This window comes from Benincasa hispida, chromosome 12 (genome assembly GCF_027475165.1).
Source record: "Benincasa hispida cultivar pf3 chromosome 12, pf3_genome.v1.1, whole genome shotgun sequence".
In the NCBI taxonomy this organism is placed as follows: domain Eukaryota; kingdom Viridiplantae; phylum Streptophyta; class Magnoliopsida; order Cucurbitales; family Cucurbitaceae; genus Benincasa; species Benincasa hispida.
This window is the reverse complement of record NC_143489.1, coordinates 19,443,909-19,588,087: the sequence shown is the minus strand read 5'-3', so window position 1 is coordinate 19,588,087 and position 144,179 is coordinate 19,443,909. Positions and strand designations below refer to the sequence as shown.

The 144,179-nt window shown below is 35.0% G+C and overlaps 4 protein-coding genes, 1 long non-coding RNA gene and 1 pseudogene across 14 annotated transcripts; 3 read left to right on the top strand and 3 right to left on the bottom strand.

Annotated features, from left to right (window-relative positions):
• The first annotated feature begins 731 nt into the window (after window positions 1-731).
• On the top strand, window positions 732-2,269 carry LOC120068096 (MYB-like transcription factor ODO1). Its single transcript, XM_039019791.2, has 2 exons — window positions 732-1,092; window positions 1,587-2,269. Exons 1-2 carry the CDS (start codon window positions 830-832, stop codon window positions 2,020-2,022), a joined length of 699 nt encoding a protein of 232 aa, XP_038875719.1. The 5' UTR covers window positions 732-829; the 3' UTR covers window positions 2,023-2,269.
• A 48,512-nt stretch (window positions 2,270-50,781) lies between these two features.
• Window positions 50,782-81,127, bottom strand: LOC150031839 (uncharacterized; annotated as a pseudogene).
• A 3,011-nt stretch (window positions 81,128-84,138) lies between these two features.
• On the bottom strand, window positions 84,139-102,304 carry IRE (AGC (cAMP-dependent, cGMP-dependent and protein kinase C) kinase family protein). 2 transcript variants are annotated; one of them, XM_039019668.2, is made up of 17 exons: window positions 101,894-102,304; window positions 101,672-101,739; window positions 101,365-101,541; window positions 99,871-101,238; window positions 99,338-99,510; window positions 98,876-99,125; window positions 97,892-97,984; window positions 97,661-97,801; window positions 97,343-97,435; window positions 89,574-89,775; window positions 89,388-89,473; window positions 88,624-88,712; window positions 87,241-87,292; window positions 87,089-87,145; window positions 86,837-87,001; window positions 86,029-86,109; window positions 84,139-84,520 (listed from the first exon to the last, which is right to left on the bottom strand). In XM_039019668.2, exons 1-17 carry the CDS (start codon window positions 102,228-102,230, stop codon window positions 84,431-84,433), a joined length of 3,522 nt encoding a protein of 1,173 aa, XP_038875596.1. In that variant the 5' UTR covers window positions 102,231-102,304; the 3' UTR covers window positions 84,139-84,430. The 2 variants fall into 2 exon arrangements, with proteins under 2 accessions (XP_038875596.1, XP_090163916.1); XM_090307790.1 differs by lacking the exon at window positions 101,365-101,541 and having other exon boundaries at window positions 101,894-102,303.
• LOC150031838 (uncharacterized) lies at window positions 96,499-99,574 on the top strand. The gene is made up of 2 exons (XR_016525063.1): window positions 96,499-96,749; window positions 99,305-99,574. It is a non-coding gene; the product is annotated as an uncharacterized LOC150031838 (long non-coding RNA).
• Window positions 102,305-118,886: 16,582 nt separating the features above from the next.
• LOC120067727 (DNA photolyase) lies at window positions 118,887-126,112 on the top strand. 8 transcript variants are annotated; one of them, XM_090308755.1, is made up of 14 exons: window positions 118,887-119,196; window positions 119,318-119,451; window positions 119,563-119,714; window positions 119,799-119,910; window positions 120,008-120,314; window positions 120,732-120,945; window positions 121,092-121,181; window positions 121,380-121,635; window positions 121,731-121,843; window positions 123,492-123,590; window positions 123,685-123,732; window positions 123,849-123,959; window positions 125,606-125,696; window positions 125,861-126,112. In XM_090308755.1, the coding sequence occupies exons 3-14, from the start codon at window positions 119,631-119,633 to the stop codon at window positions 125,959-125,961; spliced, it is 1,626 nt and encodes a 541-aa protein (XP_090164881.1). In that variant the 5' UTR covers window positions 118,887-119,196; window positions 119,318-119,451; window positions 119,563-119,630; the 3' UTR covers window positions 125,962-126,112. The 8 variants fall into 8 exon arrangements, 5 of the variants coding, with proteins under 5 accessions (XP_090164881.1, XP_038875210.1, XP_038875212.1 ...); XM_039019282.2 differs by having other exon boundaries at window positions 118,900-119,196; window positions 119,574-119,714; XR_005479010.2 differs by having other exon boundaries at window positions 118,905-119,196; window positions 119,574-119,714; window positions 123,838-123,959.
• Window positions 126,113-139,898: 13,786 nt separating this feature from the next.
• LOC120092689 (small ribosomal subunit protein uS10y) lies at window positions 139,899-142,161 on the bottom strand. Of its 2 annotated transcripts, none has more exons than XM_039050838.2 (4): window positions 141,950-142,161; window positions 141,730-141,854; window positions 141,120-141,233; window positions 139,899-140,389 (listed from the first exon to the last, which is right to left on the bottom strand). In XM_039050838.2, the coding sequence occupies exons 2-4, from the start codon at window positions 141,839-141,841 to the stop codon at window positions 140,250-140,252; spliced, it is 366 nt and encodes a 121-aa protein (XP_038906766.1). In that variant the 5' UTR covers window positions 141,842-141,854; window positions 141,950-142,161; the 3' UTR covers window positions 139,899-140,249. The 2 variants fall into 2 exon arrangements, with proteins under 2 accessions (XP_038906766.1, XP_038906767.1); XM_039050839.2 differs by having other exon boundaries at window positions 141,730-141,875; window positions 141,950-142,157.
• Between the last annotated feature and the right edge of the window lie 2,018 nt (window positions 142,162-144,179).

Below are 144,179 nucleotides of genomic sequence, written 5' to 3'. Positions count from 1 at the left end.
CTCCCTTACATTAATTAATTTAGTGAATCAAATTTGTTTTATTCACTTTAATGTGATTTATATATCTTTATTAGACCAAACAAATATGGATTAAATTTAAAGAATGCTAAAATGAGATTTATACATTTATACTTTACTATAACATAAGTAAATAATATAAAACCTCTATATAAACACTTCGTAGAAACTTTAGACTTTACTTTTTATCTCTTTTGTCTCTATATTTGAATAATGATTATGTCGTCATAAAGAATATAGCTAAACTAATAAAAACTTATTACTATTAGCCTTAAGATTAGAAGTTTGATTCTCCTCAACCTACATATAATAATAATAATAATAATAATAATAATAATAATAATAATAATAATAATAATAATAATAATAATAATAATGAAGCTCAATTAGAATTAGAGATAAATTTCTTTTCACTTGGAATACTGGCTCAGAAATATTTTAAAATAAGACTCAAATTAAATTAACCAAACTCTTTTAGTAGGTAAAAGTTCTCTTCATGTAACCAACAAAAAGAAAATTAACTTTTTGAATTTTAAGTTACCATTAACCTTCATTTTCTCAACTAATAAATTTTTACCTTTTGTTAAAGAAGAAAGGGAAATTGAAATTTTTTGTGTTTTTTTTCTCTGTCTTTCTCACATGTATAGCACATGCCACAAAGAGAAGGGGTATATGAGAAAAGTAAAACGCCACTTAGAGGTATAAAAAGGTGGGTGAAGTGGGGGCTTTTTGGGATCACACTTTGAACTTGAATATTGAGTTTTCAACTTAAGCTTAATTAAAGCTCTCTACTTTTGGAGTTTTTGTAGTGATGGGAAGGCAGCCTTGTTGTGATAAACTTGGTGTCAAGAAAGGCCCATGGACTGCTGAAGAAGACAAGAAGCTTGTCACTTTCATCCTCACCTATGGCCATTGCTGTTGGAGGGCTGTCCCCAAGCTCGCCGGCCTCCGCCGTTGCGGCAAGAGCTGTCGTCTTCGATGGACTAACTATCTCCGTCCCGACTTGAAGCGTGGCCTCCTCGATGAAGCTGAAGAACAACTTGTCATTGACCTCCATGCTCACCTCGGCAACAGGTAATTCTCATTACAAAATTTTTCTCAAAGGTTTAATCGAAGGGGAAAAAGTTTCTTTGTGGTTTCTTGGGGTGTGTATTGCTTTTTTGTGGGATCTTCGAAGAAGATGGGAGAGAGGAACAACAAAGTGTTTAGAGATGTAAAACTGCATCCTATCGTGGTTTGGTCCCTGGTAAGATTTCATGTTTTTTTTTAAGACCTCAATTTTGAAGACTTTTCATAACTAATGCCTAGGGAACATTATACTTAGCTAAACTTCCTTTCTTTTGAGGCTTTTTTTTTTTTTCATCATGGGCTTATTCTTTTTTTATGTTCTTTTATTCTTTCATTTTTTCTTTCTGACCGAGATCATTTTCAACATTTTAGTATAATCTTTCACGAAGGCATCTGTCTTTCTTCTTCCTTCTTTGCTTGAAAACCTTGAGGAATTCCTGTATGTTCATCATTTCCTTCCTTCTTTGTTTCGTCTCTAAAGGATGTTCTCGTCGTTTTAGGTGGTCAAAGATTGCGTCGAGATTACCAGGAAGAACGGACAATGAAATAAAGAATCACTGGAACACCCACATAAAAAAGAAGCTGATAAAGATGGGAATAGATCCAGTTACACACCAACCTTTACAGAAGCAACAAACAGAGAGCTGCAGCCAAGGAAGCTCTACAGATTCCTCAGCAGCCATAACTCCATTATCAGAAGCTAATAGCACTGAGAAAGAACAGCCATTAACAAGCCAAATTTGGATGGAAGCTCTTCAAGATGATTCATGGTCGAATTTCCCAACATGGGGAAGTGAAATCTACAGCGATTTTGGATTATATTCTTCAGAAGATAGCTTGAATCGGTTGCTGGATTACTACAAGGAGCTTGGAGATGAGGATTTTGAGTTGGGGGATTTTAACAAACAGTTGGTGGGCATAGGAGAAACTGACTGATAAAATATTCCAGCACTTCAGTTCAGACTCATCTAATTACTCTAATTAAATGATACAGAAAGATGGGAAATTTAATTAGAAGATTATTGTTGCTTGGAAAATGTTTGAGAACTTAATTTCTTCTTATCTTTTTCTGAGATTTGATAGTGTTAACATTATGGTTGCACATATGTAAATGTAATTAGAAAAATCCTTCAATTAAATTAATAAATAATACGAAGAAATTAAAGGACATTGATAAAAGAAATTGAGGTTAATATAAAATTAGGGATGGAAACCAAAAAAAGAAGAGTCATTTCTTGTTTCTTGTTTTTTCTTCTTAAATTGTTTCAACATTTCCAATTTCAAGGTTGATTTGATATTTAAATTGGTTTGGAATTTTTTTTTGTTTAACTCAATTAAATTGATTTCTAGGAGTAGATTAAATTAGCCACGTTAGAACTAAATGAAGATAAATATATCAAATGAGACAAATTCCTTTCGAGATAGTTGGTTAAAGGATTTTCTACCTGATAATTGACACAGACATTTAAATCCCATGTAACAATTCTCAACCATTTACCTAGAGACATCTTCATTTGTCGGAAAGAAGGATTTTCTATTCCTTTCAAAATTGTGGTTTTTCTCTTTTTTTCTACTCTATCTATTTTCCATTTTATATATAATTTTATTTGAAATATAATTAATTAATTAATATTAGTTTAATAAAATTATTTATTTTAATAAATAAAAAATAATCTATTAAATATTTACTTAATTCACTTTTATAATAAAAATTTATTAAAGGAATGCAACTACTTTTTTACATAAATTATTAATTAATTAGTTAATAGTATCTTAAACATATTTAATTAGTAAATTAAGATTAGTTAAATTTAATTAGTACAAAAATATATTTTTCAATAATAATAATGTATTACTTTATTATTTTAATTATCCATCAATTATATATTGAGATTAATTTTAATTTGATTCTTCTTTATGAACATATAATTGTTACTGATTATTTATAATCAATTAATTATTTATTGTGATCAATTTATATTACCTCATTAATTATTAACATATCATATTTCTTAAATTTTTTTTAGTCTTCTTTATTAATATATCATATTTTTATCTTATTTTTCACTTTTTATACAATATATTGTTTATTAAAATATATTTTATTATACTATTTAATGAAATTTGAAATTACTAATGTTGAATTTAACTAATTATAAAAATGATTAAGTATTAGATTATAATGAATATGACGTTATTTAAATATATTTATTGGTTAATTTTAATTATAAATTACTCGATTTTTAAATATTTATAATTATAATATTATTGATTCTTAATTAATTAATTTTTACTAATACATTGAATGATATTTATGGTTTAATTAATTAATATATTAAAATTATGTAAGATTTTCATGCTTAATTTCATAAATTTAATACAAACATAATTTTTGTTCATAAAATTCTGATAACATTTTTCATGCACAATCAAACACAGTCATCTTTGATTCTCAGTTATCTTATTCTTAAGTAACATATTCCCAGGTATCATTTATTTTCAGACATCTATAAAACTTTAAATTAAACGATCCCTTAAAGTTTTTCCCAATCCTAAATCTTTGAAAACTCATGGACTCATCATTTAAAATGAATTTTTAAATATATGTTAGGATTTTTTTTAAACTATATATGTTGAGAATCTATTAAACACACAATTAAAATTTAAATCCTTTAAAGTGTATAAATTCACTCAACATTTTCAACATTTAATGACTTGTTAAATGTGAAATTAAAAGTTTAGCAACTTATTGAACATCGAAAGATCTATTTGATAGAAATTTTAAATTGTTTAAGATTCAAGTCTTATTTACTTCACCATTTGGTATTTGGATGCAATTGTAATTGGACTAGATTTTAAAGTGATTGACATGTAATCGTAAATAGACCACCTTTGATTGTGTTTATGAACCTGTTGAACCATTGGCGCTCAATAATAATGGACAACTTTTGATTGTATGTACCACCTATGTAATTCTCGAATTAAAAAAAAAAAAAAATGTATGTTTACTATAATACCTTCTAAACTATTGAAAATATTTTGTAAAAACTCATATATCGATTTTTTCCCTCTTCTTGCAATTTTCCTTAGTCTCACTTCACATATTCTCGCATCATTCTTCTGGTTGCTTCTCCATCTGCGTTTCCGTCGTCTTTCAGCCTTGCTGTTGCATTTGGAATTTAACCCTTGTTCTTTGAGATTTTCGTTCATCAATTTTGGATAAAAAATTTCAATTTGCAACCTCGTACTCGTGCATAGCTATCTCCTTACTAAAGGAACTCTTATACAAGAGTATCTCTAAGCGGAAGCAGATCTTTCCAAAGATATTCTGATAGAATTACCAAATTTACATTCAAACATACAGATATGCATCAAACTGTAAAATTAGCGGCATGCTTAAAAATAAATAACCAAGAGAACAAGGAAACTTACCAATTGCAGAACTTTTCTCCTCGACAAATCTCGCTCTCTCCAAGGAACGGGTGCTCCGCTCTGGCTGGAACGTCAAGCTATCATTCAGCAACACCACCGGTCGTCTACCACGAACAGTCTCCACAGGAACAGAAAGGAAGATGGGGATGACACCACCACTTGGAACCCTCGGTATTCTCGGTGTGAGAATCCAAAGAGTGGGCTCTGTTCGGATTTGGTAGAGGGTATAAGGAGAGAAAGATCGTATAGAACGATCAAGCAAGTGGGAGAATGTTGAGTCTATCGTATAGACAAAATGTTTGATTGTTTGATGTAGTACATGACCGTGTAGTAAATAGGCAGCGATCGTTTATACAACCGTTTAGTAAATGCTCAGCGCTAGACGGTCATTTAGAGAAATGTAGGCGATCGTTTAGAAAATGGTGCGTGCGTGTAAGCGATCGTGTAGTAAATTCGAGCTATCGTATAGTCTCTCAATTTACTAAGCGATAAGCAACAAATACTTCGTGAGCAAAATAACCGTGATGTTTTCAAAATGAAAACAATTTTTATTTTCTTATTCAGTTTCGAAAACTGATTGGAACTTCCCACTAACACATGATTACGGAGAAAATGGCGTGCACAATTATCCCATAATTGCCAAAATAAAATAATAAATATAATCATATTATATTCATTAACCTATAGTTTAATATTACATATCAACCATTGTGTTTTCTCCTCCACTAGATATAAATCATATTTATATCCATTTCCTCCAATTAATGTATCTCGTACATAAAGTTAATCATATCATATACAATTAACCAGTTCAATCATATCATATATAATCGAACTCCCTCTTGTTAATTTGAACATTTCAAACTGACCCAAAAACTGATTCTCAACTTGAATTCATTGAGCTACCAAGGGGACCTTATAGACAAATGACTCAAAACTCCAACAGTACGTGAATAGCTAACTAAACTCTTTAGCCACGAGATCCACCATCCGTTAACTACTACCAGGCATTCCACTAAAGACCAACAGCTGAACTCTCCTTACCATAGATATATTTCTGTGTCCATCGGATATAACTAATCAAGATAACCCTTCACAGATGCTCGTAAGTACAGTTGGGCCAATTAATCGTTTTGCCCCTGTAGTTACATCTAACTCCTTAAGTACCACTGATCCCTCTAATGAACAATACAACATAGTCCTACTATTTGTGGACACCTTTTGGGCCATGAGAAGGTGTGTGGCGCCACATCATTCAAACCACATTGTTTGGCGTTACATCGTTCAAGCCTTGGGATCAACACTAAATATATATGTAGTGCGAAGAGTACAACTGTCGGTCTTTAGTAGAGTGTCCGACAGTGAATAATTTAATTAAAGAGTTTAATTAATTATTCATGTACAGTTGAAGCTTCAAGCTACAGGTCCATGAGGTCGTATCTCAATAGGACTAAATGAGAATCAGTTTTTGGATTAATTTGAATTGTTCAAATTAATTGAGGGAATTAATTATATATGATATAATTAAGTTAAATTAACTATATATGATATAATTGTTATAATGTATTTGATACATTATCATATAAAGTTAATTTGAGGGGAAATAAATATTTGAATGTGATTCAAATATTAATTATATGATTTGGATTCATATAGTTAAAATTTAATATAAATATGTTTTATATTAAAAGTCATTAGTGGGAGAAGAATCGAAGCTATAGGCTATATTGTATTTGATACAATATAGAAACTATAGGTTATATGTTATATGTGATATAACATATAGTTATATGTATAATAAAATTTGTTATTATATATCGTTTAATGTGGGTGGTTGACAGAAGTTCAACTTCTTCTTCTTCTTCTTGATCCTGCAAAAAGAACGGTTGAGTTCTATGACTTATCTACAAGAAAGAAAAAAAACTCTCTTCCTCTCAATCTTCCTTTTTCCCTCTAAATCCAAAATATCCAGAGCCGACACCTCTTGGGTTTTCTGTAAGAGAATACTGAAGTCTCCAACTGGTGGTGTCAAATTGGCCAGTTTTAGTTTTTGATCGTGAATTTCACCAAGAAGGGATTTGTGGAGATTGTCTTCAAAGGTGATGTTTACTATAACCTTTTATTTTATTTTTTTTACAAGCATGTTGTATATTTTTCCTTTAAATACATAATTTTTTCTTCTTCTCTGTACAATTGTGATTCTGTAAAGAATTGTGATTTGGGAGATCCGCTTCCGCACAAGGATCCCTTCATTGTGGTTCCTTTAGGATTGAATAGTAGCACTAAATTCATTCTAGATGTTACGATTAGAGGGTCCTTTTTCTCTAAAATTGCTAAAAAGCTAACGATATTTTTTAGGACATGCTATTTTCTTCTTCTCTGTAAAATTGTGATTCTATAAAGAATTATGATTTGGGAGATCCGCTTCCGCACAAGGATCCCTTCATTGTGGTTCCTTTAGGATTGAATAGTAGCACTAAATTCATTCTAGATGTTACGGCTAGAGGGTCCCTTTTCTCTAAAATTGCTAAGAAGCTCACGATATTTTTTAGGACATGCTATTTTCTTCTTCTCTGTAAAATTGTGATTTTGTAAAGAATTGTGATTTGGGAGATCTGCTTCCGCACAAGGATCCCTTCATTGTGGTTCCTTTAGGATTGAATAGTAGCACTAAATTCATTCTAGATGTTACGGCTAGAGGATCCCTTTTCTCTAAAATTGCTAAGAAGCTCACGGTATTTTTGAGGACATGGCTACTACAAGCTATAATTGGCCAAGTGATAGAGTTTCTACCAACAAGGTAGCAGAACTTTATGAGGTTGATGAGGTAAGTGCTATTAAAGCTCAATTGACCACAATTACTAATGCTTTGAATAAAATGACTACAGGTGGTCAAGCACAAAATTCAATGTGCATAACCTCTCTAGCAGCCAAAGCATCAGAAACTCAACAAATTTGGGATTCACAAAATAGTGAGACAGCTAATTATGTGGATAGAGGTTATTATAGAGGCCAACAACAAGTTCCCACACACTACTACCCAAGTTTGAGACATCATGAAAATTTTCCATATGCAAATAATAAGAATGTTGTGGCTCCTCCAAGACTTACCCAAACTGAACAATAACTATCCTTAGAGGAATTGGTGATGAAACTTGTCAAAGTAACTCAGGAATAAACATCTACTTTAGGGAATTCAGTTAATGTTATCTTGAGCACCATACAAAACCATGACAAATCCATTCAGAATTTGGAGATGCAAATGAGTCAAGTGGCTTCTTATGTACAAACCTTGCAAAAAGGTAAGTTTCCTACTCGCCCTAAGAAAAATCCTAAGGAAGAATGCAAAACAATCACACTTAGAAGTGGCAAAAAGTTAAACAAGCCTATAGTTGTTGATGATGATGAACCAACTCAAGACGAGGTTGAATCTACCTTTGTTGATGAGCTTACAAAGGAGAAGCTTGCTGAAAAGTCTGAGTAAAAAACATGGAGTACTTCTAACCCTTTATCTTTTGTTCCTAATTCTATTCCATATCCTCAAAGGTTTAGAAGAAAGAATGAAGAAACACAATTTTCTAGATTTTTAGAAATAGTTAAGAAGTTGCATATTAATATATCTTTTGCCGAAGCTTTAGAAAAGATGTCAAAATATGCTAAATTCATGAAAGATGTCTTGTCTTAGAAGGATAAGTTTGGTAAACATGAGACAATAGCTTTGGATGAAGAGTGTAGTGCAGTGATAAAAAAGAAATTGCCTCCAAAATCGAAAGATTCGGGGACTTTTCCTATTTCTTGTCAATTAGGTGATATTATGATTAATAAAGCTTTGTGTGATCTTGAAACTTCAATTAATTTAATGCCTTTGTCTATTTTTTAGGAAGTTCAACAATGGAGAGGTGAAACCAACATCGATTTCCTTGCAATTAGTCGATCGATTATATGGTCATCCTTATGCCGTTGTAGAGGATGTGTTGGTTAAGGTAGACAAGTTCATATTTCTAGTGGATTTTGTGCCGACATTCGAATAATTCTTGGAAGACCATTCTTGGCTACGAGTAGGGCTTTCATTGATATGCAAGATGGTAAGCTAACATTTAGATTCAATGAAGAAGAGGTAAAATTTGATCTTTACAAAACTCTTAAGCATGTGGATATTGAGCCTCAAAAGACTTGTAAGTTTGTTCATACTTTCCTTTTCCTAATAAATGCTCTTTGAATGATGATTCTTCTTCTTTGAATGGTGAGTTTTCTTCGAAGGTAGTTGATAAAGATGATGGAGTGGGTCATGAATGTAATGCTAATTTGAATAAAGTTTCTACTTTTATCAATACTCCTAAAGATGATACATTGAATGCTATTGATTATGTTCGTAAAGGAGATGTTGAAATAAAGGAGAAAAAAGCGATAAATGATACGTTTACTGGCAAAGTTAATTTAAATAATGATTTTTTTTTAATGCTAGCATGGGCAAACATATTTTATTCCAGGATGTTCAAGGATTGACATGACAAAACTCCCTTGGGATCCAACATGATTGATAAAACTAAGCGCTTGTTGGGAGACAACCCAATATTTTTTCTATTTTATTTATTTTTTCTTTATTTCTTCTTTATTTTTGCTTTAGTTCTATTTTAAAATTAGAGAGTCACTCATAACTTTTATTTTTTTCAGGATCTTTGTCCAACACAAAAAAGTATTCAGTCCTAAAGCCTATTTGATAGATTCCCATGCACTCCTAGGCTTGTATTTCTATCTTTCTCATGCATTGAGGACAATGCATCTTTTTAAGTTTGGGGTGGGGAGGACAATTGTACTTTTATGTTGTTTGTTTTTATCCTGCTATGCATGCTAATGTATTTTTATTTATGATATGCATGTTAATTTTCGTGAAATTTGAAAAAAAAAATTAAGATTTTGATTGTGAGTTGAGAATATTTAGATTGGTTCGATGTTGATTGTCCATGATGAGACTTAAATATACATGTTGAATGACGTATATGTTGGAAATGTCCTAAAACTCCAGTTTGTAAATGTTGAAAACATATTCTACTTATCAATAAAAGTATTATTGAATATTTAATTCAATAAATTGTTATTGATATTGCATTCTGTTATAAAAATCCAATAAAAAAATCCATAACTATAATATGAATACTTTAACTTTATGTGGAGACATAAAAGTGGATCAAGTTTTAGAATATAGCCAAAATGATCTATAAGTATATGGATGAGATTGAATACCTTATCCTGGTAGCACTATTGGATGCGACCCACTTTGTATATTGATACAAATGATATTATCCCAAAATCATTCATGTGAAGACATGTGAGTGGGGGCATCATATGAAAAGGAAGTTTGTATAAGACCGGACCTCGAAATAGTCACTTTTCTTTATAACGATCGTTTACTGTTAAAACTGATTATTTCAAATTCAATGACCTAGGGTAACTCGATCTTAATCTTAAGCTAACTACCTGTTTATTTGGGATTATCCTTTGATCTACATAGGTGAGAGTAGTCCAACAACACTACTCAATAAACCTCCCATTTTGGGATAAGACCGGATAGATAGCTGGGGACATAGTTCTACAAGATGGAATTCACTTCTACCCGTCTTAGGGTTAGCAGATAGGTTGTTCCCTTAAGTACTGATTCCTGGCTTTGAACAAAAGGGCCCCACCCTCTTATGGCCAAGAGGGATATGGTTATTAGTTGGACTATAAACCAAATTGTTCAATAGAGGTTCAGTGGGAGTTTAAGGAGCAAGATGTATTTACAAGGGTAAAATGGTAATTTTGACCTAACTCTAAATACGGACGACCTGTGAAGGATCGACTTACTGATTATGGTTAAAGTGGATAGAAATATATCTACAGTGAGGAGAGTGCAACTATCAAGCTATAATGGTGTGTCTCGGTAGTTAATGAATATTGATTAATTCGGTTTAAAGAGTTTAGCCAATTAATCTCATATCGTTGGAGCTCATGATTTGTATGTCCATCTCTCAACTAGCTTGTATAATTATATCTTGGATTAGTGAATTGAATGGATTTGAAAGGTTCAAAATCGAAATTAAGGTTTTAAATTTGAAGTGTTCAAATTTAATTTTGGGTTTGATAATTATATTTGATATAAATAAATGTTTAATTTAATGAAATTAAACGTAATTAGAGAGATTATAATATTTAAATATTGATTTAAATATTGTATTATATGAACAGAATTCATGTATCAATTAGGTGTGTAATTAATTTAATATTTGATATTAAATTATTAAATAATTAATTAATTATTTAAATAAAACTTTTTCATTTTAAAAATTCAAATTCAGTTTTGGTTTTTTTTAACTAAATTTAATTTTGGTGAAAATTAAATGAAAATTGAAAATGAAAAAGAAAATTAAAATTGATTTTTAATTCATAGTGGATTTCTCCAACATTTTAAAGTTAATTGAGGTGGATTAATCCATTTCTTAATACCTAAGCCCACTAAATCATGCAGCTTAAGGTGTCAAGTTGCTGATTAGGAGAATGCCTGCATGAATTGGATTGATAATACTCTAAGTTCTAAAATTGGAGAACTTCATACAAGGTGATTTCCAAATTTTTGTATTTTCTCTCAAACCCTTCTCTTCCCCTTCACCTAATTGAGCTAATTCAAATATTCCACCTCTCAATCCAAGTTAGAGGATAATAAAGAAGATCAATGTGGTGGTCATTTATCAATTTGGAGACTCAATTCGTGGAGAGAAGCTGGAATTGCTAAGTTTCAACAAAGGTATTGTGTTCTTGAAACTATCTCCTTTGAAAGACATGCTTTTAAACTCAAATAAAGTATAGTTAAAGTGCTTATTGATTCTGATTTCACCCATTGCATGTATGTTTAATCTTTCAGTTGATATCAAAGCATGATTTAAGCACCCCATTAACGTTAATTCGAGTTTGGTGGGTGAATTTCTAAGAATACATGTTTGGTTGACTGATATGGTTGAAATTCAATTTTGGCGTTAGATTTCTCTTTGATTATGAAGTTTAATTTGTAATTGGCTCTTGATTGATGAGCTTAAATGTGTGCACAAGAGTTTTTATTTTTATAAAAGTCAATAGAGTTCAAATTAGGCTGTAATTGAAGATTGAAGCAAGCATGGACAACTGCAAAAACTGGAGTTGAAGCTACTACCAGTCAGTGTTGCAACGCTGGCCACAGAGCATTGCAATGTTTCTCTTAATGAAGCCCACAATGTTACAACGCTGGGATGGAGCGTTGCAATGCTGCTCATCCCAGCCGGGAAAGATGCACGCGTTTGTGAGTCAATTCACGCAGATGAAGTCGATTTGACCGGTTTGGTCCACATCTAGTCTTATTCAGCTTAGTTTATATCGGTTTAGCCTCAATTGGAGCTTTTGGGGGCCGGTTCAGGCAGTTCGGGTCTAGTTCGGATTGGTTCGAGCAGTCTAGACTCAATTTGTATCTGTTTTTTTTTTACCTTTATTTGTGATAAGTAATTTTTTTGCTTGCTTAGGATGCCAAAGTTGGACATATTGGTGTTGTTTAAATATTTTATGCATTCGATGTATTTTATATTTAAATTAAACATGTATGTGCATAATGTATGCCATATAGATTTAAAATCTGACCATTGGAAAGCATGTTACACACATAGTGATATGTTATAAATTAGTTATAATATATAGTATACATGATTAGGGTTTCTAAATTTTAATATATATATTAAAATTTGAATGCCTTTGATGTATGTTGTGAATGGAAAGCATGTCTATTGTTTTATAAGTTGTTATAAAATTGGATTAGACATTAAAATCCATAACAAAGATAAGCAGTATGCTCACTTAGGTTAACAACTTGTTTTAAGAGTTAAAATAGGTCATTACCTTATAAAATACGGTTACAAACACAATCGGTCCATAACCCTGTCTAAGGCTGTCGTTATTTAAGTTGACAGTTTATGTAACACCTGCTACCTGAGGATTATGGCCGAAATCTTGAGCGTTGTTAACTTGTTTTATGAGCTTGCATGAGTGGTATGAGATTTTAAAATTGGTTTATCACCTAGACATCATAGATTACAATCCAAATATAAACATTATACTTGGATAAACCACATAGACTTAGGTTTTTTAAATTACCCGAAATATACCTAAGTAAAAGAATACCCAAACATTTAGAACACTTCAGCGAGAGATTAACAATATATATGATATATCGTTTTTAGCTCTCATGTCCCCAAGAGTTCACACCGTGAGATCCATGCTCGGGTTTGTGTCACTTTTATCGCAACTGCTCCATTCGAAAAGTGTTTGCATGGGTCAATAGCAAGGCAAATAGGGAAGTAGTTCATAGTAAGTAGGTGAAGGAAATGTATTAATATATCCTACGATCTCCTCCATTAGTCTGAACCATGAGATTTCTATGTTGCGCCTGCTGTCATTTTTAGGCAGCACTAGCTAGTCGTTAACCACGACGATCCATTTGGAGGGTTGTAACATAGGATTCGGAATAACCCAAATTTCAAAAATGAATAGGGTATCATAGTTCCATCTTGAACATTGTCTTCCAATTCGGGGGCATATTCATACATTCTTATGAAATCTGAAAATGGAGGGTCACACTTACAAGAGTTGCTAAGTGTTAGTAAGCTTTTAACCGAAAATGGTAACTAAATAACTATAGGAATAAGAGTTATTCTGGCTTTAGTATTTGGTCAAGATTATCTTGCTTCAGTGAAGGGATATTTGACTGCCCCTCAGTAGCATCTATTATGACTCACTCAAGTATCGTTGCAAATAAATAAAGAAATATGAGTACTTTATTACTTTTTGTTAAAATTGGATTTAGATGCATAAGTCTAATAGAATTTGTTTAATTTTTAGCAATGTCGAACTCGATTATACAACTTCTAGCTTTTGATAAATTCAACGGAGAAGGGTACTCAAACTAGAAGTCAAATATAAATACAATACTAGTCGTTGACCATTTGAGGTTTGTTTTAATAGAGGAATTGAAGGTACTCTTATCAAAGAGACCCATGAGCGGAAGCGAGATCGTTCCAAACCCTATTGTGACAGAACATACACATTTACAATCAAACAGTAATAGTTATGCAAAAACTCTAAATTACAACATGCTTCAAAAGGAAAACATTAAGGTTCAAGAGAACTCACCCTTGAAGAACTATTCTTCTTGTTCCCTCGATCTTACTGCATGATCGTTCACCAACACGAATGTCAGGCCTCAGCAATCTCCTCAAACAAGAAAAAATCTCACTCGACCCTTGAACAGGAAGTAGACACCACCAGCAGGCTACCTTGGTATTCTCAGTGTGAGAATCTAGGAGTTGTGGGATCTGTAGGGTTTGGTAAAGGGTAGGAGGAATTTACACATCGTATAGACGATCGAGTAAGTGGGAGATGACTAAAGTCTATCATATAGACTGATACTCGATCGTTTAGAAAACAAGTGACTATCATATAGAAAACTTGTTACACAATCGTTTATGCTCTCAAGCTATCGTATAACTATTTCTTTTGATCGTACGATTCTCAGTTGCTTAATGATCGCCTTCTGTAAAAATGAAAACGATTTTCATTTTATCCACCAGTAACCATAACTGATCACAATTCCCACTAAGTTGATTATTAGGAGAAAAAACCGTAACCAATTATCCCATAATTGATTTTGTTACAAATATAAATATATATTCATAACCTATATTTTTAATATCACATCTCATGCAATATATAAACCATAGTTCTTTTTCTCCCTTATATCATTTAATAATAATTCCTCTAATTAATGTATCTAATACATCAAGTCAATTATATATCATATAATTGATGCAATTTAATTATATCATATATAATCAAATTTTCTCTTGTTAATTTGAACACTTCAAACTATCCCAAAAACTGATTCTCAACATGAATCCATTGAGCTACCAAGAGAACCTTATGGACCTGGTGCTTGAATCTCCAACGGTACGTGAATAATTGATTAAACTCTTTAATCACACATCCACTATTCGTTAAATGTCGGGCATTCCACTAAAGACCGAAAGCTGCACTCTTCGCACTACAGATATATTTCCATATCCATGGGATGTAACCAATCAACAATACGATGACCCTTCACAAATCGTCGTAAGTACAGTCGGGCCAATTTACCGTTTTGCCACTGATTCCTCAAATAAACAATACATCATAGTCCTACTATGAGTAAATCTTTCTCGGGCTAAGAGAAGGTGTGGCGCCACATTGCTCAAGTCCCAAAATCAGTCCTAAAGGGAGCAATTTATCTATTTTCCCCTAAATCGGGGAAAGAGTGAATTCCGTCTTGTATAGCTGAGTTCCCAGCTCCATAATCAGAAGAATCTCCAAAGTGGTAGGTTTGAGTCGGCATCTGGCCACTTGCACCCATACAAATCAAAGGATCGTCCTCATAGGCAGGAGTTCACAACTCACTTAGGATTAAGATCATGTTATCTATGGCCATCTTAGTGAAATAAAAGTCTCTATCATGAACGGCATTATATAACGAGACTAAATATTTTGTGGTCTGGTCTTATACAAACTCTTTTGTATAGAGCATCCCCGCTTGCATGTCTAATACATGAATGGTCAGGATCAAACCATTTGTAGCACTTTACAACACTTATAACATCTACAAAGTGGGTCACACTTGTAGCATCAACAGGATAAGGTTTTCCTCTTTTATCCATATACTGCAGAACATTTAGGTTATCACTTAAAGCACGATCCACTTGTATGTCATCACATACATGCTTGAGTTACAACGATAACCAGGGATCTTAGTTTATTGGTTTGTGGTTAATGCAACTAAAATATCTTATATTTCAAAGACTGAGTGAATAAAATATCTCATATTAATACATCAAAAATGTTTGTTCATACACGTATTTAAAAACTACTAGACCCTACGAGATTTAAGGCATCAACCCCAACTGAAATGTCCTTCTCTTCCCAGTTCAAATGCTAACCGAAATGTTCGGAAAGCCTATGACAAATGGGTTCGGGCTAAGGAGAAGGCCAAAGCCTATATATTAGCGAACATATCTGATGTGCTTAATAAGAAGCATGATGCCATGGTCACTGCACGTGAGATCATGATACCTTTGCAAAAGATGGTCGGACAACTGTCTTCCTCGGTACGACATGAAGCTATTAAATACATCTATAACTCTCGTATGAAAGAAGGGACCTCTATTAGAGAATATGTCTTAGACATGATGGTCCATTTCAACATTGCAGAAGCTCATGGCGTTGTCATAGATGAAAGGAGTTAAGTTAGTATGATAATGGAATCTCTTTGAAAGCACTTTCTGACATTTCGTACTAATGCTGTAATGAATAAGATTGGTTATAATTTGACCACTCTTCTGAATGAACTACAGACTTTTCAATCCTTGATGAAAAACAAGGAAAGTGAAGCAAATGTTGTTTCACAAAAGAAATCTCTGAAGGGATCTTCCTTTGGAACGAAATCTTCAGAGAAAAAAAAGTGTGTTTCTTTCAAAGGATAAGAGTACATGAAGAAGAAAGGAAAAGGGAAGAAAAAGATCCCTACTAAGAACAACAGAATAAAGCACCGAAAGGAAAATGTTTCCACTGTAATGAAGACGGGCATCAGAAACGCAAGTGCCCACAATATTTTACTGAAAGAGAGCTGAAAAAGCAAAACAAGGTAACTTAGATTTACTTGTAATTGAAACATGTTTACTGGAAAATTTTCACTTAACCTAGATATTAGATTTAGGCGCCACTAACCATATTTGCACCTTTCTCTAGGAAAATAGTTCTTGGACTCAACTTTTAGAGAATGAAATGACTTTCAAGGTGGGAACGAGTGAAGTCATTTCAGCAGAAGTAGTGGAAGACATTAAGTTATATTTTGGAGACTCTTACTTTTTGCTTGAAAATGTATACTATGAACCCAAAATGAAAAAGAACTTGATCTCTGTTTCATGTTTACTAGAAAATATGTACAAAGTAACTTTTGAAATCAATGAAGTGTTCTAGTTCAAAAGGTGTTCATATTTGTTCTGCTAGACTTGAAAATAACTTGTATGTGTTAAGATCAACTGAAGCAAAAGCCATTTTAAATATAGAGATGTTTTAAATGACATAAACTCAAAATAAAAAACGAAAGATTTCTTCTAATGCCTATCTTTGACACCGAAGACTTGGTAACATAAATCTCAATAGGATTGAGACATAGATAGAAAACGGTCATCTAAATCAGTTAAAAAACAACTCGTTACCTCCGTGTGAATCATGTCTTGAGGGTAAAATGACCAAAAGATATCTTACAGGAAAAGGTCTTAAAGCCAAAGAACCTTTAGAACTCATCCATTCAGACCTTTGTGGTCTGATGAATGTGAAAGCTCGAGGTAGATATGAATATTTCATCAATTTTGTTGATGATTATTCAAGATATGGCTATATTTACTTAATGAGTCACAAGTCTGAAACTCTAAGTTCAAAGAATAAGACTAAAGTTGAAAACTTATTAGGTAAAAGAATCAAAATACTTCGATCAGATCGAGGTGGTGAGTATATGATTTACAACTCCAGAAGTATCTAGAAGACCATGGAATTCAATCCCAACTCACAGCACCTAGAACACCCAACAGAATGGTGGTGTAGAAAGGAGAAATCAAACCTTGTTGAACATGGTTCCCTCAAAAAGTGTTTCTAAAACACCGTATGAGTTATGGAAAGGGCGTGAAGGTAGTTTACATCACTTGAGAATCTGGGGATGCCCGACACACGTGTTGGTGCAAAACCCTAAGAAGTTGGAACAATGTTCAAAATTATGCCTATTTGTAGGATACCCTAAAGAAACAAAAGGTGGATTGTTTTATGATCCTAAAAAAGATAAAGTATTTGTATCGAAATACTACATTCTTAGAAGAATATCATATTAGGAATCATCAACCTCGCAGTAAACTAGTATTAAGTGCAATGACCAAAGATAAATCAACAAAAGTTTTTGATCAAGCTGGTCCATCAACAACAATTGTTACTCCATCACATCCTTCTCAAGAATTGAGAATGCCTCGACATAGTGGGAGGGTTGTTCATCAACCTGACCACTACATGGGTTTAACAGAAACTCAGGTCATCATACCTGATGATGGCCTAGAGGATCCATTGACCTTTAAACAGGCAATGGAAGATGTTGATAGGGAATAGTGGATAAAAGCCATGGATATAGCAATGGAGTCAATGTACTTCAATTCTATTTGGGAACTTGTAGATCAATCATAATGGTTTAAACCTGTAGGTTGTAAATGGATCTACAAGAGAAAATGAAACCAAACTGGCAAGGTGCAAACCTATAAAGCCAGACTCGTGGCAAAAGGTTTTACCCAAAGAGATGTGGTAGACTATGAAGAAACCTTCTCTTCTATTGCCACGATCAAATCAATAAGAATACTTTTGTTCATTGCCGCATATTACGACTATGAAAAATGGAAAATGGATGTCAAGATAGCTTTTTTGAATAGTCATCTTGATGAAAGTATTTTCATGTCTCAACCAGAAGAGTTTATTGAACAAGGTCAATAACAAAAAGTTTATAAGCTTAAAAAATCCATTTATGGATTAAAACAAGCATCTAGATCCTGGAATATAAGATTTGACACTGCGATCAAATATTATAGCTTTAAATAGAATGTTGATGAATCTTGTATATACAAGAAGATAGACAACAAAACTGTAGCTTTCTTAATCCTTTATGTTGATGATATCTTACTCATTGGGAATGAGACAAGTTTCCTTGCTGACGTGAAGAAATGACTTGCATCAAAATTCCCAATGAAAGATTTTGGAGATGCTCAGAACATTTTTGGGATCCAAATTGTTTGAAATCGCAAGAACAAAACGCTGACGCTATCTCAAGCATCTTATATTGACAATATATTATCAAGGTATAATATTCAAAATTCCAAAGGGGATGTTACCTTTTAGACATATAATTCATTTTTTAAAGGGACAGTGTCCTAAAACGCCTCAATAAGTTGAGGAAATGAAAAGAATTCCATATGCATCACCAATTGGAAGTCTAATGTACGCTATGTTGTGTACACATCTTCACATATGCTTTGCAGTTGGAATTATCAGCGGGCTTCAGTCTAACCCTAGACACAGTCATTGGACTGCTATTAAGAACATCCTTAAGTATCTCCAGAGAACAAGGGACTATATGCTCGTGTATGGGTCTAAGGATTTGATTCTTACAGGATTCACCAATTCTGATTTCCAGACTGGTGTAGATTCAAGAAAATCTACTTCAGGATCAATTTTTACTCTTAACAGAGGAGGTATAATATGGAAAAGCATCAAACAAAGTTGTATCACTGACTCCATGATTGAAGTTGAATATGTAGCTGCATGTGAAGCAGCTAAAGAAGTAGTGTGGCTATGCAAGTTCCTAACGGATTTGGAAGTAGTTCCAAATATGCATCTATCTATCACCCTATATTGCAATAACAGTGGAATAGTTGCCAATTCAAAGGAACCGAGAAACCACAAACGTGGAAAACACATCGAAAGAAAGTACTATTCCATTAGAGAGATAGGACACCGAGGAGACGTGATAGTCACAAAGATAGCCTCAGAAGATAATCTTGCTGATCCATTTACGAAAGCCCTCTTAGCTAAGGTGTTCGAGGGCCACCTGGTCAGACTGGGACTACAAGCTTTATAATCTAAGGCAAGTGGGAGAATGTCAAGGTTATATAGATGCCCTAAATTATTGTATTTTATCTCTATTTTCTCAATATTGTAAACATTATATATTTGTATATATTTGTAACTCACTGGACTATTAGTCCAAGTGGGAGATTGTTGGAAATGTCCTAAAACATGCAATTCGTAAATGTTGAAAACATATTCTATTTATCAATTGAAGTATTATTGAATATTTAATTCAACAAATTGTTATTGATATTGCATTCTATTATAAAAATCTAATAAACAAGTCCATGGTTATAATATGAATACTTTAACTTTATGTTGAGACATAAAAGTGGATCAAATTTTAGTATATAGCCAAAATGATCTATAAGTATATGGGTGAGATTGGATACCTTATCCTGGTAACACTATTGGATGTAACCCATTTTGTATACTGATACAAATGATGTGATCCCAAAATCATTCATGTGGAGACATGCGAGTAGAGGCATCCTACGCAAAGGATGTTTGCATAAGATTGGACCTCGAAATAGCCACTTTTCTTTATAATGACCGTTTACTGTTAAAACTGACTATTTAAAATTCTTCTCATAGTCGACTCCCTCGACCTGGATATATCCCTTTGCCACCAATCTAGGCTTGAAAGTTTACACCTTCCCATCAGCACCCCGTTTTCTCTTGTAGATCCATTTGCAACCTATAGGTGTTACCCCATCAGGTTGATCTACAAGATCCCATACTGAATTGAAGTACATTGACTTCATTTCGAGATCCATAGCTTTGATCTACTCATCTTTGTCAATATTCTCCATTGTCTTCTTTTAAGACAATGGATCCTCAACATCTCCGTTGGCTATCATAGCAAGGATTTCAGTTAAACCCATATAACGGACAGATGGGTTCGCAACCCTCCCACTGCGTCGAGGTTCCCTCAACACTTGAGGTGGATTTGACCTACTAGATGATCCAACTTCAACAACTCCTGTTGAGGTGTTGGGTTATTCGATAACTCTTGTTGAAGATTCAGTAGTTTGTTTTAAAAGCTCATTCAACACAATTTTACTATGGGGCTTGTGTTCCCTATATGGTCTTCTTCAAGAAAAGTAGCATTTTTCAATACAAACACTTTGTTTTCTTTTGGGTCAAAGAAGTAACCACCTCTCGTTCCTTTGAGGTAGCCTACAAATAGGTACAATTTTAAACGAGGTTCCAATTTCTTAGGATTAATCTACAAATAGGCACATGTTAGCCTCAAACTAACTTTACGACCATTCCATAACTCCAAAGATATTCTAGTAACACTCTTGGATTGAACACGGTTCAAACTATATACTACAGTTTCTACTGCATAACCCCAAAACGAGTCAGGTAAGGAATCATAACTAACTCATCATAACTCATCATAGACCGAATCATGTCCAACAGTGTTCGATTTCTCCTTTCTGATACACCATTCTGCTGAGGTGAACTAGGTGCTGAGAGTTGGGATACAATTCCATGTTCTATCAAATAGTTTTGGAATGTTAGATCCATAAACTCTCCACCTTGATCAGATCGAAATGTCTTTATTGTTTTATTTCATGCATTTTCAACATCAGCCTTGAATTCTTTGAACATTTCATAAGTTTTAGACTTATGTTGCATTAAATAAACGTACCCATATCTTGAATCAATATATTCATAACCTCTCCTAACGTTTACATTCAACAGACCATAGAGGTCTAAATGTACCAACTCCAGAGGTTCTTTGGCCTTGTGATCTTTTCCAGTAAAGGGTCTTTTAGTCATTTTGCCTTCAAAGCATGACTCACACATAGGTAAAGAATTTTCTTCTAATTGCTTAGAAGTCCATTCTTCACCAATTTCTCAATCTTATTGAGATTAATGTGTCCTAGTCTTAGGTGCCAAAGTTGGGCATTTTCTTTAGGAGAAATTTTAAGTCTTTTATGTTGAGTTACTGCAGTTTTAAACATCTCAGTGTTATGGAGGACTTAGTAGCTAACGACTTTAGCATATATAAATTATTTTCCAATTTAGATAAAAAAATATTGATATCATTTTTAGAAATAAACACTTTATTTATAAGAAAATTAAAACAATATGATTGTTCTAGCAAATACTTTACTCATTCTTAGAAATAAACACTTTATTTACAAGAAAATTAATACAATATGATTATTCTAGCAAACACTTTACAGAAACTAACTTCCTTTTTAAACCAGGAACTACATATACATTTTCTAGTAAAATGAATTTATTCTGTAAAGTCAACTGGAGACCTCCCACTGCCACAGCCGAGACAACGTGCCTAGTTCCAACTTGCATCATTATCTCACTAGCATCAAGTTGTCGCTAGGAACTAATTTCCTAAAATGAAGAACAAACGTGGTTAGTGGCATCAGAATCTATAATCCAGGCAGAATCATCATTCTCCACTAAACATGTTTTTAATACAACCAAATCAATTTACCTTGCTTGGCCTTCTTCTTTTCTGTCAAGTATTTGGGGCAGATCCTCTTCCAATGCCCATCTTGGTTGCAATGGAAACAGATTTCCTTTGTAGCCTTGGCTTTTTTTTCTTTAGCAGCAGCCGGTGGGTTAGCTTTTCCCTTTCCACCTTTCTTCTTCTTCCATTTCTTATTACTGGAGGAAGAAGGTACAAACTCTGTCCCAAAGGTCGAACCTCAATTCTGATCAAAACAACATTGCTCTTGAAATGAAGGAAACCTTCAGGTAAAGATTCCAAAATGAAGCTAACCTGGCTGGCTTCATCGATGATGGACCCATTCATCTCTGCAACGTTGAAGTGGACCATCATGTTGAGAACATGTTCTCGAACAAATGTCCCTTCTTGCATACGGGCATTGAAGATGTGTTTGAGAGTTTCATGCCTAAGCTGTGCAGATGGTTTTCCAAACATTCCCTTCAAGGACTCCATGATCTCAGGGCTGTGAGCATAGACTCATTCTTCTTGGCCAAGACTTCAAAAAGACTAGCCAAGATGTACCCTTGGGCCTTTTCGTTTGCTCGTGTCCATCGCTCGTATGCTTCTCAAACATTTCGAGTAGCATTAGAAGCTGAAATGGGAGGATAGTCCTCCATCAGGATAAAACAAAGGTCATCAGTTATTAAAATTGAGTTGATCGTGTTTTTCCATGTTATGTAGTTTTCGCTGGTTAATTTATCAGTAGCAAGCAAATTTAAAGTAGTGATAGCCATTGAAACAAATTTGCTGAAACATACAAATTATTTATAATTAGTTTATTTGCATTGAACCACTAAGACAACTAATCAGTTTTTAGCAAAATAGTCTAATGTACCCTAAGTGACATCTATTTTGCAATGATGTTTCGGTGAGTCAAGACAAAAGTCACCGCAGCGTAATCAAGTGCCCCTTCACTAAAATGAGATATTTTCAACCATTAGACAGAAACAACACCTTGTCATTGTAACTAACAGTCACCATTGTTTGATCCATAATTTGTTAACTTGCTTAACAATTCTTGTAAATGTAACCCCTCATTTAGGTTCTAGAGTTCCGCCCCAATGAGCCAACCATAGGAAAAAAATCGATTGGGATATGAAACTAAAGCAATCCTTTCCTTTTTTAGAGATCGAATAAAGCATCATGCAAAAATGTCATCCTTTAAGGGGATACCCATGGTGCCACGAGACCATGCACGGAACTTTATTTCAATCTAATGAGAGAGACTGAGGGATGTGTTATCACACATCCCGCTCCTACTTACTATAAACACTCTCTCCATTCACCTTGATCTTGATCTATACAAATGCCACCCATAGCGAGAAACCCATGGTGCCTCGAGTTGAGTATAGACCTCACGATGTGAATTTTAAGGAGAAACATGAAGAAGAGAAATGAAGTGTCATATACCCCATTTTCTTCCCACTGAGTGTTTTACCTAGGGTTAATTAACTTAGAAAAATCCGACTACTGATTTTATCTAAGTGTTTATTTAATTTGCCCAAAAACAACATTTGTATTTGGATAGTTAAACAATTTTGATTCAGGTCCATTAAACTCTTTAATAAACTTTAATCAAACTTGCATGCATGTAACAAATCTATCTAATTCACCTTTTCAGGTAAGTAACCAGGTAGGGGTGTTACGTTTCTGTCAATTTAAATACCCCAGCCTAGACAAAATTCGCCTTAGACAAAAGGTTCCTTATAGATATATTTGTTACAATATTAATCTTTTATTAAGATAAATTTAATCCTATTAAACCGGTTAAAATATTAAACTAAGATTTCTAATCTCATTAGGAACGTGATCTTAGGTCTATGTGAATCATATTTTAAAATAATTTTAACTAATTGATTATAACCTAAAGTTTACATACAACTCTTTAGTATTGATTTTAATTTCTAATTCCATTTTGTTATAACAATTATAAACAAAAGAAATAAATTAAAATCATACATTGCATGCTTTGACAAACTTTAGTAAATTATAACATTTATAAATTAATCTAAAGTAGTGTCATGCTTCATGCAATTTTAATTTCATTACTAACATACATAAAAATTACATACATTAAGATAATGAAATTATTAATAACATATTATAAACATACATTCATACTATATATTATAACTCTTATAATATAAACGAAGCATGTATGTATATGTTATTAATGCATGCATACATATTTATGACATTTATACTATATGATGCATGAGCATGCTATATTAATTTAAATAATTCATATACATATATTATAACACTTATAATATAAATGATGCATGAAATCAATGATAGGATATACTAGTATGCAATGGAAGCAAACAAAATCAATAAGCACTCTAATTACATTTAATTTGAGTTCTAAAGCATGTTCTTTCAGAAAAACAAAAGTGGGTTTCAAGTTTCACATACCTTTGAGGAATTCTCCCAAATCCAAGCTGCCCAATCACGTCAATTCAGCTCCAAATTGTTAGTGAACCATCAAGAGATCTTCTCTACTATTCTCATCCTTGAATTTGAGTGGTGAAACTTGAATTTGAGTGAATTTGTGAAGTTTATTTTTCTAGGTTTGAGAGAAAGAAGAAGATGAGTGTAGAAAAACTTTTCTTCCGCTCAATCATCATCTCTCTTCTTCAATTCTAAGGTTTTTATCAATCTTTAGCATGCAAGCACTCCATCAGCCATGAATGCCAGCAGCTAGTTCAGATTCAAGTGGAAATTGATGTATGATTTTGCATGAAGAACATCACATGCTTGGATGTTTGTGGGAAAATGCCACTATCAAATTCCTAATTTCCAACATATTTTTTTATAAATCAAATTTCAATCAATTCTTCAATTAACTAAAATTTGATTTTGATTAATTCACAATTAATCAAATTTAAAAACAAAATCCAATTTCTTAAATTGGATTAAAATGGGAAATCAATTTGATATTTAATTAATTAAACACATTAAATTAATTAATTGATTTAATATCAAATATTAAATTAATCACACAACTAATTTTAAACATGGATCCTATTCATGTAATTAATATTTAAATCAATATTTAAATATTGTAAACTCTCTAATTTCGTTTAATTTCAATAAATTAAACGTTACTTATATCATATATAATTATACAAACCCTAATTCGAATTTGAACCTATTCAAATTCAAACCCTAATTTCAATTTGAACATTTTCAAATTGAAATTCAATTTAAATAATTCAAATTGATCATTCCAATTTCACTCAATTTAATAATTCAAGGTGTTCACGTTTTACGAGCTAGTAGAGGGACCTTATGGACCTACAGATCATGAGCTCCAACGATTTAAGATTAATTGGCTAAAACTCTTTAAACCAAATTGATCATTATTTTTTAACCATCAAGTCACACCACTATAGCTCGATGATTGCACTCTCCTCACTGTAGATGTATTTGTGTCCACATGATTTAATCATAACCAGTAAGTCGACCTTTCATAGGTTGTTCATAAAAACGGCTGGGTCAATATGTTGTTTTACCCCCGATATTATGTCTTGCTCCTTAAGTTCCACTAATCCTCTAATGAACAATTGGTTTATGATCCAATCACTAAACTGGATCCCTCTCGGGCCAGTGAGAGGGTGGGGCCCCTTGTTCAAGACCTGGATTCAGGTACTTAAGAGAACAACCTTTCTCCTATCCCTGAATCAGGTAGACGTGAATTCCATCTTGCACCCTATGTCCCTAGCTATCTACCTGGTCTTACCCCTAAAATAGGAGGCTTATTGAGCCGGCGCTATTGAGCCAACCCTTACCTATACAAATTTAAGGATAATCCCGAATAAACAGAAGTTCAGTTAGCTTGGAGAATTAATGAAGAGAAGTTAGTGGTTTTTGTGTGAGCATAAAGATGAAGATAATGGAAAATCTACATTCTCCATTTTGTACAACATGCGAAAACCAATTTTCATTTTTCTTTTTAAAATCACAAAATGATTTCAAAACTATTTTGATTAATAAAATTTGTAAAATGATTTTCCATAATTAATTTCATAAATTAATTTAATATCAAATATTAAATTAATTTTTGCACAATAATCATCTTCATATATTTAAATCATATTTAAATATATGTTCTCTTGTTTTGTTTAATTTGAACGTTTCAAATTAATTTCTCGAGCTACTCTAAAGCTTATCCATTTACGAGCTAGTAGGGGGAGCTCGCAGACCTATAGATAAGGGGCTCTAACGATTCGAGATTAATCGGCTAAACTCATTAGTTCGATCTAACCCACGTTCATTAACTAATGGGACAATCCACTATAGCCCATAGTTGAACTCCCCTCGCTGTAGATATATTATGTCCATTTTATAACCATAATCAGTAAGTCGATCCTTCACAGGTTATTCTTAATCACAACTAGGTCAAAAATACCATTTTACCCTTGTGAATACATCCTGTTCCTTAAGTTCCTACTGATGGTAGGATTTAATTCTATATGACATACAATATGACATATATTTAAGTATAAAATATACATCACATGTATATTAATAATAACAGTTAATGGATCGAGATAGGACACCAAAAAGGAATTTTTTAAAAAAAATAACTATTATAAGAATATATATCAACCGGTTAAAAAATAAACGAATTGGGCCTTGAATCGTTCGAACCAGACCAACTAGCCATCAAAAAGAACCCGAACCGCTCAAACTGACTGAACCGCAATCGGACCAAGTGAGCCACAAACCGAACCAGACCAGAACCGGTTGGTTCTTTCCGTATCGTAGCGTTGCAACCCTAAGGAAAGAACACAACGCTTTTCTTCATCGCAGCGTTGCAATGCTAGGGCACAACATTGCAACACTACGGTATAGTCCCGACTGTACTGCAACATAGTCCATCAATTCTTCATCCAATTTGGTCCCATCTTCATCAGAATCTCACCGTAAACGCCACAAATCACTTAAGAACTTTTAAATTACAGACTCAATAGCAAATTAATGCCTCAAAACATGGGCCCTTACAAAAAAATATTGTAACAAAAAGAGCCATGAATCTATGTGTCCTATCCCGAAACATCCATTAATAATACCATATTCACCATAATATCATTCATCACATGAATTAATTATAGAACGCATAAATATTAAATCACACCATGACTGTAAAATTAACTAAAAAAAATTGGGAATTTGAGATCAAAACCAATCTGACTCTCATACCAATTGAAAGAACAACAATGAAGGGATCTTTGTGCGGAAGCGGATCTCCCAAATCCCAATTCTTCACAGAATTACAATTTTACAAGGAAGAAGAAAAGATTATGCATGTAAAGGAAAAACATATAACATGCTTGTAAAAAAAATAAAATGGAAGGTTACAATAAACCTAACCTTTGAAGACAATCTTCACAAATCCCTTCTCTGTGAAATTCACGATCATAAACCAAAATTGGCCAATTTACACCACCAGTTGCAGATCTCGGTATTCTCTAGCGGAAAATCAAAGAGGTGTGGGCTCTGGCTATTTTGGATTTAGAGGGAAAAAGAAAGATTGAGAGGAAGAGAGAATTTTTTTTTCTTTCTTGCAGAGAAGTCACAGAACTCAATCGTTCTTTTTGCAGGATCAAGAAGAAGAAGTTGAACTTCTGTCAACCACCTACATTAAACATGGGTGAAGTGAGAAAATGGGAGGGAAGTTAGTTACCTCCCATTAGATCAATTAAATAAACAAATTTAATTTAAATTAATATAATATAATTTGAAACTCCAGTTTTTATCGCTTTCATAGTTGAATTTAGCTTAAGAAAAGATTAGAAACAAGCCTTCCCTATGGATTGACCCCGTACTTGTCGATTATGCTACTTGTTAGTATAAAATGTAGGTTTCAGTGATTTATAAATATTTTTGTTTTTGTTAGAGTCGAATTAACGACATCGATTCAAGCACGAACACAGTCACAGGCCCCAAGCACCCCATCCTAATTAACCTATATTCCCCACAGCCTTTAAAAGCCAAATGGTTGAGATCCTCTGCCACGGATAAAGAGATTGTCGTAGAGAGCTTTGAGCACCAGGATCCTGAAGAATGCATCCAGTCTTCTCCACCGCTGTAAATCTTGCGCCTTACTAGCCTCTTGGAACTTTTATCTCCTTTGCCTAAAGCTTTTACCATCTTCTTCCTCCCACCAATCAAAATAATAATTCTCCTATTTAATCGCTGCATCTTACCCCTTCCTCGCCATCCAAAAAAAAATCACCTCCATCTCCTCCCATATCCAACTTTCATGACCCACTCAGCTTGGGTGTTGGTCCATCTAACCAGTCCCAATCCATAACTGGTGAGAACTTGGACACTTTGCTGTAACCACCCCATCCACCACCACCACCTGTATCGGCCATCAACCTCCATGAAATCAAACTCTTTATTGCCCAAGAGCTCCAAGCTTAGTTAGCGCCCCTCCGCCAATCCCTCATCAATGTACAGCGCAATATCGCCATCCTCCGCCAATTGTAACACGTTCAAATGGAACGAAACCATGAATACTTTAACTTCCTAACAGCCTATCTCCATGGCCCAACTCCCCTTCATCTCCGCCAACCATTGTGCTTCTCTGATGTAAAAAGCCCTGCACCTCTTAAGCAAAGAGACGATGACCCTCCGACGCAACAGTAAATTTGGGGGTGTTGTTTTAGAGTTTTATTTTCTCTATTTATTGTTTCCTTTGCTTTTGTATGACAATTTTGTAATTCAGTACATTTTTTATATTCAAATGCATTCGATGATTATTTGCACTCATTGTTTTGCCTTCATTTATCCTTTACTTGTTATGTTTTATCCTTTTGCAATCCATCTTTACTCTGTCTTTTTGCTCGTTGATAAAATAGCAACTGTGATTATCCTTATGTACTTCACTAGTTCACTCACTAAGAGTCGCATACTTCTCTCAGCCTTAGTAGCTTCTTCATTGTTTGACAGTCTTAAACTTTATGCACGCAAGCCTCTGCTTAACCATCTTTTTCAAAAGTTTCGAATACTTTTTTTTTTCATTTTCTTTAAGTAATGAATACCTTGTGTTTAACTTACACACTAAAATTACAAAAAAAAAAAAAATTAATAAGAAATAAAATAATAATAAGAAGAAATAAAAATTCAAATAAGGAACTCCATTATCAATGCAAGGGAAAAACCCAACCTAATACGAATTTAAGTTGTGAAAGAAACTTGTTCGTAGTTGGATACTTTGCATGACACCCATCCAGGTAAGCCAAAATAAATGTAGGTTACCAGAATTAACACAATGTAAGTAACATCAAATAAAAACAACCCCACTGTTTGGCGAAAGATAAACTTAGTATAGATAAGAGTTAAGTTGAAGTTGGCATGCAACCGTAGTTGGATGTTCGCATGACACTCGTAGGAGCAATCCAAAACGAACAGTGTAACCAAGTTCAACGCTTTGCCTATAATCTGAATAAGTAAGCCGCAAGCTATTTTTCTTTTCAAACAAATGAAAAAAAAAAAAGAAAAAAAAACAAATATACGAAAGTGTTTAAAATGAGAAAAAGGTTTTTGAGCAAAGGTTGGCCGGATTCATCAACATAAAGACTAAGAAAATTTTTCTCATTCCTAATGAGCAAAATATCATCAACATAAAGAACTAAGAATGCTACAGCTTTATTGACTATCTTCTTGTATACACAAGGTTCGTCAACATTCTTTTCAAAGCCATAAGATTTGATCGCAGTGTCAAACCTTATATTCCAGGATCTGGACACTTTTTTCAATCTATAAATGTATCGATTAAGCTTACAGACTTTCTGTTCCTGTCCTTTTTCGATGAACCCTTTTGGTTGAGACATAAAAATACTTTCATCAAGATAACCATTCAGAAAAGTTGTCTTGACATCCATTTGTCATATCTCATAGTCATAATATGTGGCAATGGCAAGAAGTATTCTTATTGACTTTATCATGGCAACAAGAGAAAAAGTTTCTTCATAATCAACTCCTTCTCTTTGGTTAAAACCCTTTGCCACAAGTTTGGCTTTATAGGTTTGCACCTTGCTAGTTTGGTCTCGTTTTCTCTTGTAGATCCATTTACATCCTATAGGAGTAACCCCATGTGGTTGATCTACAAGTTCCCAGACAGAGTTGAAGTACATAGACTCCATTTCATCGTCCATGGCTTTTATCCATTGTTCTTTGTCAACATCTTCCATTGCCTTTTTAAAGGTTGATGGATCATCTAAACCATCATTCTGTATGATGTTTAGAGTTTCTGTTAAACCCATGTAGTGTTCATCCTGTAGTGTTCAGGTGGTTGAATAACCATCCCAGTACGTCGAGGCATCCCCAATTCTTGGGATGGACTTGACGAGACAACAACCGTTGTTGATGGACCGACTTGATCAACAACTCTTGTTGATCTTTCTGTAGTATCTTTAGTCAGTTCTTGACATATTAGTTTACTGCGAGGTAGATGATTTTTAATATGATCCTCTTCTAAGAATGTAGCATTCTTCGATACAAATACTTTATTTTATTGGGGATCATAAAACAATCCTCCTTTTGTTTCTTTGGGGTATCCTACAAATAGACATAATTTCGAACGTGTTTCTAATTTCTTAGGATTCTGTACCAACACGTGTGCTGGACAACCCCAGATACGAAAATGACGTAAGCTCGTTTTGCATCCTTTCCATAATTCATACGGTGTTTCTGAAACACTTTTTAATGGAACAATATTCAGAATAAATACTGCAGTCTGTACTGCATACCCCTAAAAAGATTGAGGTAACTAAGCATAACTCATCATTGACCGAACCATGTCCAACAAGGTTCGATTTCTCCTTTCTACAACATCAATTTGTTGTGGTGTTCCAGGTGCTGTGAGTTGGGATTGAATTCCATGATCTACTAGATAGTTCTAGAATTGCAAATCCATATACTCACCACCTCGATTTGATCAAAGTGTTTTAATTCTTTTACTTAACAGATTTTCAGTCTCAACCTTAAATTATTTGAATTTTTAAGAGTTTCAGGCTTATGACTGATTAAGTAAATATAGCCATATCTAGAGTAATCGTCAATAAAACTAATGAAGTATTGATATCCTCCTCGAGCTTTAACTTTCATCGGACCACATAGGTCTGAATGTATAAGTTTGAGAGGTTCTTTGGCACGAAGTACTTTGTCAGAAAAAGGTCTTTTAGTCATTTTTCCCTCAAGAAATGATTCACATGGAGGTAGAGAACTATCTTTTAACTGATTTAGATGGCTGTTTTAATTAATCTCTCAATCCTATTAAGATTAACGTGACCAAGCCTGAGGTGCCAAAAATAGGCGTTAGGAAAAAAATTTCGCCTTTTATTATGAGTCTCAGTCATTTTAAACATCTCTATATTTAAAATGGCTCTTGCTTCAGTTGGTTTTAATATGTATAAGTTATTTTCAAGTCTTGCAAAACACATATGAACACCTCATGAATAAACAAACACTTCATTACATTCAAAAGATTGACTGTACATATTTTCTAATAGACAACAAATGGCGATCAGATTTCTTTTCATCTTTGGTACATAGAACACATTCTTAAACAAGATAAAAGAATCTCCAAAAAACAACTTTACATCTCAGTTGAAATGACTTCACCTGTTCCCACCTTGAAAGTCATCTCAAGTTCAGAAAGTCTTCTCCAAGAACTAGTTTCCTATAGAAAAGTGCAAACATGATTAGTGGGCCTGAATCCAATATCCAGGTAAGGTGATGATTTTCCACTATACATGTTTCAACAACTAGTAAATCAAATTTACCTTGTTTAGCCTTTTCACCTTTCTTCTCATCCAGATATTTTGGGCAATTTTGTTTCCAATGCTCAACTTCTCCGCAATGGAAACATTTTCCTCTAGGAGTTCTATTTTTGTTTTTCTTTGCAATGACTTTCTTTTTCCCTTTTCCTTTCTTCTTCATTTGTATGGTTTTATTCTTAAAAGAAGAAGGACCAACTTTCTTATCATCAGTGGATTTTGTACCTGACATAGACCCTTTATAAAACTTTTTCGGTTTTGAAATAACGTTTATTTCTTTTTCCTTCAATTTCATAATTGATTGATAAGTCTGCAACTCATTCAACAACATCGTCAAGTTATAAGTGATTTTGTTCATAATAGCGTTTGTCCTGAATGGTAGATAACTCTCTGGGAGAGATTCCAATATCATGCTCACTTGACTTGTCTCGTCTATCATCGTCCTGTGAGCCTCCGCAATATTAAAATGAACCATCATGTCGAGAACGTGTTCTCTTACATTGGTCCCATCTTTCATGTGTGTAACATAGACATATTTGATGGCTTCATGTCTAACAGAAGATGACGGTTGCTTGAACATCTCCTGTAATGATGCCATAATCTCACGGGCGGTGGGCATGACCTCATGCTTTTTGTTGAGTACATCAAATATGCTCACCAAGATATAGGCCCAGGCTTTCTCGTTCGCCCTTACCCACTTATCATAGACGTTCCGAACATTTCCGGTGGCTGTTGAACTAGGAATTGGAGGACACTCTTCCGTCAACACAAACCTCAGATCGTCTACAACTAATATCGTATTGATGTTTGACTTCTAGTTCGAATAACCCTCTCCATTAAATTTATTAGAAACAAGCAATTGTATGATTAAGTTCGACATTGCTGAAACATTTTAAACAAACTCTATTAAATATGCATCTAATTCCATTTTTTTTAGCAAAACTAATAAAGTACCCAATAAATATTTATTTATTTCCAATGATACTTAAGTGATTTAGAACAATTGCTACCGAGGGGCAATCAAGAATTTCTTCACATAAGCATGACAATTCTTGACCATTTACTATTTTCAGATTAACTCATATTCCAGTAGTTCTTTTGGTTATCGCTTTCGTTCAAGGTCTTTACTAACAATTAGTAATGCTTGTAAGTGTGACCCACCATTTTCAGATCTTATAGAACGGTATGAATATGCCACCAAAATAGAAGACAATATCCAAGAAGGAATTATAAGTCCCTATTCATTTTACTGAAGCCTGAGTTGTTCTGAATCCTATGTTACAACCCTCCGAGGGGATCTTCGCGGTTAGCGACTAGCTAGTGTCACCTAAAAACGATAGCAGATGCAATATTGGAATCTCACGATTCAAACTAATGGAGTTGACCGTAGGACAATGTTGACACATTTCCTTCACCCACTTACTATGAACAAACTTTTTCAGTTTCGAAATAACATCTATTTCTTTTTCCTTGAGTTTCATCATAGATTGATAAGTTTGCAATTCATTCAACAACGTCGTTAAGTTATAAGTGATTTTGTTCATGACAAAATTTGTCCTGAATAGCAGATAGCTCTCAGGAAGAGATTCCACTATCATGCTCACTTGACTTGTCTCGTCTATCATAGCCCTGTGAGCCTCCGCGATGTTAAAATGGACCATCATGTCGAGAACGTGTTCTCTTACGTTGGTCCCATCTTTCATACGTGTCACATATACATATTTGATGGCTTCATGTCTAACAGACGATGATGGTTGCTTGAACATCTCCTGTAATGATGCCATGATCTTACGAGCTGTGGGCATGACCTCATGTTTCTTGTTGAGTACATTAGATATACTCGCCAAGATATAGGCCTGGGATTTTTTGTTCGCCCTCACCCACCTATCATAGACATCCCGAACATTTCGGGTAGCCGTTGATCTGGGAACTGGAGAACGCTCCTCCATTAAAACAAACCTCAAATCGCCTACTATTAATATTGTATTGATATTTGATTTCCAATTCGAGCAACCCTCTCCGTTAAATTTTTCAGAAGCAAGCAATTGTATGATCGAGTTCGACATTGTTGAAACATTTTAAACCAACTCTATTAAATATGCATCTAAATCCATTTTAGCAAAACTAATAAGGTACCCAATTAATCCTTATTTATTTGCAACGATACTTAAGTGATTTAGAACAAGTGCTACCATGGGGCAGTCAAGAATTCCTTCACAGAAGCAAGACAGTTCTTGACCAAATACTATTACCTAGAATAACTCATATTCCAATAGTTCTTTTGGTTATCGTTTTCGGTCAAGATCTTTACTAACACTTAGTAATTCATGTAATTGTGTCCCGCCATTTTCAGATCTTATAGGACGATATGAATATGCCTCCAAGATAGAAGACAATATCCAAGACGGAACTATAAGACCCTATTCATTTTACTGAAGCCTGGGTTGTTCCGAATCATATGTTACAACCCTCCGTAGGGATCGCTGTGGTTAACGACTAGTTAGTGCTGCATAAAAACAACAACAGGCGCAATATAGGAATCTCACAGTTCAAACTAATGGAGGAGACCGTAGGACAATTTTGACACATTTCCTTCACCCACTTACTATGAACCACTTCCTTATTCACCTTGTTATTGACCCATGTAAACACTTTCCGTATGGAGCAATCGAGGTAAAATCGACAAGAAACCGAGCATGGATCTCACTGTGTGAACTCATGAGGATGTGAGAGCTAATAACTACAATATCAAACATATTGTTAATCTCCCACTGAAGTGTTCTAAATGTTTGGGTAATTTACTTAGGCATGACGGCTGATTTCATACAACCTAAGTCTAAGTGATTTATCCAAATATAACTCTTATAATTGGATTTAACCTACAATGTCTAGGTGATAAACCATTTTATTATCTCATATCGCTCACACAAGCTCATAAAATCAGTTAACAACTCTCAATAGTTCAGTCATAATCCCAAGGTAGAAGGTGTTCCATAAACCGTCAACTTAAGTACCCCCAGCCTTAGACAGGTTTATGAACCAATATGAGTTTGTAACCGTGTTTTATAAGGTAACAATCTAGTTTAACGTTTAAAATTAGTTGTTAACCTAAGTAAGCATGCAACTGTTCTTTGTCATGGATTTTAAATGTCTAACCAATTTTATAACAACTTACAAAATTTAGACATACTTAACATCCACAACATTCAACAAAGGTATCTAATATAACTATTATATTAAACATAACCCTAACATACATACTATATATTATAACGATTATAACATACTTTCAATTCATGTAACATGCTTCCTATGGTAGGGTTTTAAATCTACATGCCATATTGTATGCATATACATGAATTATTTAATTATCATATACATCTCATGCATAAACAATTAAATACTAACTGTTATGGTTTTCATTTTGGCATAAACAAACAAACAGATAGTTAACTATTATAAACAACTTCAAAACCGTCTTTGAACTGCTCGAACTGCTCCAAACCGAACCCAAACATCTTGAACCGGGCTGGATGAGTCTGAACTGGACCAACCAAAACCATTTGAGGCTAAACCAGATTGGACCTTGAGAAAACCGGTCGAACCGGCTGCTCTCAGTCCAACCTTAAAATGCTACTAAGGCTGATCGTGTAGTGCTGAAGGTAATCATCGAGTGTCATCGCCTTAGGTTGAGAGGAAGTACACAATTGATTAGTGTTTGCTGAAAGCTATACGATCGTTTAGCTTTATTGCATAGGACTAGACGATCGCTTAAATCCATTGACGTGCTATCGCTTAGCTCCATCGCATAGTACTAAGTGATTGCTTAACACCATCGCCCAGCGCATTCATGTCATTGTTTAGTATCTGCCGCAGCTAAATGATCGCTTAGCTCCATCGTATAGAACATCATCGCGTCGCTTAGCATTTATCTACACGATCGCTTAGCTCTGCGACTAAACGATCGCTCAGTGTTATCGCATAGCACTTCATCGCATCGATTAGCGTGCATCGTAGCTAAACGATCGTATAGTGCCATCGTTTACTAAATTCAACATATCGTTTAGTTCCCACGAAAAATCTAAACGATCGCGTAGTGCTATCGTATAGTAGATTCACGCATCGCTTAACTCCCGCAGGTACACAATCGCTTAGCGTTCAACATCACAACAACCAGCGCCCATTGCTAAACGATCGTCTAGCTTTCTTAACCTCCTTCATCCATTCTAAATGACGACCGGAGCTAGATCTCGGGAGAGTCAACTCCACCACCCAAGATTAAGATCGAGTTACCTAGGTCATCTAAGCAAAATAGTCAATCTTAAACAGTAAACAATGTTATAAAGTAAAAGTGACTTATTTCTTGGTCTAATCTTATGCAAACTCATCGCATATGATAGCCCCACTTCCCATGTCAATACATGAATGAATCAGGATCACTTTGTTTGTAGCACCTCTACAACAACTTGTCTGCATTTAATTGTTGGGTTGTGTGTGCTAAAACTCGCAGTTTGTAAATTTAAACACATTCTATTATCAATAAAGATTTTATTCAACATTTCTTCAATAAAGTTGTTAATCAATCTTTAAATTGTATTCGTACAGTCTAAATCTATTAATTAATCCATAGCTATTACATGAATACTTAAACTTTATGTAGAGACATAAAGATAGAACAAGTTCGAGTAAATAGCCAAAATGGTCTATAGTATACGAATAAGGTTGGGTGCCTTATTATGGTGCTGGTCATTTCATTTTCTCTTCTTTTCTTATATTGTATTGTATTATATTTTGTGATTAAGGAATTAATACATTATGTGTTCAATGCATTTTTTTGTTTCCTTCAATTCCATCTCCACCTTTCTTTACTTAGCATCCATAACTTACTTGCATCACTTAATGAGATTGCTAAAGTATCGCATATTTAGTCATGTGGATTAGAGATATGAAGCATGTAGGAAACCACCGAGAGGTGTGCGTTGCGTGAGTGTGTGAGTAAACCTTATTTGCTTAGTGTCAAGCTGTAGCAACACCTATCTATAAGCAGACACAATGCTTTTCTATGAGCAAAGTCAGCGACAACTAACTGCCCAAGAGGGTAAATGGTTGGTTGCATTAAGCAATGTAAGTTATTATTCACTAGAGATAGGAATAATCTTATGTCAACGAAGTTCTTGCGGCTACCTTGTCTTATGAGCGCATCATTTATCATTTAGGCATACTTGAGATAATAGTCTAAAACCCAAATCCAAAACTTGAGAGAGCGGATTGGAACGCATAGGCAAGAATGGGGAACTTAGAGATGAGCTCCGTTTGATTTCACACAGCGTATGCACCCTACGGGTAGGATATTGCATGCTTCTAGGAAGTAGGATATGGTGGTATGCAGCTAGCACGCTAATGCGGTGAGAGCACGTGAGCGGGTTATGGAGGTTTAGGTAGGCATAGGCTTCCTGACAATATCACAGATACACCGCATACGTCCTAGAGTTAGGCTCAAGTGTGTATAGCATGATTGCATGGCTTGCATTGACTGATGCTTGTTTTTGTGAAGTGAAATTATGGATGATATGCGATGGTGAAATTGCATTGAGCACTCAAGTTTCCTCAGCGGAATCCAAGTGTAAACTCCATTGAGTTTCTTGGTAAGTCCAGGGTCGAACTCAGGGATTTGTGAAAACAGGTTGCGTTGGTAATTTTTAGGAAAACTTTGTGGTAACCAAATAAATAAATAGTTATTGAGTTTGTTGTTTGTGATAATAAAAAAAAAATAACAAATGCGGCAGAGTTTGAAAAGAGTTGGTAAACGGAAGATACGATGAGTATGCGGTGAATGGGTTGAGAAGGGTTTTGGCTAACACTTCCTAGGATGCGTTCATGCTTGCGATCATGCAACATGCATACAATAGTAAACCATCTCTCGATGCGAATGCTACGGCTTCTAATGCTAGAACGCATGCAATATATGCGATAAGTTTATAGGACCTACACATAAGCCTCTATTCTTATTTATGCAATGACAGAATAACACACACACAAATAAGGCGACCACATAATATCATTCCTATCTCTAGGATGCATACGATGTAGGTTGGCAAACAGAGTTTATCTCTAAGTCCCCATCTTTTTTTTATGTAGATCTAATCTTGCTCTCTCGAGTCTAGATTCTAACCTAGCTCTCTCGAGTCTTAGGTTCTTTCTTCAGACTCTCTCTCGAGTAGCTCTAAAGGGGTATTTGGCACAGCACAACACAAGATAATCGCAGGCGATGAACTTCCTAGGTTATGTTAGCTTAGTTCTTCTCAACCCATTCGACTAGTTTAGCTACTCATGCGTACTAGGAGAGTGAACAGATGTAGAATAGGAACTTCCATTGTATAAATTTAGAGATGAAGTACAAAACAACAATGCAAGAATAGAATAAAGATCCTGGTAGCAATCTCTTGCTGTCCAGGCTTTTACACTGTTTTTCTACTCGTGTTCGAAAGATAAACTCGCTCTCGTGAGGGTCGGCCCGCTCTCTACTTCTCCGCCTCAAGTTTCTCTCTCGAGTTGCCCTGAGCGATCTCTGACGTCACCACTCCTCTCTTTCTCCGCCTTAAAACAAAAGGAAAACTATGAACAAAGACGTGCGGTCTGAACGTATGAATTTTTGAACTGGTGGAATGATGAACCCCTTTTCTGAAGGATGCCTTTGGTATTTATAAAACATCCAGGGTGTACGGCGGCTACTCTCTCATGATTGCACAAATGAGACGACTTTAATTCCCTGATTGATGCGCCGAATATTTGTCACCAAAAAGTTGAATGTACTTGTTATCGTTAGCGGCTGTCAACTTAATTCGGATTTGACTGTCATCAGCTTTCTGTCCCATCGCGATTAAGTTAGCCTTTCACCCAAATGCACCCACCATGTTGTGCCAACCAAGTTGTGACAATCCTTCTCGAGCAAATGTTTGCGAACACGATCACCGCAAAGCCTTACGGTGATGTTGCGCTCAACCAATGATTTCCTATGATCGCAATTTCCGCCTTGTGTCAACGCATTTTCTACATAAAAGCATAAAAATAAACTGTTTCTATGCGATGAACGCATGCGACCACAATATAATGAAATTGATGCTTTGTGGACGCAATTTAACATCTTTTATCAACGCAAGCCAGCATTGTTTAAGAATTTAGTACTATGATAACGTGTATTTCTGCCTGTTATCATTGACTTAGGTTTCCCTTGCGGTCACTCTTAAGGGTTTCAATGAAGACATCTCCACATTTTATCTATTTTCCCATTCATTTGTTTCATGTCAAGAGTTGTCGTGTATCTACCTCTTTTTCATATTCTCATTGTGTTGTTTGTTACTTAGGAGTAGGAGTAGTGTTAGCATAGAAACCTCCCATTCATTCTTTTATTCAACCGCCGCATTCGCATCTCCACATTCATCTAGCTATAAGTCCCTGAGTTCAACCTCGGATCACCCGAGAAACTTGTGTTCTTCTTATACTTGGCGTGAGCATAAGAAAACTTGTGACAGGACGTATGGTCATCGCATACATTTGTTGACACATAGTCATTCTAACGCATGACCATCGACGCATGACAATCAACGCATACATATTCCTTGATAGTTTATAGTTAACCTAATACTTACACAACTACAACTAATTTAATAGTTTATGAATATAATGTTAAATACATTCAAAATAATAATTTAAATTAGATTCCAATTTATGAATATATTACACTAAATACATATTTAAAAACATGAAATATGACCATGTTTTTATTACCTTCCATACATTTAAAAATTTCACACAAACAATAATTTGGCCAAACCGACTACAATGCCCTCAAATTTCAACACAAAATAGAGAACACCACTATACTTGTCAATAGGCATGCGAAGTCAAAGATAATTTTATTGGGTACTATGCACTACTTGAATTCCATATTGCGTCCACGAAATTTTAGTTGTTGAGTAATTAACATCTAATTTCCCGTCATCAAGTTTTTGGCGCCGTTGCCGGGGACTTGGCAGCTAATTGTTTGTTGAGTTTTGTGTCTCTGCAGGCAACCTTTTTATCTTGGGAGTATTGTAGCTTGTGCGACCAGGTTACAAACAATATTGAAGTGTAGGTGATGCGTTGAAAGCCAATGTTGACCCCAAGATAGAAGGGAAATCAGTCGCATGAGCTGAAGGTAGTTCTAAGCACATGGTGGACAACATACGCCCAACAATTGCCGGAAGTTCCATTGGTCAGGGTAAGCTTCTTGACCCAATCAATTGAAAATAATCTTCTGCATGGAAGACTCCTTGCGGTGACAACACTCCTATTTTTCCAGGGACGTATTCTACTCTATCTTTACCTTGCTTTCTTAGTTTCGATTATTTTTATTTTTATTGTTATTTTGGATATATGGCTGCTTCCTTGGTTGTGGTGCGTTTGCTCTTTGTAGGTGCAACAATAAGTCTCCTCGATGCACAGTACAACTGAAGAATTCCTTTCATCCTTCAACGCATGGCTTCGATCGCGTAGATTCCAACGCATAATCGCATGCATTGTTCCGTTTAAGGTTATTTTCTTGTTATCTTTTATGCATTATCCTTTTGAAATTCTATTTTTCCCGATTGCGTTGCTTTGCGATGTTTCTATGATGGTACATATAATTCACCACATCTTCTAATTAATCATCGCAAGGTGTTCCTTACTTTTATTAGCTTCTTCAAATTTTTGAAAGTCTTAAGTTTTATTTTGTGCAAACCTTTGCTCAAACATTTATTACTGCATTCCTATTTTTGTTTTTAGCTTTACGGTGAGAACGTTGCCAACCTTTAAGTTTGGGGGTGGCAGCGGTCTCGGAGAATTGCGTTTATTGTATTGCGATCATTTGAAAAAAAAAAAGGTGAGAATTTTTTAGAATAATAACTCCACTGTCAATGCAATGGGGAAACCCATGTTGATAAGAGTTAAGTTGTGAAAGGCACTTACCCGTAGTTGGATGCCTGCATGACACACGTAGGAGCAAGCCAAAACGAAGGTAAGTTGCCAGGGTCAATGCATAAGTTCAACTTCTCTGTCCGGCGCAAGCCAAGGCAAGCAAGACAAGAGTTGAGTTGAATATGGAACACAACCAAAGTTAGATGCCCACATGACACACATGGGGGTAAGCCAAAATGAAAAGCGTAACCAGATTCAATGCCGCATTTGAATAAGTCATCGCAAATTTTTGAAGTGTTTTGAACGAACGTATTCTCAAAAGCTAAATGCAAAGTTACGGTGAATGAATAAAAAGTTTTTTAGCAAAGGCTTGTCGGATCTAAACGTAGAAAATATCTTTTTGAAGAAGCAGCCAAAGTGGAGGAGAACATTGCGGTGATGGTTAGAGGTATGAGGAAATTATATTTTGAGAAATTGGTCATCGCAAAGGAAAGCAAAAAGGTAAGTTACAATTTCTTGAGTATAACGCATGCTTGAGGACAGGCATGATTCTAAGTTTGGGGGTGTGATGACATGTAGAAATACATTTCATCTTAGTCCTTTTATTTAAAATTATGAGGGTTGTTAATCAGAATATGCAGCAATTATGTTACGAATTCATGAGAAAATGAACTTGCGTCGTTCAGCATGATGAATCTCGGCTAACCCATTATTATGCGTTATTATGCGTTCAATGTTCTATTTTTGTAGCTAACGCAGGAAGTGGACGCAAACACGAAAGTCAGACCACCACATAGACGACCGCATGCGGAGAAACTCTCCATCGCAAAGGGGAACGCGTTCGATCAACGCATGGGTATTGCGGTAATCAGCCGCATGCGTCCAGCGCATAGGAGTTGCGCTTGTCAAGCGATTGCGGTCATCGTGTAGAGTTGCAGTATTAAGCGAATGCGATCACTGTATGATTGTGGCTACACGATAACGCATACTAATGGGATCAACGCAAGGTTGGTGGAATGAATGCATCAACGTACATCTCGGGAGAATCAAAAGCTGATGTTGACATTTAACCTACCACGCTGTTAGCTGCAGAGATTCAGAACGGACTAAACGCACCAGAATGTTAGAATCAGAGCAGTCCATTAATGTTGTCGGCGATCCAGGCTCTATATAAAGAAGCTCATGAGCAGAATTTCAACTCATCCAGGGTTTTCGCCCAAGGTTGAATCCAAGGTTTTCGCTTGAGGTTCGCCTAGGGCGGAACCTTTTGATCCAGAAAAATGTGTGAGAGGAAGCTTGAGAGTTCTTCATCCTTTATTCATTCGGAGCCTTTGACCGGAGCTAGATCTCAGGAGAGTCAGCTCCACTGCCCATCCATGGCACCACCGGCAGCCTTGACGCATATCCGCTGGAAGCAAGTCTTTGCTTCCAGCTGGTCATTTCATTTTCTCTTCTTTTCATATATTGTATTGTATTATATTTTGTGATTAAGGAATTAATACATTATGTGTTCAATGTGTTTCTATGTTTCCTTCGATTCCATCTCCACCTTTCTTTACTTAGCATCTATAACTTCATTGCATCACTTAGTGAGATTTCTAGAGTATCGCATACTTAGTCATGTGGATTAGAGATATGAGCATGTAGCAAACCACTGAGAGGTGTGCGTTGCGTGAGTGTGTCAGTAAACCTTATTTGCGTAGTTTCAAGCTGTAGCAACGCCTGTCTATAGGCGGATGCAACGCTTGTCTATGAGTAAAGTCAGCAACAACTAACTGCCCGAGAGGGTAAGTGGTTGGTCACATTAAGCAATGTAAGTTATTGTTCACTAGAAATAGAAATAATCTTATGTCAGTAAAGTTCATGCGGTTACCTTGTCTTATGAGCGCATCATTCATCATTTAGGCATACTTGAGAGAGTAGTCTAAAACCCAAATCTAAGACTCGAGAGAGTGGATTGGAACGCATAGAAAAGAATGGGGAACTTAGAGATAAGCTTTGTTTGGTTTCACATAGCATATGTACCCTACGGATAGGATATTGCATGCGTCCAGGAAGTAGGATATGGTGATATGCGGCTAGCACGCTCATGCGGTGAGAGCACGTCAGCGAGTTATAGAGGTTTAGGTAGGCATAGGCTTCCCGAAAATATCGCAGATACACCACATACATCCTAGAGTTAGGCTCAAGTGTGTGTAGCATGATTTCATGGCTTGCGTTGACTAAGGTTGCCCTTGCGGTCACTCTTAAGGGTTGCAATAAAGACATCTCTACATTTTATCTATTTTCCCATTCATGTCAAGAGTTGTCATGTATCTACCTCTCTTTCATATTCTCATTGTGTTGTCTATTACTTAGGAGTAGGAGTAGTGTTAGCATAGAAACCTCCCATCCATTCTTTTATTCAACCGCTGCATGCGCATCACCGCATTCATCTAACTACAAGTCCCTGAGTTCGACCTCGAATCACACGAGAAACTTGTGTTCGTGTTATACTTGGCGTGAGCGTAAGAAAACTTGTGATAGGATGCATGGTCATCGCATACATTTGTTAACGCATAGTCATTCCAATGCATGACCATCGACGCATGACAATCAACGCATACATTAAGAACATGCATCGCATATTGCGTCCACGAAATTTTAGTTGTTGAGTAATTGACATCTAATTTCCCGTCATCAGTAGGATATCATCCATATACAACACAAGAAAAGCTACTGAACTGTTGATGATTTTCTTGTAAACACAAGGCTCATCAACATTTTGATCAAAGCCATCAAATTGATTGCAGCATCAAACTTTATATTCCAAGATCAAGATGTTTTTTCAATCCATAAATGGATTGATTAAGCTTGCAAACCTTTTGCTCTTGACCTTGTTCAATGAATCCCTCTGGTTGGGTCATATAGATACTTTCGTCAAGATTATCATTCAAAAATGCAGTCTTAACATCTGTTTGTCATATCTCATAGTCATAATATGTGGCAATAGATAAGAGGATCTAGATAAACTTAATTATAGCAACAGGTGAGAAAGTTTCTTCATAGTCCACTCCCTCAACCTGGGTATAACCCTTTACTACTAGTCTAGCTTTAAAGGTTTGCACGTTTCCATCTACACCCAATTTCCTCTTGTAGATCCATTTGCAACCTATGGGTTTAAATCCATCAGGTCGATCTACAAGTTTTCAGACAGAATTGTAGTGCATAGACTCCATTTCTTGATCCATGGCTTTGATCCATTCATCTTTGTCAGCATCAACCATTCCATTCTTGTAAGACAATGGGTCCTCAACCTTATCATCTAATATGACGGTCTGAGTTTCTATTAAACCCAAATAGCGAGTAGGTTGAGTTACAATCCTCCCACTACGTCGAGGCTCTCTCAACACTTGAGAAGGATGTGTTTGACTAGTTGAAGCAACATCAACAACTCTTGTTGAAGTGCTCGCCTCTTCAACAACTCTTGTTGAAGTTTTAGTAATTTCTCTGGAAATTTCATTTAATATGATTTGGCTCCTTGGCTTATGTTCTCTAATGTGGTTTTCTTCTAAGAAAGTAGCATTTGTCGATACAAAGACTTTGTTTTCTTTTGGATCGAAGAACAAACCACCTCTTGTTTCTTTAGAATAACCTACAAATAGGCATAATCTTGAACATGGTTCCAAATTCTTTGGATTTATCACAAGCACATGTGTTGGACATCCCCAAATCTTGAGATGTTATTAACAACTTTTACGACCCCTCCATAATTCAAAAGGTGTTCCAGTAACACTCTTTGATGGAACTTGGTTTAAAAGGTAAGCTGCAGTCTCCACTTCATAACCCCAGAACGAGATAGATAAAGAAGCATAGCTCATTATAGAGCGAACTATGTCCAATAAGGTTCTATTTCTCTTTTTTGATACACCATTTTGTTGAGGTGTACTAGGTGCTAAGAGTTGAGATGTGATTTCATGTTCTATCATATAGTTTTGGAATTCAATATCCATGTACTCTATACCTTGATCGATCGAAGTGTTTTAATCTTTTTACCTAACAAATTTTCAAATTCAGCCTTATACTCCCTGAACTTTTCAAGTGTGTCAGACTTATGTTGCATTAGGTAAACATGCCCATAACTTGAATAATCGTCTAAAGTTGACAAAATATTTAAACCCTCCTTTAGCTTTTACACTCAACGAACTACAAAGGTCTGAATGTATAAGCTTTAAGGGTTCTTTGGCTCTATAACCTTTTCCAATAAAAGGTCGTCTTGTCATTTTTTCCTCTAGACAAGATTCACATACAGGTAAAGAATTTTCTTTTAACTCGTTTAGAAGTCCATTCTTAACCAACTTACAATCCTATTGAGATTAATGTGACCTAGTCTTAGATACCAAAGATGAGCATTATCTTTAGGAGAAATTTTTTTTTCTTAGTTTTAGTGGTTGCAATGTTGAACATTTCGAAATTGTGGAGCATTTTAGATACTAATCTCAGTACATATAAGTCGCTTTCATTTGTTGCAGAACAAATATCAATAAAAAAATGGGTCGTATTTGTAGTGTCACCAGGATAAGGTACCCAATCTTATCCATCTACTACAGACCATTTAGGTCATTACTTAGACATGATCCACATGTATGTCTCCACATACATGTCTAAGTTTCGTAAAATAACCCTGCATCTTAGTTTATTGGTTTGAATTAATGCAATCTAATCATCAAATAAAATACCTCTGGTTTTATTAGATAAATAATTTGTGTTAACAAAACTACAAAACATAAGATACACTAGATTTAGGACATCAATCCTAACACTGGACAACCCCAAATCCTGAAGTGTCATAAAATACCTTTATAACCTCTCCATAATTCCAAAAGAGATTCAAAAACACATTTGGATGGAACATTATTCAAAATATAAGTTGTAGTCATTACTTTATAACCCCAAAATGAATTAGGTAACTGAGTATATATCATCATAGACCAAACCATGTCTAACAGGATTCTAATTCTCCTTTCTGATACACTATTTTTCTGAGGTGTACCAGGTATGAGAGTTGAGATACGATTCCATGTTCTATCAAATAGGTTTTGAATCTTGAATCCATATACTCTCCACCCTGATTTGATCGAAGTGCTTTAATGGTTTTATCTAATGAATTCTCAATCTTAACCTTATACTCTTTGAACTTTTCAAGAGTTTCAGACTTGTGTTGCATTAGGTAAAGATATCCATATCTTGAATATGAAGGGATTGAAGTTGCAATCGTTGGATGCATAAAGAAGCTCAAATCAATCCCAACTTGAATGCACAAAGAACGATGCATTTAAAGAATCATGAAGAAAGGAAAATGACACACGCATGGGCGGTGGCAGTCAAATCAAAATGCCAGTTGGTAGCTAATTTGAGATGGTAGTGACAGAGCCAATGAATCTGTGACGTGATACAGTCGGTGCAGCAGGGCATGAAATTAAATACAAAGGTGTCAAGAAATCATTAGAAAGAAGCTACGAACCTTCTTTGAGGCCTATAAATATCCCAACAACTTCAATACAAAGTGTGGACCTTATGTTAAGAAATTGACCAAAGTTCTGCTAAAATCTCTATCCATCTTTTTTAATCTCTCGACATTATCTTTGAGAAATTTTGAGTGAGAACTTAGCCTCCTTTTCTGATTAAGAGAAGAGCTTCATCCATCTTCACCACTAGCATAAAGAAGCAGTCAACCATTAGAGCCAGAAGGAGCAAAAAAATATGCTCGATGGTTTGACATCTTCTATCTTTACATTTTTACTTTGTTTTACTTTGAGTTTGTATTTGACTATTGAGATTGAAAAACTCCATATTTAATATAAATCATGATTTCTACTTCTTATCCATTCATGATTTCATCTCCTTCCATCATGACCAACTAAATTCTTAATGGGTTGGGAAGAATGAAGTAACATTCTCATGAGTTATGTATAAGTTGAAGTTCATCTTATTTAATACATGTTTAATCTATTGCTTAAATCCCTCTGGATCAATCAATTTAAGCAGAAATAGCGAACTGATCGAGAGAGTAAGTGGTTGTGGAACTCATTAAATACAAAAAGAAGTATCTTTCTTTTGTCCAAATTAACTTAAGTATGCGTCCTAGAGATAGGGTTTATGCGGCTTAAAACACTGAAAGGTGAGATTTTCATTTTATAAGTTAAGAACATGAACAGATACTTATGCATTACTTATATGGATATTAGTGAACTTTTTCAGCCCTACTTTATCAATTGAATTCCTACACTCTTCACCGCACGTTTTTTTCATTTGTGTTATGTACACTTCATTTCACGCATCACCTTCACCATTCACACTTTCCATGCATCACCATCAATGTTGCATTCAAGTATCACACTTCCATAACCATTCTCCACATTCATTTTCCTCCATTCCACCCTTTATCTTGTAATAAATTTATTATTTCAACTGTATAAACACATTCTTCAATGCATTAATCGATAGAGTAAATTAACACGTATCGGAAGAAATCATAATCAATAAGCACTCTAATTACACTTAATTTGAGTTTAAAACATACATTGAAACAGTTTTCAGAAAAGGGTTTTATGAATATATTACCTTTGATGAAAACTTTTCAATTCCAACTGAATTCCACGCGTGGAACCTTCAATCTTCCATAGACCACGAAGAGGAGCTTCTCTACTAATCTCTAGCTCAGATTATGTGGTGGAAGCCCTAAATTGAGAACAATGGAACTAAGGAAGAAGAAGGTTTTTGGGAGTAAGCTTCAGCTTGAAGTTTCAGCATGCATGGCTGAATTCTCAGCCCAAAAATTTTAATTTATAATCTCTTTCACCATACAATCAGATTGCATCCATGAAAGCTAGCTCATTCTTCATAATTCTAAGTGGAATTGGAGTGGAATAGTGAGTAAGGTGCTACCCATAGTGGGTTTTTCCAAGTTTTGAAATTCCTTTTAATTTTCAAATTCTTTTTGAAAATTGATTTCAAAAATAAGTTTTATTATTAATAAATAAACTGATAATTTATTAATTTCACAAAAATTAATTCAATTAATTAGTTTTTAAATAAAATTAATCATTATTAATTAATTAAACACTAATCTCACTACAATGAATTTTAATTCATATAATTAATATTTAAATCACATTTAAATATTAATCGACTTTCCAATTTTGTTAATTATATCAAAATATAATTAACCAAACCCTAAACTGAATTTTAGCATTTTAAATTCAAAACCTTAATTTCGAATCTCAACATTTCAAATTCAATTAATTCACTAATCCAAGGTAATTTTACGAGCTAGTAGAGAGATCTTATGAACCTACAGATCATGAACTCCAATAATTTAAGATTAATTGGCTAAACTCTTTAAACCGAATTAACCAATATTCATTAATTACCGAGACACACCACTATAGCTTGATAGTTGCACTCTCCTCACCATAGATATATTTTTGTCCATTTTAATCATAATTAGTAAGTTGATCCTTCACAGGTCGTTCATATTTACAACTATGTCAAAATTACCGTTTTGTCCCTATAAATATGTCTTGCTCCTTAAGCTCCCACTCATCCTCTATTAAACAATTGGTTTATAGTACAGCTTATAAACCATGACCCTCTCAACCGTGAGAGGGCGGGGCCCCGTTGTTCAAAACCAGGAATCAGTGCTTAAGAGAACAACCTATCTGCTAACCCTAAATCAGGTAGGAGTGAATTTCATCTTGCAGAACTATGTCCCCAACTATTTATCTAGTCTTATCCTCAAAATGGGAGGCTTATTGAGCAATGTTGTTGGACTACTCTCACCTATGCAGATCAAAGGATAATCCCGAATATCTTATCTAATGTTCGCCTAATACGACCTTGTCTCCGATTGAATGCAGGATCACTGTGAGTGTGCGAGGTCGAATGGGGAGGTAATTGTTGAAAAGTTGATGTAGCGTAAGCATCTACCCTTACATTGAACATGTCAACAGACGCTGTGAAGGAAAAAGGTTCAGACTTGAAGATCGTTTCCAAGTCAACATCAAACCCGTGGGCGTAGTTAGCGTCATCCACTCGAACTTCTTACTTATCCTTGTGAGGTCCAGCAACATATTTTTCTGTTGCACGATCACGACCATATACCTCTCTCAAAGCACGATAATGAGGGAATGGTCTCCCATACAGTCCACTAGCATCTTTATGAGTCTATAACATAACATATATGAACATTAGATGCATGAACAAATTCATCTGATAAAAAAATAGAGTTGTACCTTAACCCATTCGTCGGAACACAACCTTCTCACATTGTAAAGTCATTCTCACATCATTCCAACTGAATCCACTCACTCGTAGTAATTCAATCAATTGATTGTACTTTGCCTTCATTTTGCGTAGACGAGAATCTATAAGTGTACAATATGCAATCAATCGAACACAAATTCAAAAATATTCGAACACTCCATACGAAAAATATGAATATGTCTATAAGCGTACAATATGCTATCAAACATCCTAAGCTAAGTACTATCACATCACCAGTTGTTGAACATTTCATGTGCAAGATATTGTCTCTACATTGTCTACTCATTTGAAGTCTCAATTAAATTAGTGATAAATCCATCAATATTCCCATCACCAACCACATCCTCATCCCAAAAGTTGGTGCCTTCGAAGAGATCCTAGACATCTCTCTTCAATTGAAATTGTGGAGCATACAAAATGTTGTGATGATCCTAAGTTGTGTGACTATGTCGTAAAAGCAAGGACTCCTAAGGATTGTCTAACACATCTTTAGAAGACTAAAATAACATTTTATAAAATTTCTTGCTGCAGAGTGTTTCATATTGGAAAATTCTTCTAACTCGGTATGGCAACCCTAGAGAAGGTGAATAGGGTTTCTTCAAACTAATTAAAACTTTTTTTTAAATGGGCCTAATTAAACAAGTTAATACACTTTTTGTTAATAAGTAATTTAAACAAAGATTTTACGCAAATAATTTCACTTTAAATTAAATTAAACAAGAAATTAACAATCACTTTAAAGTACCCTGTTTAATTCTTATGAAAGATTGGTAATGAATATAATAAAAAATTAATTGCAAAATTAAATAAGAGGGGATCGAGAAATTGATATTGAAAAATTTATAGTGGTTCGGCACAACCCGTCCTACATCCATTTTCCAGGCTTCTCTTGGGTATGTCACTATGAACTTGACTATTTCTATGGCTTAGAGTCGAACCGCTACAATGTTCCTTCTTTAGGTGCAAGAACAAACCTGATTCTTTCCACGGTTGAAAATCAAATTGTTACAACACTCTTATTATGGGCTCAAGAGTAACCATTTACAATAAGTTTAGAAATGAAGAACAATGATGAGAAAAAATCTCTCAAGGAATAAATTTACAAGTTTAAACACTCATTGAATCAATCCTCACAACATAAAATATCTCTCTCAAGAAGAAGATGAAAAAGAAGAAAATTGGAGCTTGGAGAGAGAAACAATGGGAGCTTTGTGTTTTAATGGAGGATTGAAAATAATGTGTAATTATTGTTTTAATTTTGGAGAAGATGAAAAGTTTAAAAAGAGAGGGAAAGGTGAATATTTGGGCCACTGGATGTTGGTAAAATAAAACTGAATGGTGGAGATTTAAACTCAACTAGTCATTAGACACAAACATAATATAATATAATAATATTTTTTTAAAAAATCATTTTCTTTTAAAATTCAACAAAAGTAAAAGTCCATCATGTGGCATTCCTCCATTGCTCCAAGTACTAGCTTTCAATTGGTCTACTTTGATAGAAAAAAAATTTCACATCATCAGCTCGGAATTTTTCCATTAAGTTTGTTTCGGTCATATCTTCTTCATTTGAACTCCGATTTGAGTGATTCAAATTGCGATGAAGTTTTTGTTCTGAGCTCTATGTAATAGATACTTCAAAACATTCAAATTGTTAATAAATAAAAGCAATTTTGTAATCATCAAAATATTAATTAATTAAAATTAATTAAATTTTAGATTAAAGGTCAAAAAGCCAACACTAGAATGGTGGTCATGTCTCCAATCATTTAGATGGTATAACTAACCTCTAAATGGTGTTAAAAATCCACACTTGGTATACCCACCATCGACTAAATAGTAACAACCTAAGTTACAAAAAAAAAAAAAAAAACAAACAAACAAAATACAAAATACTTAAGATTCAAGTGATGGTCACTTTATAGATCTAATGCACATGTTGTGTACGAATATGTGTGTATGATATTCATACCTCAAGGGACTCTCAATCCATGCGGCCTACTTATTTCACTGCCCATTGTGTATCGAACCTTCCGGACCAAGTAAAATGTATATGAATTGCAGGACAACTCCCAAAATGTTTGTTGCAATTTCATTCTTCCTTGTCCTATACTTCCTTTTCTCAGACTCTCGAACATGCACCTTTATGTGTGTGCCATCTAAAGCACCCAAACAACCCTAAAAAATAATGTCATTAGAAATACTCAAAAGTAGGGTGACAATCCATTTTTCATTAATGTCCTACATACCTTAGATGAACTATTTCCACCTACGATCCACTTCATTTTCCAAAATTGGTTCAAATGTCCTCCAAAACAATCTCAAACACTGAAACTAAAAGAAACTCGTTTTACAAAGAACCTATGAGCTGAAGCGGATCGTCCAAATCTCATTTCGATTGAAAACAAACGTTTACAGTAAAACATACAGATTATGCATTTTAATAAAAATTGCAGCATGCTTTTAAACTAGAAAAATGGTTCAAGTGGTTATACCTTCGAATAACTCTTCTTCATGTAAATCCCTCGAACTATCAGGAACTCTTCAAACAGTCACGAACTCTCCAAACAGCAACAAATCTCGAACCAAAAGGTGAAGACACTACCACTTGATATCCTTAGTATTCTCAAGATAAGAACCCAAGAGTGGTGGGCTTTGGTTATTTTGGTTAGGAGGGAGTTTGTGAGTTTGGAGGAAGACGATTAAGGAAGAACAATACTGTTGCATAGAGAATTTTTCAATTGTGTAGTCTCTAAAGAGCTATCGTATAGCCTCTGAATAGATCGTGTAATCTCTCACTATTCGTGTAGATTAGTTTTGGAATAATCAAAATCATATTTTATTTATTCCACTTTGCCATAAAAACCAATTAATTTCCCACTAAGGTAGTTGAAAGAAAAAGGGATTAATTATCCAAATAATTAATAATATAAATAGATATGATATCTAATTTATCATATTATATTTAGAACATATAGTTTTAATATTGCAACATATACAATATAAACTATAGTTCTTTTTCTCTATTTTATGACATTTAATATAAATCATATTTCTATTAAATTTAACAACTATTTGAATCTCATTCAAATAATTTTTCCTCCAATTAAACTATAATGTATCAAATACATTATATCAATTAAATCATATATAATTGAATCAATTTAATTATATCATATATAATTAAATTTCTTCTTATTAATTTGAACATTTCAAATTAACCCAAAAACTGATTCTCAACTAAATCCTTTTGAGCTACCAAGGGGACCTTATGGACCTATAGCTTGAAGCACCAACTGTAGGTGAATAGTTAATTAAACTCTTTAATCATATTATCCACCATCCGTTAACTGTCGAGCATTCCACTAAAGACTGACAACTGCACTTCTCACACTACAGATATATTTCTGTGTCCATTGGATATAACCAATCAACAGTACGATGACCCTTCACAAATTGCTCATAAGTACAACTGGGCCAAATTACCGCTTTGTCCCGATAATTACATCTAACTCCTTAAGTACCACTAATCCCTCTAATGAACAATAGATCATAGTCCCACTATAACTAAACCCCTCTGGGCCAGGAGAGAGTGTGGCGCCACATTGTTCAAGACCTGGAATCAGACCTTAAGGGAGCAATTTATCTACTTACCACTACTTCGAGGAATGAGTGAATTACATCTTGTGTAGCTGAGTTCCCAGGTCCCCAATTAGAAGAATCCCCAAAATGGTAGGCTTGTTGAGTCGGCAATCTGGCCACTCTTACCCATATAAATTAAAGGACTGCCCTCATAGGCAAGAGTTCACAACTCACTAAAGATTAAGGTCATGTTACCTATAGTCATCCTAGTGAAATGAAAGTCTCTATTATGAAAGGTGTTATATAATGAGACTAAGCATTTCGTGGTCCGGTCTTATACAAACTCCTTTATATAGAATATCCTCGCTCACATGTCTAATACATGAATGATCAGGATCAGATCATTTGTAGCACTTTACAACATTTGTAACACTTACAAAGCGGGCCATACTCGCAGTGCCACCAGGATAAGGTACCCATCCGTATCCATATACTACAGATCATTTAGGTTATCACTTAAACATGATCCACTTGTGTGTCTCCACATACATGTTTAAGTTACAACGATAACCTTGGATGTTAGTTTATTGGTTTGTGGTTAATGCAACTAAAATATCACATATTTCAAAGAAAAAGTGAATAAAATGTCATATATTATTAATCACATACAAGTTTGTTCGTACAAGGTTTACAAACTATAGGATCCTACGAGATTTAGGGCATCAACCCAACAATCCCCCACTTGTCCTAAAGCTAGTGAGGTGTACAAGATAAGAAAATACAAGTACACAAAACACTAAACTAGGGTATAATACCCCAAGGACAAGATCTCCCACTTGCCCTAGTCTAGTCATGGTTTGTCCCATAGGCCCATACTCTGCAGGTGACCCTCAAACACTATAGTTGTGAGGGCCTTTGTAAAAAGATCAACAAATTTGTGCTCCAAAATTATCTTCGTGATAATCACATCCCCTTGATGCATAATATCTCGGATGAGATGATACTTCCGCTCTATGTGCTTTCCGCGCTTATGACTCCTATTATCACAATAAAGTGTGTTGGGCTTTGACATCTCTGGAACAACTACCAAATCAATCAGGAATTTCCTAAGCCAAACAGCCTCCTTAGCAGTTTCACAAGCCGCTACATACTCAGCCTCCATGGTGGTCCACGATGCACCCCTACTTGGTGCTTCACCATACTACAACCCCTCCGTTAAGAGTGAACACTGATCCTGAAGTGGATTCCCGAGAATCACTCCCCGTCTGAAAATCAGAGTCTATGTATCCTGTAAGGATCAAATCCTTAGAACCACACACAAGCATGTAGTCCCTCATTCTCTATAGATACTTGATGATGTTCTTAACGGTTATCCAGTGATCATATCCTAGATTAGATTGATATCTACTGACTATCCCTACTGCATAGCAGATGTTAGGTCTAGTACATAACATCGCATACATCAAACTGTCCATGGTAGATGCATAGGGTACTCGTCTCATATCCTCAACCTCTTGAGATGTCTTAGGACACTGTTCCTTAGACAAAGTAACTCTGTGCCTGAAAGGCAATAGTCCCCTCTTGGAGTTCTGCATCGAATACTTGATTAACATCTTGTCAATATACGATGCCTGAGACAGTGCTAGCATTTTGTTCTTTCGATCTCAAAATATTTGAATACCAAGAACAAATTGAACTTCTCTCAAATATTTCATTTGGAATTGGATCTCTAGCCAGTTCTTAACTGTAATCAGTAAACCTACATCATTCCCAATTAGTAGGATATCATCTACATACAACACTAGAAAAACTATTGAACTGTTGATGATCTTCTTGTATACATAAGGCTCATCAATGTTCTGATCAAAGCCATAAGATTTTATCGCGATATCAAACCTTATATTCTAAGATCCAGATGCCTATTTCAGTTCATAAATGGACCGATTAAGCTTGCAAATCTTTTGCTCTTGACCTTGGACTATGAATCCCTCGGGTTGCACTATATAAATGGTCTTCTCAAAATTGCCATTCAAAAAAGTAATCTTGACATCCATTTGTCATATCTCATAGTCATAATATGAGGCAATGGATAGGAGGATCTGGATAGACTTCTGCATGGAAACAGGCGAGAAAGTCTCCTCATAGTCGATTCCTTCTACCTGGGTATAACCCTTTGCCACCAATCTAGCCTTTAAGGTTTGCACCTTCCCGTCAACACCTCGTCTTCTCTTGTAGATCCATTTACAACCTATAGATTTAACCCCATCAGGTTGATCTACAAGTTCCCAAACTGAATTGAAGTACATAAACTCCATTTCGAGATCCATGGCTTTGATTCATTCATCTTTGTCAACATTCTCTATTGCTTTCTTATAAGACAATGAATCCTCAACCTCGCCATCAGCTACCATAGCTAGGATTTCAGTTAAACCTATATAGAAAATAGGTGGGTTCGCAACTCTCCCACTATGTTGAGGTTCTCTCAACACTTGAGGTGGATTTGACCTACTAGATGAACCTACTTCAACAGCTCTTGTTGAGGTAATAGGCTCTTCAACAACTCTTGTTAAAGATTCAGTAGTTTCTTTGGAGAGCTCATTCAGCACGATTTTAATGTTGGATCTAGGCTCCCTTATGTGTCCTTCCTCAAGAAAAGTAGCATTTATTAATACAAATACTTTGTTTTCTTTAGGATCATAGAATAACCACCTCTCGTTCCCTTGGAGTAGCCTACAAATAGGCATAACCTTGAACGCAATTCCAATTTTTTAGGGTTGGCCTCAAGCAAATGTGTTGAGTAGCCCTAGATTCTAAAATGACATAAACTAGCTTTACGACCGTTCCATAACTCCATAGGTGTTTTAGCAACACTCTTAGAGGGAACGCAGTTCAGGATATAAGCTGCAGTCTCCAGTGCATAACCCCAAAACGAGTCAGGTAAAGAAGCATAACTCATCATAGACTAAACCATGTCCAACAGGGTTCGATTTCTCCTCTTTGATACACCATTTTGTTGAGGTACCAGGTGCTGAGAGTTGGGAAACTATTCCATGTTCTATCAAATAGTTCTGGAAAGATGAATCTAAAAACTCTCCACTTCGATCAGATCGAAGTGTTTTAATCGTTCTATTTAATGCATTTTCAACTTTAGCCTTGAATTCTTTGAACTTTTCAAAAGATTCAGACTTCTGTTGCATTAAATAAACGTACCCATACCTTGAGTAATCATCAGTGAAAGTGATGAAATATTCATAACCTCCTCTGGCTCTTACATTCATGGGACCACAAAGGTCTGAATGCACTAGCTCTAGAAGTTCTTTGGTCTTATGACCTTTTCCAATAAAAGGCCTTTTAGTCATTTTGCCTTCAAGGCATGACTCACACACAGATAAAGAATTTTCTTCTAACTCGCTTAGAAGTCCATTCTTCACCAAACTCTTAATCCTATTGAGATTAATGTATCCTAATCTTAGGTGCCATAGTTGACCATTTTCTTTAGAGGAAATTTTAAGTCGTTTATTTTGAGTTACGGCAGTTTTAAACATCTCTATGTTATGGAGGGCATTTGTTGCTAACGACCTTAGCACATACAAATTACTTTCTAGTAGAGCAGAACATATATCAACACCATTCTTAGTAATAAATACTTTATTATAAGAGAAAAAGAGTTGATATTTATATTTCAACAAACACTTGACAGACACTAAGTTCCTTTTTAAATCAGGAACTACAATTACATCATTTGAAGTGAGAAATTTGTTCTATAAAGTTAATCGGAGACCTCCCACTGCCACAGTTAAGACTATGTGTCCGGTTCCAACTCGCATCATCATCTCACCAGTACCAAGCTGCCGCCAAGAACTAATTCCCTGAAATGAAGAACAAACATGGTTAGTGGCTCCAGAGTCAATAATTCAGGTAGAATCTGTTGGCTTTTATGTCCTAAAACTTGTGATTTGTAAACAATGGAACTTATTCTGAAAGTTCAATAAGGTGTTATTGAATAGATGTTTTGCTTAACAGAAATCCAATAAACCTAAAAGTCCCTTAACTATTGGATGAGTACTTGAACTTTATGTGGAGACATAAAGGTGGATCAGGTTTGAGTAAATAGTCAAAATGATCTATAGTATATGAATAAGGTTGGTTACCTTATTCTGGTAACACTATTGGATGCGGCCTGCTCTTTAGTTGTTATAAAGAGTTGTAAAGTGCTACAAACGAAGTGATCCTAATTCGTTCATGTTGGGACATGAGAAGTAGGGGTGTCCTTGTGCAAAAGGGTTTGTACAAGATCGGACCACGAAATTAGTCATTCTTACTTTATAACGTTGTTTACTATTTAAGACTGACTATTTCAAAGCGATAACCTAGGTAACTTGACCTTAATTCTGAGCTAACTATGAACTTCTATTTATTTGGAATTATCCTTATATTTGCATAGGTGAGGGTTGGCTCAATAGCGCCGGCTCAATAAACCACCCATTTCAGGGGCAAGACTGGATAAATAGCTGGGGACATAGAGTGCAAGATGGAATTCACTCCTACACGCTTTTAGGAATAATAGAGAGGTTCTTCCCTTAAGTGTTGATTCTAGGTCTTAAACAAGGGACCCCGCCCTCTCATTGGCTCGAGAGGGACTCGGTTTATTTGATTGGATCACAAAACAATTGTTCATTAAGGGATCAGTGGGGACCTAAGGAATAAGAGGTAATTTCGAGGGTAAAACAAAGATTCGACCCAGCCATTATTACGAACAACCTGTGAAGGGTTGACTTATTAATCATGGTTATATCGAGCGGACATAATATATCTACAGTGAGGGAAGTTCAACTATAGGATTTAATGGAGTGACCCATTAGTTAACGAATCGGGGTTAGATCGGTCTAATGAGTTTAGCTGATTAATCTAGGATCGTTGGAGCCCATGATCTGTAGGTCCACAAGGTTCCCCTACTAGCTCGGAAAAGGATTAACTCTAGATCAGCATGATAAGTTAATTTGAAACGTTCAAATTAGAATCAAATGGAATTGGAGAATATATATTTAAATATGATTTAAATATATGAAGATGGATTTGTGTAAAGTTAATTTAATATTGGATATTAAATTAATTAGAATTATCTAAATTGTTTAAATAATTATTTATTAATTTTATTAGAAAATTAATTTGTAAAATTAATAAATTTTGATTTTAGAAATCAAATATGATTTTAAAACCAATTTTGGATTTTGGAAATAAAAAAAAAAACACAAAAATGAAAAATTGGATTTTTCAACTTCATCTTCAACTAGCTCAAAAAGAACCCATTATCTTCAACCTTCAATAACTCCAAGCATGAGCTGTATCCCATGCAGCAAATCTCTTTGCATGATAGTCTGCAATATATTGAAGAGATTGAAGTGATTTTGGAGATTGCGATCGATAGAATTTTAGCTGAAATTTCGGGTAAGAAGAATGTGTTCTTCATTTGGGTTACTGCTGTGAGCATTCTCCAAGTTCCCTTTGATTCCAACTTATTTTAAGTCTCACAACTCAATCTAAAGTACCAAGAGAATAGTGGAGAAGATCTTGTGATGATCTGCACAAAGATTTGGAGGAATTAGCAGCTGGAAATCAAGATTTCAATGGTTCTTCAAAGGTATGTCTTGAAACCCATTAAATTTTGTTTAAGCATGTTTTCATTTCAGCCAAAATTAATCAATTAGAGTGTTTATCGATCCTCGTCGCTTCTGCTGCATGCTGCTACCAATCCAACAATTGGTATCGAAGCATCAAATAAGCATTCAAAATTCGGTTTAATTTTGGTTTTGTGGGTGTTTTATATGAAAAATATGAAACTATTGTACTGATATGGTTTTCTGAGTTTTGGTCTTTAATTTCTCTTTAATTTCACGTTTAAATTTGTAATTGACTCTTGTTTAATGAGCTTATATGTCTTCCCAAGAATCTGTAATTTTTTTTGAATCATTAAAGTTGAACTTAAGCTGTAATTCGAAGAAACAAGCAAAGAGGCCGAGTTGCAAATTCTAGAAAATTAGCCTCTGTCCATATCGTCGTTGAGCTTTAGTAGCTAAACAATCGTTTAGCTTCATGCGTTAGACGATGTGAAGAAAAGCTAAATGATTGTGTGGCTTCGGGCGTTGATCGTTTAGGTGTTGTGCACTAGACGATCGTGTACTTGTGAGAGCTAAGTGATGCATTGTATTACTATACGATGGCACTACATGATCATGTAGCTTCGGGTGGGAGCTAAGCGATGCGTTGAGAGCTGTGCGATAGCACTAACTAATCATTTACCTTTGATCAGCAACTAAGTGATGCTTGAGATGGTACGCGATAGCACTACGCAATCGTTTACCTATACGCAGTAGCTGGGCAATGCGTCGAGAGCTATGCGATAACACTAAGCGATCGCTTACCTTATGAGTGCGCTAAACGATTAAGACAAGGTGCTAGACGATGGCACTAAGCGATCGTGTAGCGTCCTCCGGCATTAGACGATGACACTATGTGATAGAAGGCAAACACTACACGATCGTGTAGTTTGATCAGGAGCTATGCGATAGTTGCTAAACGGTCACGCAAATGCATGACAATGGTCGTCATTGCTAAAAGATGAGACTTAGCGAGATATTGAACAAGAGCAAGAGTTGCCGATTCGACCAGTTCTCTTGAGGTCTGGTCCGATTCAGTCTCAAATGGTTTTTGACTGGTCCAGTTCAGACTCTGCTTGTCCGGTTCAAGTGGTTTGGAGCGGTTTGAGCAGTGTTGAAGCTGTTTTTGTAGTAGTTAGGCTTTTGCTTGCTTGTTTTTACCAAAACTAAAACCATATCGGTCTGTGTTTAATTATTTATGCATTGGATGTATGTTATAATTAAATAAATCTTGTATGTGCATACAATATGCCATTTAGATTTAAAATCCCACCGTAGGAAGCATGCAACATGCATTGAAAGTATGTTATAAATTGTTATAATATATATTATGCATGTTAGGGTTTCTTGTATTTAATATAAGTGTTATATTAAATGTTGAATGCCTATATGTTGTGGATGTTTAGCATGTCTAAAGTTTTATAAGTTGTTATAAAATTGAGTTAGACATTTAAAATCCATAACAAGGAGCAGTTGCATGCTCAGGTGGGTTAACTACTTGTTTTAATAGTTAAAATAGATCATTAAACTTGTAAAACTAGGGTTACAAACTCAACCAATGTATAATCCTATCGAAGGCTAGGGGTATTTAAGTTGACGGTCCACGAAACACCTCCTACCTGGGGATTATAGCCAAATTATTGAGTGTTGTTAACCGATTTTATGAGTATTCTTGAGCGATGTGAGGTAATAAAAGGGTTTATCACCTAGACATCGTAGGTTTAAGTCAATTTATAAATGTTTTCTTGGATAAACCACATAGACTTAGAGTTGTTTTTAGTAGCCAGAAAAGAACCCAAGTATAAATTTATCCAAAAAATTAGAACACTTCAGTGGTAGTCAATAACTTCTATATGATAGAGTTATTAGAAAACTTCAATGGAAGATTAATAACATATACGATATGTTATTCTTAGCTCTTATGTCCCTAAGAGTTCACAGTCTGGATTTAAGCGGTATTTCGTGTCACCCTGGGAGTGACCTCCATACGGAAAGTATTTTTTAGCTTAAATTTAGATTTTGGTGAATAAGGGGAAGTTCTTCGAACAGAAATCGAGTTTACAATTTCAACTGTCATGTCTCCAAATAGTTTACACCATGAGATTCATATGACGCTTCGTGTCACCCTGAGAGTGACCTCCATATGGAAAGTGGATGTATGCGTCAATATCAAGGTAAACGGAGGAAGTAGTTCATAGTAAGTGGGTGAAGGAAATGTGTCAGCATATCCTACGATCTCCTCCATTAGTCTGAACCGTGAGATTCCTATGTTGCGCCTACTGGTTAGCTTTAAAGGGCCCTTTGCTAGTCGTTTAATGACGGCTATCCCCACGAAGGGTTGTAACATAGGATTCGAAACAACCCAGGCTTCAGTAAAATGAATAGGATCTTATAGTTCCGTCTTGGGTATTGTCTTCTATTTTGGAGGCATACTCATACTGTTCTGTAAGATCTGAAAATGGCGAGTCTACACTTACAGTATTATTAAGTGTTAATAAATTCTAACCAAAAGCGGTACCTAAATGACTATCAAAATATGAGTTATTCTGGAGATAGTATTTAGTCAAGAATTTCTTAATGTAGTATCGTTTCAAAAGAATAATCTTGGGTACATTATTAAAATTGCTAAAACTTGATTGGATTTTAAAAAAACCACTTATAGAATTTGTTTATAATTTCAGAATGACGAGTTCAATAATACAATTGTTGGCATCGGATAAACTTATTGAGGATAATTACGTGACCTGGAAATCAAATTTGAACACGATACTTGTGATAGACGATTTGCGGTTTGTCTTAACTGAGGATTGTCCTCCCATTCCTAGCTCTAACACAAACTAAAATGTTCGGAATGTGTATGACAGATGGGTCAGGGCAAATGATAAAGATCGTGCTTATATCCTCGCTAGCTTGTCTGATGTTTTGGCGAAGAAGCATAAGGATATGAGTACTACCAAAGAGATTATGGAATCTCTGCGAGGGATGTTTGGACAACCGTCCTTCACCCAGAGGCATGATGCCATCAAGTACGCGTACATTAGCCACATGAAAGAGGGGACCAATGGTCGTGAACATGTTCTGGACATGATGGTCCACTTTAATGTGGCAGAAGTAAACGGTGTTGTCATGGACGAGAGAGGTCTAGTTGGTTTTATTTTAGAATATCTTCCGAAGAGTTTTATGCAATTATGTACGAATGCATTGATGAATAAAATAGAATACAGCTTGACTACTCTACTGAATGAGCTACAGGCTTACCAAACAATGTTGAAAACAAAGAGTCTGGAGTCAGAAGTAAATGTTACTACTGCTGAGAAGAGAGGAATGTCCTCCAAGCCTGATGTTGCCTCCTCTTTGAAGAGTAAGAGTATTCCTACGAAGAAAGGAAAAAGGAAAGGGAAAAAGAAACTTGCTTGAAAGAAAGGCAAGGATAACGTTGTAGATAAAGGGAAATATTTCCACTACAATGAAGAAGGGCATTAGAGGAGAAACTGTCCTCAGTACCTTGCCGAGAAGAGAGCAGAGAAAGGTAATCAGGCTAACTAGTCCCTGGGACCATTTGCTCAACTCATCCAGTGGGAGAAGTTGCTACTTAGTTTTACTGTTTTTGTAAAGCTTGTAAAGAACAAATTGTATATATTTTTGTGATAAATGAAGTGTTCATTTTCAAAAATTATGTTTGTTCAAGCAACTTCTGTTAAAAATCAAACTGTTAAAAGTCATTTGCAAATATTCAGATATTTAAATGGCTAGATCAAAGTATAGAAAGTTTAAAGATTTCTAGATCGGACTATTAACAAAGATTTATTGAGACAGATCAGATGCGTCTTACTCAAAGAGTTAAGAGTGCCTCAATGTAGTGGGAGGAAAGTGTGCTTCCTGGCCATTAATAAGATGCAATCCCCATATAGTTTTATCAAAAGTCTATTGTATACTAACATGTTTACAATTATTCTCTCGGCTAAAGTGTTTGAGGATCACCTAGTAGGACTAGGAATACCATATAATCTAGAGCAAGTGGGAGAAATATCGGGTATAGGATACCGAATGGTAAAAGATGGGTATGGGATGCCCTAGTTTATTATATTTCTCTATATCGGATGTATAAGTTGCCACTGGATTTTTAGTCCAAGTGGGAATTTGTTGGGTTTTATGTCCTAAAACTTGTGATTTGTAAACAATGGAACTTATTCTGAAAGTTCAATAAGGAGATTGAAGGAACTCTTATTCAAGAGTACCTACGAGCAGAAGCGGATCTTTCCAATTCATTATGACAGAATTACCGCATATACATTCAAACACATAATGCTAAAGGGATCAAGAAATCATACCAGATAAAGATTTCTCCTTCACAGCGAGTTTGAAGCCCAATCGTCTACCTCGAATAGTTACCACTCGGACAGAAGGAATCGGAGAAGACAACACCACTTAAAGTCATTAGTATTCTTAGAGTGAGAATCCAAAGTGTGGGCTTTATTCGAATTTGGTAGAGGGAAGGAAGAAGAGCGACCGTACACAACGATCAAGCAAGTGGGAGATGCGGTCATCTATTGCATAGACAATATGCTTGATCGTTTAGGTGAAGTATACGATCGTGTATCTCATACATAAAGCTAATTATATCATATTTAATTAACTCATTCAATTATATCATATGTAATTGAACTCCCTCTTGTCAATTTGACATTTCAAATTGACCCAAATACTGACTCTCAACTTGTATCCAAGCTACCAAGGGGACCTCATGAACCTATGGCTCGAAGCTCCAACGGTACGTGAATAGCTGACTAAACTCTTTAGTCATGATATCCACCATCCGTTAACTGCCAGACATTCCACTAATAACCGACAATTGAACTCTTCTTGCCATAGATATATTTCTATGTCCATTGGATATAACCAATCATCAATATGATGACCCTTCACAGATGCTCGTAATTACAGCAGGCCAATTTACCATTTTGCCCCTATGATTACATCTTCCTCCTTAATGACCACTGATCCCTCTAATGAACAATACAACATAGTCCTACTATGTGTGAACACCTCTCAGGCCATGAGAAGGCGCGTGGCACCACATCGTTCAAGCCCTGGAATCAGCCCTTAAGGGAGCTATCTATATACTTGCCCCTACCTCGGGGAAGGAGTGAATTCCATCTTGTGTAGCTGAGTTCCCAGCTCCCAAATCAAGCGAATCCCCAAAATGGTAGGTTTGAGTCGGCGTTCTGGCCACTCGCACCCATACAAATTAAAGGACCGCCTTCAATGGCAGGAGTTCCCAACTCACTCAGGATTGAGGTCATGTTACCTATGGTCATCCTAGTGAAGTGAAGTCTCAGTTATGAACGGTGTTATATAACGAGACGTTAACACTTCGTGGTCAGGTCTTATACAAACTCTTTGTATAGGACACCCCCACTCGCATGTCCCCTACATGAATGATCAGGATCAGACCATCTGTGACAAGTCACAAAACTTGTGACCATTCCACAAAGCGGGTCGCATCCGTAGTGTTACCAGGATAAAGTTTCCCTCCTATATCCATATACTACAGACCATTTTGGTTATCACTCAAGACATGATCCACTTATATGTCATCACATACATGCTTGAGTCACATACAGATAACCAGGGATTTTATGTTTATTGGTTTGTGGTAAAATCTAAATGTGCAAAGTCTAGTAGTGAAGTAAATATCATTTATATTATACATCACAAGTGTTCGTACAAAGTTGTTTACAAACTACTGGACACAAAACTTTAGGGCACAAACCCCCAACAATCTCCCACTTGTCCTAAAGCGAAGTGGGGATTACAAGTAAACAGGCAAAAAACAATAAACTAGATAAAAACCCAGTGCAACAAAATCTCCCACTTGCCCTAGTCCAGCCACGGGCGGTCCAGTAGACCCATGCTCTAAAGGTGACTCTTCAACATTGTAGCCGTGAGAGCCTTCGTAAATAAATCAGCAACGTTTTTCTCTGAGGCGATCTTCGTGAAGATCACGTCACCTCGATGCACTATCATGCATATCGACTTTAACATGGCAACAGGTGAGAAAGTCTCCTCATAGTCGACTACCTCCACCTGGGTATAACCCTTTGCCATAAGTCGAGCCTTGAAGGTTTGCACCTTCCCATCAGCACCCCATTTGGGATTTTCCTACAAAGAGGCACAACCTCGATCATGATTCCAACTTCTTGAGATTTGCCTCAAGCACATATGCTAGGCAACCTCATATGCGGAAGTGAAGTAAACTAGCTTTACGCCCATTCCACAACTCTAGAGGTGTTCTTGCAACACTCTTAGAATTAACACAATTGAGAATGTATGCCGTAGTCTCCACTGCAAAACCCAAAAACGAGTCCGGTAAGGAAGCGTAACTCATCATCGAACAAACCATGTCCAGCAAGGTTCTGGAGAAATTCATTGGCATTTAGATTGAGTTACGGAAGATTTATACTTCTCTATGTTATGGAGGGAACTTACGGCTAAAGGTCTTAGCACATACAAGTTATATTCCAGTTTAGCTGTACAAATTGCAACACCATCCTTACGAATAAACGCTTTATTCAATTTTAAAGAAATAGTGTAATTGTATTGTAACAGACGCTTTACAGAAATAAGGTTCCTTTTTACTTCAGGAACTACAAAGACATCTTTTAATATAAGAAACCTATTCTGTAAAGTAAAATGGATGTCTCCCACTACCACGGCTAAGACGACATGCCCAGTGCCTACTCGCATCATCATCTCACTAGCCTCCAACTTTCGCCAGGATATAATCCTCTGAAAAAAAGAACATAATGATTAGTGACGCCCGAATCTAATATCCAAGCAGAATCATCATTCTCTACTAAACAAGTTTCTAATACAAGCAAATCATATTTATTTGTTTGCCTTGCCCTTAACCTTGGCAGCCTTCTTTTCCTTCAGATGACGAGGACAATTCTTTTTCCAGTGTTCTTTCTGGTTACAATGGAAACATTTTCCTTTTTCAACCGGCGGTGGATGCTTCTTCTGGGTGAGAAGTGGCGGGTTAGCAGGCGCATTCCCTTTCCCTTTACCACCCTTCTTCTTCTTCCCCTTTCCAGAATTAGAAGTGGAAGGTGCAGACTTTGTTCCTGAGGTCGAACCTCGATAGAACCTTTTAGAGGACGAGACAACATTTGCCTCACCTCCCTTTTTCTCCTTACTTTTCAGCTAGGATTGGTAAGTTTGCAATTCATTTAGGAGAGCGGTAAAGGAGTATTCAACTTTGTTAAGAATCGCATTGCTGGCAAAGTGGAGGAAGCTCTCCGGCAATGAATGTAGGATAATGCTAACTTGACTACCCTCATCGATTTTAGACCCATTCATCTCCGCCACGTTAAAGTGGACCATCATATTCAGCACGTGTTCACGAACAGCGGTGTCTTCCTCCATTTTGGAGTTGAAGATGTGTTTCAGAGCCTCATGCTTAAGTTGTCCAGATGGCTGTCCGAACATTCCCCGCAGGGATTCCATGATCTCACGAGCTGAGACCATGGACTCGTGTTTCTTGACAACTAGTCACTAAGACTGGCCAAAATATAGGCTCAGGCCTTCTCATTTTCCCGTGTTCAATGCTCGTACACTGTCCGAATTTTTCGACTAGTGTCCTGAGGTGGAATAGGAGGACATTCCTCCGTAAGGACAAACTTCAGATCCTCGATGATGAGTATCGTCGTGAGCATATGTTTCCAACTTGAATAGTTTTGGCCATTCAGTTTTTTGGCACTAAGTAAATTGATAGTGGTTGATGCCATTAAAAACCGTTGCTGAAAAAAACGAATAACCTTTTATAAGACTTTGCAAAAACCACATTTTAATTATCCAATTAATTTTTAGCAAAATAGATTCCAAGTACCCTAAGTGAAAAAACTTCTATTTTGCAATAATGCCCCAGTGAGGCAGGACAAACGTCACCGGTGGGGTGATCAAATGGCTCTTCACTGGGATGAGACAATCTCAACCATTAGGCAAAACCAACTCTTGGAACTAAACCTAATAGCCACCATTTGTTCGGTCCAGAATATTTAACCCTTAACAATCATGCGTAAGTGTAACCCCTCGTTTTTGGCCCTAGAGTCCTGCCCTAATGCGCTTATCGTAGGTTAAAGACAGATTAGAACAAGAAACTAAGTAACCTTATCCTCTTATAGGAGATCAAATAAAGAAACGTACAAGACAGCCATCCTATAGGTGGACACACCCAGGGTGCCACGAGGCGATGCGCAGAAACTTTATTCAATCCAACGAGAAAGACTGAGGGATATGTTGTCGCACTTCTCACTCCCACTTACTATGAACACTTTCTCCATCCACCTTGATATTGACCTACCCAAACACCATCCATTAGGGGGACACGCCAAAGGTGCCTCGAGGCCTAGGGTAGATCTCACGGTGTGAACTATGAAGGAGAAACGCGAGATGTGAAAATGAAGCATCAAATGCCCCAAGAACCTCCCACTGAATGTTCTACCTAGGGGTTTAACTTAGACAATCCGGATACTGATTATGATCTAAGTCATTTATGAAGTTTGCTCAAAAAACAACTTTTGTCTTTGAAAAAAAAATCCAAGTAGTCACATTAAACTCTTTAATGGACTGGCCTTAGTTTGCATGCATCAAATCTATCTAAATTGCCTTTCCAGGTAGGTTCCTAGGTAGAGGTGTTTCGTTGTCGTCATCTTAAATACCCCAGCCTAGATAGAACCTACCTACGACAAAAGGTCTACTATAGATAAACTTGCTACATATGAATTTTTTTTACTAATTATTTTAGTTCTAATTTCATTTTATAACCATTTATAAAATAAACAACTAAAGCAATCATCCCACATAACGAAGTATTTATAACGCTTATAAATATAACGTTAAAAAAAATAAATAAAGCAATATAACCCTTATATTATATGATGCATGAGCATGCATTTATGTAAATTAAAACATGCTTCTCTAAATTATAACACTTATAATAAAGAAAATATGCATGACCTAAGGTGGGGTTTATCGATATGTACATACCATATGACATATTAAAAACATACATCGCATGTAAAAAATGAAGGATTTATGGATCGGGATGAGCCTTTACAAAACTGGAATGAAATAACCCTATCTATTACATTTTGCATCGAGCAAACTGGTTCACAAGTGAATCGGGTCTTGAACCGCCAGAAGGACTCCATCGTGTAGTAAATGTCGTAGGTAGATGATCGTTCAGCGTGCATTAGACGATAGGAGCATAATTAAATGATCGCATAGATAACGACGAGGCTGCAAAGCCGGATCGATCGTGTAGCGCAACGACAGGTAAAAAATTTACCTTGTGTTACTAAGTGATCGTTTAGTCATTTACTAAGCGATGAAGTTTGCTGACCTAAACGATCGTCTATGCAATCACTCAACGCGGCGTCAGGTAAACGATTTACCTTACATTACTAAGCAATCGTTTAGTCAGTTACTAAGCAATGAAGCTTGCTGACCTAAACGATTGACCAGGCGCACGCATTAAGTGATACACGAGCATCACCTCGTCTACACGACCCGGTACTCAATGATCACGTAACCGATCTTCGACATGATGCGATCAACCCTTGATCTCTTACCCGATCATCTATACAATGCGATCATCAGTGATCCCGTACCCTATCGACTGCTCGATGCAATCAACACTTGATCTCATACCCCATCGTTTAACCGATGCAATCAACAATGATAGCGTACTCCATCGACTGCACAATGCGATCAACACTTGATCGTCTCCTTCCTTGAAGAACCGCAACGCTTGCTCCGATCTTCTTCACAAATGACTCAAAACTTAAACAGACTTTTAATACAGACTCGATAATGATTATTAATACCCAAAAAACATAGGGGCCTTTACAAACAACCGCAAATGTAAAAGTATTAAATCAAACCGAGCCTAACATCCACAAAAACATCCATAAATCTGTACATCCACAGCAATTTAACGATTAAACAGTGTAGAGATGCACCCACCAAGAACATATTTGCAATTCTTTTGCAGCAATGAATTGGAATATCAGAAAATCGAGTGCTTTGATACCAATTAAAGGAACTCTTATTCAAGAGTACCTACGAGCGGAAGCGGATCTTTCCAAATTCATTGTGACAGAATTACCGCATATACATTCAAACATACTTTCATAATGCTAAAGAGATCAAGAAATCATACCAGATGAAGATTTCTCCTTCACAACGAGTCTGAAGCCCAATCGTCTACCTCGAACAGTCACCACTCGGACAGAAGGAATCGGAGAAGACAAAACCACTTAGAGCCATCAATATTCTTAGAGTGAGAATCCAAAGTGTGGGCTTTGTTCAGATTTGGTAGAGGGAAGGAGGAAGACCGAATGTACACAATGATCAAGCAAATGGGAGATGCGGTCATCTATCGCATAGACAATATGCTTCATCGTTTAGGTGAAGTATACGATTGTGTAGTCAAAGTAAGCGATTGTCTAAACGATCGTATAGGAAAAGGTAAACAATCGTGTAGGAAAAGGGTGCGCGATCGTCCAAAATGATCGCATAGGAAAAACTAAGTGATCGTCTATACGATTGTTTAGTAAATACCAGGAGCTAAACGATCGCTTAGGAAAAATGTAAACGATCGTTTAGGTAATAGCGCGCGACGGTGTAATCGGTATGCGATCGCTTAGCAATATCGTATATGTAAGCGATCGTGCAGTCCCTATCGTATAGGCACTGATTTTCTAAATGATGACACTCTCTTTTTCACAATACCCACGCACCCCGAGATCAACACACCGTCTGCTATTTATAATGCACTCATCTGTTATGTTAAACGAAGAGGCGCCTTCCCATTTCCTTTATAACCGTCCAATGAATGTGATCTTATCACATTCATAACTTATAAATTAATATCATATGTTAATTATAATATTTTTCCTCTATTAGATATAAATCATATTTATATTCAATTTCCCCCAAATTAATGTATCTCATACACAAAGTTAATTATATCATATTTAATTAACTCGTTCAATTATATCATATATAATCGAACTCCCTCTTGTCAATTTGAACATTTCAAATTGACCCAAAACCTGACTCTCAACTTGTATCCAAGCTACCAAGAGGACCTTATGAACCTATAGCTCGAAGCTCCAACGATACGTGAATAACTGACTAAACTCTTTAGTCACGATATCCACCATCCGTTAACTACCAGGCATTCCACTAAAGACCGACAGTTGAACTCTTCTTGCCATAGATATATTTCTATGTCCATTGGATATAACCAATCATCAGTACGATGACCCTTCATAGATGCTCGTAATTATAGTAGGCCAATTTACCATTTTGCCCCTGTAATTACATCTTCCTCTTTAAGTACCACTGATCCCTCTAATGAACAATACAACATAGTCCTACTATGTGTGAACACCTTTCGGGCCATGAGAAGGTGTGTGGCGCCACATCGTTCAAGCCCTGGAATCAACCGTTATGAGAGCTATCTATCTACTTGCCCCCACCTCGGGGATGGAGTGAATTCCATCTTGTGTAGCTAAGTTCCCAACTCCCAAGTCAGACGAATCCTCAAAATGTTAGGTTTGAGTCGGCGTTCTGGCCACTCGCACCCATGCAAATCAAAGGACCGCCCTCAATGGCAAAAGTTCCCAACTCACTCAGGATTGAGGTCATGTTACCTATGGTCATCCTAGTGAAGTGAAGTCTCAGTTATGTACGGTGTTATATAACGAGACGTTAACACTTCGTGGTCAGGTCTTATACAAACTCTTTGTATAGGACACCCCCACTCGCATGTCCCCTACACGAATGATCAGGATCAGACCATCTGTGACAAGTCACAAAACTTGTGACCATTCCACAAAGCGGGTCGCATCCGTAGTGTTACCAGGATAAAGTTTCCCTCCTATATCCATATACTACAGACCATTTTGGTTATCACTCAAGACATGATCCACTTATATGTCACCACATACATGCTTGAGTCACATACAGATAACCAGGGATTTTATGTTTATTGGTTTGTGGTAAAATCTAAATGTGCAAAATCAAGTAGTGAAGTAAATATCATTTATATCATACATCATAAGTGTTCGTACAAAGTTTTTTACAAACTACTAGACACGAGACTTTTGGACACAAACCCCAACAATCTCCCATTTGTCCTAAAGTGAACTGAGGAGTAAAAGTAAACAAGCACAAAACAATAAACTAGGGCATAAAAACCCAGTGCAACAAAATCTCCCACTTTCCCTAGTCCAGTCGCGGGTGGTCCTGTAGACCCATGCTCTGAAGGTTACTCTCAAACACTGTAGCCGTGAGAGCCTTCGTAAACGAATGAGCAACATTTTTCTTCAAGTCGATCTTCGTGACAATCACGTCACGTCGATGCACTATCATGCGTATCAAATTTAACATGGCAACAGGTGAGAAAGTCTCCTTATAGTCGACTCCCTCCACCTGGGTATAACCCTTTGCCACAAGTCGAGATTTGAAGGTTTGCACCTTCCCATCAGCATCTCGTTTGCGCTTGTAGATCCATTTACAACCTATAGGTCTTACCTCATTAGGTTGATCTACAACATGCTATAGCGAGTTGAAGTATATCGACTCCATCTCGAGATTCATGGCTTTGACTCATTCATCTCGGTCAACATCCTCCATTGCTTTTTTATAGAACAACGGGATAGTTTTGTTCATAAGGTTTTAGTTGTCTTGAAACATATGCTATTACTTTTCCATGTTGCATCAATACACAACCAAGCCCCTTCTTCGATGCGTCACCGTACATAGTTAAACCCCCTGATCCGTCAGGTATGGTGAGAATAGGGGTTGTGGTCAACTTTTCTTTTAGTTCCTGGAAGCTTTGCTCACATGCTTGGTTCCAAACAAAAGGATTATTCTTCTTAGTAAGGTTAGTTAAGGGAAATGCTATACTTGAGAAGTTTTTCCACAAATCGTCTATAATATCCTGCTAATCCAAGGAAGCTGCGCACTTCGCTGACTGTTGTTGGGCGAGGCCACTTGCTAACTATTTCAGTTTAAGCAAGATCTACTGAGATTCCTTCTTGCTTTACAATATGCCCTAGGTAGGCAACGGTTCAGTTCCGGGAATTAGATCTATACAAAATTCTATTTCTCGATTCGGTGGTAAACCCAGTAGCTCTTCTGGGAATACATCTTCAAATTCTCTTATTACAGGGATGGCCTTAATTTCATCCTTTTGGTTTCGTAAATCTACTATGCTTGCTAAATATGCCCAAGCTCCATGGTTGAGCAAATGCTTAGTTTTTAAGGCTGAAATTATTCTTGGGACTGATTGTGTATTAGAACTCTTAAACTTAATCTTGGTTCCTGCTAGAAAGGTGAAGATGACCTCCTTATTATGGCAATCTATGCTTGCATAGTTTGTTGCTAACCAGTCCATACCTAGTATTATGTCGAAATCACTTATATCTAGGATGATAAGGGTCACCTCTAGTTTATGTCCTGATACTGACAATTCACAGTTTTCTACTACTGAGTGGGCCAACATAGATACTTCGGCAGGAGTAGCTACGGATAGAATGTAGCCTAAGGGTTTTGATGTTAATTGGGCATGTTGTGCAAATGTTGTAGAGATGAATGAATGACTAGAGCCCGAATCAAATAAAGTGAAGGCATAATACACGAGGATGGGTAATGTACCTGTAACCACTGCATCTTGATTTTCTGCCTCTTGACGTGTAACAGCAAACACCCGTCCTTTCTGTTGTTGAGTAACCTTGTTACTAGTAGGCTGGGTGGTCTGGGCAGTTGATACTTGGTTGATGAACTTTGGGCAAGCCCTTGCATAGTGACCCGTCTGGCCACATTTGAAACACACCCTTATGTTCTGAAAACATTGCCCCTGATGGTGTTTTCCACAATTTCTACACTTAGAATATGTAAATGTCTGGCTCTCCTGTTGTGACTGTATGCCCTGAGTGTTTTGGGAAATTTTTGCTTGCCGTTGTGAACGTTAGAAGCCTTGTTGGGTGAATTTCCTCTTTTGATTTGGCATGAATCCTCATTCTGAAGTTGAGGTTTTGGCAACAAGATCTACTTCCATGAGTAAGGCCGATTCGAGGGCAAGAGCATACTCTTTATGTCGGAAAGTAGTAACAATGCCTCGAATGCCTTCTCTTAATCCCCAAATAAACTTTTCCACCTTCTTCTCTTCTGTGTCTACTAGTCGAGGGACAGAGTAAGACAAGTGATCAAATTTTCGTTCATACTCTGCCACTGACATATTCTCTTGACGAAGATTAAGAAATTCCACTTCCTTTTGATATCTCACTGTCAAAGGGAAATACTTGTTGTAAAAAGCCTGATTGAGCTACTGCCATGAGACTGTACCTTTGATTGTTCTTTGTGTGGAGTCCCACCAGAACTTTGCATCGCCTTTTAACATGAAGGTGGCACAATTTACTTTCTGTTCTTCTGGGATGTTCATATGGCGGAAAATAGTTCTATTTCTATCCAATTCAATGTTATAGTTGGATGTACGGATGATTCGTCAAATATTGAAGGATGGAACGTCATGTATTCTCAAATCATTTTTCTTTTTTTTTTTTAACTCATACCTTATGTCTACTAAATTATTTACTAAATTACTCGTTTGAAAATTCCACTTACCAGCGTATTTGGCATGGCTATGGGCATCACTTAACAGGCCGAACCATCAGACACCACAACTCTTCTAATGCAATAGAGCCTATTTGGCCCAAACGCTCAGATACCAAAACTGTAACGTCTGGATCCTTAAACCTTATGATCCGACTGCTACGACATGCATACTTAGACTTTTCTATCATGAGATGAGTTTTGGTTGAAATTTCAAAGAACATATCTAAATTTTATTAATTAGATAGAAAAACTATATAGAAATTTATTTATCAAAACACCAGGATCCATAAAACATTAGCGTGGTGGTACAAAATGCATGTGTTTGTAATAGTGAGTTTGATGGTTGGCCATTTGAGCGACATCCAACTTTGCCCTCTACACTGTGTTCTTACCTACAAAATCTGTAATAATATAGGATGAGTACATAATATACCCAATAAGTAGTTCTCACGTAGGGTAGTGACCAAATGCACAATCACAAGCAACATGTCATGAAAACATATGATTGGGACCGAAAACGTATAATAACATGTGGTGGTCGGTTATGCTTCCAACATAAATCTCTCTGCCCTGATAGGAAGATGAGGACCTAAGCGAAACTAACCCATCTAATGATTAGCGGGTCATGCAGTCAGTAGGGCCAGAGTCGCATCCAACATCAACCATTAGCATAAACGTTATGCTTCCAACATAAATCTTTCCGCCCTGATAGGAAGATGAGGACTTAAGCGAAAACTAACCCATCTGATGATTAGCGGGTCATGCAGTCAGTAGGGCCAAAGTCGCATCCAACATCAACCATTAGCATAAACGTTATGCTTCCAACATAAATCTTTCCGCCCTGATAGGAAGATGAGGACTTAAGCGGAAACTAACTCATCTGATGATTAGTGGGTCATGCAGTCAGTAGGGCCAGAGTCGCATCCAACATCAACCATTAGCATAACCATAAGATTAGACTGGAAGCATAACTTACACCTAATTAAAACTTGGTTTTAACGTAATCGTGAACAAACATAATGCATGGGGTCCCTTGTAGAGAAACGTGTTCTAAACATGTAATACAATATAACAATTAACATAACCATGCAACATAATAAAGGTACACTACCATAGAACATTTAAAGAGAGGGTGAGATAAACTACTTACCTTGACTGTGATCTAATTATTCCTTATTATTCTTTATGATTTTATCATCAGAGTTTTCCATTTTTAAATCAAAAGAAGAAATTTGGGCAGCACTTTACCCGAGCTTTTCTCTTTTAATCTTCACAGAACTTCCTCACTCACACTTACTTTTTCACACGATACTATGTTACTGAGATTTGTTTGAGAATGGGTTAATTCGGCAAAGGGTCCTATTTATAGTAGTTTTCAGCTCTTCTCAGTGTGACAAATCATCGTACAAGTGGCTTCTTTAAAATTACTTATGGTTTATGGATTCCTCTCAATAAGACACCTAATTTTGGCTAATGTTTGCCCTTACGTCATCATTCTTTGTTTGTATTCAATTTTAGGGTTTTTCCATGTATAATCTATAAGCTCGTGGCCAAATTCAACGCATAATTCGCGCTTCTGTCCAAATCTCGCTCACTCTGCTCTTAAAATCTCGCTCTCTCCCGTTTTCTTGCTAGGAATTTACTCTGGATCTTTCTTGCTGGAAATCCCGCTCTCTCCACTCTCGCTCTTAAATTTTCTCTTCCGTCTCGCTCTCTCCAGCTTTCTCGCTCTCGCTCTCGCTCTCCCGCTCCCGCTCTTTCCTACTGTCTCGCTAAGAATAGCTCTCTTTACTCTCGCTCTCTCAAACTTCCTTGCTACAATTCTCGCTCTCTCCAATTTTCCTTCAATCTCGCTCTCTCCAGGGATCTCGCTCTTTCTACTTCCGCTAGCATCGCTCGCTGGGTTTCTCGCTCTCCAATTCTTCCTTCGATCGCGCAGCTCTCTTCTCAAAATCTCGTTTTCTCCAGTTTTCTCGCTGGTGTGGCTCTCGCTCTCTCCCACTTTCTCGCTCCCGCTCGCTCCCTTATTCATTATCTTTTGGATAATGAATAAATTTCCAATTTCCAATTTATTTTTTTTTTTTTCTAAATTTCCACCCCTTTAAATAAAATTTCGTTCTGCTTATTATTTGATATTTAATTTCCTGTATGCGTACAAATCTGGGTCGTTACAGAATCTAATAGTCACTATTGTTCAATCCATAATTTTTTAACATCCTCAACAATTCTGTGTAAGTATAACCCCTCATTTAGGTCCTAGAGTCCCGCCCTAATGAGCCAACCTTAGGGAAAAGTCGTTTAGGACAAGAGACTAAAGCAACCCTATCCATATCTGGAGATCAAATAAAGAGTTGTACAAAACTGTCATCCTTTAGGGGGACACCCACAATGCCACGAGGCGATGCACAAAAACTTTATCCAACCTAATGAAAGAGACCGAGGGATATGTTGTCACACGTCCCGCTCCCAATTACTATGAACACTCTCTCCATTCACCTTGGTATTGACCTACTCAAATGCCACCCGTAGGGGGACACTTTTGGTGCCTCGAGGCCGAGGATAGATCTCACGGTGTGAACTTTTAGGGAGAAACGTGTAGAGGTTAAAATGAAGTATCATATACCTCATTTACCTCCCACTGAATCTTCTACCTAGGGTTCATTAACTTAGAAAATCTGGCTACTAATTTTATCTAAGTGATTTGTTTAATTTGCTAAAAAACAACACTTGCTTTTAATGATTAAACAACTTTGATTCAAGTCTTATTAAACTCTTTAACAGACTTTCATCAAATTTGCATGCATGTAACACATCTATCTAATTCACCTTTTCAGGTAGGTTCCTAGGTAGGGGTACGACGTTTCCATTGACTTAAATACCCCAGCCTAGCCAAAACCAGCCTTAGCCAAAAGGTCCCTTATAGATACATTTGTTACATATTTAATCTTTTATTAGGAATCATCTTAATCTTATTAAATCGATTTAAAAGATTAAACTTAGATTTCTAATTTTATTATAAATGTGATTTTAGGTCTATCTCAATCAAATTTTAAAACTCTTTTAAAAAAAATGATTAAAGCCTAAGGTTTGCTTACAACTCTTTATTATTGATTTTAATTCTAATTTCATTAATTATAACACTTATAAGAAATGAAACAATTAAACCAATTTACATTGCAAGCTAGACATACATAAGTTATTTATAACAATTACAAATTAACCTAAGGTAATGTCATGTTTTATGCAATGTTCATTCATTACTAATATATAACTTTTATATAAACAAGTAATGAATTAAGCTATAACACACAATCCATACAAACATACAACCTTATATTATAACATTTATAATATAAATGATGCATGGAGATGCTATAATGCATGCATATATTATAACTCTTATATTATATGATGCATGAGCATGTTTAAAGTAATTTAAATCATGCATACTAATATATTATAACACTTATAATATAAAATGATGAATGAAAATAAATACATAACCTATGGTGGGTTTTAAAACTATATAACATACATTATGATATATAAAATAAACATACATCACATGTATATTTAAATAAAGTTGATGGACCGGGAAAGTAATTCTCAAAACCAAAAAAGAAAAAGTTAAACTATTACAAAAGTTAAGTCCTCTGGTTCGGAACAAGTGAACCAGGTCTTGAACCAGCCTTGCAGCTTGATCGTGTAGCAAATCTCCTGATTGTCGAGCAACGAGCAACGACTATCATATACTGCGCAATCGTCTACCCATCGAGCGTCTACGCGATCATGCAGCCAACACAACACGATCATGTAGCAAACTCTACACGATCGCCTAGCATTAGCTATGCAATCGTTTAGCAAATGCTACACGATCGTGCAAAAAACTCTACAAGAACCCATAGCAAAATCTAAACGATCGTTTAGCTTTAGCTACACGATGCGACCACCGTTTCGTCTTCTCCATCGAAATGCACTGCAACCTTCACGTCTAAAGCTCCACGAATGACTCAAAACAAAATGAATACAGACTCGATTGCAAGTTTAATGCCCAAAAATGCAAGGGTCCTTACAAATTAACTTTTGTAGTTTAAACAAAAAGCAAAAACAGAGACAACTATCCTTAAACAACCATCCACATACATTTAACGATTAAACACAATGCAGAAATTAAAACCCACCAAATTGTATACGATTTCAATACAGAAAATGGAATTTGGAATCAGAACTACAACCTAGCTCTGATACCAATTGAAGGAATTCGTTTTACAGAGAACCTATGAGCAGAAGAGGATCGTCCAAATCCCATTCTGATTGAAAACAAACGTTTACAGTAAAACATACAGATTATGCATCTTAATAAAAATTACAGCATGCTTTTAAACTAGAAAAAGGGTTCAAGTGATTATACCTTTGAAGAACTCTTCTACATGTAAATCCCTCGAACTATCAGGAACTCCTTGAACAGTCACGAACTCTCCAAACAGCAACAAATCTCGAACCAAAAGGTGAAGACACTACCACTTGGTATCCTTAGTATTCTTAAGGTAAGAACCCATGAGTGGTAGGCACTGGCTATTTTAGTTTGGAGGAAGTTTGTGAGTTTGGTGGAGAAAGACGATTGAGGAAGAACAACACTATCGCATAGAGAATTCTTCAATCGTGTAGTCTCTAAAGAGTTATCGTATAGCCTCTGAATAAATCGTATAATCTCTCACTATTCGTGTAGATTAGTTTTGGAATAATCAAAATCATATTTTATTTATTCCACTTTGCCATAAAAACCAACTAACTTCCTACTAAGGTGGTTAGACAGAAAAATGGATTAATTATCCAAATAATTAATAATATGAATAAATATGATAATTAACTTATCATATTATATTTATAAATTATAGTTTTAATATTACATCATATACAATATAAACTATAGTTCTTTTTCTCTATTTTATGGTATTTAATATAAATCATATTTATATTAAATTTAACAACTATTTGAATCTCATTCAAATAAATATTACTTCAATTAAACTATAATGTATCAAATATATTATATCATATATAATTGAATCAATTTAATTATATCATATATAATTAAATTCCCTCTTATTAATTTGGACATTTCAAATTAACCCAAAAACTATTCCTGACTAAATTCTTTTGAACTACCAAGGAGACCTTATGGATCTATAGTTTGAAGCTCCAATGGTACGTGAATAATTAAGGGCTAGTTGCATAAATAGAATTCAAGCCCAAAATAATAGAATATGTAGTACAAGGATAAAATAATTGTTTATATAGATCAAAAAATGGTAGAAGACTAAAAAATCCATGCCTAGCCACCATTTTGTTCGTTTCTTCTCGGTTTTCTCAAATTAAAAACTATCACTGATAGCAGCTATTAGTGATAACCACCGATAGCTGCTATCAGCTACTATCGTTGATAGCTTCTATCAATTGTTATCGATGATAGTTGCTATCAGCGATAGCTTTCAATTTGAGAAAATTTAATACAATCTTGAAATATTAGCTTTTAATTTGCTAACAATTATCAGTAGCTATCATTGATTCACTTTCATTAATTGGAATCAACGTTGAAATATTACTACTTAAGGATATCAGTGGCTATCAATGATAGATTTATAAATAGTGATCAACTTTGAAAGAAGACCAACAACTTTGATTACCATAGTAGTTATCAATAATAATCTTTTATCATGGCTATCACTGATAGTAGCTATCAGTCGTTATCACTGATGGACTTTCGTCAATTAGAATCAACCTTGAAATATTAACACTTAAGGCTATCAATGATAGACTTCTATAACTGGTTATCACCTTTGAAAGAAACTCGATATATAGATATCACATAAGTTTTATCACCAATATCACTAACATCACTCATATTGTGGTTATCAGTGATAGCTTCTTTCACTGATAACATCACTGATAAGATGCTATCAATGATCTCACTAAAAGATGCTATCAATATCTCACTGATATCATGCTATCAGTCTATCACCGATAACGTGCTATCAATGGTAGCTTCTATCACCGATAACGTGCTATCGGGTAGCTTCTATTATCGATAACATGCTATTAGTATTAGCTTTTATCACTGGTAACATGCTATTAGTAGTAGCTTCTATCAATCATAGTCACTGAACACTTTTTTGCCCCTTTCTTGTCCTTCCCAAACATTTATAAATCTCTTTTCTTTTCGATGATAGCTTCTATCACTAATAAACATGCTATTAATGATAACTTCTAGGCATTCCACTTACATTTTAGTTCGAGATTCAACTTTATTAATTAAATTCACTAAGTTGGCTATCGATGATAGATTTCTATAAGTGGCTATTAACTATGAAAATATAATCAAAGATTAAGCTATCATGATAGAAAATATTAGTGGCTATCACTGATAGGCTTTCATTTGCTATTTATATTTATTATTTATTATAATATTCAAATTTGATGATTGGCTTGTTGGTTTAAGTCACTTATGAATTGAGTACTTTCAAGTCCTGGGTACGGAACTCAGCCTCATAATTCTTGTGAAAAAAAAGGAAGAAAAAATTCAAATAAAGGAAAGAAAAATTTTAAAAAGAAGAGAAAAAGAAGAAGCAAAAACTTAAAAAAGGAAAGAAAATTAAATAGAAAAAAAGGAAGTAAAAACCTGAAAAATGAAAGAAAAACTAAGAAAAGAAAAAGAAAGGGAAGAAGCGAAAAAATCGGAGAAAAAAAAGAAAATAAAATAATAAAAAAGATAAAGGAAGAAGCAAAAACTGAGAAAATGAAAAGAAAAAAAAATAGCAAAAAAAAAAACTGAGAAAGAAAAGAAAATGAAAAAAGGAAGGGAAGAAGCAAAAATCGAAGAAGAGAAAGAAAATAAAAAGACTAAAAAAAGGTGTACAACAAGATAAGACAAGGAAGGGTGAAATTGGAAATTAAAAAAAATCAAAGATTGACTAGTCAACTCATCCATATTTACAAATATTTTAAAGATGTAATATATTTTTAGATTTTTTTCTCTTATTCTACTATGTATTACAAATATCCAATAATTAATTAAACTCTTTAATCACATTATCCATCATCCGTTAACTGTCGAGCACTCCACTAAAGGCCGACAGCTGCACTCTTCGCACTACATATATATTTTTGTGTCCATTGGATATAACCAATCAACAGTACGATGACCCTTCACAAATTGCTCATAAGTACAACTGGGCCAAATTACCGCTTTGCCCCTATAGTTACATCTAACTCCTTAAGTACCACTAATCCCTCTAATGAATAATAGATCATAGTCCCACTATAACTAAACCCCTCTGGGCCAGGAGAGAGTGTGGCGCCACATTGTTCAAGACCTGGAATCAGACCTTAAGGGAGCAATTTATCTACTTACCCCTACTTCGGAGAAGGAGTAAATTCTATCTTCTGTAGCTAAGTTCCCAGCTCCCTAATCAGATGAATCCTCAAAATTGTAGGCTTGTTGAGTCGGCGATCTGGCCACTCTCACCCATACAAATCAAAGGACCGCCCTCATAGACAAGAGTTCACAACTCATTCAGGATTAAGGTAATGTTACATATGGTCATCCTAGTGAAATGAAAGTCTCTATTATGAACGGTGTTATATAATGAGACTAAACATTTCGTGGTCCGGTCTTATACAAACTCCTTTGTATAGAATATCCCCGCTCGCATGTCTAATACATGAATGATCAGGATCAGATCATTTGTAGCACTTTACAACATTTGTAACACCTACAAAGCGGCCATATTCGTAGTGTCACCAGGATAAGGCACCCAGCCTTATCCATATACTACAAACCATTTAGGTTATCACTTAAACATGATCCACCTGTATGTCTCCACATATATGTTTAAGTTACAACGATAACCTTGGATGTTAGTTTATTGGTTTGTGGTTAATGCAACTAAAATATCACATATTTCAAAGACAAAATGAATAAAATATCATATATTATTAATCACATACAAGTTTTTTAGTACAAGGTTTACAAACTATAGGACCCTACGAGATTTAGGGCATCAACCCTAACAGAAACATCGTCTTTAAACATGCATGGAAGCATTTACTCACAATTCTTCCAGACCTCTTAAAAGAAAAGCCTACAACCCTATTTTTGACATGGTGTGCTAAGATGTAAAAGAACATGGCAACCATTCTTCTACGCTTACATTTTTTGTACCTCGTAGTTCTCCACTAACCCTAAGAATCATACATAATTTATTGAATGTATATCTGTCCGTTCTTATCTGATTAACACAACTCATGTCATTCTCCTAAACCAACGATTGAAGATGACACATTTGATACATAGCCCTAGTGAAAAGAGGATCATATTCCTTCCTTAGAGAGAAAACTATCTGATGGGCACAGAGGGCAACACACATTGTAGGAATTTCAAGAAGAAGAGCTCTCAAACCAAGGTGTACATACTAAGGGGAAGGGCAAATTGTGTACAAAACTAGGTGGAGCCCATGTAGTTAATCCATTGTAATCAAATTAACACTTTAGGTGGGATCAATATGATTGTAGCGATGGAAGTAATCGCCACACATGGGCCCCACAAGTAGTTTATGTTTATGGGATTGACTAAACAATCATAAAGGTAAACGTGTGAGCCACCATTCATTAATTGGATTGCAAGCCTTAAACTTGTAATTTAACCCTAATTAACTTAATGTTACATCAACTTTTATGCCCACAATTTTTTTCTTTATAGAGGAGGTTGAGGGGTCACAAATTATGTACTTTTGCTTGGGACATTTTTACCCCTAAATTGACAAGTTGATTATGTGTCAATTTTGACCAGATGAAAAAAGAAAGAGTGAAAGAGTTGACACATTGCATTTTTCAAGCATGATGTATATATTTCCATACATTTGGAAAATATTTCACAATTCTAGATTTTTTTTTTCTTTGTAAACAAAGGTTGGTTTAGGCATTTTGCTGCTTTGTAGAAATCTGTTCATATTTATAGAAACATTTTATTAAAGGCAATTTTTTCCAACTTATCTTAGTCTTAAAACATATCTCACTTACTCTAATACTTTTGAAAAGGACTTTTTTATTTTACGTTTAATTTTCATTTTTTAAGACACCAAGTGGTTTCATCTTTGAACTTTTAAAATAGACTTTTTAGTTTCAAATTTTAAAGAATGGGTTTAAAAGGCCAGCAAATTTTTTTGATATTTTTAGATCAAAAATTAATTTTAAAAAACTATCTATTTCCCCAAAAAATTTACCGAGATTTCCTTCTAGAGCGAGATCCTCAAGCATTTTTTAACAAACTGTCTTCCTAGCGATGCTCACTAGATTCAGCCCACATTTCTAGCGAGATTTCCTTCTAGAGCGAGATCTCCATCACAAAATTAGCGAGATTTTCTTCTAGAGCGAGATCCTCAAGCATTTCTTTAACAAACTGTCTTCTTCGTAGCGATGCTCACGAGATTCAACCCACATTTCTAGCGAGATTCCCTTTTAGAGCGAGATCCCCATCACAAAATTAGCGAGATTTCTTTCTAGAGCGAGATCCTCATCACAAAGTTAGCTTCACCCACTTAACTTCCTTGTCGAGGGTTGAAGTTTCGACTTATATATGTCAAAACTTCAACCTTCGACAACCTAATATACAAAATTAGCGAGATTCCCTTCTAGAGCGAGATCCTCATCACAAAATTAGCGAGATTTCCTTTTCCTTGTCGAGGGTTGAAGTTTCGACTTATGTATGTCGAAACTTCAACCCTCAACAACCCTAATATACATATTGTTTCCAAGTTTTTCTTTGTTTGTCGAGTTCTCAACGTTCGACCTCTACATTAATCGAATCCTCAACCTTCGACTTCTAGCCTCGAACTCCCAAAACAACAATATTTCTCTAATAAGTTTCAAAACAACAATATTTCTCTAATAAATTTTTGAAAACAACAATATTAATATTAAAGGTCCAAGTTACATCATTAATTTGTTAAAATTAAAATAAAAGTAATTATCAAAATAGTTTCCCTTAAGCTAAGGGAATAAGATAAACAGTTTAGAGAATAAAATTGATATTTTAAATGTTTGGGACTAAAATAAAATAAAGGTTAGTTTAGGACCAGACTAAGATTATAACTTTTATTTTTAAGGCTAAATTAGAGAAAATATCCTTAAATGTCTACTTTTTAGATTGAGTCTTTCCCTTAAATTTTTATTTTAGGTTTAACCTTAATTTTTGCGTAGTCAACCAGCCCTATAATTCCTTATCATTATTATTTGAAAATTAAGATCCATTTGATAATTATTTGATTTTTTGTTTTTGTTTTTTAAAATTACACCTATTCCATCCACGTTTCTTATAATGATTTGTTTTTTCTTAAATACAATGGTTGAATTCTTAGCCAAATTTAAAAAACAAAAACAACTTTTTGAAAACTATTTCTTTTCCAAAATTTTACTTGATTTGTTAAACTATTGGCGAAAAGTAAATAATAAATGAAGAAATTTGGAGATAGAAATAGTGTCCATAGACTTAATTTTCTAAAACAAAAATAAAAAACAAGATGGTTACCAAATCTAAACTTCTCTAAAATTGTTCTTCACCACTTTTAAATTTTGTGTACCCAACACCATAGTGTTTTGAATCTAAAAGAAACTTCCTTCGAATTATACACATATTTTTTTTCATCTTTCGAGTCTAATTGTTGTCAACCATTTGGAGATTACTTTTCTAAGGTATACTGAAAACTATTTTCATGTTTCAATTACTTTTTATACGTTTAGCTTTCATCATTCTTATATATATATTGTAGTTACTTTATTTTATATATTTTTATTAAGTTTACCCATTAGTGTATCAGTTGCTCATCTTAAACATTGATCTTACCAGTTGCAACTTCCGTAGAAAAAACATGATTTTCTGTTTTAATTATTGTACATACTTCAGTTGCATAATAGATGGAAAATCAATAAATGAATGACAGCCTTTATAACATATATTGAGAAAGATTTATATCATAGGGTTTTTATTTTATTTGCTTAACCTCTATTTTTAGTTTAATTCTAAATAAATTCAAAGTCAATCTCAACATGGTTTCTAAATCGTTTATAAACTACAGGCTTCGGTACTGGAATGAAGAGTTCATTTCTGTCGATATCCAACCTCGTCGAGGTGCAATATTATAACGCACCCACAAGGTTGTGATATTCCGATGGCGGGTTGTCTAACGGATCACTGTCGTTAAGAGAAATTGGAGAACCTACCATCATTGGAGTATGTATAGATAATAGACTTGCATTCAAACATTGTGTAACACTTAACCACAATTCCAGAAATTGATTATCAACAGTCCATTGGATAAAATCCTTCAAACAGCATATTAAGAAAATGTAACATCTAACATCATGAAAATACACTTCAGAGTTGCACTTGAGTCATGAAAATACACGTCTCCCCAATTTTAAACTAAAAAACATATATATATATACATATATTTACAGAATTCTGAAAATGAAATATAATAATTTTAATGTACATTCTTACAAAAATAGCTACATAAATGTGTGGGCTCCTGACAGTAATAATATAAGGGTTAAAAAGCCTCACTACAGCTGAGCTATGCAATAAAACAAAACAAGTTTAAAAGTTATGCCAAGCTTTCTTCATCGTTACCAGTTGATGAAGCAGCCAAAGATGGCATGTAATTAAATCAGCTTCAAGGAATGGATGGTTTTGATACATCTGGTGAGTTTTGACTGCTCTTCACAACCAAATCATAATTGATGGAAGCCAGTTGAGATAAATTCTGCAAAACAATGAAAGTTGTTGCTGGATCATAACAATATAATGATAGAAAGTAAGATTTATACCCAAATTTCTATCTTCTTTCTTTTCTACTCGTAATCCTTTGACTTTTGGTCCTTGTTTAAGTTAGTACCTTTGCTTCTAAATAGTTATCAAAATTTATAGAAGTTTCTCATTTGATTTTAGATATAAAGAGGTAAACTGAAAATAAAACTCATCAATTTCTTGCTGCTTCAAAAGAAAACTAACTTACGAAATTGAATCACTGTAAAAACTTGAGATAAAAAATAAATGAAAGAACAAGAACTTAGAAGTGGTAGATTATAAAACTAAAACTATAGTAAAGGAAAATTATTGACAAAAAGAAAGCAAAAGAAAAAAAGAACTCTACCTTATTAACCAAGTAAAAGAATTTAAAAACTCCATGATAAAATTCCAGAAATGAGTTAAAAACTTGTCCTTTATCCAAATTCATCGACCTTATCAACTTTTACTTTAAAATTTCTCTTATTTCTCTTCAACTCCGAAGATTGAAAAATATTTGAAACAGTACAATTCATTTATATATTTTGCAGCTAAGCTCTGTACTTTTGGGAACCCAATCACCAAACAAGCAAAGAATTGAAGCCTTCGTTTCAAAAAGATCCAAAAGACATCAAGTTTATTAAAGGGTAGTTTGAACCAAAACCTCTTAATAAACTGATGACGAAAGACGTGTCCGGGATTTTTTTCCTTATTTTTATCTAATACCTATTTACTGATTTTTCTCTGCTTACTAATCTATTTACAAAAATGTGTTTTTTTTTTTTTTTCTAAAAGACTAATAACTACCAAAACCCAAAGAAATATCTAAAGATGTTTGCACAACAAAATAAGGCATATACCCTCTTGAAATAACAGAAGGTAATAGGTTTTTTCCTTGAGATCACAAGTATTTAACTATCACATACACAGTCAAAGACAAGAGAAGCATATAAACTTTTAAAGGAATTAAAAGAAAGATCAACTTAACAAAAAAACAAAAACAAAAGTTCAAATGAAGCCTAAACAGGGACTAACCTAACGAACAAGAACCTCAGTTTTAGATTTATATGTGAGAAAAACCTTAAAAGACAAAAAATATACTATATCATTCATGAACCTATTACATAACGACTTAAAACGCAGTAAAATCAGGAATTCAAGACATTAGGGATTTCTATCAACAGTAATTTAAAAGTGGAATTTCTATAAACGTCAATTAGAAGGGAAATAAACTATGACAACAGCTGAATTTCTAAGAGACCATTTGGATTCATTTGTTTCTTCGCATTCTAAAGATGCATCTATTATTGTTTTTAACAAAGTATTCTAAAAGTTTATATACCTTGAGTAAGTACATTTCCAACATTAGTGAGAATATTGGATTTTCTATAAATCACAATTATTCTGTTCACTACTTTGAATGAAATATACCGTGCAAATATCTTCCATGGAAAAAAGAGAATTTCTAGTCCCAGCACGCCTTACCTTGAAAGAGAAATTGCTGAACGAGTACTTCACAGAAAGGGCTGATGTACAGAAGTCAGCCAAACTACCACATTCGTCTCCCTGTATCACATTGACAGCCAATCAATCAAAATGGAGGATATAACAATCTCAAAGTCCCAAGGCTTTATATAGATTTAAAAGGGAGAGAAAATAAAAAGTACGAGCATCCACTTCCAATTTAAACATTGCAATGCCTCGTAGATTTAAAGCTATTTGTCCGTACTTTGTGCACGATATCAAAAAGCTTAATTGAAACCTACAGTCACGTCATACAACAGCCAGTTGACATATACTGAACTAGATCCTCTATGATGAATATTTTCCACCATGAACATCCGCTTTTGTTTCAATATAGATAGGGTAGTTCTCAATTCTATTTACTTTAAATCCAAGTGGACTGGTGAAAAGGGGGAGAAGAATATGATTAAGAGATTCATACAACCATGAATGATGTGCATTTTTTTTATTCTTAACTGTTGATCCAGGGATTTTAATATGGGTAAGTATCATTAGTCAAATATGACATCTGTGCGTCCATGCAATTTTATTACACGATCATTGGTTGCCACCAAACAAAGATGGGGATTTTCTTTTTCTTAGATCATGAGATCTAATTGGCGATAGATAGCCTAAACTATGCTATTACAATTACTCATATGTTTTATTGACATTGTAGCAATTCTTATTGAGGATCCGATTGATAAATACCAGAGAAAAGGTAACAGAAATGATTAAGTTTATTAAAAGCATACGTTCACGGCAGGCAAACTATTATATGCAAGCTTACGTCTTCATCTTGTAGGTTACTAAATGAACTACTGCTGCAAGTATCGGTCAAATCATGATCATCAAAGTCACTTCCACCATTAAAATCCTCGTCTTCTGGATTCCATATATAACGGCTCATGAAATAACTTGTATCCTGTGGCTCTGCTGATGGTATAAACATGGCCTGTAGTAAAAAATTAGAACTTTCTTTCAGGTTCATAAATTTAAATGACTACGTCAACCAATTGTTTCGTGCAACAATGATGAATACCTTCTGCCTTGCAAGTGTTTCCCAGTTAATATCTTTAAAGAAAGGATGCTCCTTCACCTGACAGAAGAATACGGTTCCAATATTTCATTTCATTTCATAAATCATAATTACCTAGCAAAACTACTGCTTTTTGCCAGAAATTACACAATTACCTCTCTGGCTCCAGTAGCTCCCAGTCTTTGAACTGAATTTTCAGTCAGCAATCTGAAACATAATGCATTAGCATTCATAGAAAACATAATCTATGCACTCTTATCATTCTTGAGATAGACATAAACTCAATTTCTTTCATCAATTGCAGAAAACGGTAGATAGATTGTGGTACTTGGTTCGAATGGAGGTTGATACTCTATGTTAATCACCTCAATCTTAATTAACAACTACAATCTATCCAAATTCAGGCTTGACACTACCATAACTGATTGTCCAAATGTGTTAAGTTATCCAAGGTCAAATCTGATACGTTCCAATTGATTGGCATCCATCTATCTCATTAGCTAATAGTACAAAAACAATATTATAAAGAAATTAAATATATGTATATAAACATATATATTAGAGGATCAATAGGACAGTGGATTCAAGACCACTTAATCCTAGTTGAACGTTGACTAGGATAGACGAGTTGAGTTGACTACAACTTGGCTCATATCTACTACAATATGTCGACACAAAATATTAACAACGAAAGAACTAATAATTTATTACAAAAGGGGTTCACAAATATGACTTTAATTAGTTTTGATATAAAATAAATAAATTGCATTTTATATCATGGTCAACATTTGCTAGGAGGGTTCTAAGATGGATTGATCTAGTAAACTATCCTATGTCTGAATATGTGCGACATCAAACTTCCTTCGACGGGATTATCTCCCTCAGTTTGTCCTTTATGCACACGAATCCAGAAGATCAGATTCATATTTTCTTTCACTGTCCATGTTCATATCATTGCTGGAGTACCTTTTTCTCGATCAATTTAATATGAACTGGGTTATTGGTGAGGATTAAAAGCCAATTAATCGCCATCTCCTTCGTGTCCGTCTCTTCCCAGAAAAAGAAGATTCGATTATTACTTCCAAAGCAACTCTTTCAAAGATTTGGTTGGAAAGAAATCAAAGAATTTTTTAAGATAAGTTCTTAGATCATTTTTTATTCATCAAGATCAAAGCTTCCCATTATTATTCCTTATCTAAACTTTTCTATAACTATTATCAAAATGATATTCGGAGTAATTGTGGGGCTTATTCTTAATGTCCATCTTTAGCTTGCCCTCTTCTTTTTCTTTTTTTTCATATTATCTTTCTTAGTCTACAATTTGTAGATTTTGGATTCTTGTACTCTCTCTTTTTTGTTTCTTGTTATAAAAATAGAAGAGATAAAATCAAACAACCATTTGAGACTGAAAATAAACTGAAAGAGGTAAATTTTGATATAGTGTTATAACAGAAAAGGTTTCTTTTGATATGGTGTTATAACAGAAAAGGTTTCTTTTGATATGGTGTTATAACAGAAAAGGTTTCAATGAATCTTACTTGTCAATCAAATCTTGGGCTTCATAACTCATCTCCTCAGGCACTTTGGGCCATGGTATGTCTCTGTTAATGATATTATCAAAAATTTGCTGCAATGTCAATAACTCCCTTGGTCAATCACAATGTTGGGCAGTTATCCAATGCAATACCAATGAAACAAAAGCTACAATGCCCTGTATTAAACTTTCAAATCCCAATTGCACCAACCAGATATGCTATCAAATAGTGCACTTAATATTTTGTGCATTATTTCTACATATCTTAGAAGCATTGATTAGATAGGAAAAAATTGACTCTTCCTTTAAAGCACTGTCATGTAATCATAATATAAAATAGACCTTACGTCTTCCTGAAATAAGCTATAATTGCAGTCCAAGAGGAACTTTCTCAGCACAAACAAGATAAGAATTGATTCTTTTTTTTATTTTTTTAAAAGAAAAAAGATAAGAATAGATTTATACATGAAATTAAGGGGCAAGATGTTAATTGCTAGTGTTTAAGATCTGTTAGAATGACAGAGTCGGTATAAAAATAAATAGGAAAAAAAACTTGAGGTATGTAATAAAAATACTAAAGTTATGTTCACTAATGTTTTTTTAGAATTGCAATTGAAATGAAGAACATTTCTATTGTTTAGGTTGTCTGCATTCATTCCTAATTAAATTGAACTTAGAAGAAAAATTACGCATTCTAAAATATGGTCAGCCTTGTACACTGCATGTGTCATTCATTACATAGTTAAGAATACTAGTAGCAAATTCAACCTGTGGATTTTCTGCATTGAACGGCGGTATTCCTACAAGCATCTCAAAAAGAATCACTCCAACAGACCACCAATCCGCAGTTACACCTGCAGGAAACAAGACAAAAATAATTACGTAATAAGGCTTCATTGAGAATAATTCACAATAGTTCTTGTAAGAAGGATACTACGCCTATTGGTTACAGACCATGTCCCATGCCCAGAAGTATCTCAGGAGCCAAATAATCTGGAGTACCAACTACTGAGTGCTTTTGTCTCTGTTCTCTTTTTGACAAAGATTGAGATGTTGGTCCACTGTCTCCAAGTGAAGCAGTTCCACTGATTGATGGACCTGAGAAATCATCTGTACTATTGATAAGACCAATCTTGGAGAGCCCAAAATCTGTCAACTGTAACAAAAAGGAGAAGAGGTTTCTAAGAGGTAACAAGCAAAAACAGTTGCAACGTTTCTCAAGAAGTTTGAAGCGAGATTAAAAAAAATAAAAATTAACAAAAAACAAAAAAACACACACACACTATAAAAATGTGTGTACGTGGAGGAGGGAGGCGGGGCATTAGAAATAGCATCCTTGGAAAGAGAATTCACTCAATATGCGACATAAAAACCTATTAAAGAATCAACAGTTTCTTCCTTGACTACCAAACAAAATAAGTATTCAAACATTCCACTTCCACATATTCCTTAAGATGATCGTTGTAGCAGTGATGTTCTTAATGCACTAACCGTACAGTAATAAGAGATTCCTGATCTTTCTCATTCCTTCATAATCTACAAGTCCAATAATAACTATACCAAAAAGTTTTACATTGTATTAATGATCCTTACAATACAAATACAAACCCAACATTATAATCCGAGGAACCAAACAAACAAGAAAAGCAAGGAAAGTATTTTAAAGAAGTACGAAATTAGACCTTTTGTTTAATATTTAAATTTTTTTTTATCTACACAGGCGATATTTGGCATCTTCATACCAACTTCTTCTGCTTTAGTGCTAGAACTATATTACTTGGGGGATTAGAATTAGAAAAGAAATAGGGAGAAACGATACATCAATGCACCCAAAACCTGTAGTAGCTTACATAAAAAGTAACTCTAATCAGCTTAAATAGAAAAGGGATAAATACGGCGGAAGCCAAAAATAAATATAGACTCCCATATATTCTCTAAACAAATCCTACTATTCCTCTCATCCCACAGCACTCGTATGATGGCTTTAACCCCACATTCATATAAACAACCTTTACCTTATTCTTAAAAGATTCCTGGCAGCTTATCTGAAGGATATATAAATAAGTTTTTGCAGCAGCTACAAGCTAGATTTCAACAAAATGCACCTCTGAAAGCACAGTTCTAGTAGAATCTTCTGAGGTATATACTGATATCTTAAGGACCAAAGTGTTGGGGTTGATGGCCTAAATCTCTTAGAGTCCTATAGTTTATAATTTTATTATACAAACGTTTATTTATTTAATAAAATATGAGATGTTTTATTTGACATTTAGTAGCATTAAACCCACAAACCAATAAACTAACATCCAAGGTTATCATCTGTAACTTAAACATATAGGGAGATCATGTTTAAGTGATAACCTAAATGGTTTGTAGTAGATGGTTGGATACCTTATCTTGGTGACACTACGAATACAACCCGCTTCGTAGGTATTACAATTGTTGTAAAGTACTATAAATGATCTGATCCTGATCATTCATGTGGAGACATGTGAGCAAAGGTATTCTATACAAACGAGTTTGTATAAGACCAGACCACAAAATGATTAGTCTCATTATATAACGCTGTTCATAATAGAGACTTACATTTCACCAGAATGACCATATGTGACATGACCTGAATCCTGAGTGAATTGTGACTTTCTGTCTATGAAGGTGGTCCTTTGATTTGAATGGGTGAGAGTGGTCAGATCGCCGACTCAATAAGCTTACAATTTTGGGATTCGTCCTAGAAACCCAGCTACACAAGACGGAATTCACTCCTTCCCTGACTTCGGGTAAGTAGATAAATTGTTCCCTTAAGAACTGATTTCGGGGTTTGAACAATGTGGCGTTACACTCTCTCCTAGCCCAAGAGGGGTTTGATCATAGTTGGACTGACTTATTGTTCATTAAAGATATCGGTGGTATTTAAGGAGTTAGATGTAACTACAGGGGCAAAACGGTAATTTTGGCCTAGTTGTACTTACGAGCAATTTGTGAAAGGTCATCGCTTTGTTGACTAGTTATATCCAGTGGACACAGTAATATATCTATAGTGCGAAGAGTGCAGTTGTCGGCCTTTAGTAGAGTGTCCGACAGTAAATGGATATTGAAAATTTTAATTAAAGAAGTTTAATTAATTATTCAAGTATCACTAGAGCTTCAATCTATAGGTCCATGAGGTCGTCTCTGTAGCTCAACCGGGATTTAATGAGAATCAAATTTTGATTAATTTGAATTGATCAAATTAAGTGAGGGTATTAATTATATAATTTAATTATATATGATATAATTATTATAATGTATTTGATACATTATAATATAAAATTTAGTTGAGAGGAAATAAATATTTGAATATGATTCAAACATTAATCATGTGAATTGGATTCATATAATTGAATTTAATATAAATGAGATTCATATTAAATACCATTGATGAGAGAATTAAAACTATAGGTTATATTGTATATGATACAATATTAAACCATATGTTATATGTTATATATATATATATATATATATATATATATAATAAGTTAGTTATTATATATATGTATATAATGGTTTTGGTTTTAAATTAAAATTAATTTATTAATTATATTAACTTTAAATTTTAAATTTTAGGGAGTGAAATAACTTCCTTTCCCTGATCTCTCTCAACTCATGTAACTAGTGGGAGGTTACATGAGATTTTTCTGGTGGTTTTCTTTTTTACTGGATAAAGGACACATAGATTGACCCAGAAGGATTCCCTGTAATTTCCCAAAAAAATCTCCTAGACTCTTTCCCTCTCAAAAATAATAAAATATAGAAGATTTCTTGTGGTTAGAGATGTCCACGGGACGAGGCGGGGATGGGGAAGCCTTCCTCGTCCCCGTCCCTACTCCCCTATTCCATTCCCCGTCGCGAATTTCCCTGCGGGGAATGGGGCGGGGATTCTCCATGGGGATTCTACAGGGATCGAGTTCCCCGCGGGGAAAAATTTCTCGCCTTTATTTTTCTCTAACATTTTTTTTAATTTCAATTAAATATATTTTTTTTATAATTCTTTAAACATTTTCAATGGAATTTTCATTTAAATGAAATATTATCAATTTTACTAATTAAAACAATAATGCACATACAATTTAAAAAATATAATTAAAATGCTAAATTCTCATAATTTGTAAAAATTCAAATTCAACATTTAGAGCATCCTAACTTAAATATTACAACATCTAAAGAATTAAAATAATAAAAATCTTGAACTTAAATAATTAAAATATCTATAATTATCTTAATAAAGTCTACAATATTAATATGAATATATATATATATATATATATATATATATATTAAAATTTTATAATTTATACAAAGCCGGGACGGGACAGGAAAATGGGGCGGGGTCGAGGTCGAGATCGGAGACGGGGAATATATTCCCCGTCCCTAGCTCCGAATTGTAAATGGGGGAAAAAAATTCTCCACTCGCTCCCCCATTCCCCGTGCATTCGGGGATTCCCCGCCTCGTTCAGGGCGGGTCCCCACGGGCCCTGATCCCGTAGATTTTTTGGACATCTCTACTTGTGGTGGTGTCCATAGTTCGAGGGTTTCGAGTTCGTGCCAGTACGTGGCCATCAGATATCGTGATTATTCGTGACTGATTTGGAGAAGAAAATTCGTGAAGAAGATCAGATCTTCAAAGGTAAGGGTTTCTAAGCCCTAATTCCAATTTCCTTTTCTATGTTGGCATGATGTAAATTTAGTTTTTGTATAATTTTCGTTCTATAATTTTGCATTCTTTAAAAAAAAAAAAAAAAAAAAATTGGGACAATGTTTCCGCTCAAGGTCTTCACAGGTTCCTTCAATTGGTATTAGAGTGTGATTTTGGTCCCGATTTTTTTTTTTTTTTAATTTCCAGAATTGAATTACAGTAATGGTGGGTTTTTCATTCTGTGCTCATATGATGAATGTGTATAGAATGTAAATGGTTTATAATTATTGGATGTTTCGAGATTGGTCATTTAGATTTACAGCTTTAATTTACAAAATTGGTTTGTAAGGGCCCGTATTTTGGGCATATAAATTGTGATCGAGTCTGTATTTGTCTGTGTTGAGTCGCTCATGATGTTCCCGGTGAAGTTCTAAAGAAAACAAGACTCAATTCGGTGAATTTCCGATGAAGATCGCAGTTGTACAGTGTTAATTGTACCGCAGCGTTGCAACGCTACGATGAGGAAGAATGCTTTGTTCTTGCTGTAGCATTGAAATGCTAGGCATAGCGTTGCAACACTCCAAGACGGAAAGAAAAAATTGGATCTCGTCCGATTCGGTTCATGACTCGATTGGTTCGCATCCGGTTCGGTTGGTTCAAGCATTTTGGTTCGATTCGGGTACTAGGCAGCTCGATTCGAACGATTCGATTCACTAGTCTCGAAGATAATCTTTATATGCTAAGACCATTAGTAATTAAAGCCCTCTTGAACACTGAAATGTTTAAAACTGTGGTAACTCAAAATAAAATACTTAAAATTTCTCCTAAAGAAAATGTCTGTCTTTGGCACTAAGGTTAGGACACATCAATCTCAATAGAATTGAGAAATTGGTTAAGAATTGACTTCTAAGCGAGTTAGAAGAAAGTTATTTACCTGTGTGTGAGACTATTTTGAAGGCAAAATGACTAGAAGATCTTTTATTGGAAAAGGTCACAGGGCCAAAGAATCCTTGGAACTAATACATTCAGACCTTTATGGTCCAATGAATGTTAAGACAAGAGGAGAATTTAAGTACTACATCACTTTTACTGATGATTATTCAAGATATGAGTATGTTTATTTAATGCAACAGAAGTTTAAAGATAGCTTCTGAGATTGTGCATCGAAGGGACGTGATCGTTACAAACGTGGGAAGTATATAAAGCGGAAATATTATCTCATCCAAGAGATTGTGCATCGAGGGGATGTGATCGACACACAGATAGCTTCGGAGCACAATGTTGTTGATCCATTTACAAAGGCCCTCACAGCTAAGGTGTTTGAGGGTCATCTGCAAGGTATGGATCCATAGGACAAGCCATATTTAATCTAGGGCAAGTGGGAGATTTTGTATTGCATACTAGTTCATTACTTTTTGTACTTGTATATTAGTATGACTTGTATATTATACACCCCACTAGCTTCAGGTTAAGTAAGAGATTGTTGAGGTTGATGTCCTAAATGTCCTGTAGTTTGTAATTGTATTATACAAACATTTTATTTATTTAATAAAATATGAGATGTTTTATTTGACATTTAGTAGCATTAAACCCACAAACTAATAAACTAACATCTAAGGTTATCATTTGTAGCTTAAACATATATATAGAGACATATAGGTAGAGACATGTGAGCCGGGTATTCTACACAAAGGAGTTTGTATAAGATCAGACCATGAAATGACTAGTCTCATTATATAACGTAGTTCGTAATAGAGATTTACATTTCACCATGATGACCATAAATGAAATGACATGAATCCTGAGTGATTTGTGAACTCCTACATATGAAGGTGGTCTTTGATTTTTATGGTTGAGAGTAACCAGATCACCGACTCAATAAACCTACCCTTTTGAGGATTCGTCTGATTAAGGAACTAGGAACACAGCTACCCAAGACAAAATTCACTTCTTCTCCGACGTCGGGTAAGTAAAAAAATTGCTCCCTTAAGGACTGATTTTGGAACTTGAACAATATGGCATCACACCCTATCCTAACCCGAGAGGGTTTTAGCCATAGTTGGATTATGACTTATTGTTTATTAAAGGGATCAGTGGTACTTAAGGAATTAGATGTAACTATAGAAGCAAAACAGTAATTTTGGTCTAACTATACTTACGAGCAATTTCTAAAAGGTCATCACACTATTGACTAATTATATCCAATGAACATAGAAATATATCTGTAGTGCGAAGAGCACAACTATCGGTCTTTAGTGGAATAACCGATAGTTAATGGATGTTAAATAATTAATTAGTTATTCAAGTACCATTGGAGCTTCAATCTACAGGTCCATGAGGTCCCCTCTATAGTTCAACCGGAATTTAATGAAAATCAATTTTTGATTAATTTGAATTGTTCAAATTAAGTGAGTGAATTAATTATATGTGATATAATTAATTTAATTTGTATATATTATATAATTACTATAATGTATTTAATACATTATAATATAAAATTTAGTTGAGAGAAAATAAGTATTTGAATATAATTCAAATATTAATTATGTGAATTGGATTGATGTAATTGTATTTAATATAAATGGGATTTATATTAAATACCATTGATGAAAGAACTAAAACTATAGGTTATATTATATATGATACAATATTAAACCATAAGTTATATGTTATATCATATATAACATATAATTGTTTTTTTTTTACAATATCTCCTTGTAATCTCGTAGTTTGTAAACTCTATATAAACATATTGTTATTAGTAAAATAAGTATTATTTTATAAGCATATACTCAATCCAATAAATTAAGATTCGAGGTTATTTCATGTAATTTAAACAAGTATGTAGAGACATACAGGTGGATCTTGTTTAAATGATAACTTAAATGGTCTGTAGTAGATGGATAAAGTTTGGTATCTTATTCTGGTGACACTATGGATATGGCCCGCTTTGTAGGTGTTACAAGTGTTGTAAAGTGTTACAAATAATCTATATATATATATGATAAGTTATTATAAATATGTATATAATGGTTTTGATTTTAAATTAAAATTAATTTATTAATTATATTAATTTTGAATTTTAGGGAGGGAAATAACTTCTCTCTCCTGATCTCTCTCACCTCACATAACTAGTGGGAGGTTACATGAGATTTTTTCTGTGGTTTTCTTTTTTACAAAAGAAAGGACGCGGATATTGACCTAGAAGGATTCTCTATAATTTCCCAAAAAATCTCCCACTCTTTCCCTCTCAAAAATTACTTTCCCTCTCTTCCAAAATTCACAGAGCCCACACAACTCCTGCGATTCTCATTCCAAGAGCACACAGAAGGTTTCTTGTGGTGGTGTCCATAGTCGAGGGTTTCGAGTTCGTGTCAGTACGTGCCATCAGAGATCGTGATTGTTCGTGACTTATTTGGAGAAGGAAATTTGTGAAGAAGATCAGATTTTCAAAGGTAAGGGTTTCTAAGCCCTAATTCCTATTTTCTTTTCTATGTTGGCATGTTGTAAATTTAGTTTTTGTATAATTTTTGTACTGTAATTTTTCATTTTATAAAAAATAAAAATAAAAATTGAAATATCCATGTTTCCGGTCAGGACCTTCAAAGGTTCCTTCACAAAGACCAAGGAAAGTGACCTTTGTACCCTCTGTCTTTAAAATGGCTGTATTGAGAGAGCTCTTGGGAGGTTTTTCCCATTACACACCCGCCTAAAATCCTGAAATAAATTCTCAATAGAATAAGTGAGAAAGCTTTTCCTTCCCATGAAAAAGAATGCCTCCTAAAATTTGAACATTTGAACAGCCTCGTATTCCAAATTTTTGAAGAGGATAATTTTAAGTCTATAACATAAACAGAATTACTTGCTTAAGATTCAACTTCATAATATAAGAAGTTAAATGCTGCTAGCTCTTGACACTCTTCCCATAAAAGCTAACAGCAGGGACATAATGAATTTATACAGAATATTTCCATAAGAAAAATAATAATATCTACAGGACTAAAATTAGAAAATATTGAAAGAGAAATTAAAACTGAAGCCTTCATACCTTTATGTGACCATCTTGACCAATCAATAAGTTATCTGGCTTTAGGTCTCTGTGAATCACATTTAAGGAGTGTAAATACTCCAAAGCAAGAACCTGAAAAGTATAAAGCCATGCATTAACTAGTTGGTTTTCCGATAATGATGATAATCATAATAATAATAGTAGTAGTAGTAAATTTATTTATTTATTTAAAAAAAGAAAAAGTAATAGCATTTTCTAGTATAGGAAAAGGTAAAGCAGTTTCTCTAAAGCAAGATTTGATAGATTTCTAGTATAGGAAAAGGAAAGGGAAAAGAAAAAGTAATAGCATTTTCTTACAATTTCAGCGATATAAATACGAGCCATATCTTCATCTAAGCACCCTAGGTTTCTCAGTAAGGAATAAATATCACCACCATTTAAGTATTCCATGACCAGATACAGATTTTCCCTACATGTGAAAGAGTAGAAAAAGCGGACCTGTTCATAATCACATTCACAAAAATGAGAAATGAACATTCACACACAATTCTTTTTAGGAAGGAAATAAATTGTTGAAAATCAACTAACCACAAAAGGGTTGCGAACTGAGATAAGGATGTTACGCTCAGCCAAAATACTTTCAACTGCATTCTTGCGAATCATATCAGCCTTCTTTAAAACCTGAAGTATACACAGACAGATTATTTACTCTAAAGTACAGCAGACAGATTATTTACTCTAAAGTACAGCAAAGATAAGCCGCACCCCACCCCCCCCCCCCCCCCCCATTTAATGAATTTGATAATTTTAACTTTGATACTACAAATATTTTTCCCATGGACTTTAACTGTATATTTACCTGGTTCAATATGTATTTCAACATGTGCAAAGAGACAAAATAAACACAAGGAAAAAAAATGCTATCAGGTCAGATGTATGATCAAACATCAATATCAATGTCTTAAAAGCCAAAAAAGGGTGACAGCACAGATAGTTTCATTACTGACTAGTATGAAGCTGCTCTTAAGAATTAAAGTTCTTTTTCTTTTTTTTTTTTTTTTGGTACATAAAAACATTTTTTTAAAAAATGCAGTTTGCAGACTCAAATAAATCATTTAACAAGATGCTGACTAAAACAATCATAAGTAGGTAAGAAAATGTAAAATACTTGAAACAAAATCATCACAACTATTTAAGTTTAAGTTAACTATTTTTTAAGATATAAAATGATGTGAATGTACTGTGTTTTTAACTTGTTGCATATAAAATGCAACTGAAGTCACGATAAGTAAAGTAAAAAAAAAAATTAGGAGCAGTTTAAAAAAAAAAACATCAGAAAAGCACTTTCAATGGCTATGAAAAACAATTTTCATAAGCACGGCTAAACAAATGACTCAAACTTTACCCATAATAAGCCTAGTCTGGCATAGTATGGAAACCAGTATAGCACATCAGCATGTAAATCACCACGTTAGTCATGTTGGTGTGATATTTGTTACAGAACTTCTGGAGGAAGTTGTGCATATTCCTTTCTTCATTTATCATCCATCTAACAGTTGTTAAAATACTGACCTTTATTGCAAACAAGTCTCCAGTTGCTCTTTTTCTGGCAAGAAAAACTCGGCCATATGCCCCTCTACTAATTGGTTTAATTATTTCAAAATCTTCAATAGATGTTCGATCTTTTGAGCATGTATTAACAGGACTTGCACGCAAACTACGAACAGTATCATCTTCCACCGAACTCTCTTCATCAACCATGCCATGTGAAGAGTCTACTTTATCATCTTCAATTTGCCCACAAAGATGCACATATTTCTCCCTGTAAATGCAGAAATATCAGGATGTAACCATAGAAATAGATGTGACTATTGTGAGTAATATCAATCACTAAAGGTCAAAGAAAAAAGATGCAGAGTAGGTCATATTAATGCAAGAATAAAGTAAAAATGGTAACCTACTGACAATTTGTATTTTTACATGAAATAATGTATTGTACAGCAGTTGAATTTTGAAACAAGTAAGTCAACTCACTGCAAGAGCTTCTCTATGCGCCTTCCAAAAGTCTCCACAACAAGGGCATCCACCTTCCTATCCTGGATTGCATATTTAAGGTCCTCTAATCGATCAAGCATGGACTCCAATGCACCGTATCCAGAGTTGTTAACGTTTGCAATGGAACGAACAATATCCAATAATTTGTAAATCTGTTATTCCACATACATATTATTTGAGACATTTAACATGAAAGAGTTCTTGGAAAGTTCTTTTTACAAACTAAGAAAGACTAAAAGTAGTTCTGGATTTTTTATGTGAAATTCCATATTGGTAAGGTGGAATGATAATGACAAGGGGAGTCATTCATTACATATACCAAACTTATAAGAAAATTCACCGAACATAATTTATAGCACAATCTTAGTATAGAGGTTAGAGTTATACCATGCATTTATGAAGTTTGTGCATCCAATTAAAAAAGTGACAAAAATCCTCCATAGTAATACCTTGAAAGCTCAATAAAATTGAAGGAAAAATTGGATATTAGTATGATATAGGGAAAACACTACCTGCTGATAATTTTCAAGTTCAGATATTGTTTTTCGTCCATGCAACAACAATTCAACCTGGCTGGATCTGGGTGTTAAAAGAGGTGATCTTGGTGTTAGAGTCCCAGCTGACGTTGATTTTGTACTGTGATCTGGTGTGAAAATAAATGGTCGATTGTATGATGAATCAGGAAAAACATCCTGACTTTCCATGAAGGAGGAGTTGCCAGTAACAGGGAGGGAATCAAGCAGATCTTCAGAGTTTCGACATGACAAATTGATTCCTCTAGATGACAGCTCAAAAACCTCTTCTTGCATACTTGATGTAGAAACCTTGACAGTATCAAAATTTCCACAGGAAGTATCACTACTTCTTGGTGTACTTTTAGGCGTCCAAGACTCTAGTATCTTTTCAAGAGCTGTAGCAACCCGTACAAGGCGCTCATTCACGGTTAAACCTTTCAAATCACACCTATCGGCAATTGTACATATTCGAGAATGCTCCTCAACATGAATGGTTGGAATTTCAACCTCACAAATTCGACAAATCATCAAATTCTCAAAAGTGGCATTTTGATGATAACCCCATATTCCCCAAGATACCTTTTGTTCTTTAGGAGGTACTTCTGAATGCTCAATATGACTAGATGGGGTATTTAATTGGTTGTTGCTCCCCGTCTTAGCTTCATGTACATGCAATAGTTCAAGTTTATCCTTAGAAGGTGTTCCAGTAGAGTCAGAGTCTTTCCGGTTCTTCGCAGCTGCTGATGGTAGCTTTTTCCAGGATGCCATCCTGTACATGCTTGTAGATGAAGCAACACTTAAGGCAGAGTCCAGCTCAACAGTTCCAGCACTATTACTAAAACTTTGACCTAAATCTTGCTTCACCATGCAACTGACTTGATCCTTACCAACCAACTTTAGCTGCTGCTCACTCTCTTCTTTCACAGTCAATGGATCACCAAAGTCAAGTTGTTCGAGCTGCCTAAGTTTCTCTGGATAAATTCCTAGATCACTAAGTTGATGAAGACCCAAAATGTGATCATCTTCATATCCACTCTCCTTTCTGAACTGAATAAGCCGAGTACATCGTGTCAAGATGAAGAGAAGGCGGGTATGGGCTTGCTTAAGAATCCCTAATGACAGCTCCTGCCGCCGATCATCTAGATTTTGGACAATCCCTTCACCTTTCGTCCAGAATTCTGTAGGTGACATTGTGGCACATTTCCGAGCAACCACCAATACGTCCTCCAAACCCTCTTTTAGTTCAGGCTGAGACTGGTCTGTCTTTTCAAGTATATCTACGAGATCTCCAGCAAAAATGCCCAGTTCGTAATTAACATCATCCTTCAATCTGTCAAATTTTGCTCTGATAGCCACCATGATCTCCTGAAAAGTAAAGCAAGCAAGAGGTAGGTTCATTCAACATAGCTGGATGGAGAGGGAGAGAGAGAGAGAGAGAGAGAGAGAGAGAGCAGCCATTAGCACAAAGGAGATGTAGAAGGAAGCGCATACTTCCAAATGTCCAAATGCCTTAGGTTTCCAAAGTGGAAAAGGGCGAACTCCCTTGGAATTGAGCTCGTGAGAGAAGCTTTTGATATCCGGGGTTCTCTTCTTTCTTCCACTAGTAACACGCAGTATGGCACGGAACCGTGGAGACTGAATTTCCTTTCCAAACGCTACATGATTACCCTAAACAATAAACCCATCGATGAACTACATTCCGTACCTAATCTACCTCATCATTCGTACACATTTTACGACACACAAAATCAGATACAGATACAATAAGACGAAAACAAAACCAAATGTAGATCATTACCTCAAAATCAGGATTCAGAGCTGTCGGATATCTGAACGATTTTGATTGACTCCACAGAACTTTTTTCCCTAACGAAACCCGAATAAATTTTACAAAACAAATAGCCATTGATGGACTAAATGATAACAATCCTCACACTTACATATCCACGCACCAAAACAGAGCCTAAAGAGAAAACAAAACATGCATACGTTAACATTCTACATTCTACAATCTACATACCTTGTTCAGTGGAGGAAACATTTTTTTCGGAATCGTTCCCCACGGTGACATTATTTCTGGAATTATCTCCCAAATTGGAGGGCGTGCCAACAGCAGAGGTCCTTAGCGGCAATGGAGCAGAGCGCGTCCGAATGTGGTTCAACCCAAGAGAGGAGGCCATAATGATAGAGGAATCGTCAGGTTGAAGAGGGCGATCCTCGGGAAGGTGATGTTCATGATCGGAATCAGAGTCTCCGGCAATGGGTATGGAATCGCGGCGAACGGGAATGGGAGGGATCTTGCGGAGCTTGGCGGAGGAGGGAGAGGGATGATGATCGGAGGGAGGTGATTCGGACATGGAGGAGGGAGGAGGTGGTGGCCGGAGAGAAGGGGGGTTTTGCGGTGACGGTTTGTTGAAGATTGAGGAAATGGGGAATTGGGAGAGGAGAGTGATCGAGTGTGGGAGAGAGAGAGGAAATTTCGCGGGAAGGAGAAGGCGTAGGATTGAGACACGTGGAGGAGGATGAATCAGTTCGGTTAAGATTTTGTGTGCTTTTTCAAAAAAAATAATAATAATAATGCTTTTCAGTTTAAAACGTGCTTCCCGCTAAGTGACGGAAAGCCGCGTGTGGTTGGATTTTTCCGTTGCCTTCTTCACCCACACATTCTAAATAAATTATATAAATAAAATCAAATTTTGCAAAAAAAAAAAAAATAATAATAATAATAAATAAACTAAACTAGCTCCAAACTCTATCGTTGTTACAATCACATGCTCGAACTTTCAATATAACAAATAATCAATCTTATAAACTTATGAGGGTATACAATCAAATCATCAATTTTTTCCTAATGTAAAAATCGTTCATGAACTATGAAAATTGTTATAACGTGTAAGGAAGTATATTAAGGTTAAATTTTAGAAAATACTTTTGAACTGTGTACCTTATTTCAATAATGCTACTATGACATTTAAATGTGGCATTAATACTCTTAACCTTTAAAAAAAAATAATTCAAAAATATTCTTTGTCTTGCTAAGGCATTGCCTGTCGAACACCATCGTACTATCGAGCTATATTACTTGTGTTCACATGAGGCTTCAGCAAAAATATAGTTCGTAGAGTTGAACTTGAGTTTATGTAAATTTATACAAATATGGTATGATCTCTAACATTTGATCCATTGGATCTCTCTATTGGGTGTGTACACTTCATTTGGGAGATGAAATGTGTGAATGTTCTTAAAATTGAAGTCTTGCCTATCGAACACCATCGTACTATCGAGCTATATTACTTATGTTCACATGAGGCTTCAGCAAAAATATAGTTCGTAGAGTTGAACTTGAGTTTATGTAAATTTATACAAATATGGTATGATCTCTAACATTTGATCCATTGGATCTCTCTATTGGGTGTGTACACTTCATTTGGGAGATGAAATGTGTGAATGTTCTTAAAATTGAAGTCTTGAAAGAATGTTTGAGCTTAAAGTGTTTTGATGGTTGATGAATCTTTTCTAAGTTTTTTATGGAGCTTTTAATTTATCTACTCCAAAATAAATGGTAGACTTCTTTATTCATAGAGCTTACATGAGGCAATGTGGGCTTAGACTTGGATGTTTTATGTGCCCAACCCATTGGATTTTGAGTTTGGTTGATCTTTAGGTCATAAGAGCTTTTTTTTTCCTTAATTGAACATGAGCCCAACTATCAGGATCCAATTGAACCAAGTCAATTTATTCATTGCAATGATCATTCACATGGCTTTATCAAGATCCATTAGTTTTTTTTTCCTTCCATTTTAATTTGGGAAACATGTTAACTTGTAATTAGCTCCAAATATAATAATTTGTAATTTCATCATTATTTTGAGAAATGGCATGAGGATTTATGATTGGTCAAAATTTTTCATTCTATAACTTGTTGTTTCCTTTTAAAGAAAAAAAATGGGTGAATCAGATCCAATTTTCTCTTTCTTTTTCCTTCTAACTTTTTTAATTTATTATTATTATGTTTAGATAAAAGAAAAAAGTTTTTTTTTTAAGAAAAAAGGTCATTGTGATAAAAAAAACAAGAAACACTCCTTAACGGTAGGGATGACAAAATTCCCTGCGAGGTCAAGTCTCCAACTTGATCGGAATGGGGAATCCTCAATTTGACCGGGTATGGAGGTCAAACCAAGAATTTAAATCGAGTCCTCGATTGGAGACGGGGAAGGGATCCCCCCGACCTTGAACTCGAACCCGACCCCCTAGCTAATTAACTATCTGTTACTCCTACTCCTAGCTAAACAGACTAAACAATTGAAGTTTGACTATAATAATCGGTAGAAATGCGGCAACTATTAATGCATAATGAAATGCATGGAGAAATAGAGTTGTGGAAGAGATATCACCTAGTCCTTACGTTTGGTCGCAAGTGCAATCCCAGTTCGCTACACTAATGCATCGCATACCTCTCAATGGTCAGTCACATGCTTTATATCTCTATAACGCATGGTTGCATTGAGTATCAGGTTATTCCTATCTCTAGGAACACTGCTTAATTTGCTTAGTGAGTTTCACTACTTACCCTCTCTGGCAGTTGGTTATAGCTACTTCACTCATAGACAAGCATTGAGATAGCCTCGCACTAAATGAACAGGATTGATTCACTATACTCGTGCAATGCACACTTTTCGGTGGTTTGCTACATGTGTCATATCTTGATGTTGCATGATTGAGTATGCAATAACTCTTGTAATCTACATTTAACTAAGCGATGGAAGAAAAAAATGATAAAGTAGAAGAAGATGATGAAAATGATGTTGAAGGAATTAAATAGATGCATTGACTACAAAATGTATTAATGTCTTAAGCCAAAATCTAATACAATACAGAGGTGAGAAGAGAGGTAGAAGGCTAGATTTAGGCAATCTCTTGCTTCCATCTGATGTGTCCCCAGGCTGCCGGTGGTGCAATGGATGGGTGGTGGAGTAGTCTTTCTCAATCTCTATCTCCGGCGAAACTCCGATCGTCAATCGGAGGAAGTTGTGGAAATGAGGAACTCTCAAAGAATTTATGCTCATGTTGTCGTCTATGATCACAAGAATGCTTTAAATTTGGGCTTCAAGGCTTTATTTATTGAGCTCAAATGCCGACAGCTTTGGTAATCCCACTCTGAATCACTGCCATACCTGTCGAGGTAGGTGAAATGTCATTATGATCTTATCTCTTTGATACTCCCAATGTATGCGTTCATGATTGTTTCTTCTGAAGTACCAACGCATTCTACCCACTTTGCAATCATCCTCCTATCATGGTTATCACTGTAGTTGCGACATTTCATGCGACCAACTTATCTTCATTAAGATTAATGCATGCGATCAACTTTGTGATGGTTTGGGATCAATGCATGTGACTGGTTCCCGCGATAACTACAAAATACACATTTTGACGCAAAATAACGCATGATATAGGGTTAGCGAGGATTCTCTGTGCTGATCAACGCTACCTCATTATTCCACATGAATTCTTAGCAAAGTTAACGCATATTCTGCTCCTCAACCCTCATAATTCTAAATAAAAGGCTGCAATAGCTTATATTTCTACAAGCTATCACACCCCCAAATTTAGAATCATGCTTGTCCTCAAGCATGCCTTATATTAAGGAAACTCAAAACTTGCCCTCTGACTCTTCCTTTGCGTTGACCAGCTTCTCAGAATATAATTCACTTGCATTTATAGCCTGGGTGGCAGCACTCTTCTCATGTTGGGGTTGATGCCCTAAATCTCGTAGGGTCCTATAGTTTGTAAACATTGTTGAACAAACTCATTATGTATTTAATAAAATATATGATATTTTATTCATAGTCTATAAAATATATGATATTTTAGTTGCATTAACTACAAATCAATAAACTAACATGTATGTAGAGACATACGGGTGGATCATGTTTAAGTGATAACCTAAATGATCTGTAGTAGATGGATAAGGTTACTTTATCCTAGTGACACTACGAGTATAATCGGCTTTGTAGTCGTTACAATTATTGTAAAGTGCTACAAATGATCTAATTCTGATCATTCATGTATAGACATGCGAGCGGGGATATTCTATACAAAAGAGTTTGTATAAGACGAGACCATGAAATGTTTAGTCTCATTATATAATGTTGTTCATAATAGAGACTTACATTTCACCAGAATGACCATAGGTAACATGACCTGAATCCTGAGTGAGTTGTAAACTCCTGCCTATGAGAGTGGTCCTTTGATTTGCATGAGTGAGAGTGGTCAGATCGCCGACTCAACAAGCCTACCAGTTTGGAGATTCGTCTAATTGGGGAGCTGGGAATAAAGCTACACAAGATGAAATTCACTCATTCCTCAAGGTAGGGGTAAGTAGATAATTGCTTCCTTAAGTGCTGATTCCAAGTCTTGAACAATGTGGCGTCACACCCTCTCCTGGCCCGAGAGGGGTTTAGTCATAGTGGAACTATGATCTATTGTTCATTAGAGGGATCAGTGGTACTTAAGGAGCTAGATGTAACTACAAGGGCAAATGTCACACCTCTCTCCCAGACTATTCTCTTAGCCTAGGCAAGGACATGACTGCAGCAATTATCAACCCTTTTATGACACTTACTGCCTACTAATCCTATTTAAGAAATCTGATAACAACATACAATTTCAAACACAGCGGTCTACCACTATGGCCAAACAAACATTAAACATAAAACAATTTACTAAATTTACAACATAAGTCTCATGAGTCCCAACTTCCAAACTTAGTCCCTATATGCAATAACAACATGAGTACAAATATTTACAGTAACCACCTAGCTGATAGGTTACTAGAATCCTTGACTTTACGTGGCAGAGCAGATGCAGAGTTATCTTCAAGGGATATGACCACTACCTGAGGAAATAAATCTTTTAAAAATGGGTGAGCTACTAGCCCAATGAGTGACTTAATAAAGAAAAATAGGTTCTCATGCTTAAGTCTCAATAAAGAGATTATACTGAAACATAAATCTTTATAGTAACCTTGTATTGAAATGTAAACTTTTCAAGCACTAAATATGTGAAGTTGTTATCATCATAAGTCATTAAGTTGAACCTTAGTTGAGAGTAACCCTGATATGGTTAATTCCCAACGTCAAACCTTAGTCAAGAGAGAACCTTTTTGCTCGATCTCTCGACGTCAAATTACCTACGTGTACGTGGTTATAACTAAGTTCCGTCATACCTTAGGTACTATAGCTCAGATACTTTATCCAAGTCCTTCAGTATCAAGCTTGAAGTAACATTAGTCATACTAAGACTTATTCTTTAATGCATGTATATCTAAACGCATAGTAACATGTCTTTAAAGGTTCTAACGCCTTCTTTGTGCATATGAACACACATAAATTGTTTTACAACATTCTTTCATCCATGGCATGCGTTTTGAAAGCATGAACTCATAGTTTACTTAGAAAAACTACATTGTAAGAATAGCTAGCATGAGAATAATCTTTCTTAAAATCATGGATTCTATAAAAATCATTACAAATTCTTAGTCATTCACAACTTTAGGGCTACTCCTTAAAGGTTGATATGCTTCTAGCAATGGTGTCAATCCTATGGATACAACAACATATATTTAGCTACTAGCAATGGTCTCCCTTTTGAGACTAACTCTTAATTAAGCTTGCGCTTAGCCTTCCCTAAAAGACTTTCACTCAAACGCATACCTGGCTATAGGTTGAGCATTTAGAAATTTTATTGAGGTTTAGGTTATTGCTATGCGGGCAACACACCTCACCAACGCATTCCCACAATGCAACCAACACTTGCTCTAAGTGTTCCTTCATCTGCACATGGTCATTCACATAAGCATCTATGCGTCCTAGTCTTCCATGCAAGCCTTTTCAGCCCAAACATAAGCTTAAATGCATGGGAGTGCTCAGCCTTTTGGCTGCCTGTGCGCCTATTTTGAGCTGTCAGCTTACTCAACCCAAGCAGCTGCCTACTTGTTCACAGAATTCTAGATTCGACTACTTCATTAGTAACTCAAATTCTAAAGCTTATCTCAAGAAACTTCCTTCTACAAAATTGTTTAGAATTGTCTTAGGAAGCACCTTAAAATTCCAGCCTAAAATTCCTTGTGGTTTGTCCTGGAGCCTCAATTCTTCATCGATGGCCTAGATTCACCCGCGAACTAAACTTTTTGTCACTTTCTTCCTTCTCTGGCCTTATTTCGGTGAGATTTTCTTCTAGTAGGCTCACATAGCTTTCAAATGACGCCAAGCACTCTTAATTTGCATGGAGGAATTGTTTAAACTAACCTTTTGAAGTTCATCCTCCCTTTTATACTACCACCCACTGTCTTTCATGAATTCTTATCATGACACCTCCACCTCAAGTGGGCTTAACTCACAAGATTAGGACAAATGGTGCCCCTAATCGGTAGTTTTAGGCTGATTACTTCACCTACTATCAACACACGTCTTCAACTAGGTTCAACGTACATCATAGTTCTCACGCAAGCCAACTTCAACACATGTGCCTTGTGCCTTGGCCTCCTCTTGCCTTCAATCATCATCGCAACTCCAGCCCTTTCAACTTTGCAAGGACTAACCAACGTAAGCCCTACTCATCGCATGCCAAGCTTGATTACAAGCATTCAACATGGCTTCTCTTGTCGTGCACATTCCAACGCGTGGCTTCTCTTCACTCGACCAGACTTGGCTTCCTTAAGAGCCTAACCTTAAAAGTAAGGTCAACGCCCATGGCTCACCTCCAACGCCTAACACAAGGCCAGCTCATGGGCTACACACTAACAACACTTAGCCAATTTCTAGCTTCACCCAAGAGTCAAGCTTCCAAACTTAAACATTTCTTCAAAATCTTCACCCACTTCCCTACAATTAGACATTAGTTCTTATATTAACCTACTCACCATACTGGTCTCAGTAGTAAATATACACAAGTAGGGAAATTAGGGTTCAAGGTTTACAGCAAAACAATAATTTGGCCTAGCTGTACTTACATCAATTTGTAAAGGGTCAGCGTACTATTGATTGGTTATATCCAGTGGACACAAAAATATATTTGTATGCGAAGAGTGCAGCTATCGGTCTTTAGTAGAGTGCCTGATAGTTAACGGATGGTAAATAATGTAATTAAAGAGTTTAATTAATTATTCATGTACCATTGGAGCTTTAAGCTACAGGTCCATGAGGTCCTCCTTGGTCTTCAAGTGTTCATGATTTGTTCGAGGGAAAACGTAAAGAAAAGGTCTTCAAAGGTGAGATTTCTTATATCCCTTACTAAAGCATACTGTAATTTAGATTTAAATACATATCTTGTTGCTTGTTTACAGTAAAATTTTATATTCAATGAATTATGGAATTTGATCGATCCGTTTCTGCTCAAGATTCTCCCATTAGAGTTTCTTCACCTCAAACTTAGCTACTTCTTCTAAGAAATATTTTCTAAGTTTTAATCTGGCAAGCCTCTGCTCAAAACTGTTTACTCATCGCTAACAACTTTGCTTTTAGCTTTTCACAATGGATCGCTCAAAATGATTCACGGCTTTGCGACTTATTATTAGATTAAGGCGTTGAACCTAGCTACGCTCTTCGTTTTGGCTTGCCCCCACGAGTGTCATGTGTTGAGGTTGATGCCCTAAATCTCGTAGGGTCTTGTAGTTTGTAAACCATGTATAAACAAACATTTCAGTGATTAATAATATATGATATTTTATTCACTTCGGTTTATGAATTATATGATATTTTAGTTGCATTAACCATAAACCAATAAACTAAGATCCATGGTTATCGTTGTAACTTAAACATGTATGTAGAGACATACAAGTGGATCGTATTGAAGTGATAACCTAAATGGTCTATAGTATATGGATAAGGCTAGGTACCTTATTCTGGTGACGCTACGAGTATGGCCCGCTTTGTAGGTGTTACAAATATTGTAAAGAGCTACAAATGATTTGATCCCGACCATGTATTAAACATACGAGCGAGGATATTCTATATAAAGAAGTTTGTATAAGATCGGACCACAAAATGTTTAGTCTCGTTATATAACGTCGTTCATAATTGAGACTTTCATTTCACTTGGATGACCATAGGTAACATGACCTTAATCCTGAGTGAATTGTGAACTTCTGCCTATGAAGGTGGTCCTTTGATTTAAATGGGTGAGGGTGGTTAGATTGTCAACTCAACAAGCCTACCATTTTGGGGATTTGTCCGATTGGGAAGTTGGGAACTCAACTACAAAAGATGGAATTCACTCCTTCCCCAAAGTAGGGGTAAGTAGATAAATTGCTCCATTCCAAGTTTTGAACAATGTGGTGCCACAGCCTTTCTTGGCCCGAGAGGGATTTAGTCATAGTGGGACTATGATCTATTATTCATTAGAGGGACCAGTGGTACTTAAGGAGCTAAATGTAACCACAGGGACAAAACGATAATTTGGCCCAACTGTATTTACGAGCGATTTGTGAAGGATCATCATACACTGTTGATTGGTTATATTTGTTGGACACAGAAATATATCTGTACTGCGAAGAGTGCAGCTATCGGTCTTTAGTGGAGTGCCCGATAGTTAACAGATGGTGAATAATGTGATTAAAAAGTTTAATTAGTTATTCACGTACCATTGGAGCTTCAAGCTACAAGTCCATGAGGTCCCCTTGGTAGCTCAATGGATTTAAGGTGAGAATCAGTTGTTGGGTTAATTTGAAATGTTCAAAATAATAATAGGGAATTTGATTATATATGATATAATTAAATTAATTCAATTATATATGATATAATTGATATAATATATTTGATACATCATTATTTAATTGAAGGAACAGATATGTGAATATGATTCAAATATATTTTCTATGAATAAGATTCATAGTTATTAAATTTAATATAAATATGATTTATAATAAATGTCATAAAATAGAGAAAAAGAACTATGGTTTATATATTGTATATGATGCAATATTAAAACTATAGGTTATAAATATAATATGATACGTTATTTATCATATTTATTTATAATTTATTAATTATTTGATAATTAACTCTTTTTTCTCCATAACCACCCTTAGTGAGGAGTTATTTAGTTTTATGGCAAAAGTGGGATAAAATGAAAAATGGTTTTAATTTTATTCCATAGAAGAAGTGATCAAAATTATCTATCGAGTAACTACATGATTGAAGTCGAGAGCCTATGCGATAGTTTCATTTTCTCTAAACGATAGAGTGTCTTTGCTATATGATGGCCTTGTGCCTACTCGTCTTCCTCCTCCAAACTCCAAACCTCCCCTCTAACCAAAATTAGCCAGAGCCCATTACTCCTGGATTCTCACGCCGAGAATACCAAGGTCACCAAGTGGTAGTGTCCCGATTGGTTCGAGGATCGAGTTTTTACTTGCTGATTGTTCGAGGAGTGTTCGTCACTTGTTTGACACGTTCATGAACGAGTACATTCGAGGGATTATCTTGGAGAATGGTTCTTCAAATGTATAATTTCTTAATCCTTTGTTTTTTTTTTTCAAAAGCATGTTGTAATTGAGTTTCTGATGCATAATATGTTTTGTATGACTGTAAATATATGTGTTCAATCACAATGAAATTTGGACGATCCACTTCCGCTCAAAGGTTCTCTGTAAATAGAGTTTCTTCATCATGCGGTTCAATACAACTCTTATCTTAGCTAAATTTAGTTTTTTTGTTATTATGCATTGATTCTGGTCACCTACTTTCATTTTGGCTTACCTGTACGGGTGTCATACGAAGTATCCAACTATGGGTATGTACCTTTCACAACTTAACTCTTATCAGCTTGGGTTTTTCCTTTGCGTTGACAGCAGAGTTCTTACTATAATCATTTTTTTTAAGCGTTATCGTAATGTTTATATTGAACGCATTTGCTTGGACCGATCCCACCCCCAAATTTAGAGAGTGGCAAGTTCCTTGCCAAAAAGCTAAAGACAAAATTGTTCCAAAATGCGGTAAAAGAGGTTTAAGCAAAAGTTTTCACATAATAAAACTTAAGACTGTCAAACTTTGAAGAAGCTATTAAAGCGAGGTGAGTCATGTAAGGTTTAGTCAGTGGATTTAGTGAATTTACATAAGTATCATCATGGATGCTAATTTATCAACGCAAAAAAAGGCAAGCAGGCAAAAGAGAATTTCAAAAGAATAACGCATGAGAGATAACGAGAAAAGAAAGATGTGAGCAGAGTGTTGATTGCATCAATACTAGAATTTATGCGGAAGAAATAGTCATGCGTTGAATGAGGGAGAAAATTCTTCTCTTAAAATAACACACGGAGAGGAAATTATTATCACGCCAAAAAGGAGCGATCGCAACACCACATCCAAGAAAAGCAGCCGCAAATCTAAAATGACAATAATCAAATAAATAAACTAAAGTTAACTAGGAAGGCAAAGTAAAGATAGAGTAGAAGACGTCCCTGGAGAAATTGGAGTGAAATCACCACAAGGACTCTTCCATGCAAGGGATCGAACTCGCCTGCTTAGGTCAAGGAACTCGTTGTCCCGACCACAAGAGCTTCTAACATTCATTGGCCACATGGCGGTTGCCATGCTCCTAAGACTACTTCCAGCTCATGCGACAAATAGCCTTTCAATCTCAGGGTCAATATTGAATTCCAGTGTATCACCTCACTCAAATATCGTTTGCAACTTGATCGCACAAGCTACAATACACCTAAGATCAAAAGGGGGCCTGCGAAAACACAAAATTTAAACAAACCATTAGATGTCAAGTTCCCGGCAACGACGCCAAAAACTTGTTGAGGATAAATTGTTATGCTGATATGCGTTAATTGTCATGCGTTGATGGTCATGCGATAATCATGCGTTGGTCTAACGAATATGCAGAATGCGTTAATCGTGTATGCGATGATCATGCATCCCTATCACAAGTTTTCTTTCTCTCTCGCCAAGTATAACGACGTTGCAAGTTTCTTGGGATGATCCGAGGTCGAACCCGAGGACGTGCAACTAAAAGATGATTGTAAAGTAAATGTGTTTAAGGCGGAGAATAAAAATAAAAAGAAAGAAGCTGACTAATTATATGCTACTCCTACTCCAAGCTAAACAGACTGAATAATTAAAGTTTGACTATGAGAATCAGTAGAGATGCGGTAACTGTCAACGCGTAATGAGAAGCATGGAGAAATAGAGTTGTAAAGAATATATCACCTAGTCCTTAAGTTTGGTCGCAAAAGTAATCCTAGCTCATCACACTAATGCATCGCATACCTCTCGGTGGTCAGCCACATGCTTTATATCTCTATAACGCATGGTTGCATTGAGCATAAGGTTATTCCTATCTCTAAGAATACTGCTTACTTTGCTTAGTAAGTTTCACTACTTACCCTCTCGGGCAGTTGGTTATAGCTACTTCGCTCATAGACAAGCATTGTGATAGTCTCGCACTAAACAAATATGATTGATTCACTATACTCACGCAACACACACCTCTCGTGGTTTGCTACATGTCTCATATCTTTATGTCGCATAATTGAGTATGCGATAACTCTTGCAATCTGCACTTAACTCATTGCGGCGGAAGGAAAAGATGATAAAGTAGAAGTGATGATGAAAATGATGTTGAAGGAATTAAAGAGATGTATTGATTACAAAATGTATTAATGTTTTAAGCCAAAATGTAATACAATACAAAGGTGAGAAGAGAGGTAGAAGGTTAGATGTAGGTAATCTTTTACTTCCATCAGATATGTGTCAAGGCTACCGGTAGTGCAATGGATGGGTGGTGGAGATTCTCTCTTGAGCTCTATCTCTGGCGAAGCTCCGGTCATCAATCGGAGGAAGTTGTGAAAATGAGGTACTCTCAAAGAATTTATGCTCATGCTCTCGTCTGTGGCCACAAGAATCTGCCCAAGGCAGTGTCTGGGCTTTAAGGCTCTATTTATAGAGCTCAAATGCCGACAGCTTTGGTAATCCCACTCTGAATCATTGTCATTTTGTCACGGTAGATGAAATGTCATCATGATCTTATCTATTTGATACTCACAAGGTATGCGTTCATGATTATTTCTTCTGAAGTATCAACGCATTCTACTCACTTTGTGATCATCCTTCTATCATAGTTATCACTGTAGTTGTGGCATTTCATGCGACCGACTTGTCTTCATTAAGATCAACGCATGCGATCAACTTTGCAATGGTTTGGGATCAACACATGCGACTGATTCCTGCGAGAACTACAAAATAGACATTTTGACGCAAAATAACACATGATATAAAGTTAGCGGGGATTCTCATTGCTGATCAACGCAAGCTCATTATTCCACATGAATTCTTAGCAAAGTTAACGTATATTCTGCTCATCAACCTTCATAATTCTAAATAAAAGGTTGCAATAGCTTATATTTCTACAAGCTATCAGTTACTGTTTTAGTTAAATTTTTTTCTAATTTTAAAATATAATAAGTTTAATTTTTTTTATTAACTTTATAATAAAAGGCACTAAAATATTTTTTTTATTATTCATTTAAACAAATATATATAATAATAATACTAACCTCTTACATAAATATTTACAATTTTAATATAAAAACTAAATTTTAATTATTTTAAATAATGAAAATAATAAAATAAAAGGTAGGGATTTTTTCTTGTAGGGACTCGAATCCTCGAATAGGGATTCCTCGGCTCCCCTAAATTGGGAATGGGCAGGGATGAAAATTAAAAATTCCCACAGGGACAGAAATGAGGAATGCATCCCCGACCCTGTCCTACCCCCTTGCCATCATAGTTAGCGGGTTTTAACAATGAGCATCCAACTCAATGGTTGGCCTCAGCCACAAAGGCACAAAACCAGACCAGTCACCTATTTTTCTATTAGAATAAGCCCGCCAAGCCAAACAATGATCGACTCTATTACGTGAATGATGAATAAAATTTAGATTTCTAAAACATGCACTATCCATCAAAACTTTAATTTCATCTAAAATAACCTCAATCAAAGAAAGTGGTAATACATTATTTAGGATAGCATTAACTAACATTTGGGAATCAAATTCAACCCAAGTATTAATCAATTCCATCTCAATAGCTAATTTCAACCCATTTAATAAGGCCAAAGCCTCATCATCCAGAGCAATTAGGGTTGGCAAAATTTCTCGTGAGATCGAGTCCCATGGGGCCCATCCTGATCAAGGCAGGGAATCCCCAGTTTGACTAGGGATGGGGTCAAATTGGGGACCTCTTTATTTAGGGTCCCTCATCCCCACTCCCATCCCCTATCCTGACCCCGTCCCAATTAGATTTTTAAATATATTTTTCTATATATGGTATTTAACTTTTTACATTTAACTTAACTTTTAATTTAGCACAATCTAAACTCAATTAAAGTGTCCATCCCCTATCCTAACTTTTAATTTACCCTGTTGCCAACCATAAGAGTATCTACCTCCATATCCTCGAAAAGTGCAATAGCCTTCACTATCCTCCCTTGTCAATCGATAAAAAAAGTATTGTTATGTTTATATCGTTAATTACTTCGCAATATTGATAAGCATGTTAACTATCGCAATCTGAAAATAAAAGTTCATTATTGTCCATACTTCATTTTCTCCCATTAAAATAAGGCCAATTGAAGCATGTCAAAATAAGTTATAAAAATTAGGCCTATATCCTTATAATAAATTTTACAAAAACATCAAAACTGGTCAGCCTAGCCTAATTTAAATTAGGTATTGAAACTAAAAAGTCAAAAATACCCTCACTAATTGTATGAAATTTGATTGTTATTTGATTATTATCTTATTTTTATTTGATATTGATTGCTATAAGATTGTTAATGATTCAAATTGTTATCTATTTGATTACTATTTAATACTAACGGTTGATTATATCGATTATTATCTTATTTTTATTTCACTTTCAATTACTTGAACAATAGTTTTTCTCTTTTACTTTTACACTTTTTCCTCTTTTTATTACTTTGTTTTTTTTTCAATGAATTAGTAGTTCACAATATTTTTATTTAATTTCCTTTTGATTGTCATCTGATTATATTTTTTTTTTATTTCACATTTAGTAGTTTTCGATATTATCATTTCATTGACATCTAATTATCTCTAATTTTTTGTCATATACTTAGTAATTTCTAATATTATCACCTAATTATCTTTTGATTGTCATTTGATTTCTATATAAATTTCTACTATATTATTTGATTATTTGATTGTCATCTGGTTGACTTATTGGGTATAATATCACTTAATAATTATTTATTGGATATCACTTAACAACCTATCACAATGATTCCAAGTAGTTTGTGAGGGGAGATCATGATATAGACCATGAAATTAAAGGCATTAGTTGGTTCAAAAAGCTACAAAGGAAATATTTGTGATTAGTGTTTATCTAGTGTTGATACATCATAGATATATTCAAAAAAAATTATTAGATCGGTCCACTAATATACTAATAAACTACTAAAAAGTACATTGTTGTACTCACATAAAAAAATAATAAAAATATCTTTGATATTCACATGATTGTTCAAACGATCGCAAATTTACATTTTTTTTACTATGACCCACACGTTTACAACGATTATATTGCTTTTTGCCAATTCACCAATTGACACTTTATTAAACAATAAGAGGCAATATATTATCATTCATCCCTACAATACAAATAGTAAATAATCAGATAGCTATCAAATAGAAATCAAAAAGTACGTAAAATCTAATGAAAATCACATGGCAATCAACTAGCAATTAGATAGCAATCATATATCAATCACAAGAAAATCATATGACAATCAAATAAAAATTACAAAGTACTTATATCTAATGAAAATCACATGACAATCAGATAGCAATCAGCAATCACATAACAATCAATCAAATAGAAATCATAAAGTACTTAATATATAATAAAAATTACATGACAACTATATAGAAATCAGATAACAATCACATGGCAATCTGATAGAGAAGTTAATAAATTTAGTAAACTTGAGGAGAGAATTAGAGAATCACAATGAGAAATTTTCAAGGTTTTCAAGCAAGTTCATCCTAACATAGGAATCTCCAACAAGGCAGTGGGCATTATGAATAGTTTCATCAATGACATCTTCAAGAAAATTGTTCAAGAGGCTTTGAAATTGGCAAGTTAAAGAATAAAAATGGTCACTTTTTAAAAAATTTAATGACCAAAATGAACCAAAGTTGAAAGTATATGGACCAAAAATAAACATTTTAAAAGTAGATGTACCAAAATGAATATATAATAGTATTTAAACTTATTATATATTAACATGTAAATAATTATTGATAAACAAAAAGTATAAATATAATCAATATACATATATTGTATGATATATCATATATGAACTTAATTACAAATAAATATGCAAACAATTACTAGTAGAAACAAAAAGATAAAGACCACAACCATATAATTTATAATTTATTGATTGATCTCATACCACATGAATACGCTACTACAAAAATTAGGTTACTTGACATTTCTAAAATGTCAAATATCAATAGTCTCGACATTTTTAAAAATGTCAAGTGATCCACTATCAAAAATACTGGAATAATTTGATCACGAAAAAACATCAAGTCACATATTTCTATTTTCTTGATATATGTTCCGTGTCAAGAATGATAACGAACTTGACACTAGTAAAATGTCAAGTCTATTAACTCTTGATATTGATTACATATATCAGTTCAAACTCCATTATGTTTTATTTAGATATACTTATGAAAGTTCAAGGTTTAAACTGATATACTTATGAAAGTTTAAGGTTTAAATTGATATACTTATGAAAGTTTAAGGTTCAAGTTTTTAATCAATATAATTATTAGTTTTAGATCAAATTGATACAACCTCTAAAGTTCAGTTTAATTGATACAATTTTTAGTTTAGAGTTTAAATTGATGCAACCTCCAAAGTTTTGGGGTATTAATTGGTATTTGCCCAAAAAAAAAATATATTCACATGAATCCTAAGTTACATTCATTTTTTTGTACATTCCATTCAATTATCCAATCATAATTTAGCACATGACAAATTCTTTTAAATTAATTTTCAAAATATTTTACTATAAGTTTTTATTTTTATTATTTTTATTTTGTGGTTTTGATGGGATACACAAAGATGTGAACATCTTAGACATGATATTAAATTTTCGTTTGACATGTCGACATTTTCATCAATATTTACACACATATATGAGTTGTGAGAGGTAAATTGATATTTCCAATATATTGTAAATAAGTCTACAAAACATAAAATAAACAATAATAAGTCATTAATGTAAATATAATTAAATAATAAAAATATTTATTTATCAATTTAATTTTTTTTTCATAGTTTTTGTTTTTATAATTCTTCCAAAAATATTAGTCAACAAAACCCATTTATTGAAATATTTGGGCAAATATCAATCTATACCAACTATATCAATTTAAACCATAAACTAATAATTATATTAATTTAAACCTTGAACTTTGGGAGTTATATCAATTTAAAACTTAAACTAATAATTGTATCAATTTAAACCTGAAACTTTCATAAGTGTATCAATTTATACACCGAACTTTCATAATTGTGTCCATTTAAACCACAAACTTTAAGAAGCGTATCCAAATAAACAAAATAAATGGTTTAAATTGATACAATTATGAAAGTTCAGTAATTAAATTGATACACTTATAAAAGTTTACAATTTAAATTGATACATCCCTAATATTTAAGAGTTTAAATAGATGCAATTATTATTTTAGGATTTAAATTAATAAAAACCTTGGGTATAAATTCATATTTATCCTTGATATTTTAATTAATATTTCCTTCAAATTGAGACGTGAACATTTTATTGCTAAAACAAATATACTTTTTAAAAAAAAAATTAAAAAGTTTGAAGTGGCATCATTTGATTGGGCCACGTGGCTGGCTGGAAAACGATGGTGCAGCAGTTTTGCTCTTAATAAAAAACAGAATGAATCCGCGCCACAATTTTCAACGGAAAAATCCCAACCAGCCTTAGCTTCCCCTTCCACAAACTCCATTTCCATGTCCATCTTCAACTTCTCCCCTTCTACTTCTTTTCATTTCTTCTCTCCTCCACCTCCTCGCCGTCGTTCTTCTGCATTTCCGGCCACAACCCAATCTTCTGCAAATCCCAACACCGGACAACTCGCCGTTCTTTGGTTCAAACATGACCTCCGAATCCACGATCATCCTGCTCTCCATGCCGCCGCCTCCCACTTCCCCGCTCTCATCCCTCTCTACATCTTTGATTCCCGCATTCTTTCACGTAATCTCTCTCTCTCTCTCTCTCTCTATGTGTCTCTATTCAGATTATTGATTGATTTAATCGCAGTGTGGATACAAATGTTCATTACATGATGAATCAACTTTAATAAATGTATGTGCAGGGTTTTCTGATGAAATGCTTGAGATTATTCTTCTTGCATTGGAATCCCTCAGGTATTCACTCAGGGATCGGGGTTTGGATTTATTAATCAAGTTTGGGGATGCGGAATCTGTACTCCGTGAGCTTGTAGTTCAGGTGAGGTGACGATTTATTTTTCTAGGGTTCATAAGTGTTATTTGGGGCTTAATTTCTCAAGAACCATTCGTGTAATTCGTTTTTTCTTGTGTTTTTGAATTCAATTTCAAGGTTTTGAACAGGTTAAAGCTACCCATGTATTTGCTGAGGAAGAAGTAGAACACGAGTTATGTGTGTTGATGGATGATGTATCTCAGACTTTGTCCACTCTGATTCAGAGTCCAAATCTAACAATTTGGAGGACGCCATTTTACGATATAAAGGTTTGTCCATTTTACTCTAATCATCTCCTTTACTTTGCTGCTTTCACTTGTTGTTTTTTTATACATTGGTGCTGTATTTATCAGAGCTTAGAGGCCTTACCTGAATCATACGACGAGTTTAGAAAGCTTCAACTTCCTGTAACTTCTCCGCATTCTTCTCCAACATTACCCTGCTTGGAACTGGAATTGAACTGGGGTACGTTCTGTGCATAAATTTTTCCTTTGGAGAACGAGAGTGGCATCCATGGTAGAGAATCTTTCGTTTGTATGATAAGTTGGGATAAAATCATTAGGTACCATGCCCACATTTGATGCCTTGAAGGAATTTGTGAATAGTACTCGATTGTACGAACCAAGTGAAGATTGGGATTCAATCAAGAATTCAACAGCTGAAGATATTTTTCGGGCTAAATGTTCTAAAAGAGGAAGCAACGAAAACAATCCGAGTTCAAAAGAACCCAGGACAGAGGGAATGGGGAAATCGATTTTTTCTACAGAAAGAGGGAAGAATCTCATGAGGGGAGGTACAGAAGATGTGTTGAATGCTTTAGCTGCATACATAAGATACAATGAGGGAACATCTCGAGATGATTGGCAGGCGTAGGTGTTCATATTTCTCTCTTACTCTCATTCACTATGCTTCTAGGAAACAAGGTCAAAAAAAAAAAAAAAAAAAAAACAGAGAGAACTCAAGCTCAGACTATCATCTAAGTTCTAAGGGATTTGCAACCCTTTTATTCGTTTCCTTTTCCATATTGGTATCTTTTGTTCACCCATCATTTCACTCAATTGATTCTAATGATCTTGCCATGTAATTTTTTATATCCTTTTCAGCTATTTCTACCAATCTGTAAATTTGTAAACCTTATTCATCACTGAGAACAGAAGCACAAAGCATTCATATTCTTGTTCTATTCTCATTTCCATTTTATGATGAAAAAGAATATCTTGAAGCATTCATATTTGTTTCAACTATTCATTAGATTGGTCATTGAAGTCTGTTTACGTTTTATGCAGATTACATGAAATGGTACGCAATTCTGAAAGCCGGGATGGAGCTTCATTTATCAAACTCTTTGGTCCTTCCATTCATCTGGGAATAATTTCTAAAAGGAAAGTGCATTATGAAGCCATCAAATACGAAAAGGAAAGAAATGCTGGGTTTCTATCTCCTTTTGGGTACTCTGCACGCACTGTTGCTGCAGCAGCCGATGCTGTTCTCTCCTCAGAGGTACGTTATTTTGTTTAAAATTTGAAAATGTACTTCTGTTTGATTGGTTGGTTCTAGAAGTTGGTCTTACTGAATGAAAATTTAAATTTATAGATGAATTAAAATATAAAAGTATCTTTAGTTTCTCATTAATTTTCACAACGCAGTGGTATTGGCTTATGAGTCTGAAGGGCAAAGGAAGACGTTTGGGAAGTCATTCTTATCGGACTTGGAGATGGAATGGCTTTCTTGTACAGGTCGGTTCCATAAATGAGAAAAAAGATAAAAGCTGATGAGAATCCAGTATCTTTGTTATCTTTTAACTTTCGATTGCTCGAGACTTTGTGCTTTCGATTGTTCTTAAACAAAAATAAGTTGTTCGATTGGTATATTCTCTACAAAGTTTTGGCAATTTGTGTAATGCCTACTTCCCTCAAGATAGGTCCCTTTTTCAGTACACAGTTGTTGGATGTGACGGCCCTGCCATTCTTCTCGTGCATGGTTTTGGTGCTTTTTTGGAACATTTCCGAGACAATATACATGGCCTTGCTGACGGTGGAAATCAAGTTTGGGCTGTAACAATGTTGGGATTTGGGAGTTCAGAAAAGCCAAACATAGTGTATAGTGAACAAATGTGGGCTGAATTTCTTAGAGATTTTATCGTTGGAGTTGTGGGTAGACCAGTACATCTTGTTGGAAATTCAATTGGTGGTATGTACAATCCTACTGGATTTATTTGTATAAACTCTCAAAACTTATTTCCTATATATAACACATTCGTGGAAGTTTGCTTGCTTGCTTTTCAGGTTATATTGTCGCTATTGTCGCTTGTCTTTGGCCCGCTTTGGTCAAATCCATCGTCCTCATCAATAGTGCTGGCAGTGTAATTCCAGGATATTCTTTTTTGCCCTTCGAAAAGGTGAGTTTTGTGAACATTATTATTTTTCAGCTTTGCTAGTTAGTAAGTCCTGTAGTTTAACAATTTTTTGAGTTGAACAAGGCTGGAATAGACTTGTAACTCTACCTCACCCAACTCCCTGAATATGTGAATTAGCATGTTAATACAATTGTGTGTCAAGGCCACATAAGCAGGGTGAGTGGGCATTAAACATAAATTGAACCCTTATTGCTTGATTTTTCTTACGTAAAACACAAATTATTCTTTACAAAATTCTGAAGTTTTTCTTGTTGGGTAGAATCAACTTTTATTAATATAATAGAAGCTTTTCTTTTCTTTTTTCTTTTTTAATAACAGTTAGGTCATTCTTGAAATATCAGGCAAAAGAGGCCATAACTTGAATCCAATGCCCTCCCACACAGTCCTTGTAGGTGCCTATTTATTTCTTAAAACTATAGGTGCTAAAATAGACGTGTTTTGAAGGTTATAATGTAGGATTTTTGGCCAAGTTGGCCTAAATTATAGTAAAATTTTCTCATAATGAAATATGTTGTACTAAATGACAAATGTAAGACCCTATATGTATTATATTCAAGGTTGTTAAATACGTATCCTACGATACGTATCGGAACGAAGGCAAAACAATTCAACTCGTGATTGTGAATTTCAAATTTCATGTATCGCACGATTCAATCTTCTGAATCGTGTGAATCGTTTTGAATTGGAACATTCTGATGAATTACTGACTATGGGTTTGTCCATAGGCTTTTCATTATTATTTTTTTAATTTTTTTTTGAATAAAAATGACTTTTCATTTATTTTGAATTAATTTAATAAATACTATTTATTTATCTAATTTAAGCTTCCATATTTATATATATACACCAAATTAAAACTTATGATACATGATACGTTGCGATGCACGATACACAAATTGAATTTCGATTTGACAACCTTGATTATATATTAACTAATGGCATATTTGACAAAGTGGGCATAGTTTGACTAGTATATCTTATGTGTTAACAACTAAGATGTCTACAGTTTGAATTTCTTCACACCCTATTTTGCTAAAAAAATTGATGTACTTTATCAATAATACAAAGACAATATATTACTTATACACTCTATACTGGTATATCATTGATTTACTTTATTCTACTGATGATATATTCACATGTACAAATGAAATTTTCTATGTAACTATTATGAAATTGAAAAATAGAAAAAGCGATAAAATATAAACAATAAAGATCAACACAAGAATTTATTTGGTTCATAGTGTGTTAGCTTCGTCCACGGACAGAGTGAGAGAGCAGTTTATTATTAAATAAAAATATTTTGATAGGATAGATTGCAGAGGCGCCTCTAGGCTAAACCCTAAGGTCATACTTATAAATAACATAGGTATACAACTTAGGTTTGAGAGCGAGAGTCTCGTGCTTGGTCATTCAATGTGTCAGATAACCTATTCAAGACATTCTAACATTAACAAATTTACAAAATGTCACAACTAATTTTGTTCTCCACTATAAATTTCCGAAAATAAATTCAACCTAAAAATTTAGAAATATAGAAGTAAAAGGAGATTTAACATTGTTTTCCCTTTTTTACGGTTTTTAACCAATATTATCCTGACTTTCACATATTGTTGCATTTGCAATATAGGAGAGACAGATTTCTGTTGCTGCATGGTTGGGTGCTCGACTCCTTCTATCTTACTTAAGACTGAAAACTAAGGACATACTCAAGAATTGCTATCCTACTGTTTGTGAACTTAATTATGTCCCAATTTCTTACTATTTCCTTGTCTTTTATGTCATAGAACTTGAGAAGTTTCTATCATTATATTGCTGTGCAGAGAACAGAGCGAGCTGATGATTGGCTTATCAATGAGATGCTAAGAGCTGTATCCTCTTCTCTAAGCTTTTGTTATTATTTATAGAAATTATATCAGTTTCACTTTTCATTACATATATTGTGTAAGTTTTGCCATCAAATATCACCTTAACAGATTATAAAAAGTCGAAAGATCCTGGTGGTCTGGTGCTTCTAGAAAGTATTTTCAGCTTTGATCTTTCAGTTCCACTGAATTATCTGTTGGAAGGATTGGAAGAAAGGGTTCTTGTCATCCAGGTAAAACAATGGCTTAGATCTTATTGTTTGTGCAATTTTTCATTTTCTTCCCTCATCTTTTTAAATTTTATGTTCATCTTTATGTGTTGTTATATATGTCTTAATCAATTGAGTCATGTTTTGATTAGAATATTTTTATGATCTAAATTATCTCTGAGCCAGTTTTCGACGCAAGTTATTTCAGACTAACATGAGCATGACTTGGAGATAATTGACATGTACTCGTCTTGAGATTGAATGTTCAAATTTTTATACTCACATCTGTTGTACTTAAAAATAACTATTTTTGGTCGGGTAAGACTGATATGTTCTAGGTAATATGAAGCGGGTAAGTTTTCAATGTTTTTGGTGTGCATGTCTTTTTTTTGGATAAAAAACATATAGTATCTCCAACCCAATCAACAATATTTTGACATACCATTACTATTTTGCTGATGAAAATTCTTCCTTCTATAATCGTTATAGCTTGATTTAAAAGTCAACCTGAGTATTATTCAATTGGTTTAAATATATACTTCAGCGAGAAGTTAGAGGTTTAAATTCCACCAACCTCGCATGTCGTTTAACTTTCAAACTTGATTTAAAATTCTTTAAAAAAAAAAAAAATTATAGAAATACCTCTTATCTTTGTACTATGTTTCAAAAATATCCTTAAATTTTCAAAAGTGTCAACAATACCCTAAAAATTTTAAAAATATCATCATTGTTGTTTTGGATAAAAAATGTTAGTACTTTGTTTCAAAAATACCCTTCAACTTTCAAATGATTCAACAATATCCTCAAACTTTCAAAGAAAAGTTAAAAAATACACTTAATGCTATTATATGGATAGGAACTATTTGTACTTCATTCAAAAATATCTTTACACTTTCAAAAGTTGCTTTAATACTCTTAATCTTCCAAAAAAATATTTAAAGAAATGTTTTTATCGTTAATATATATAGACAAAAATCTTTTATTTACTTCCATCACCTCCCTCTTCTTTGTTTCAATCTATGGTCTAATACTTCTCTATTTTTCCTCTCTTCTTCAATACCGTTTACTCTCCTTTCATTTCCAATCTCTAAAATCATCCCCTTCATTTATCTAACCTTTCTTCTCAATATCATTTACTGTCTTTTTTTAAAAAAAAAAAAGATGAAAATTATGGTAAAGGAATTGTGAGAAAACAAATTTTACTTTAAGAAATATAAAATTAATTATCAAATAATAATAAAAAAAGGTCCAAGTTGTTACATAATAAAATGTGTCACTTAATATTGATAGAATTTTTCAAACTATGAATTAAATTGTTACATATTATTTTTATCAAAAAAAAGTTGTTACATATTATAGTTTGGTGACTAAATTGTTATAAATTTAAGAATACATAGGTTAAATTGTTACAAATTGAAGTTCTGACTACATGATTATATGAAAAAAAAACTTGGGTGCAACATATTGTGCAACCTCTGCTGCAGTCAATTAAAAACTATCACGTGGTAATTGATTTTAAAAAAAAAATAATTTTTTTGGTATGTATAGAAAAAGGTGTGTAGGAGGAGGAGCATGGGTTGTAGCTCTAGTTAAATTTAGTCCAAAAAAGAGGGAAAAAGTAGTAGAATAAGGAAACCCTACTTACAAAGTTTGCAATGTGCATTTCATAGGGAATGAAAGATCCTATCTACAACTCCAAGTCTCTGTTGGGCATGTTTAAAGAGCATTGTGTTGGGGTTATAATCAAGGAATTGGATGCTGGTAAGTTGAGAAAATAGTTGTTCACTTTAGTTCAATAAATCAAGATGGAATGACTCAAATCTCTGACCTTTTAGTGGAGAGTATATACGTATTAATCAGTTGAGCTTTCGTAAAATTTATTTTTCCTATTCTAACTTCAGTTTCTTATATGATCAAAATTTCAGGGCATTGCCCACATGATGAGCTACCAGAAGAAGTGAATTCTATATTATGTGAATGGGTAGTGAGAATTGAAAATAAAGCAAAGGTTGGTAGTATTTTGTAATTTTATCCTAATGAACCATTGTAAACATGGGAGTCATGGAAGTATTTTTTGAGTGATTTTTTGTTTATATTAATGTATTCTTATAAGATGTAATTTGTTTATGATTTCTAAATATAAGTTATCTAAAAATATAGGAATTAGAAATTTGTCACCTCAACATGTCATATTGTCGTCATTTTTCCATTAGTTAATTAACAAGTTAACTCAATTGTCATTTAGGACTATTTTCTAGGCCTTATGAAGTAAAGTATAAAAACCTTAAAAGATTAAATAGACACCAATTACAGAGTTTGGAGATCAAATGTTTATTTTTCCCCCTTTATATTATTTACCCAAAAGCAATATGTATGTTGGAACATTCTCAACTCAATTGACTAAGTAAATTTTGACTATTGATTATCATTTTATTAGTTAATTTTAACGTTCTAAGATATCAAGGATTTAATGAAAAGAATAAGTAAAACAAAAAAATGTGTGCTCTCAAACTAATAATTGTATTAGTTGAAATATTAAATTTTGGTTAGTCAATTCAAATCTTAAAATTGATCATACATAATCCACAAGTTTTGTTTTATATTGATAATGTTAAGTCTACAAATGTGTATAAGATTTCTTTAAATGCATTTAGCTAATGCAATACTATAGAGAAATGTTAGAAAAGTCAAGTGCATCCTAACATATTTATATTTGATACCTCAGTAAGATTTTGAGAGAGGAAATATTTGGATAGCTTAAGTTTTTTTTTTTTTTTTCCTTTTTCTTTTTTCTTTCTATATAAAAAGTGTCTTAAAACAATGTTTTTTTCTACAATACCAATTCTATCTTCACATAATCCATATACTAATTCAATACAATTTGAATTCATGTAACATTTTTTTTCTAAGTAACTTGAGACTTCTCTTGGAAATCTAAGAGGACTCTTCGTCTTGAGATCTCTTTCGAATTATATATTTTTTCTTGAATTTTTGTCTTTATTCGTTTGTTGTTTGTTTGTGGCTTTTAGCAAATCAATGCCTTTATAAAAATAAAAATTAAAAAAAAATTAAAAATTAAAAAAATTAAAAAAAAAAGTGTTTTTTTATTTATCTAATATTTTGTTTTTAAAAGTTAATATAGCTTATATTGATTTTATACTTTATTATGTAGGAAAAACCAATTCGTTGATTTGAGATTTTAATTGAGGATACTTTTAGAGGATTATATTTGTAATGAGGAATTTTCGAGAAGAATGATGTGATAGATGTTTTTGCGTGCTTTTTTAAATGTATAATTAATAATAATTTACAAACAAAAACTAAAAAATCGATTCAGTTGGAACTCACAGATATAAAATATAAGAAAAATTTCACAAAATGATCTAAAAACAAAAAAACTTTTCTATCAATGACCTTTTCTTAAAAACTTTTCTACTACTACTTTTTGTCCATGTGAAATTCTAAAATTACCCTCAATTTTAAAAAGCCTTCAGACCGTTTGGTATCCGCGTGCCTCTACGAATACTTTACAACGATAGGTCATTTCCTTCATTTTCTTCTCAAAGTATTTCTCTTCAAAGAATTTTCTCTCGAATTTGCTCATGCTTTCTCTTCGAACTTTAGTTTAGCACTCTTCGCAGGTTTTTCGCAGGTCATATCTACGCACTTGCCACCATCGTCGTGATCTGAAAGATATGAGACTCTTCTCCTTGAAGAATGCATATTGATATTCGAGGTTTGACTATCTTTTAGGGTTTAATCGCGTATTCGTTCATAATCGATCGTTGAGAGAATACTAAGTGATCGGATAGAGAATACTAAGCGAGTGTTTAGATATTACTAAGCGATCAGATAGAGATTACTAAGCGATCAGATAGAGATTACTACGCAATCGAATAGAGAATACTAAGTGATTGTTTAGATATTTATTATGCAATCGTTTAGGTTTATATCGTGCGATCGTTTTGGGTTTATATCGTGTGATCATTTAGATCTGTTACGCGACCGTTTAGATATTTATTGTGTGAACGTTTGGGTTTATATCGTGCGATTGTTTAGCTATTTGTTATGTGATCGTCTAGCTAACTATTACGCGATCGTTTAGTTATTTATTGTGTGATCGTTTAGGTTTATATCGTGCAATTGTTTAGCTATCTGTTATGCGATTGTTTAGCTAACTGTTACGCAATCGTTGAGATATCTGTTATGCGATGTTTAATTTTTTTTATGCGATTATTTACTAATTGTTGTAGTGTACACACTTGTCAGATTGGTAAGATGGATGTACTGCTAAGAAATATTTCCCTGCTACAGTCTCTTGTCAAGTCCACAAAACTGCCTCTGTGATTAAGAATAAGTTGACAGAAGAATGAATGAGATTGTATAGGAAAACTGCCTTTTGTCCACTGTTAGATATAGATCTTATTTTTAATGGACAACTTTTGCACCACTTTCTGTTAAATGAGATAGCAAATGCAAACCCAGACGTTATATCATTCAACATTCTAAAGAAGAAGATAACATTCTCCCAAGACGATTTTAACCTGATAATTAGGTTATGGACGGTCAGATAAATAGTAGAAAGAGAAACAAGTGGTGAAAGGTTGCAAGAACTCATTCTTAGACCGAAGGACTCAAATGAAAAGTATAGTTCTTGCAAGGATGTGGAGACCGCATTCAAGAAGTTCAATTTTACTAATGATGAAAATGCTGTCAAGGTTGCATTGGCACTATTCATTGAAACGGTGATGATTGGAAAAGACAAGAAAACTCAATTCGATGTGAATATATTTGTGATTGTCGATGACCTTGAAGTCTGTGTACATATACAACTGGTCTTCTCTCTTTTATAAACATACATTAAATAGCATGAAGACTATCATGTATGGGAAGAAAGAGGCATAGGATTCAAAGAAATCAGAAAATGATCACCGTGCCTCATATGTATAAAGGGATTCGCACTTGCATTCCAGGTATGTACTTTTGTTTATAATTCACTTTAATATATATTGAACCTGTGTGTTATATACTTATAACAAAGTTCTCATATCATAGGTTTGGGCTTACGAAATTTTATCCACATCAAGTAAGTTTATAGCCACCAAAGTCAACAAAGTTACAATTCCTAGAATTCTTAGATGAATTTGTTCTCGTGCTCCATCTTACCAATCATTGAGAAATAATGTTTTCCAACCGAAAAAAGTAAGTAACCGATTGCTTCTGACTTACTCATTTGTTTATAGTTTCATGCATTTTAACTTGCTCAGTTGTTTATGTACAGACTATTGTTGTATCGAGACTTGTACCTAGCGCAGAGGAGATAAGGTACAAGGAGGACCGACTGGAATGATTTAATGTGGTTTATATTGTTGGAGAAAGAAGGATTGAAAGGGTTGAATACTCCATCGATACTCATGATTCCTCTGGGAGGCACAAAGAGCATGAACCCAATGTAGATCACCTATAAATGTGCAATGTATAGATTCGGAACCACGTATACCAGTTTAGACTAACCCCCTGAAGGGCAAGAGGCAGCAGAAGTCCTCAAGACATCGTCATTCCAAATCCTACAAGGTCCTTAGGGAGGAAATTAAAGAAGTTCGCAAAGATTTGGCGAACTTGACTACCATGGTCTGTCAAATGGGAGATACATTTACTGTCTAACATCATCTAGTGGGCCAATAATTGAACAAAACAAAGATGATAGTCCATCGTCTAAATGAGGTATGTATTTTTGTATAGTCATTTAGATATTCTCAAATGGTAACGATCGTTTACATAGTCTTATAAGATTGTTTAGATAATCTGGTCACTTATATTTTCTAAACGATCATTTAGATAGTCTTAAATGATCGTTTAAAAAATATAGAAGATCGTTTAGGATTATTAAACGATCGTTTAGATAATCTAAACGATCGCTTACATTTTCTAAACGATCATTTACATATTCTTAAATGATTGTTTAGAAAATATAGACAATCGTTTATGATCTAAACGATTATCTAGATAATCTAAGCGATCGCTTATATTTTCTAAGTGATTGTTTACATATTCTTAAATGATCGTTTAGAAAATATAGACAATCGCTTAGGATTAATAAACGATCGTTTACACTCTCTAAAGGATCATTTACATATTCTTAAATGATTTTCTAGAAAATATAGACGATCGTTTAGATAATCTAAATGATCGCTTATATTTTCTAAGTGATCGTTTACATATTCTTAAATGATCGTTTAGAAAATATAGACGATCGTTTAGGATTATTAAATGATCATTTAGATAACCTAAACGATCGCTTATATTTTCTAAACGATCGTCTACATATTCTTAAATGATCGTTTAGAAAATATAGACGATCGTTTAGAATTATTAAACGATTGTTTAGATCGCTTATATTTTCTAAGCGATCGTTTACATATTCTTAAATGATCGTTTAAAAGATATAGACGATCGCTTAGGATTATTAATCTAAACGATTGCCTACCTTTTCTAAAAGATCGTTTACATATTCTTAAATGATCATTTAGAAAATATAGACGATTATTTGGATTATTAAATGACCGTTTAGATAATCTAAGCGATTTTTTATATTTTCTAGGAAATCATTCACATACTCTTAAATGATCGTTTAGAAAATATAGACGATCGTGTAGATAGTCTTAAATGATCGTTTGGATTTTCTAATCATAGTCTTAAAGATTATTAAATGATCATTTGGATTTTCGTTTGATTTGTTCGGGATAGTAATAATATAAGGACTCATCATGATGAGAGGGACAATAATGAGGGGATTTCTCGTGATGATAATAATGATGATGGTAACAATACCCACAAAGAGCATGGAGAAGATCCCCCTCAGATCAATGCACATGAACATGTCAATGAATTGCAGGTGGAGGGTCCAACTGTCAATGAATAGCCAGTTCATCAGACCGCTGATGAAATACGTGAACTCCCCACTCAAGCATTTAATCTTAGGGACCATTTCGATTTGGATTCAGCCCAGGTTGTGGAGACTTCAACTCAAAAGGAGGCCACTGAAGTCAAAGTAAAGCTATTGCATGAATTAGTTATCTTAACATCGTACTGTCACCGACTTATAATTTAAATGTAGGATAAAAATGACCGGGAGCGCCGGAAAAGGAAAAAACCAATCAAGTTCACTCTTAAGGATGTGAAAAGAGGGAAAAGGTGTTAGGATTGGTGTCCTAATTCTCCCGGAGTCTCGTTGTTTATAATTATACATATTGTTTATGAATAAAATAATTGTTATTTCATTCTGGAATTTACTCATATCCAATAAACAAAGTTTCATGGTTATCTTATGTAAACTTAAGCATGTATATGAGATATACAAGTGGATCATGTTTTAAGTGATAACCTAAATAGGTCTGTAGTATAAGGATTAAGGAGGGATTTCTAATCTTTGTGACACTACGGATACGGCCCGCTTTGTAGGGGTTTGCAAGTGTTGTAAACTACTACAAATGGTAGATTCTGACCATTCATGTGGAGACATGCAAGCGAGGGTGTCCTATACAAAGAGTTTGTATAAGACCGAACCACGAGATGACTAGGCTTTGTATATAACGCCGTTAATACTGGAGACTTACATCTCACCTAAACAACTATAGGTGACATGACCTCAATCTTGAGTGTTTTGAGAACTCCTGCCTTTGAGGGTGGTCCTTTAATTAGTATGGGTGAGAGTGGTCATATTGCCAACTCAACATGCCTACCTTTTTGGGGACTTGTCTGATTTTGGAGCTAGGAACTCACTTACACAAGATGGAATTCACTCTTTCCCCGAAGTAGGGTAAGTAGATAGACTGCTCCCTTAAGGGCTGATTCCGGGGCTTAAACATAGTGGCCACAACTTCTCTTTGGAAGAGAGGACTCAGTCATAGTAGGACTATGACTTATATTCATTAGAGGGATCAGTGGTACTTAAGGAGTTAGATGTAACTACAGGGGCATAACGGTTATTGGTCGAGCTGTACTTACGAGCAATCTATGAAGGATTGTCGCATTGTTGATTGATTAAGATGAACACATAATATATCTGTAGTAAGGAGAGTTCAACTGTCAGACTTTAGTGGAGTGTCTGGCAGTTAACAAATGGTGGATCCCCTGACTAAAGAGTTTAGTCAGTTATTCACGTACCGTTGAAGCTTCGAGCTACAGGTCCATAAGGTCCCCTTGGTAGCTCAATGGATTCAAGTTGAGGATCAGTTATTGGGTTTGATTTGAAATGTTCAAATTAACAAGAGGTAGTTCGATTATATATGATATGATAGATATGGTGTATGAGATACATCAAATGGAGGATTAATGTAAATGAGATTTACATTAAGTGCCATGAAATAGAAAAAGAGTTATGGCTTGTATGTTTCATGAGATGAAACATTAAAACTATAGATTATAAATATATTATGGTAAGTTAGTTATCATTTATATTTATAATAATATTAATTATTGGATAATTATCTTTTTTTCTTTAATAACCAATTAAGTGGGAGGTTATTGGTAGTTTCATAGTAGGCGTGAGATAAAAGGAAAAATGTTTTCCTATTTTTGGTAGGTTTGATTTTGAGATTTCCTATCTCAGAAATTACTCACAGAATAGTTGTCAAGTAAATCAGATTTACTAAACGATAGCTTGGAGAGACTAGACAATCATGGAGTGTTCTTACACGATAGACACTCAGCTAGACGATCGCATAGCTTTTGTTAAATGATTGGGCATCGACCTATACGATAGACTTTATCTTCTCCCACTTGCTCGATCATTTGCACGATTGCCCTTCCTCCAGATTCTCACCTCTAACCAAGTCCACACAGAGCCCACCCTCTGGATTCTCACACCGATAATATCAAGATAACATTTTGGTGGTGTCATACTCAACTCGACATAGTTGAGGTTCTGTGGAGGCTGTTCGTGGTGTTCGAGGTATTCGTGACCTTGGTGATCACTTTGTTCGAGTTCGCTATGATCGTGTAGTGTGGCGGTCGTGTTGGACGAGCATTCGTGTGTTGCTGTGTTGTTGTGATCAAGCGTTCGTGATCAAGGATCTTGAAGATGAGTCTTCAAAGGTTTGTTAACTCTTTCCCTTGATCTGTAGAAAAGCATGTTGTAATTTCGATTTATGCATAACCGTATGTTTCTGTTTGTGACTATAATTGTTGTTGTTCATATACAATTGAAATTTGGAAAGATCCTTCCGCTGCTCATGGAAATCCTCGTGTCCGATTTACTTCAAAGGGGAGATTTTGTTTCTAGTGACCCTCAACCCCCTCATTCAAGTGATCCTCAACCACCTCATTCACCTTCAAAATCTTCTCAACCCCAATCTCAAGAAGCTCAATCACCTGTAGTGGGATTGAAACCGACCACTAGTGTTATCAATCCTAATCCCTTGGTCCCTGTACACTTCCTCATAAGGATTGTTAGTTCCTATTCTCATGCTTTCTAGTCCCAAATGTTCTGTGGAATGCATACAAAAAATGAAAAAGTCATCCTAAAACCAAAAATGAGGAGTGGAGGGTAGTATATATCTTTAGGACCAAGGATTTCTTCAAAACACTGGGTGCTTGGAGATGTGAGTATTTTTATACACGATCTTTAAGATAATTTTACATGATCATTTAGAATTTATAGTATTTATAATTATATTTTTCTTTGTTTGACAAGATCATAGATCTCCTATTGATGCACGTGCATCAGAAGTTGCACTCAAAACTTGACATGTGCAAGTACCGATTCATGGTGGTTGATTCGAGCTTTACGGTGAGGAAATTTCACATATTTATTGAAACTACCCTTCACTCAACCGTGTATTTACATCTTGCCTTTCCCAGGGGCTTTGATGGAGCCAGAAGGAATTGCTTCTAAGATCCAGTCAGAAAGTCTTGAAATGGAGGATGACAATGTGGCAAGTTGGTTGGATCATGAAGCACACATGTGGTTTTGGGCGGACTCTCACTTCTTCACTAACTATGTGCTTGAACAATATGAAGAATACAAGCCAGCGTTGACAGATGTTGACTTCATATTGGGCCAATCAACATCAAACAACACTGGCTTATGCTTGCCATCGATCTTGAGAGGTGCATATTCTTTGTATTTTACTCCATGTCAAACTACATAGGTAGCGACATAGTTGATAACCATCTTAGCCGTGGCCAGAGCAATACCTTCGATATTTATTTCTATCCAATTTGACATTCAACGTAGGAGGTTCAAATATGGGAAATGGGAAGTGAAGAGAATAAAGATGACCTTCCAAGAGGCCAAGTCTCTAGACTGTAGCATCTTTTTTGTTAAATTTATAGAATAATGTGTAACTGGTGTTGATAGGGCTAGCTTAACATAGGTTAATATGGCATTATATAGGAAACAATATGTTGCCCAGTTGTGGGCAAATAAATATTTATGGTAATAGAATTCAAATTACATTGTACATTTAACTAAGCAATCACCCAAAACTAACTAAACGATCAAACATAATAACTACAATAACGCATACAAATAACAAAGCAATAGCATACAAATAATAAAGCGATCACATAGAAATAACTAAGCTATCGCATAGATCGAAATAAATGATCGCACATAATAACTAAGCGATCGCCCACAAATAACTAAGCGATCGCCCATAAATATTTAAGTAATCGCCCACAAATAACCAAGCGACTGTATATAAATAACTAATTGATTGCCCATGAATAACTAAACGATCGCTCATTTATAACTTTATGTTGGGCATAGAAATTATATATCGTTGAGCCTAGATAGGCCAGTGTTAAGTGTTATTAATGTTTGTCTGCACATTTTGTTGTTATGTCCTCTTTGACCACATCGTGTACACCTATGTATTTGACATGGCTCCTCTTCGGTAGAAGGTATCCTAACGGTTTGACGTCGATCGACACTTGCTACCTTTCATGGTGATAGAATTTCAAAGTCTTCAAAATCTGGTCTTCGACTCTATTCTTGTCTATGTCCAACTGGGAATATTGGTTCAGCGTAAGCAGCAAACACACGCTCAGCTTAGCCATTTTGCACATAATGTTTGAAAATTAATGTTTCTCAGGGTCGCTACAGATATTGCATGGGAGAATGGTACCTTAATGCAATTAAACTCCATACAAGTATATGTTCGTGAACGAAGATCAACCAACCTCCCCAAATATCCATCATCCACATTAATTACATGCATGTCGACCGGAGAAACACGATATGTTCTAGACATCAATTCCAATTCCTTAAGAATACTCATTGCATAATCAGTTACGGTGTTTATGCATGCCATGACATGTGTACGTCAGAAATAGAACCAACCTTGTAGTCACTCATGGATATGCTCCAATAGCCAATCGTTGTAATCTAATCTCCTCAAGATAGGCTGTCACCCTCGGGATATACTCAACGACTAGTCTAGTCTAGTAGTGGTTCGGATCTTGACCGGGTCCGAGCTTCCCAGATGGAGCTTAGCCTAAGACATTTGAAACTCAGACATTCTATAAGCTTCCGCCGCTAGGTAGAAATGTGGGATTATGTCCTTATTCTTGAATCTATCCATCAAATTGTTATGAATATGGTATATACATAGGGCATGAAATACATCAAGGAATATACTTGAAACAACCTTTGCAATTGAAATGTGACGATCTGATATAATTACTAAATTTGGAATGTCTCCTGTCGAAGCCTTCAAATGAGTCATGAACCAAGTCCATGATGCATCGTTCTCACCATCTATACCATTGAAGGCGATAGGATATATGTTATTATTGCCATCAATACACGTTGTTATTAACAACACACCTTTGTATTTCTCGTGCAAATGGGTCCCATCAACAACGATTACTGGGCAAATGCAATTCAAAAAACCCCTAATACACGAACCAAGTGCTATGAAGACGTACTTAAAGTATTGTACGTTCTCTACTTTAACCTCAAAGATCGTACCTGGATTTGCAAGCTTAAGTGCCTCGCCATATGCCCTAACAATAGCATATGATCCTTCTGGCAACCATCGTGCAAGCACCAATCTATATTCTCTAGCGCGATAAGCCTGTCCGTAACTTATGTTCACTCCATAATCTCGTCGAACATCTTCAATTATATCTCTCGGGGTATGTTCGACCAACTTGTTCGTATTTGGACTTGATTAACTGTCCAATAATCCAACTTTTTTCTTGTCGATGATTACCCATTATCATTTTAAGAGAACATGTATGTTCGCTTGGATATCAAATAAACTTGGGACTGTCAACGTATAAATCTCAGTTGGTGTGGACACTCGTGAAAGCGCATCCGCCGCTTTGTTATGTAGTCCGGGTTGATACAAAATGTCAAAGTTGTAACCCAAGAGTTGGGTCAGCCATCTTTGGTGTTGAGGTTGAACTTCCCGTTGCTCGATTAAGAATTTCAACACCTTTTCATCAGAGATAACTGTGAATTTATTCCCTAGTAGGTAGTGTCTCCACTTTTGAACTGATAGGACTATGGCCATTAGTTCCCTTTCATATATTGACTTGGATTGTTCTCTTGGAGAAAGCTTCTAACTAAAGTACGGTATAGGTCCGTCATTTTGAGAGAGAATTGCCCCCAACCCATATCCAGATTCATCCGTTTTAATTACGAAAGGAAGAGAAAAAACAGACAATGCTAAAAAGAGATGATCATCATAGCCTCCTTAAGTTCCTTGAAGGCTTTTGTGGCTTCTTCTCCCCAGTTGAAGGCATTCTTTTGTAATAATTGTCAATGAGGCTGTGATGCTTCCATACCTTCTCACAAACCTCTGATAGTATCCAGTCAGTCCCAAAAATCCTCGTAGTTCTGACACGTTCTTGGGCTGGGGCCATCTAGCCATTGCTGCAATTTTTTTCCATCTGCCTCCACCCCTTGTTAGGATATCCAATGTCCTAGGTATTGTATTCTTGGTTGGCAGAACACACACTTCTTTTGGTTTGCGTAGAGCTTGTGGTCACGTAGGATGTTGAATACCACTCCCAGATGAGTCTTGTGTGTTGAAATATCAGGGTTGTACAATAAAATATTGTCAAAGAAAATCAACACAAAACGGTGGAGAAAGGCTCTAAATACCTGGTTCATCAGAGATTGAAAGGTTGTCGATGCGTTGGTTAAATTGAAGGGCATTACCAAGAACTCGTAATGTCCTTCGTGCGTTTTGAAAACGGTTTTCTCAACATCACAATCCCTCATTCTGATTTGGTGATAGCCGGATTTGAGATCTAACTTGGAATACACAATTGAACCACTGAGTTCATCCAACAGTTCTTCAATTACGGGAATGGGAAATTTGTCCACTATAGTAGCTTGATTTAACTCCCTGTAATCCACGCAAAATCGCCAACTGCCATCCTTCTTTCTTAGTAGAAGCATTGGGCTTGAATAAGGGCTCTGACTTGGACGTATAATCCCTGCTTGTAACATTTCTTCCACCAACTTCTCGATCTCTTCCTTCTGGGCATGGCCATACTTATAGGGTCGTACATTGATAGGTTTTTGTCCTTCTGTCAATAGGATTCTATGGTCTATGTCACGTTTGGGAGGTAATCCTGTTAGTGTAGCAAATCTATCCTCATACTCTTCCAACAGAGCTTGAATCATGACGGGTAACTTTTCTGGTTGTTGCCTCTCAGCTTCGAATACGATTTCTCTGTTTTCCTCTGTTTACATATTCTTAAATTCGATTAAAAATCCTTGCTCTTCTTCTTCCCATACTTTCACCAGAGCTTTCAAGGATATTTCTACTTTTGTTAGGGACGGATCTCCCTTCAAAATGATGGGAGAGCCTTTTGATATGAACGTCATCGTCAATGAGGGCCAATGTATCCCCATAAAACTAGTCGTGCACAGCCACTGCATACCAAGAACAACATCAATCTTTCCTAAATCAATGGCAAGGTAGTCAAAGGTTACCTCGATTTTGAGGAGTTTGATCGTCATGACCTACACTTCCCTTTCCCTTACACTGCCATACCATTTCCAATGACCGATACTAGTAGCTTTAGTTCTTTCACGATTTTTCTATGAAGAAAGTTGTGGGTGGCTCCACAATCAATCGGCACAATAACTGCCTTACCCTGAATCTCCTCTCAACTTCATTGCCCCTTTAGAAGAGAATCTAAACATTGATCAACGTTATTTCTGGGTTGTTCGTGACTTCCATGGTCTTCAGCTCGGTTTGTACTTCTTCTTCAACAGTTTCAGCCTCTCCCGCTTCTTCTTCGTATAAAATGAACAGCATTAGTTCCAACTTGCTCTGGTTTTACAACGATGCCCTGGAGAATATTTGTCGCTGCAACGGAAGCACAATCCCTTGCCCAGTCGTTCTCGGAACTCATGGTCGGACAGCTTCTTCATTGAAGGCTCATTCTTCACTAACGGCACTTTGAAAGGGATGGAGATCTGTCGTGTACTTAGGGCTTCTTCTTTCTTTGTCGTGCTTTTATCACATGCATTTTCTTTTTTAAGAAGATGGGTCTCCTTTCTAAATGGCCCAGAAACTCCCAAGTTGTTGAGGACCAAATGTAAGGCTATATTTCTATCATTCACCAATTGGGCTTCCCTTATACAGTCTTCCAAGGTCATCTGCTTACAACTTCAGCCTGCAGTGTAGGTTCCAATCCATTGACGAATGCATCACGCAAGACAATTTTAGCCATCTCCGACAAGGGTGCTGAATAGTTCACAAATTCTTTTATGTATTCCAGGTAAGTCCCTTCTTGTTCAATCTTGAGTAACCTCGCTCCTAAGCTTCCCTCCCCCATGGGTCGAAATGCTTAAACATCCTTCTCTTAAGCTCTTCCCAAGAGGTGATAGCTCTACAGTTGTAGCTCCACCTGAACCAATCAACTTCATCAGGGGCAAAACTTACCACAACTACCTTGACTTTCTCTGCATTTGTGAGTTCATGTATTTCGAAGTAGTGCTCGTCATGGTAGACCAAAGACTTGGGGCTTTCACCTGAAAAAATCGGCATCTCTAACCTTTTATACTTACTTTTATCTACTCCTCCAATTGATTGCGTTGCCATATAGAGTCCACCTCTTCTAATTTTCCTTTGAGCTTGAGCCTCGTCCCATTATGAACGCTAGATTCTACCATTTTTCAAGTGGAGTTGCTCTCCCTCACCTCTTCTGCCAGTTTTTCTATGTTTTTACATAACCCCAACAACATCTCCTTCATCGCAATCATTTCTTTCTCATTTGACTCCATCGATTCCTCTAATTACTTCTATACCATTGCTCTTATTCGTCCGAGTGTTGTACGACTCTGATACCAATTTGTTGGATATCCAACCTACAAGAAAAACTTACAAAACTCAACCAACCAATACTCGAAAAGAAATAAGAGCAAAAAGAGGTCACTCAAGTCATAGAGACTATTTTCCTTAGATTTATCTATTTATAGCAAGAATTCTTTGCAGGCCTTAATCATGGAGTACATTTTTTTCTATCAGCCTCAGTTGTGGAATGTCCTTTCTACCCCTTCTCTCATATGTGTATAATATTGGGGTTGTAACAAAATGCTATTAGTAGAATATTAGTTGGAAATAAATGTTTTGTAGAATGTTGTGTTACATTGAATACATATTGAATGCTTGAGAAATGGTTGAAGGAAGAAGATGAAAGGCTTTAGCATGAAGGCTTTTTAAACTTGAAAGAGATCATTGATAGAAAACTTTTTTATTATTGGGTCATTTTGTGGAATTTTTCAAAAGGTGAAAGATTAAAATAAATGGAAGAGTACCGATCAATAGACTACGATTGAAATTTTTTCAAAAAAAATGATTTCGATGGAAAATAAATTGAGATACAATTTAGCTTCAAGCTTATCTTATAAGTCACCATGATAAAGCAATAAAGTCTACCCACATGAACATAGATAAACTAACAGAAAGCAAGTACGCTCAAAATAATCATCCATAACAAATCTGGCCTTTACTTGGACCCGCAACTTCATTTAGTGTTAATAATATTGGCTATCAAAATAAATCCAACGGTTAACATTGAAACATAAGGAACGTAAAAGCAGAATACAGCTCATGGAATTATATTCTAACTTTTCATCTAAGTAAAAAAAAATCCAAAGAAATCAACGAAATGACAGTAGACAAAAATTTTGCTCCCAGAATAAGTTATAAACTTCAAAATCATGACAAAAATGGATAACGCATTAACCTTAACATTTGAGATTGAAACAGGGCAGGCACACACAGTACATAAAACTCTAGATAACTACGAGTGGATTTAAGAACTTCAGAAATATGGAACACATCAATCAGCAATTGTGACTTCAACCTCAACACCCGGTTCAATGGTGATAGACGTGATCTGCTTAACAACGTCAGCAGAGCTAAAGAGGTCGATGACCCGCTTGTGGACACGAAGCTCAAATCTGTCCCATGTGTTGGTACCTGCAATAAAAGTAAGAGATCCTTAACCAATTTTCAGAATAGATCTAAAAAATTATTTAGCAGCAACTTAGAGCAGACGTCAACAACAAATGAAGCCACCCGAGAAGGCATATACAAAAATAACAAATATTCCCTGAATAAGTATAGAACAATGCCAGACTAACTACACTATTTACAGTTGATTGTGATTTATGAATCTATGATACTGACTACGTATATCGGTTTTACATACAATATGAAGACAATATATTTACAAAGAATAATAAACTAAAAAATTCGTAGAGAAACCCATCAAAATACAATTCCAAAGACTTACAGATCTCACGCTCATAAATTTCCTGTTTTATTTTCTAGAATTGCAGGGTCATATAACAATTCAGTTTCAACAGTGTTCGTAGACAAATTTATACAGCAGAATCACCAAAACTCCCATCCAAAGCTCAAGTATGAAAAACAATGAACGGGTCTAAGGGCTTTACACATGGAGGAAGGATAAAGAGATAACAGGATTAAAACACTAAACCACAAGGTGTGAAGACCAAAATATCATGAATACTTAACTAACACCACCAATGCCAATCCCAGATAAATACAAATGGATGATGGAAAGAGAGGTATAAGGGAAAATTCAGTTGAGTATTGATCCAGGGTAACAATTACTATAAACAGACAGAGGATTCCAAAACCAAGCTTGCTGTTATTCTTCAATTAAGCATTGAATCAAAAGTACCTTCACCGCAGGGAGATTTCCGGGTGGTGATGTGCAGGACTTTTGTTGGCATCCTCACGGGTCCCTTAACCCTCAGTCTCTTGTCTTTGGCACCACGAACCAAATCAGCACAAACTGTTGATTTTAAAAAAACAAAGTAAACCATGAGGATTACGCTACCATTTACAAAGCTGAAGACATCAAGAAATAAAATTTCAGTAATATGTATAAACATAGAAATTAGAGCAAAGAAAACCCTTTGTTGAGTAAAGTCAAAGCCCCCATTTGTGAATCATGGATGATTCTCCCTGAAGTTCATGTGTAAACATCGGAAGTTCATTCGGCAGATAAATTTCGAAGGTCATGACATAAATAACAATCCAATAATTAACACGTTAAAAATCAAGACGAACATGAAAAGTGAAAAATCCAACGAATTACAAACAGCAACAACAATCATAAAGCAAATGTGGAAGAATCTATACATTTCAGAAACACATTACAAAAACGCAAAACCAAGAGACAAACGACATATGAGTTCAAATGTAATATTAGAAAAATGAAAATTTCCACTTGCGAACTAGAAAACAACGGAGGTGACTTGCTTCTAAACAAAGGTATGAGGAGATACCCTTTTCGAGGTTCTTCACGTTCTTCGACGAAAGAGTGATCCTAATCTTGTGGATCTGCTCTTGTGCATCCTCCAAACCAGGCTTCGTAGGCTTCATCGCTGCATACGCCATGTTTGCTTACTTCCTGAAAACAAGAATTTTAAAACTAAGAGGATCAGATGTAAGAAAAAGTACGGCAAACACCATGTAAAGGGGAACGGAAGTGGTGAAGAAGACTACCGGAGCAAGAGGCGGCTACCGCTGCTAGGTATTTCAGTTGGAGGATTTAGGTTGGAAGAAGATGAAGATTGAAAGCTAGGGTTTTGGTATTAATATCAGTGGACTAGAGGCCCGAATACTGATAGATAAATCGGGCCAAATTAGAAGGGTTTTTTCTCTTTCGCAAAAAAAACAACAAAAAACAAGAAAAACCAAAATAACAAAAAACAAAAACAAAGAACTAACACCCTGTTGTATAATAATTTCGTTTTTGGTTTTTTATTTTTAAAAATTAAATTTATTTTCTCTTCATTTTTTCCAATAATTTGCATCTTCCTTAACTACAATGATTGAATTTTTAGTCAAATTTCAAAAATAAAAATAAGTTTTTAAAAGCTACTTTTTCCCATTTTCAAATTTTGGCTTGGTTTTTTAAAAGTTTAAATTCTATTTTAGTCTCCGAACTTTGAAGCTTGTTCTATTTTGGTCTTTAAGGCTTTATTTGGTAATCATTTTGATTTTTATTTTTATTTTTGAAAATTAAGTCTATGAACACTACTTCCACATTCAAATTTCTTCTTTTGTTATCTACTTTACACTAATGGTTTAAAAGATCAAACCAAATTTTAAGAACTAAAAGAAGTAGCTTTCAAAAAGTTATTTTTGTTTTTGGAATTCGACTAATAATCAATCGTTGTACTTAAAGAATGATGCAAATCATTGTAAAAATGTGGATGAAATAAGCTTAATTTTCAAAAAAAAAAAAAAAAAAGTTACAAATGAGTCTTAAACTTTTAAAAACATCTATTATAGTTCCTGAACTTTTAAAAAGTGCTTACTTTGGTCTATGCTATTAAAATTTTGCCAACTCTTAAACAAAATGATGAGATGATTTGTACTTTTAGAATCCTTGCCCTTCTCCTTTTCTTGTGCAAGTAGTGCTCCAAGAGACATTTCTTGAGCAACAATATATAATATCAATGGTCTTCCAGTTGTAGCCGCGCTTAGGACCAGAGAATCGAGCAAATACTTCTTTATGCTATCAAAGGCATTTTAGCAGGTTTGATCCCATTCAAAGACTGTATCCTTCCCCATCAATCTCTAAAATGGTTGACATCGTCCTGCAAGGTTAGATATAAACCTTTTGATATAGGCCAAGCGATCTTGAAGACTTCTTAACTCATGCAGGTTTCTTCAATTTGAAATTTTTTAGAAAACATCGATTTTAGATTGATCGATTTCGATTCTGCGGTGCCTTACAACAAACCCGAGAAACTTTCCTGAAGTCACACCGAACGCATATTTAAGAGGGTTCATTCTTAATTGATATTTCTTCAGGCGGTCAAAGACAAGCTTTAGGTCCTTTAGGTAGTTATATCGCTTCTTAGACTTCACTACAAGGTCATTGACGTAACACTCGACGTGTTTATGTAGCATATTATCGAAGATCTTCTGCATAGCACGTTGGTATGTGGCACCTACATTCTTTAATCTGAAAGGCATCACCTTAGTATATACCTTTTGGAGTTCGAAACACTATTTTCTCCCCAAATTTTAAAGCCATTCGAATTTGGTTATATTTTGATGACCCATTCATGAAAGATAGAGCTTCATGCCCGGTGGTGGCATCCACCATAATTTATGTGATAAACAAGAGAAAGTCATCTTTTGGGCAAGTATTATTTAGGTCACAAAAATCCACGTAGACACGTAATTGACCATTCTTTTCTCTTACGAAAATAATGTTGGCTATCAACGTTGGGTACTTGACTTCACGTATAAATCCAACCTTTATTAACTTGTTAACCTCCTATTCGATTTGAGAAATCAGTTATGGCCGAAAGCATCATTGAGCTTGCTTGATTGGCTGATATTTTGATTTAATTGCTAGTCGATGGACAACAACTTTTGGATTAAGCCCAGGAATTTCTTTATACGATCAATCAAAGACATCTTTACATGTCGTGAGTAAGCTCACATATTTCTTTTCTTCATTATCAGCAAGTTGTGCACTTATGAAGGTTGGACGAGGCTCTTCTATCGTGCCCAGGTTGACTTCCTTAAACTCATCAACTGTTGGTTCACTACCATCCTCAAGTGATAAAAGGGCTTCTTCCGCGTCTTCTTCATGCATGCCAGAATCTGATGCCTCTTCTATTGTGACATGGCAACAATTTGTCGCATCTTCTTCATCATCTGGGCCATTCTTTTTAGGTTGAGTGATAACAACATCGTGTTGCTTTACTTTTAA

Bases quoted from the DNA above. Each gene is read 5' to 3' on its own strand.
- LOC120067727 (XM_039019282.2), top strand. From the start codon at position 118,953: ATGTCCATCTTCAACTTCTCCCCTTCTACTTCTTTTCATTTCTTCTCT. The intron at 121,844-123,491 runs GTGAGTTTTGTG...TTTGCAATATAG, and splicing joins CTTTTTTGCCCTTCGAAAAG to GAGAGACAGATTTCTGTTGC. The intron at 123,960-125,605 runs GTAAAACAATGG...TGCATTTCATAG, and splicing joins AAAGGGTTCTTGTCATCCAG to GGAATGAAAGATCCTATCTA.
- LOC120092689 (XM_039050838.2), bottom strand. From the start codon at position 141,841: ATGGCGTATGCAGCGATGAAGCCTACGAAGCCTGGTTTGGAGGATGCA. The intron at 141,234-141,729 runs GTATCTCCTCAT...TAAAATCAACAG, and splicing joins CGTGAAGAACCTCGAAAAGG to TTTGTGCTGATTTGGTTCGT. The intron at 140,390-141,119 runs GTACTTTTGATT...CTTTTATTGCAG, and splicing joins GAAATCTCCCTGCGGTGAAG to GTACCAACACATGGGACAGA.
- LOC120068096 (XM_039019791.2), top strand. From the start codon at position 830: ATGGGAAGGCAGCCTTGTTGTGATAAACTTGGTGTCAAGAAAGGCCCA. The intron at 1,093-1,586 runs GTAATTCTCATT...TCGTCGTTTTAG, and splicing joins CATGCTCACCTCGGCAACAG to GTGGTCAAAGATTGCGTCGA.
- IRE (XM_039019668.2), bottom strand. From the start codon at position 102,230: ATGTCCGAATCACCTCCCTCCGATCATCATCCCTCTCCCTCCTCCGCC. The intron at 99,126-99,337 runs GTGAGTTGACTT...CTGCATTTACAG, and splicing joins CGCATAGAGAAGCTCTTGCA to GGAGAAATATGTGCATCTTT. The intron at 86,110-86,836 runs GTAAGCTTGCAT...AATGTGATACAG, and splicing joins GTAACCTACAAGATGAAGAC to GGAGACGAATGTGGTAGTTT.